General features: G+C 38.6%; 1 protein-coding gene across 1 annotated transcript; it reads right to left on the bottom strand.

Annotated features, from left to right (window-relative positions):
- Positions 1-7,360: 7,360 nt before the first annotated feature.
- LOC129781616 (transmembrane and coiled-coil domains protein 2) lies at positions 7,361-98,713 on the bottom strand. The gene is made up of 9 exons (XM_055789260.1): positions 98,546-98,713; positions 93,738-93,868; positions 76,241-76,481; positions 76,079-76,187; positions 64,966-65,070; positions 25,265-25,378; positions 19,186-19,361; positions 17,128-17,538; positions 7,361-7,501 (listed from the first exon to the last, which is right to left on the bottom strand). Exons 1-8 carry the CDS (start codon positions 98,572-98,574, stop codon positions 17,532-17,534), a joined length of 912 nt encoding a protein of 303 aa, XP_055645235.1. The 5' UTR covers positions 98,575-98,713; the 3' UTR covers positions 7,361-7,501; positions 17,128-17,531.
- Between the last annotated feature and the right edge of the window lie 9,287 nt (positions 98,714-108,000).

Here is a 108,000-nt window from a genome sequence, read left to right as displayed (position 1 = left end):
GCGCGTGTCAAGTGTGATGAAAAGTCTCCCCCACACAGCGCACACAACACAACAGCGCAACAGTTTGTTTAATTTCTCACTGCGCTTGCCAGCACTCGCAGTACGCAGTGTGTGCATCGGCCCGGCACTGGTATTAAGTCCAATTCGATAATATAATAACACCAAGCCAACATCAAGCACAGCACAGCACAACAGTTTGTTTTATTTCTCACCCGCAGTACGCAGTGTGTATAACATCGACAACGACGCGTACATGACTATTGAAAAAAAAAAAACAACACATTCACACATTGGTCACACATCATCATCTTTACCTACGGGAAAACTGAAACTGTTGGAAAAAAGTTCAACTATTGAAAAAATGTCAACTATTGAAACAAGTAACCAACTATTGAAACAACCAACACCTTAGGCACGGCCCAAGTACAAGTACGAGTTCAATAGTAGGGTTACCCCCCATCGGAATATGACCGACACCCGGCACTGGTACCGATTGCGGTGCGTGAACATTTCCCGACCCAGCATGGTGTCTCGGCTAGTGGTACAAGTCTATCCAAGGCACCCCTATAACGATGCCCCCAGTGCGGTATATACCCATGCCGAGGCAACGTTGGTATGACCATGTTTTACACTATTGTGGGGAAAGTTGGTGAGTGAAAAGTTTGAGGCATAACTTGCGAAGCTTGTATGGATGTTCGGTAGTACGATGCCGTACGGGTGGGGTCAAGTTACTGTCGGTAGGGTCGAACGTCTATCGAATCCAGTGAGTCGGATGGCCATCCATCGGAAGGGGGTAACCCCGACGGGTGAGCGTCATACGATTCCGGTGAGCTTCGCATGTCGAACCACCCCCCTGGTGGTGGTAAGATGTGCGTACTCCAGTGTGTGGTGTCGGGTCGTGCGTTGTGAGCGTCGAAGGGGCATAAGGCGATTGTCGCTCTCTCGTGTGCCATGCGAACCCTGTGCAGTACGGTGTGTCGAACATTGAAATACCTCCCATGTAAGACGATGGACGATGGGAGAGCATAAGTTTTGGATCGAGGTGCTTCGGGTGTGATGTCAATCACATGTTTTCGACCGAGGACGATGGGAGAGCAAAAGTTTTGGATCGAGGTGCTTCGGGTGTGTTGCCAATCAGGTGTTCTCGACCGAGGACGATGGGAGAGCAAAAGTTTTGGATCGAGGAGCTTCGGGTGTGATGCCAATCACATGTTTTCGACCAAGGACGATGGGAGAGCAAAAGTTTTGGATCGAGGTGCTTCGGGTGTGATGTCAATCACATGTTTTCGACCGAGGACGATGGGAGAACAAAATTTTGTCTCGAGGTGCTTCGGTTGTGTTGCCAATCAGGTGTTCTCGACCGAGGACGATGGGAGAGCAAAAGTTTTGGATCGAGGTGCTTCGGGTGTGATGTCAATCACATGTTTTCGACCGAGGACGATGGGAGAGCAAAAGCTTTGGACCGAGGTGCTTCGGGTGTGATGTCAATCACCTGTTTTCGACCAAGGACGATGGGAGAGCAAAATTTTGTCTCGAGGTGCTTCGGTTGTGTTGCCAATCAGGTGTTCTCGACCGAGGACGATGGGAGAGCAAAAGTTTTGGATCGAGGTGCTTCGGGTGTGATGTCAATCACATGTTTTCGACCGAGGACGATGAGAGAGCAAAAGTTTTGGATCGAGGTGCTTCGGGTGTGATGTCAATCACATGTTTTCGACCAAGGACGATGGGATTGCTAAAGTTTTGGATCGAGGTGCTTCGGGTGTGATGTCAATCACATGTTCTCGACCGAACACGATGGGAGAGCAAAAGTTTTGGATCGAGGTGCTTCGGGTGTGATGTCAATCACATGTTTTCGACCGAGGACGATGAGAGAGCAAAAGTTTTGGATCGAGGTGCTTCGGGTGTGATGTCAATCACATGTTTTCGACCAAGGACGATGGGATTGCTAAAGTTTTGGATCGAGGTGCTTCGGGTGTGATGTCAATCACATGTTCTCGACCGAACACGATGGGAGAGCAAAATTTTGTCACGAGGTGCTTCGGTTGTGTTGCCAATCAGGTGTTCTCGACCGAGGACGTCCCCCGCACAGCGCACACAACACAACAGCGCAACAGTTTGTTTAATTTGTCACTGCGCGAGCCAACGCCCGCAGTACGCAGTATGTGCATCGGTCCGGCACTGGTATTAAGTCCAATTCGATAACACAATAACACCAAGGCAACATCGAGGGTAAGAATGCGCGTGTCAAATGTGATGAAAAGTCTCCCCCACACAGCGCACACAACACAACAGCGCAACGGTTTGTTGAATTTCTCACTTCGCAAGCCAGCACTCGCAGTACGAAATGTGTATAACGCTGACCCGTCGGCAATAACACCAAGACCCGGAAAGCGTCCACGTCCCGGAATGCAAAGTGTCAAGTGTTGGAAAAGTCCCCCGCACAGCGCACACAACACAACAGCGCAACAGTCCGGCACTGATATTAAGTCCAATTCGATAACACAATAACACCAAGGCAACATCGAGGGTAAGAATGCGCGTGTCAAGTGTGATGAAAAGTCTCCCCCACACAGCGCACACAACACAACAGCGCAACAGTTTGTTTAATTTCTCACTGCGCTTGCCAGCACTCGCAGTACGCAGTGTGTGCATCGGCCCGGCACTGGTATTAAGTCCAATTCGATAATATAATAACACCAAGCCAACATCAAGCACAGCACAGCACAACAGTTTGTTTTATTTCTCACCCGCAGTACGCAGTGTGTATAACATCGACAACGACGCGTACATGACTATTGAAAAAAAAAAAAACAACACATTCACACATTGGTCACACATCATCATCTTTACCTACGGGAAAACTGAAACTGTTGGAAAAAAGTTCAACTATTGAAAAAATGTCAACTATTGAAACAAGTAACCAACTATTGAAACAACCAACACCTTAGGCACGGCCCAAGTACAAGTACGAGTTCAATAGTAGGGTTACCCCCCATCGGAATATGACCGACACCCGGCACTGGTACCGATTGCGGTGCGTGAACATTTCCCGACCCAGCATGGTGTCTCGGCTAGTGGTACAAGTCTATCCAAGGCACCCCTATAACGATGCCCCCAGTGCGGTATATACCCATGCCGAGGCAACGTTGGTATGACCATGTTTTACACTATTGTGGGGAAAGTTGGTGAGTGAAAAGTTTGAGGCATAACTTGCGAAGCTTGTATGGATGTTCGGTAGTACGATGCCGTACGGGTGGGGTCAAGTTACTGTCGGTAGGGTCGAACGTCTATCGAATCCAGTGAGTCGGATGGCCATCCATCGGAAGGGGGTAACCCCGACGGGTGAGCGTCATACGATTCCGGTGAGCTTCGCATGTCGAACCACCCCCCTGGTGGTGGTAAGATGTGCGTACTCCAGTGTGTGGTGTCGGGTCGTGCGTTGTGAGCGTCGAAGGGGCATAAGGCGATTGTCGCTCTCTCGTGTGCCATGCGAACCCTGTGCAGTACGGTGTGTCGAACATTGAAATACCTCCCATGTAAGACGATGGACGATGGGAGAGCATAAGTTTTGGATCGAGGTGCTTCGGGTGTGATGTCAATCACATGTTTTCGACCGAGGACGATGGGAGAGCAAAAGTTTTGGATCGAGGTGCTTCGGGTGTGATGTCAATCACATGTTTAAGACCGAGGACGATGGGAAAGCAAAATTTTGTCTCGAGGTGCTTCGGTTGTGTTGCCAATCAGGTGTTCTCGACCGAGGACGATGGGAGAGCAAAAGTTTTGGATCGAGGTGCTTCGGGTGTGATGTCACATGTTTTCGACCGAGGACGATGGGAGAGCAACATTTTGTCTCGAGGTGCTTCGGTTGTGTTGCCAATCAGGTGTTCTCGACCGAGGACGATGGGAGAGCAAAAGTTTTGGATCGAGGTGCTTCGGGTGTGATGTCAATCACATGTTTTCGACCGAGGACGATGAGAGAGCAAAAGTTTTGGATCGAGGTGCTTCGGGTGTGATGTCAATCACATGTTTTCGACCAAGGACGATGGGATTGCTAAAGTTTTGGATCGAGGTGCTTCGGGTGTGATGTCAATCACATGTTCTCGACCGAACACGATGGGAGAGCAAAAGTTTTGGATCGAGGTGCTTCGGGTGTGATGCCAATCACATGTTTTCGACCAAGGACGATGGGAGAGCAAAAGTTTTGGATCGAGGTGCTTCGGGTGTGATGTCAATCACATGTTTTCGACCGAGGACGATGGGAGAACAAAATTTTGTCACGAGGTGCTTTGGTTGTGTTGCCAATCAGGTGTTCTCGACCGAGGACGATGGGAGAGCAAAAGTGTTGGATCGAGGTGCTTCGGGTGTGATGTCAATCACATGTTTTCGACCGAGGACGATGGGAGAGCAAAATTTTGTCACGAGGTGCTTCGGTTGTGTTGCCAATCAGGTGTTCTCGACCGAGGACGTCCCCCGCACAGCGCACACAACACAACAGCGCAACAGTTTGTTTAATTTGTCACTGCGCGAGCCAACGCCCGCAGTACGCAGTATGTGCATCGGTCCGGCACTGGTATTAAGTCCAATTCGATAACACAATAACACCAAGGCAACATCGAGGGTAAGAATGCGCGTGTCAAGTGTGATGAAAAGTCTCCCCCACACAGCGCACACAACACAACAGCGCAACGGTTTGTTGAATTTCTCACTTCGCAAGCCAGCACTCGCAGTACGAAATGTGTATAACGCTGACCCGTCGGCAATAACACCAAGACCCGGAAAGCGTCCACGTCCCGGAATGCAAAGTGTCAAGTGTTGGAAAAGTCCCCCGCACAGCGCACACAACACAACAGCGCAACAGTTTGTTTAATTTCTCACTGCGCTTGCCAGCACTCGCAGTACGCAGTGTGTGCATCGGCCCGGCACTGGTATTAAGTCCAATTCGATAATATAATAACACCAAGCCAAACATCAAGCACAGCACAGCACAACAGTTTGTTTTATTTCTCACAGGACGATGGGAGAGCAAAAGTTTTGGATCGAGGTGCTTCGGGTGTGATGTCAATCACATGTTTAAGACCGAGGACGATGGGAGAGCAAAATTTTGTCTCGAGGTGCTTCGGTTGTGTTGCCAATCAGGTGTTCTCGACCGAGGACGATGGGAGAGCAAAAGTTTTGGATCGAGGTGCTTCGGGTGTGATGTCACATGTTTTCGACCGAGGACGATGGGAGAGCAACATTTTGTCTCGAGGTGCTTCGGTTGTGTTGCCAATCAGGTGTTCTCGACCGAGGACGATGGGAGAGCAAAAGTTTTGGATCGAGGTGCTTCGGGTGTGATGTCAATCACATGTTTTCGACCGAGGACGATGAGAGAGCAAAAGTTTTGGATCGAGGTGCTTCGGGTGTGATGTCAATCACATGTTTTCGACCAAGGACGATGGGATTGCTAAAGTTTTGGATCGAGGTGCTTCGGGTGTGATGTCAATCACATGTTCTCGACCGAACACGATGGGAGAGCAAAAGTTTTGGATCGAGGTGCTTCGGGTGTGATGCCAATCACATGTTTTCGACCAAGGACGATGGGAGAGCAAAAGTTTTGGATCGAGGTGCTTCGGGTGTGATGTCAATCACATGTTTTCGACCGAGGACGATGGGAGAACAAAATTTTGTCACGAGGTGCTTTGGTTGTGTTGCCAATCAGGTGTTCTCGACCGAGGACGATGGGAGAGCAAAAGTGTTGGATCGAGGTGCTTCGGGTGTGATGTCAATCACATGTTTTCGACCGAGGACGATGGGAGAGCAAAATTTTGTCACGAGGTGCTTCGGTTGTGTTGCCAATCAGGTGTTCTCGACCGAGGACGTCCCCCGCACAGCGCACACAACACAACAGCGCAACAGTTTGTTTAATTTGTCACTGCACTCTTTGGTCAGCAAGCTCTTTTAAAAGTACAGCTTCTGCCATATCAATCACATCCCTACAGGATACCACGCATTTGCGCTGGTTCAAGGTAGGGTGATAAGTTATCTCCACAGGGGTTTTGTCAATTAATGACTTAATACCCAGGAGCGCATCTACATATTCCTTGTTACGAATATGGATCACGTATTGCAAATTATTGTTCTCATCGCGCTGTGGTCTCGCGTCCTTGAAATCGCGATCCGTAACAGCTTGGATGGTTTTGGAAACAACGAAAGGGTTTGATGGTAGAGTATTCTTGCCAGTTGCTTTGAGCAATAAAATTTGGAGCTCCCCACATAAGGGGTCGGCCCAGAGAGGAGAGGTGCGTGTGGTGGGCACGCCATTATAAAGGTTTGTTGACTTACCGGCACTGCTGGAAGCCATGGTATAGGCTGGCTATACCCGGGAGGTACAGCCAGGGTGGTTGATGTAGAGATACACACTAAAAATGGCACTAATGCAAAATAAAAAAAAAGAAAAGGCTCAACAGTTTCGGAGCTTGTTTCAAAAAAGTTTTTTAAATTTCACTAGAAACACTACTTTTAATACAATGAAACACTACTATAATGTCTATGAGGCTTAAAGAAAAACTGTTCAAATATCACTAACACTATGTACTGCTGCTGGGGGGGTGCGCCCCCGCACCGGAGAAACGGTAGTGTGGGTACACCACCACTCTGCAATCCAGGATCAAACACCAGCTGAAAATAAAAATCACCACCAGAGATAAGTAACCAGTAATAATAATGTGGGGTATATATAAGTGAGCTGCAAAAACGCGCCAAAAACAGGGACCGACGCTAAGGGGCAGTGAAAACTGCCGGTATCGAAAGCCACCAACCGTCTAGGCTATTCGGTGGCCTCCTCCTTGTCCTCGTCTTGTACACCTGTGGGAAAAAACTTTATTTAGGACTGATTAGAGCCTCAAGGAATTTCCTTTAGCATAGAACCAGTTGTATGAGGAGAAAACTTCTATTTTCGCTACTCCTTTCCAAGGGGCGCTACAAACATGACCGTCTCGGTTGAATGTCAGAAGCACCGTGGTTGATCCGTAGATGATTGATTGCACGATAAAAATCAATATTTTGGAGATCGTTAGCAATAATAAACCAAACTAGCCAAGAATCTATGAGTGCGTTGCCAATAAGATGTTTTCGAACGAGGACGATGGGAGAGGAAATGTTTTGGGTGGAGGTTCATCGGTTGTGTCGTCAATAACATATTTTCGACCGAGGACGAAAGGAGATTTGGACGAAATACATCAGATGCATTGCCGATCACGTATTTTCGACAAAGTATGATAGGAAAGCGAAAGTTTTGGAAAGTTGTGCGTCGGTTATGTTGCCAATCAGAGGATGTTGTGTGCATGTATTTTCGTATTTCGTAGAATAAAACACATATTCATATAATTCCTTTCATTATTTTATTTGAATCAATTTCTTTAACCTGCCGGCTAAGTATACACAACCATTCCTCAACTCTGGCCATTGTTTAAACATAAATATTATAGAAATAATACAAACCACCGTTGTTAAGACACGCACTCTGAAAATAAAACAAAACACTATTATTCAGATATTGAATCACATTTTTCATAATGGAAAAGTTAGCAAAAGAAGGTAATTGTCACGTATTGATCGTCATATAAAAACATACATAGTATAGTCATGTACCCATGTTTGTATAGGAGACGTATGAGACAAAATGAATAAAATCGACCTTTTCACCTTTAATCCTTTCATTACGGCAGTGTGCTCCGCCAAAGTGCAACCCCTATACGGAGCACTGCGACGAAAATTATGCACATCGCGCTAATGCAGTGGTTTTCAACCTTTTTTGCTCAATTCCCCCCTTTACGAAAATTAATCCCGATGCTTCACCCCTATCAGTATTTTATAGGAAGGTCTGTAGCATATCAGTAAAGTAATATAAGAATACAGACGGTTTTCAAGTTATATTCGCAACAAATTTTTCAAACATTGCGAAGTTGTTCAATTGAACGTTACATTTCAGATTTAGAAATGTTGCCGAGGATCGCAAATTTTAGCGTATCCAATAGTACGCTAAAATTTGCGATCCTCGGCAACATTTCTAAATCTGAAATGTAACGTTCAATTGAACAACTTCGCAATGTTTGAAAGACTTTCGTCAGTGAATGATGATGGAACAGACGACAAAATGGTACAGAAGACCATAAAAAAGAAAATTGTACAGCATTTGTCAAGACTTTACAACAAGTGGATACAACAACTTGTTTTTGTGGCAATTTTTGCTAGTCGTTGCCTCGCACAATTCCCCCCTTTTAATGACCAAATTCCCCACTAGGGGGGAATTCCACCCCGGTTGAAATTCGCTGCGCTAATGTGATCGAAGAGCAGTATGAATTTCATGTCGTCCAAGGCGGCTCGCACACCGGAGCAATAAGCAACTAGCAACTATCAACAACTAAGCAATATATCGCCAATGGATTTTTCCATTTAATTTTTGGTGATCTCGCACACCGACGCAATACGATATCGCTATCGTCTTTACAGAGCAACACCTATCGTTTGCAACACGACGTGTCGGTTGAAAAACAACTTATCGCTCTTATCGTTTTGACAAGTTTCGTACATTAGATTGTTTGCATAATATCAGGCGTTATTATTGCTCTGGTATGCTAAGAACAACAAAATACGTTGCCTGTTGCATATTGCGTATTGCAGCTTGCTAGTTGCTTGTTGCTCCGATGTGCGAGCCGCCTAAAGGCGGTTTTATATTATCCAGCACGTAGCGTAAACGGCACGTACCGACAAATACATGATGTATTCATTCGGCAGACAAATACATGATGTATTCATATCATCAGACATAGCAACTTCTCTGTACGGACCGGCAGCGCAGACGGAGCGGAGAAATGCTACTGGTGATTACCGATGTCGTACCGAAGAACGACGAACGCACCCATACTACGAACTTCGAGGTTTGATTTGTATGTATGGTGCTACTCGCCCGTGTAGTTCGTGCCCGGCACCGGCAAAATATTCTTTTCGAGAATTCCTTCATGCATTTGTCTGAAACGTGCTGCGTATGTCCGGAATGTCCGGAGCCTTTCCGCTATATATACGCATACACATTTGAAACACACGCAATAATATTTGTCTTGCATGAAACGTGAAATATAATATTACCTTAAAGACGACGCTCGTACACACAGCTCATCGTGCGGATGTCGTCTATAGACGACACTCGTAACGAATACTTAACCATTCTACGCAATGTAATACGTTTGCTCAACATGTGTTGTTCGAAAACATTTGAGAAATTTTGGAAAAACCTTTTCAAAAAAAATCACTGATTGTCCGCATAACAGACGTAGTTCCATCCAGCTTTCATACATCGTTCGAAAATCAACAATTATAAGTATTATAAGCTATAAGCTAAATCTACATTTGAATCACATTCTTTGTAGAGTCCAAACATGCCTGTCACGATAGTGTCTTATTACTTAGTGTCTCAAAGAGAAGCAATTGTGTTGTTTCATGTTATAATTACCTAAATTTATGCATTTGAATCTTCAAGTAGATAATGAAACAATCATATCAGTAATAAAAATTAAAATAATATTTGTTCTTAGCATTATAATTTCTCGGATTCGACATCGAATTATTCCACATACTGAACATTTACTCATACCGTTGGCGTAAGTCACTCCACCATCTTTAGGCGATTGATCGTGATATCGGTAAATCATAAAATCTAAATCTAGAATTACCAACATTGCAGATTACCTTCACACATTGAAAACACGAACCTGTTGTTCTTAACATATTCCAGAGTATTCAGGATAAAGGTACTATCATAGACTCTCATCAAATCCAGAGCACCTTTTCCAGTCATTTCACTAAATTTCCTTCAAACCCTTCTGATTTTATCCGAAAACAACTGAAACTACCGAAGAAGACGTTTTTACTATTATCGGAAATGTAAATACTAACGCTCAGTGTTGGAAAAAATCATCTTCGCTAAGATCAAATGCATAGATTTTTGGGCTAGGTTGCATCGAAAACCTATATATTCCAAACGAAAATTAGATTGACAGATCTAGGCAACCATTGAATATGAGCAAATAAACTTCTGTCCTTCAATATGTTTTGATGTTTATTTTTTCCACCCAGTGTCATTTTCATCTTGATTATCGGAAACGTCAGAACTGAATTCCATTTGAATATCAGCTCTTGTTAACTTCTAACCTGAGGCTGCTGTGTGCGGTTGGGTTTTGCAGTTGCCGGATGCCGTAATCGGAAATACCTTATGAAATTCCCGATGTCGCAAATGACTTGACGATAGCTAAAACCACTCGTTGTATCCATTCTGCATATGCCGTTGCCCCCGTCTCGCCAAATGCAATTTATGTTGAACTTAAATTCACTGCCAGAACGAATATCGTTTCGGATGTGATGAATATCAATTTGTTGCTTTTGATACCCAAAGTATAAATAACAGCGAAGTTATGAACCCCACTCAATGTCGCATTCATTCATTATAGTAAATTTGCTCTCATGCAACAGCGATATGAACAAAATGAACTCGTTTGTTATTGTCATCAATATAATGATGGCAGTGTGTTTCAAGCTGAAAATAAGTCATGGAACGAACAAAATCATATTCGTTTCTCGTGAATATTTGTTGATATTCTAAGACACTTCTAACGCTACAGACAGAGCAACCTGGTGATTAAGTTCAGCTATGCGAACAAATGTTGTCCTTTTACGTTCGGTATATGCCTAGGACAAAATATGTGGATGGAAGAATTATTAAACAATTATTTTATTTTACATTTCCCTCTGAAGTTAGCATCTCTAAAGTGTACGTACTTCTCGAACCGCAAATTTACTTGAAAACTCTTTTCGGAGTGCAAAAAAACATACACGTGCAGGGGTGGCTTGTATGAATCAAAAACTTAAACTTCTATTTCCTATACTATAGAGGCTTTAAAAACTTGAAAGTTCATTCGCTTCTAATGTCTACACGATTTACCCAGGTTCCTAAGTTTAGAACATCGTGTTAAGGAAACATAGTCTAGTCTGCACAAAGGCAAGCGAGCACAAAAGTATTCGCAGTTTGCGCAAAAATAACTCCGACCTGCATGAATTTGAAATGCCAATTTCCTCAGACACCTTGATTCTGAGATTTGTGTTGGGGAACCATATTTCAGTCGGAACAAAAATATCACCGACTTTCTTGTATTTGCAATGCCGATTTCTCCAACACTGCTTGGTTTTGAGGTCTGTGTTAGGGAACACATTTCGGTGAGAACAAAAGTCCCCATACTTTCATGTATTTGCAATGCCGATTTCCCCAAGGCTGCTTGGCTGTGTTGCGATAGAAGCGTAGAAATATTCCCTATCAATTGATGCAAACATCTTTCCGATCCAGTAAAAAAGTGTTCAGTTATAAGCATTCGGAATCTTTCATTTTTCCCTGCATGTTTCCCTGTGTATTAATTTTACCCCTCATATACTCCGGTTAGACGTAGTCCCACGTCAAAAACAGACCTAGAAGAAGAACATTTTTTCGATGATTACCCGCATGGACATATAGTGGGGAGAATATGGACAGGTTTTTAATATTTACGTATGTATATCATCGCAATGTCATGAAAGTAGGGGAACAAGGTTGAGAATTTATGAAAACTATTATAAACTATAATTTATAATTTCCCGAAACTTGACAACGGGCGGCGACAAACTAAGTAATCCGAATTAGCGCTACCGGCACCAAGCTAAGATTTGTTTACGAATCGTACGGACGTCAAAGTGTTAATGTGTCTGAAGGTATTTTACCTTTGATAGCATTTTTCAATAGCACTACCAAAGTTTGTTGACGCCATTAGGAGCACAACCCATTTTGCTCTACGAAATGTTTTGAAACATATGTCGTTGCTCGAACGGATTTTCGTAGAGAAATCTATTATCAGTTGTGTTGCAAAGGTTTCTACCCATCTGTTTGTTTGTGGTTCTGTACGAGTAATAACATGGATGGATGCTTGCGGGGCGTCACCGAGTGATAGAAACAAGGCGGAGAACAGTCTTGCAGCCTACGTAAGAGGTGTGAAATATAGCGCGCATCAAGGCAAGCGATTCCGGCGATTCCCGAGTGGTGAAATCTAGACCGAACACAGTCTCGAGAGGCTGCGTAAGAAAGATACACGATAGCGGGCATGAAGAGTGAAGTCAGCCTGCGTCTGATAGCGCATAATGGGCGCAGTTGCACCGAACGACACAGTGGATGCCAAGTATAGCATGTAATTTTGCTGAGAGATGCTGAAAAACTATAAACAAAGTTCAAAGTTCAATGAGTTCAATATTTCAGTTTCGCTGTGGAAAGCGAGCAATCAACAGTATATGTTAACCCTTTCATTACGGCAGTGTGCTCCGTCGAAGTGCTACCGTTGTACGGAGTACTGCGCCGAAAAGTATGCATATCTCGCTTGTATGTGATCATGTGCAGTATCACCCTGATGTCGTCTAAAGACGACGCTCGTACATACAGCTCATCGCGCGAATGTCGTCTATAGACAACGCTCGTAGCGAAAGGGTTAAAACGTTGAGTGCAAGTGTAAACGCTTGTCCATGGTGAGGGGGGAGGGGATTTTGATAATGTCCACGTGGACACGTTGAGTACTTTTTAAAGTAAAACAACCATGACCCATTTTAAACATTTTGCCCAAATTTTCTTGCAAATTACAGTGTCACAACATCATTTGTCTACAATACTTTTCCTAAAACATACATCGAATGTATTTTTCAGTGTTTATCTTTTTACTGAGAAATGTATGTAACCTGCCTTAACTACCGCAATAGGTCATTTGACCTTTGCAAACATTCATATGATATCAGAAAGATTTGTATGTGTGGTTGTGATACAAAACGATTGCATTACACATTTTTTGCTACTGCTTTATAAATTTTGTTGTATTTGTAATGAATAGTGAATGATCAGAATTAATTGTATTGCTCACTATCCAAGCGAGCTAACAGTAACCATTCCAAGCTGCAGTGCTATTTTACGTGTCAAAAATTGTAATTTCAATATTTTCAATTGTTATCCCAAAATGTCAAAATATACAGGAGAAATATGGTGTGCCACGTTTCTCAACAAAACTATATAAATCGAGCCATTTATTCACTAACTATTTATAAAGGGTCATTGTGGTGCACCCGTGGCCGAGTGGTTAGCGTCCCACACTATCATGCCGGGTGTTCGGGTTCGATTCCCGTTCTGGTTGGGGGATTTTTCGTCAAAGAAATTTCTTTCGACTTGCCTGTGGTCACGCGTATTCTAGAGCTTGCCCCTCGGAATACATTCAAGGCGTGTTATTTGGCTTAAGAAATCTCAACTAAGTATTAATAAATGACGCTAGTTAATGCATACGTTGAGACGGCAAAAGTTCCACAGGGAACGTTAACGCCATTTAAGAAGAAGATGCTTTAGATCTTACATAAGCCGTATGCCGAGTGACGTCAGGACTATACCACAACAGCTTTGGAGACACATCAAACTACATTTATCGTCCAATGGAGTTCCTCAGAACGTTTTCTACAAAGGCAGTACATCGTCATCATCAGTTGACTCAGCAAACTTATTCTCGTCCTTCTTTCGAAGTGTGTTAAGTAATAACTCACCACCTTTGTCTGAACGGTACTTGAGTAGTCTGCAGTCATATGACCTGAACTTGCGGCTTATTTCATTCACCGAAGAGGACGTCTACATGAAACTGAGCAGTCTCGAAGCCTCGATGGGAGCCGGACCGGATAAGTTGCAACCTTCTTCAATCAAGGCATGCAGCTCCTCGTTGGCTTTGCAGTCTACTTTGCTTTTCAACCGTTCGCTGAGAGAAGGGCAGTTTCCCGCATTATAGAAAACTGCATCAATAATCCCTATTCATAAATCAGGTGGCGTCCACGATGTGCAAAATTACAGTGGAATATCGATTCTGAGCTGCATGCCGGAAGTTTTTGAAAGTATGCTGCTGGATATCATATACCCATCTGACCGCGCGGACGTCAAAGAGATAATTAGGAGGAGGCAGCGATTTTAACATGCGAAGATTTATTGAGGTATTAATATTCTTCGTTTATTGTGGTATTAATAAACGACATGATTGTGATTGTCTGTAAACGAACATTATTTCACAGAAAAAGTTACTGCAATGGAAAGGAATCACAATACCATAGCTATCCAAATAAAGCAACTTCATTATTTCGTGTGTATTTTACGGAATCACGGAATCGTGAGTATTTTCAACTTGTTTTTTTTTCGTTTCTTTCCCATAAATTTCATATTCAATGTAATCAATGACGATATAATTTTTTATCGATTTACATATACATAATCTACCATTCCAAACTGTTATGTGTCCCACTGATATTCATTAATTATTTTCAATTCGACAGTTGAATAACTTGCCAGAAGCTTATTGTCTTTTTTTGTTCGTTGTAAACCGTGCCCCTAGGCTCAGACCCTTCTACTTTTTTTACGCGGATTCTCCAATAATGCGGTTTTACGAATTAACGCGGTTTTTTAAGAGGTACGTATCCCCGCGTAAAAAAAGACCTGATGTATTTGTATCATGTTTCAACAATTTTTTTGTGTCAATCTTCAATCAAGGCATGCAGCTCCTCGTTGGCTTTGCAGTCTACTTTGCTTTTCAACCGTTCGCTGAGAGAAGGGCAGTTTCCCGCATTATAGAAAACTGCATCAATAATCCCTATTCATAAATCAGGTGGCGTCCACGATGTGCAAAATTACAGTGGAATATCGATTCTGAGCTGCATGCCGGAAGTTTTTGAAAGTATGCTGCTGGATCTCATATACCCATCTGTCCGCCACATCATCGCAAACGAACAACATGGGTTTGTATTTTTCAGTGTTTATTTTTTTACTGAGAAATATATGTAACCTGCCCTAGCTACCACAACAGGTCATTTGACCTTTGCAAACATTCATATGATATCAGAAAAATTTGTATGTGTGGTTGTGATACAAAACGATTGCATTACACATTTTTGGCTATTGCTTTATAAGTTTTGTTGTATTTGTTAATGACTAGTGAATGATCAGAATTAATTGTATTACTGACTATCCAAGCGAGCTAACAGTAACCATTCCAAGCTGCAGTGCTATTTTACCTGTCAAAAATTGTAATTTCAATACTTTCAATTGTTATCCAAAAATGTCAAAATATACAGGAGAAATATGGTGTGCCACGTTTCTCAACAAAACTATATAAATCGAGCCATTTATTCACTAACTATTTATAAAGGGTCATATGACCCGGTATACATGAAACATCGGTAGGTTTAGTGTTAAGGTTCTGAGCTACACAATTGTGTGGGGAATCATTAGGCTAGGCTATCGACGGCTCACCAAGAAAATAAATGTTCTGGAATTTCGTCTGTGATTTGGTTTCGCATGCCAACTGTCACTGCATTGCAAAACTGCAAAACATTCTCCACCAATGATGACAGCTACGCTAATATTAATCCTTTCGTTACGAGCCTCGTCTATAGACGACATCCGCGCGACATCCTGTGTGAACGAGTGTCGTCTATAGACGACATCCGCGCGACGAGCTGTGTGAACGAGCGTCGTCTTTAGACGACATGAAATTCATACTGCTCTTTGATCACACCAACGCGATGTGCAAACTTTTAAGCGCAGTACTTCGGCAGAGCACACTGCCGTAATGAAAGGGTTAATAGAAAGGGCTTCTGTTGAGAAGAGCGCAAAACGGAGATAAGAGTGTGTATATTTAGTTGCTTCAAGCCATCGACAAAGGTGGAGATTTGTGAGCGTACGTGCGTGCTTTATAATCCGTACGTAAAAATAGTGCAGATGTAGACAAGATTGTCTACGCTGAAATTCCAATCGTTGATGCTGTGATTGACTATTTTGGTGGTGGTGCAGCCGTAATGATAATAATAAACAAGGAGGGGATATAGCGGGAATGAAATATTTGCTCTAGGGTATTAGTAATGAATCCCTGCTGAGGTAAATATCTCTTTTTCCGAGCAGTTTACATTGTTTATTTTCCGTCATCATAAGGGCTTCGTTGGTGCCTTTGATATTGCATCAATGTATTAAACTGACGTTATAGCGAAGCAGGCGTTAAGATTGTGCGTCAAAAATTATTTGTATTTGAATAACAAGTATCTTGAATGTCGTATTGTAATGTTATAAGTTATTTGGGTTCGCGTGCCAGTCGCAAAACAGGCTTCAACTAGGATTGCATTCGTGCTAATCTTGATCATAAAGAAGCAATGCTACTGTTTTCGAGGTTGTTGATATTAACAAAAAGATTTATTTCGCTTGTCCAGTCACCAAGAAAGTAAATGTCGTTCTGGAATTTTGTATGTGATTGGGTTTCGCTTGCCAGTAGCAAAACCTCCTCCACTAAGGGTGACAGCTGCGCTTATCTCGAGTATGAGAAAGTAATGCAAATTTATCCGAGGCCAAAAATATTAACAGAAGCGTTTCTTTTGAGAATAGCGCAAAATGATGAGAAGTGTTTATATTCCAAGTAGTTTCAAGCCACCAATGTATGGCTCTGTATGCATGCTATGGCGAACGCTGCGTTTCCACTGAGGTAATACTAAATAACATGTAGCATGATATTTGATACTTGCAAGTGTTGTCATGGTTGTTGTTTCCATGCGGTACCAAAGATATATTGATGTAGTTCTAAGATGTGGAATAATAGCACTGTTAAAATAACAGCGTAGTTCTACGTGAACAATGCGGTCGAATATTGAACACCAATTCGCGTACAAATCACAAATCGAATCTTTTAACAACACACTCAGCAACGCGTAAAAAAAACCGCGTTAATTCGAAAATCCGCGTAAAAAAAACCGTATTAATTGAAAATCCGCGTTAATTGGAAACTCCCCGTAAAGAAAAAAAGGTCACATAAAAATCCTCTTGAGAATCGTGATGGGGTGCGGCATACGCTCTGAGGGAGCTTGAAAGGGAGAGATATGAACTGAGAGAGAGAAGTGATGTTGCTCAGGTTTACGCGCAAAAATCGCGCTTATTTCATTCCTAAATGGGATTGATGCTATGCATGAATTTCATTGTGTGTGGCTCTCGACGAGCGGACTTAAATACATGTAATTGCCTCTACCTACATGAATCTTTCTTCCCCCAGCCGTTATGTGGGGTTGGATGAAACTTCGTTGCACACGAAGGTCGTACGGAGGATTTCTGCTTCGCAGTGGTGTGCTCATCAACCCATTCTTGCACAAGCTTTATGCTATCTCGAGATACTTCTTCTTGCACTTGCAGATTCATCAGCTAGCGACCCAGCTTGTATTTCTCCTGGAAATGCTTTCTCTGCAGCGCTAATTGCCTCTGTCCCAACTCTAACTGCTTCTGGTCTAATTCTTTCTGTCAGGCATTTGCGTTGCAAAATCTGTCCTCCGACTTGACGAGGTCGTTCCCATCGAAACTGGCATAGGCGGTGGTGTACAACGCGGGCAAATTGAATCTGTGTTCGCTACAGATGCATCGAACCTGGCACATAGGTGCGGCACTAATATCTGTCAATAGAACTAAGTTCCGTCATATGGTCTCAGGAAGCATGAGGGACAGATTTGATATTGCTCTGTTATTTTTACGCGGTGACCGCATTAAAAAAACCGCGTTAATTGGAAAATCCGCGTAAAAAAAACCGCGTTAATTGGAAAATCCGCGTAAAAAAACCGCGTTAATTCGAAAATCCGCGTAAAAAAAACCTCGTAAAAAAAACCGCGTAAAAAAAACCTGGGTGTATACCATTAGACGGAATTGCATCACTCAAATTTCATGCGAGATTTCATCAAATCTACGAGGAAAGTGTCACCCATACAGTGATCGTTCATTAACACTTTGGCGTCCGGTGACACCACAGTGGTTACGCACGAAAACTAGCGCCTGACTGCCGGCGACACCACAGTGGTTACAGGCGCGTAGTATCTCAGTGGCCGGTGACAGCACTTTAGTATCGATTGCATTCTGTTGGAGTTTTGTTTAAGTAACAATAACTTACACACGCTATCAAGTTTTATGTTTTTATAAGTGTAGGGGAAGTGGGGGAAAAACGAACATATTAAAAAGAACTTTAATTATATCTTTCGAAACTCATGTCTTGCCAAACTTAAATGCCGTTTCTTGCATTTCAATATACTGTTTTTCGAATTAATCGGCCGAATATTTTTCAATGTTTTTACTAAAATTAAAACAGACCGAAAAGTAGAAAATTATCCGATGATTACCCGCATGGACATATAGTGGAGGGAATATGGACGGGTTTGTAATATTTACGTATGTATATCTTCGCAAATTCATAAAAGTAAGGGGAACGGGGTTGAGGACTTATGTAAACTAACGATAAGATTAGTAAAACTTAACAATTTTCAATTTCCCGATAATATCAAGAACGGGCGGCGACAAGCCAAGTAATCCAAGTTAGCGCTGCCGGCGCCAAGCGCATATTTTTTTACGAACCGCGCGGACGTCAAAGAGATAATTAGGAGGAGGCAGCGATTTTAACATGCGAAGATTTATTGAGGTATTAATATTCTTCGTTTATTGTGGTATTAATAAACGACATGATTGTGATTGTCTGTAAACGAACATTATTTCACAGAAAAAGTTACTGCAATGGAAAGGAATCACAATACCATAGCTATCCAAATAAAGCAACTTCATTATTTCGTGTGTATTTTACGGAATCACGGAATCGTGAGTATTTTCAACTTGTTTTTTTTTCGTTTCTTTCCCATAAATTTCATATTCAATGTAATCAATGACGATATAATTTTTTATCGATTTACATATACATAATCTACCATTCCAAACTGTTATGTGTCCCACTGATATTCATTAATTATTTTCAATTCGACAGTTGAATAACTTGCCAGAAGCTTATTGTCTTTTTTTGTTCGTTGTAAACCGTGCCCCTAGGCTCAGACCCTTCTACTTTTTTTACGCGGATTCTCCAATAATGCGGTTTTACGAATTAACGCGGTTTTTTAAGAGGTACGTATCCCCGCGTAAAAAAAGACCTGATGTATTTGTATCATGTTTCAACAATTTTTTTGTGTCAAAAAGTGTCAGAAAATTGACCTCTGGTCGAACAATGTATTTCCGTCTCAACAGATTATATATATTTTCAATAAAAACATTGGATTAGTTTGTTACGTTACCTTGTTCTTAAAAATGGCATTGCGATTCCTGCTACTGTTGCTACCAATAACAAAATTACTTGCAAAGCAGTTAAAACCACATTAATTAATTTCACTATCACTGCCCTAGCATTTGAATTGTCTATTCCTTCCACGGTCACATATTGTTGTTGCGATAGATGTTCCATTTTGGAGATCTGGAAAAAAAATAACAATTATTGAAATGGTTTATTTAAAATATCAATAAAAAATATTAAATCGATTATGTACATGTGAACATATACAGAAAAAATTAAAAATCTCAAAAAAATGATTGCATCAATTGATAGGAAATATTTCTACTCGTCCATCACAATTAATAAAATGTTATTTTTCATGAGATGAACAATTGAATAACTGTAAAATATCAAGCGTTCTCTAAACGGTTACGGTTTCCCCAACACAGACTTCAAAATCGATGTACCTGTGGAAATCCTCTTTGAAAATATACATTCAAGACGGGGATATTTTTGTTCCCACTGAGCTGTGTTTCCCTAACACGAACTTCAAAATTAATGTTCCTAGTTAAAACCAGGAACATTAATTGTTGTTGTTTGTTAAAATGTTCCGCCTTGTTAAAACATACAAGTCGGTAGTATTTTTGTTCCCACCGAGCTGTTTCCCTAACGCGGACTTCAAAATCAATGTGACAGGGGGGATCCGCTTGCCAACATATGCAAGTCGAGGATATTTTTCAGTGTTGAGAATTTTTGTATTCGCTTGTCGTTGTGCAGACCGGAATATGTTTCCCTGAAACGTACTTTTAAACAGAGAAGCCGGAGAAAATCGTCATTCCAGGTACTAGAGGTGAATGAATGAACTTTCGCGGTTCGAGAAATACGTAAACATGAGATGTGCAATAATTGCAGAGGGAAAAGTAAAATGCAATGAAACATACATTTCCACATTACTCGCGAATTATTTTTACGAAATTTGGCATGTGAAAGTTTTAGGGTGCAATAAATGATTCTATGGTGGTTAGATACTCCTACCCCTCTCTTAGGGGGGCTGCCATACAAATGAAACTCAAATTTCTACGTTACTCGAGAATCAATCAGCAAATGAAACCAAATTAGGCATATGGAGGTTTTAGGGTGCAATAAATGTTTTTATGGTGGTTAGACTCTTCACCCCCTCTCTAAGAGGGGGCTGCCATACAAATGAAACACAAAGGGCCTGGCCGGGTAAGGGAGTGAAAAGTGCCCCCAAACCAAATCCATGGCAAATATTGTATAGGATATTAAATAAGAAATTTTGACGGTTTATTTGAACCCCTTTATGGTTTAACATAGGATCTATAGTGAAGAACGTACTTTTTCATTTATTTCACGTCAAAAGCTTCGAGATAAAGATTTGAAAGAAATACTGAATGTGCATCTTACTACAGTGTATCAAGAAAAATTATCAAAAAAAAAAATCACCAGACATTGAAGTACTAAAAAAATATTGAAATTTTGATTTTTTTTTGTGATTTAGAGATTCAGTACTACTCTAATTCATATTTAAACGTGATCTTATGCTTTTCTAAATATTTGTGATTTTTTCCGTGTTGCGCGGTTTTTATATTTCCAAAGAGTCTAGCTGAGTAAGAGGAGTAAGAAGTCCCCCAAACCAAATCACCAGCTGTGTGGAGAATATTGAATTGGGTACTGAATAAAACATTTGGTAGTTGAACCATATATTTTAGTCCTTCTATGGAACACCATAGGATCTATGGTGGAAAATGCACCGTTTCGTTTTTTTCACGCAATTCTCAATAGCTTTGAGACAAAAATATGCCATAAAGGCCATAAAGGCGAAAGCACTTTGAGCTCTATGGCCTATTGGTTACGAAGAAGAAAAAAAAGTATTCGATTCCTAACACGGTGCTAGAGGAGAGGATTGGTTTCTAAGTTTATTCACATTAAACCCTCAATAAATAGTGAATCGAGTGAAAAGGCAGTCAAAAAGGGGAAAATATTTTGGCTAGTGGAAGAAATAAGGTGTAAACATAAAGCGCTATCTATTGTCGAAGAACAGCTGTATTCATTGCATCTACAGCTGTTAAAGCAAGTTGTTTACCACAGTGTTGTTGAGTGTTCATCAGCAAGGATGGAAAACAAGCATGATGAGATTTACGATTAATCGCAAACTGCACAGATCGTAATCAAACAAACTGCGACTAACTATTAATCCTCTCCCATCATAACCAAATGATTTTCTCTTGGTAACTCTGAGTTGACCAAAGCCACGATAGATACAATACGGTAGCGCGACTTATGAGAAAGGCATTCCAGCCATCTTGGATTTTGTATGTAAACAATCTGCAATATTTTGCAATATCTTTTTTTTCGCTCTTTGTGTGTGGAATTGTTTTGGTGGGAATAAGAGCATTGAAAAGTTGAAAAGTGAGTCTTTTACGGTTAAAGTTAGGTTTGTAATATACTCTATTTTATTATATGTTTCAGCTCAAGAGAATAAATCGACTTTCGATGTCGGTCGGTGATGGAGGTATTTTTCCCGCGTTTTGCAGTTAGAGACGTCGGTTAATTGTTCGATTGTAAGGTTTCTGGAATTTCAAGTTTTCCTATATCTAATATATTCTTTGTTTCTGTGTTCTTGGTCAACAAAAACGGGGGGAACTTAATTTTGGTTGCTGCCTGGGTAACGGCGTTTACATTTTCGACCGACGCGCCGAAATCGCCTACTTCGCTTTTGTTCGATGCGGTGTCACACTCGCAAAGGATCGGTTCAGTGCGAGCGCTTTTCACCGCACGAACATCGCGTGCATCATTAGATGACGCTTGCCTCGAAATTTTATTGCCCCTGGCAATGCGTTCGTTTTTTGCAGGGCTCGAGCCTTCCTCTTCTTCTTGCTCATCACACACTACGCGAAGCGTCCAATTTATGACGCGGAAAAAAACACACGATACGAATAACGCGAAAAACGAACAGAAAAACCAAACGACGATATCCAAGTTGGATTACCACTGGTGGGGTCCAATCTTAGATCGAAGCGAGAGCGAAAGCAAAGTGAACTGGATTGTTCAGCAGTCCGATGCCGAATGAAAGTTTGCCTCAGCGAGATCCACTGTTTATACTCTAGGCAAGTATTCCCCTTCATTCTTCTACTTTTTCTTTGTTCACGGAGACTTTAAATCCTATGATTTCCTCTCCGTTGGTCGTCGATAAGTTGCTCGTTATTGACAGCTCTTTTCGGGAAAGCACACAAATGGACAGAAGAAATGTATGGGAAAATGGAAACGCTTAATGTTTTCATAAATTTTAACCATTTACCAGGGGATTCTAATGTATAGCCTATTAATCAAATCTTACGGGATTTCCGATTCGTTTTGTATGTAAATCGCCAAAATCCGTTCGCGGCAAAAATAATTATTGACGTTAACTTTATTTCATAAAAACGTGACCTGTTTTCTGATTGATGAAATCACCTTAATGAAAGGCGTAGTTCTACGTCAAAATATTGATAGTTAACGAATTCGATCGAAGCTTCTTTTGGACTTATCATCTGATCACTCACCAATACTCCTGGAATACTTCATAGAAAAGGAAGTGAAGCAGACGTCATCTAATCTCACTAACTTTTCAACGAATTGGACAAAATATAAGGCATATATCTCCTCTAACATTCTCGATCTACCTCTGGATAACGAACATAATATCGAGGAAGCAGTTAATCAGCTCAGTGTACTCATGAAGAATGCTGCGAAGATAGCTACCCCACCTATGAAGCCTCAGAAACACAAAAAAAATAATACTGCCTCCCACATAAAAGCAGCAGTTGCAGAAAAGCGACGACTAAGACGAATCTGGCAAAATAAACGATCGCCAGAATCTAAAAACCAATTCAATATGGCACAACGTATATTAAGAAAGCTATTACAAGACGAGAAGAAGAAACATTCCATAATTACTTAACTGAATTATCGCCAAATCAAAATAATAATTACTCATTATAGAAGGCAACTGAGTACCTAAAATGACCTCAGTTACAGGACCCGCCGTTTAGAATGCCCTCTGGTAATTGGGCCAGAAGTGACGATGAAAAAGCAGCAACTTTTGCAAACCATCTTCAAAAAGTTTTCACTCCGAATCAATCCGGACCTAATCAAGAAACGCTCGAATTTTCTGGTGCTATAAACCAAAACAAAATGAAAATCAAACATCCGCTGGTGAGACATGTTATCAATAATCATATCAATGTGAAAAAATCACCCGGTATCGACCACATCAACCATATATGATCAAGGAACTACATATATGATCAAGGAACTACCTGACCTAGCAATTAAACATCTCACAAGAATTTTCAACGCAATGACCCATAAAGGATATTTCCCACAAGCATGGAAAATTACGACCATCATTATGATTGATTCCTAAGCCAGGGAAAGACGCACAGAAAGTGGAATCTTATATACCTATCAGCATCCTTCCAAACTTCTCAAAAGTGTTCGAAAAAATTATCCTGATAAAATCAGCGCCCGAGATTGAAAGATTAATCCCGAATCATCAATTCGGATTCCGAGCAAAACATGGCACTATTGAACAAGTGCACCGATTGATATAAGAAATTCGTAAAGTATATGAAGGCCGCGGATACTGCTCAGCGCTTTTTCTTGATGTAGCTCAAGCTTTCGATAAAGTCTGGACAGCTCTATAAAATTAAAAATATGCTACCACAAGTATATGAAATTATGCGTTCTTATCTACTGGGAAGAAAGTTTCATGTTCGGTATAACTTCTATCACCAGAGCAAGAAATTTATGCTGGCGTTCCTCAGGGCAGTGTTCTTGGACCAGTTCTCTATCTCATCTACACTCCCGCGATCTCCCGACCGCGCGTAACTTAATGACTACAACATTCGCAGATGACACAGCTATTCTCAGCAGTCACAAAAACAGAACGATTGCTTCACGGGATCTCCAGGAACACATAACGGTCGTGGAAAAGTGGCTTCAAAAATGGAGAATTAAAGTAAATGAAAATAAAATGTGTCCACGTTACGTTCACGCTTAATAAGAACACATGCCCACAAATCAAATTCAATAGATCTGCAGTACCTCAATCGAATGAAATTAAATATCTCGTCGTCTAACCTGGAAGAAACACATAGATGCGAAGGAAACGCAATCGCAAAACGGCAGCAGGTAGAAAAAGGAAAAAGTTTGTTTATACAGACTGCTATGGTGGCAAAACCAGCCACCGTAAAATACGGCGCTTTTCAGGGCCATTAAACCTTTTAAAGAAGAGTTATTAAAAGTTATTCACAATACCAATGCATTCTAAAGTGACTGAATATGATATATAATATGAACTGATTTATTTTGTTTATGCTTGTTTTTGAACTTATTGGTGGTTGGGGTCTTTTAAGTTGATCATTCAGTTTTCACAAACCCATGCATGGTTCCCGAATTGAAAGTGGCTTCAAATTACAACACATTGTATGCAGGATGGCATTCACGATTTTCTCGGTAGTATGAACTGCTTTCTTTGGTTGATAACTGATGTTGAAAATTGACTGAGGTTACATCTGCATTGTATAGAAACATAACTAAGGAGCAACATGATGAGCTATGTATTTCCTGCTGCTCTGTTCTTATTTTAAAGGACTCTAATCCGAAGGTCATCCGTCCCTGTATTCACTGTTGGTTTTTCAGAACGCTTATAGCTCATCTATTTCTCGACAGATCGTAAAGTTCGTCTCCATTTCATTTTTATTTACATTGTTTGTGGAGACTACAAATCTTACAATTCATTCGTTTCCGAAATCACAGTTTAAGATACGGTAATGTGCTCAGTAGTGAAATATATGATAGTGAATGAGCTGAGGACCACTATGCATTCCCTATCATAGCCATCATTTTGATTGTAAGATGTACATTGTACATTGTCGGTTTTTGAAATTCGATGATAAAATTTTTCCATACATTTATTGCCACCCTAATGTATATTACCCATTAGGAAAAAAATATAATATGTTCGTAGTTTCAAAAACGATATGTTGCTCTTTAAACAAAAATAATTCTATCGTTATTTAGTCAACATTTTTGCAACTTACCCTAGTTTGGCAGTTCTCCATTATTTCATAAACGTCTCTCAATCGTTCATCGCTCTGATATTGAACCTTTTCTTCTAGATCAGCAATCGCCTGTTTCAAATTTTCAATTTCATTCTGAAAGAAGAAGAAAATGTTATTGTTTTATACATACATATACAGCTATTCCATGTCAAACTGATATAATGGTTTTCAGATTTTCGTGAAAAGTGGTAATTTTGTTCTTTTTAATAAACATTGGACTCGATTTTTTAATTTTTTTTATTTCCATGGTGGTCCAAAAAATCAACTTTTCTTCTTTTTTCCAAACATGACTTTTTTTTAAAAAATAAACAACTTTTGAACTGCTACACTGATTTTGATGATGGACATATCGAATTAGGGGAGATGAACTGATCTTTTCAAAAATACTATCGCAAAAAAATGGATTTTGTTTTTTATAATTATTGAAATCTCTCTATAATCGTAAAAAAATACTATGATTTGCACTGATTAATTTATATATTGCCCGAAATTGACTAGGTTTTGGATTATTAGGCAGTCAACAAAGTGAAAATTCGGTATATTTTCACATTTTCTCTTATAAAGGCGAAAATGCAGGCTAGGTCGCTAAAATTGTAAATGGTGTTAATGGTGCCGAAACTAACAGTAAAATACGTGCAATTTTTTTGAATTTAACCCAGGCTTGGGACGAGGTACTGGCTGATTCCATTGTCAAGTCATGGAAAATGCTGATGTCCCGTTATCGGTTGTAAAAGAACAATTTTTTTCTATTCTGCAGAAATTGATTGTCCAGGACAATACCGTGCACGCGGTACTCTGAGAACGCGATTTCCATATAAAGCGGTGATGAAATTGCGACAGCCATCCTATAACGCGGTACTCTTATAGCGCGGTTTCCGTTCAACCACGTCTTATCAGTTCTTTTCGTGCAACCAATGCATGATTTTAACTGAATTACATCGGTTTACAACATCGGTTTCAGGCAAGCTGGGTCAGAGGAGCGGTAGAAAACAGTACGGCAGAAAGCGGAAAAGGGTTTATCAGAAATGTTAAAGAGAAAGTAGTATTCAGCTGCTACTAGTATTTTATTCGAAGATAAACTGTAGCATACGCATTAGTCATCCGACTACCATTAGACTTTGTTGGACTTTTAACGCTCATATAATTTCTGTACGAAACCTGAACACCATACAACGAAATCAGTTCATTTCCTAGACATGTGGTTACTAACATTTTTCTGCTTCAACTGTGAGTCATGTTGATTATTTTCAATCATCATTTTAACGTCACACGTTGTTTTGAAGACAAACCACTACACACACTCAATCTATAACTATGTACATTTTATCTCTTAACTTTACGAAATAATACATGAATTATACAGAATTAAACCACTTAAATGTCTTCTGCCGTTTTCCTTCAAATTCCGTTTCAATGCTGTTGCTTACGCTTTGTTGTCTTGAATCGAACTATTTGCTGCTCTTGTAGAGCAGCATGCTATTTTTCTCTTTGCATTTCTCATGAAATGCACTTCAGGGCGTTACTTCAGTTTGCGATCAATACTCTCTTCAGTGCGCTTGCGACTGAACATATATGAAGAAACCCTAGGTAAACACTGAAGAGTATTAATGAAAAAGCAAATGATTTGATAATTGAAATGATAGCTCTAGCGCTATCAAACCCAATTTTCCAAATTACAACATTAAACGAATTTAAAGAAGAATTTAAAGAAGCATGCAACGAACACCTTTGTTTTGTACAAATTGTACTATATCAACCAAAACGTAAAATTAATAATTCACGCGAAAGATAGAGATAATCAAAGAAAACCATGATTGGTGGAAACACTGGTATTAACAGATTATATCGAAAATTAAAAGCTTTTTGCAATTGGCCAAATATGAAGAAATCTATTGCAGATTATATTAGAGTGCAACATAGAAGCAGAACTTTGGAATACTTAGTTCTCACACTCACACCACAAAAACCATTTACATCAATAGCAATGGATACTATTGGTCCTTTCACTAAATCAAATACATGCAACAGATACGCATTAACAATTCAATGTGATTTATCAAAATACATAATTATTAACCCGATACCAGATATACAAGCTGAAACAATAGCCAGAGCTTTTGTTGAGAACTGCAACAACATGGGTAGTTGTACAGCGAAAAATGATATCAATAGAAGGATGGCAGCGATTCGCATCACAAAAATGAAACGAAATGGAACGAAATCGTCATGACTCATATTCGTAATTTTCAATGACTCAATTTCTTCTATAGATTGAGAAGTAGAACCAATATGACTTAATTATGATAGTCTGCAAACGAACATTATTCCACCGAAAAAGCTACTTTTCAGGGCTACTATTTAGAGTTTCAAAAGAATTAAACTAACAGATTTCTGAACAATGAAAAGAATTACATTTAACCCTTTCGTTACGAGCGTCGTCTATAGACGACATCCGCGCGACGTACTGTGTGTACGAGTGTCGTCTATAGACGATTCCGCGCGACGAGCTGTGTGTACGAGCGTCGTCTTTAGATGACATGGAATTCATACTATTCTTCGATCACACCCAGGGCACGGCATAGTCATAGTCAACTGAGGATAGTCGGCTGACTAACCGACTGACTCTATCCGTAGTCAGTCAGTAATGGCTTTTGGCTTCTTCACGCAGTTTCTCCGCCAAAACGACTGAACAGTCAGTCGGGCGTTTAGTCGCTATCTCCCTCTACCGACTCGACTGTATCATTTCATTCTTCCCAGACAAATTGTCCTCATTGCATTTTGAAGTGACTTCCCCCAAAACGAATTCGTTCCTCTTTTTTTCCCATGTATCTTTATGCATGCATCATTGTTTGAGTTCACCGTGGTTTGACAAACGGTACTGGTGAGCTAGATTGTTTTGTATCGATATAATATAGAACGATATAATGTATTTTCTGAGAAACTTGTCTGTGTTCTGTAACTCCCATTATGTTTTCAATAAAAACACGTATCGATAATGACAAGGTTTATCAGCAAGTCGTTGAAAAATTATATGTATATAACAGATTTTTGTACTCTTGGAATTATTGCTTGAAATTATAATCAATTGTTTGAAACTTACTATGCGAAGCAGTATGTCGTTGTTGATCTGGATATCACGTATAGCAGTTTCATATAGTTTTCAACAGAGTTTGATACTTTCTCACAGTTCCGAAATTGCTAATATACATACCGAACTTTTTATTTCTGATTTATATTTTACGCATATCATCAATAATAGTTTCAAGCTAATCGGGATCATCATCCTCGTCGTGATTTTCAGCAGATAAATCCCTGTTTTTCTAATTGACTTATTCGCCATTTTCAAGTAGTTTTTCAATTGTGTGTTTCATGTAGTTGACAAATTGTCAACTACATCAAACACACACACAAGCAGATCAACTTTTTTGGGTCTGGTTTGTCAAGTTGTGCCTTTCATCAAACTCTACCATGCCTAAGAGAAGTATTGGAAGGACTGGTTTTGTTCTAATACAATAAATAAGTATATGTCAACACATGCAACATAAAAGGGCTTGTCTTCATGTAGCATTTTTTTTACTTTATATGAAATACAATCGAAACACACGATGTTCGCAGTATTTTACGCAAAAATCTGGGCATTTATCATTGTGACAGTAATTTAACAGTGTTTGCCAAATGAATTCATGATACGTGTTTTACAATCAGCCACACTGATATACTACAGGTGCAGTCAATATTTTTCCGGTTTCCGGTTTGCAGTTGAAAAATTAAAGAAAAATGCCTTAATCAAACAACATAGCCCAATGATTGAAGTTATTATAATGATTTTCTGAGAAACCTATTTTGGTGGAGATAATTCAGGCCTGAAATCATTGTTAGGTAGATTAACTTGTATAAATGAAAGCTTGAACTAACAGTAATAGTTTAACCCTTTAGTTACGAGCGTCGTCTATAGACGACGTCCGCGCTACGTCATGAAAATCAGCCAGCGCGATGTGCATACTTTTCGGCGAGTGCTCCGTACAGGAGTAGCCCTTCGGCGGAGCACACTGCCGAAATGAAAGGGTTAAGTTTCATATTTTTACCTAATAAGATACGTAAAGTTTAATCAAAACGTTATGCCATCAAAAGTTTTTTAAACTTAAGCCTAGAAGTTTGCTTTAAATAAAATAAATGCGAAACCAGAAAAATGCTTCAATTCAATTCTCCTCCCGTGCAAGAGAGCACAAGCGCCTGTATTTAGTTAACATTTGTGAGTGGATGACGTCCACAAGTAGGTATCATAACAAATAAAAGAAAGAATAAGCTTAGAATTCTCAAGCTCCGAATGTCCGAATGGAAGTGAGTCAAGGCAATTCGCCTGGCACCGCAGTGTTGGGTTGTTGGGTGGAAGCACCGTTCATGAATGGGAAAACGAATGGAAGACATTGGGTCATAATCAGTCGAGTGTCGTCTTTAGACGACATGAGAGTGATACTACACATCGATCACACCAGCGCGATGTGCATACTTTTCGACGCAGTGTTCCGTACAGTGATAGTGCTCCGGCGGAGCACACTGCCGTATTGAAAGGGTTAAAAGCGTTTGAGAGCTGTAAAAAAGCGCTAGCAGAATCAACATTACTCTACTATCCTGATCCCGAGAAACCTTTGCTTACTCGTGGATGCTTCAAACATTGCAGTCGGAGCAGTTCTAGGCCACTAGGCTCCTACTCGGAGAAATTTTGATCGAGTCAACGCAACTATTCTACTTTTGGACGAGAGTTGATAGCCATGAGAATGGCCGTACGATACTTTGGACATCTATTGGAGAGGCGCCGATTTACGATATTCACCGATCATAATCCATGACATGACATGACTTCGAATTTTGCTTGTCGTTTACCCCACGAATAGAGAGCGTTGCAGTACATTTCTCAGTTCACCACCGATATCAAACACATTAGTGGGAGGCACAAAGTAGTTGCCGATACTCTGTCTAGAGTTTATACCATCAGCTCTCATTCGCCGATAGATTATCGAACCATTGCTCTGGACCAAGATACAATGCAGAGCTACAGGTGTTACTCACGTCGACTAGCTCTTCTTTAAATCTGAAACAAGTTGCCTTGCAGTCATGTTCAAAACCCCTACACTGTCATGTCGCTGTGAATGGTTCCGCACGTCCGTATGTTCCAGAGCCACATCGTCGCCTGATTATGAAGCACTTCCATGACAACGCCCATACTGGCATACGAGCAACTCGTAAGTTTCTCTCAAGCAGATTCGTATGACAAAAAATCAACAGAGGTGTCACCGAGTTCGTGAGGAATTGTGTAGCATGTCAGAAAAAAAAGTTCAATGTAACATAACTGCGCCACTTGCTTCGTTTGGCTTGCCTAAGTGTCGCTTCAATCATATTCACATTAATTTAGTGGGCCCATTACCACCATCTAACGGTCACGTTTACCTTCTTACTATTGCAGATCGATTTACCTGATGGCCCGAAGCAATACCAAAGAGAACTTAAACTGTTCTACAGCTGAACTTGTGAACGCAAACTCCACGAGTACCAGGAGAATTTTTTAAAGTACCCACATTAAATGTAACTCGTGCAGAATTACGTCTGACCTTCGTCGTGTTATGGATCAGATTAGGCCGGTAGAAACCAAACATCACGTAAAAGAAAAAAAAATGTGAGCAAGAATTTGAAGGACTGTACACAGTTTTCGTTTTCGTACGACTGTGTTAAAAAATCCTCCTGCCATCGATCGTACAGACGAGTACATGGACGTTATGATCAACCAGAAGCAGCAATGCATATCTATTGACCAGATCAAGCCACCTTGACTTGTCGGAGGATAACATTGTGAACTGCCTGAAAGGTCAAAAAGTGACAGCGGTTAAAAGACGCAAAGGTCGGACCGGTTCAGACACGGTACAAAACACTACTGCGTTTATCCTGTTAATGAATGGTACATGTACACCTGAATTCATTTACTTTGACTATCTGTAATGATTCAAATGTTGGGCGTACGGTCACTCAAAAAATAGGTGTATACAAAACATGTCAACCTGTGGGAATTGCTGCTTAAACTCCTGCTGCTGTGATTCCGGCAAAGTGTTCCGCATGTCAATGTTCCGTTTGCGAAACGAACGGAAGAGGGAAACGAATTCGCTTATCTAGCCTCACCCCTTTTTTTTCATTGGAAGTACCATGCGAGAGCTTGAAATAGTGCCTCGACGACCGTGAGGAGGGATTAGTCAACCATAATCGAGCAGCAAGTGCAAATGTACAAGTACAGAGCATGCAACAAGATACTACCTCGATCAAAAAATTCCCGGAATTACCACCGTGTGGCGCTCTCAGTTCCGTTATTATTCCGTTTTTATTTTATTATTTTTTGTAGGTTGGCACATCTGTCATTGAGATTCTATAAAATTTGTAGTGTGGTAGTTTTACATTTCTACATTTTTTTAGTTACGCTGTATTGAGTACATCTGCTATTGTACGTGCCTCGAATTTGTACAAGTCACAAAATTTGCAAAATCAATCGTTATTCGTGAACATTCGAAACGAATACAATTCAGCAACCACTGAATTCACCTGATTTGGCTCTCTTCCGATTCGAACGACTCAAGAATCCACGTTTCAGTACCCTAGATGAGATAATTGAAAAATCGAAGATGGTCCTATGGACATACCACAAATTGAATATAATAAATGTTTCGAGGATTGGATTAAGCTAAATATAAAAATATTTTAACTAATAAAATTTTTCAATTAATTTATAAAAAAAAAATAATTAATTTAATAATATATTCATCATAATCAAACAAACAAATTAAACTAATAAAAACAACTTAGCTCAATTCTTTCCAAGTGTCAAAAATTTTTACACCCCCTAAATATAAATTTATTTTAACTAATAAAATTTTTCAATTAATTTATAAAAAAAAATAATTTATTTAATAATACATTCATCATAATCAAACAAACAAATTAAACTAATAAAAACAACTTAGCTCAATTCTTTCCAAGTGTCAAAAATTTTTACACCCCCTAAATATAAAAATATTTTAACTAATAAAATTTTTCAATTAATTTATAAAAAAAAATTATTAATTTAATAATATATTCATCATAATCAAACAAACAAATTAAACTAATAAAAACAACTTAGCTCAATTCTTTCCAAGTGTCAAAATTTTTTACACCCCCTAAATATAAAAATATTTTAACTAATAAAATTTTTCAATTAATTTATAAAAAAAAATAATTAATTTAATAATACATTCATCATAAGGCATAAGTGCGTTGTAGTCGATGGAGAGTACATTTAAAGGTGGACAATATTGATATGATGTATAATCTTGTATTTTTCATCTCCGGAATAAATTTCGGGAACTTTTTGATCAAGCTGGTAAGTGAACACCAACAATAGAAGTAGCCAACACATCATCGCAAGAGTCACGATAGCATCAGTAGCAGAATTATTCAACAGGAAAAAATTACGCCATACCAGTGTATTTAATGTATTTTTTTAAATTTAATGTAACCTTTCAGTGAATTTGATCGATTAATAGAAAGATTGAATGAAATGTAAATAGTTTTAAAAAATCATATTTCCACTTTGCGCTGCTCTAAACTCTTTTTCAAAGCTCATCCTAAGGAGTTAGGCCTTTACAGCACTGAGCGGAGCCACATTAGCTCCCACCCATCCAATGAGGCGTGAAGAACACGAGGGTTTCTTCCACGCATCCGATGTCTCCAAGATTGGAGCAACAAATTATACTAGCAACTTCTAGCAACAGCAGATGACCTCATTCGTGAGGAAAACAGAACTAAGCTACCAGTAACCAACGAAATAGCAGGAAACTAAGGGCTTTCGGAAGCGAGCAACACTCAACTTTTTACTTCCGTTTTACATAAGGATCTGGGGGGTCTCCGTAGCCACATTGATTGCGCGTTCGCCTAGTAAGCGATCGATCGTGAGTTCAAAACTGAGGGCACTCATTGACCATCTTTGTGTTGTTACAGAATAACTACGTCCACGCAACAATCATCATCCATCGATCCACGGTCGAAATAAGATCGATTCATCCATACAACTGCTCTTCTCTGCAAGACACATCGGGCTGCTGTTCTATAAATAACTCAACAATGATCAATCAACTGTCTCCGCTGTCCGGTCTAACTGTATAATGGAGGAACAGAAGGAAAACTCTTACGACTAAATGGCTACTGTGTAAATGTGTACCATGTGCAATGGTATAGAAGGAAACACTCTAACGCCGAAAATGGCTACTGTGTAATGTAATAATTATAGATATGATAAACATGTGACATGTGTAGTGACCCTTTTCACGCGTCCCATTAGAAATAATTTCAATAAGAAATGTAATGGAGAAGATTCCCACTGGAGACAGGGGAAAATCCAACCAAGGATCTTCCAATAGGATAATTGGAATTTTCTATACTAATGGAAAATTCCATACATACTGAAGGTAGCAAATAACATAATTTTAGTTTTGTGAGAGATGTACATCCTCAGTGAAGGATTAAGTTAAGAGAGAAAATAAAGTAGGGGCGTGCATCATCAGCCACGCAGGAGGACAGTCGTGCCTCCTGCGGAAAGAAAAGAAGAGTTTTATTCTTTTTAATGCGTAAAGAAAGTGCCCTAGACCGCTCGGGGCGTTGCACATGTACACAATTAAAATTCGGCTCTGCTACAGCTAAAATGCTAATGAGCTTAAAATAAACAAAAGGAAAAAAATACATAAGAATCCCATTTGATATCTATCATCTATTCGGTTTTTCACGAGGATTTTCCAATTAATGCGGTTTGTTACGCGAATTTTCCAATTAACGCGGTTTTTTTACGAGGTACGTATCTCCCGCGAGGTACGCAACCCGGGTGTACTACAAATGCAATGCCCTCAAATAAAAGAAAACCCGAATCCCTGCTTGCCGTCCGTCAGAAATCGCTGACAGTAAGCAAGCAGCCTTGTCTCTAGATACTCCTCGACCCAATCAGCGATCGGACTCTCCATACTCACTGCCGACTAATGGTAAGGCCAAATAGTATTTCGTTCAACTCCAACCTCACCTGTCGCTAGACACTACTCCACCAATCAGCTCTCCAGTAGGGATAATCGGGCCCCGTAAATCCTTATGCCAAGTTTGTTCGACTCCTGCTACCCTGTATCATCATCACCGAAGTATCCACCACCAAACCACCAAGTAGCGCAGAAGATTACATTAAACCGAACCGTTTTTCCCGTCATCGGGTCAAGTGTGCGAATGCTGGTTGAGACTTTTACTACCAGTTGCCGCGCACAGTTGTCTCATTCGACAACACCATCCATCGTTACCACTGCGGTCTTTCACGCTGCCGACACAACACCGTTGATGTCCCAATCCGCCAGAGATCCAGAGTGAAATATTCCATATTTGCGAAAACAACTTTGATCTTACGTGCCACGATTCCGGTGACCATCATCTGTATATACCTACTTAAGGCGTTAGAAGACTTGGAGGACCCGAAAATCATCTTGTGGGACTTCAACGCTTATCACCGCAACTGGGTGCGCCTCGTTGTTTCCCTAGCGACTCGCGAGCTTGATATGAGCACTACAACTAAATCAAAATTTAAAAATTTACCTCAAACTCTTGCAAGCAAGCACACCCCCAAGGTACCTTCTGCAAAGGGAACTACCAATAGATCGGCAGCTAGGAAACCCACACCAACTGCAGCACCCGCCGCAAAAGTTCCAGGGTTCCAGCGCCACATCTTAGTCTGGGTCTGGCTCCTTATCTAGCATAGGCAAGTCCAAACCCAGCACCTCATCTTCTTTTGACAGGAAAGGCCCACGACTTTTTCGTTTGTCCCAGATAAATCTGCGTGATGTGAGGGACTGCTTGCCCTCCATGTGGGGAATATTGTGGATGAAATGTGTCGTGACGAGAGCATTTGGAACGCAATTAACAACGCTATCACACAAATCATGTTTGAGTTGCGGCGGAGGCGGATGACTGACCAGCCAAATCGACGCTTCGTTTGGAGCGCTTCCCGATCGGTTATCGTGATCGCGAGGGTAACTGTGACGGGTTACACATCAAGTTGGAGGGCAATTCCTAATCAGTACACGTCTCGACGGGTGAACGGATACAGGCGCGGAAAACAGAGAACAAAATGCCTACGTAGCAACGTTACACTGTGATCACGCGTATTCTAGAGCTTGCCACTCAGAATGCATTCAAGGCGTGTTACTTGGCATAGAAATCTCAACTAAGTATTAATAAAAATGACGCAAGTAATACTACGTTGAGACGGCGAAGTTCCTCTAGGAACGTTAGTGCCATTGAAGAAGAAGAAGCAACGTCTGATCGTGGCCTGGATGGAGCAACACTGCGATAGTTTCGTGAGAGCGAGCATCAAGGAGGACGTCATCATCAATCGGATGTATACCCCACGAATAATATGCGTGTGTCATTGGCACGGCATGACAAAATTTTGTACCATTTGGTACGACACAGAGCTGTGCCATGGTACACTTGGCACGGTTGGCACAAATTGGCAAAGTTGGCACTTTGGCACAGCTGGCACTGCTGGCACAAATGGTACGAATTGGCGCAAATGGCATATTTGGCACGGTTGGCACATTTGGCACACTTAGTACGAATGGAATGTTTCAGTGCATAGATTCAAATCCTTATTCCTACTAAAAGGTTCTGTTGCTTGCCCTGTTTGTATGTTTGTCTGCAGGGGATCGGTTTAGTGCTGTTTTTTTGAAAAGTATAAATAATAATTGTTTCCCATATATTTCACAGATTACTGTCTAGCGTACCGACAGACTATTTGGGCCCCTAAAGAAACACATCCGAATCGCGCTGGGCGACGAACTTAGCAATATTTTAATTTTAATAACTGACCCCCTTCTTGTCGACCCATTGATCTGAAATTTGGAGCACATCTTTATCTCTGCAATTATTATAAAACTGCGTATTCCATCATCTTGAGAACCCAAGCTGGCTACCGCTAAAAAACAACTCAACGGTCTGACTTGAACCTCTGGACTAAAAAGGTTAGTATCACGCAGTGGCGTCTCGTCACTGACCTGATGATCAGGTCAGGTCAGGTCAGGTCAGGTCAGGTCAGGTCAGGTCAGGTCAGGTCAGGTCAGGTCAGGTCAGGTCAGGTCAGGTCAGGTCAGGTCAGGTCAGGTCAGATCAGGTCAGGTCAGGTCAGGTCAGGTCAGGTCAGGTCAGGTCAGGACAGGTCAGGTCAGGTCAGGTCAGGTCAGGTCAGGTCAGGTCAGGTCAGGTCAGGTCAGGTCAGGTCAGGTCAGGTCAGGTCAGGTCAGGTCAGGTCAGGTCAGGTCAGGTCAGGTCAGGTCAGGTCAGGTCAGGTCAGGTCAGGTCAGGTCAGGTCAGGTCAGGTCAGGTCAGGTCAGGTCAGGTCAGGTCAGGTCAGGTCAGGTCAGGTCAGGTCAGGTCAGGTCAGGTCAGGTCAGGTCAGGTCAGGTCAGGTCAGGTCAGGTCAGGTCAGGTCAGGTCAGGTCAGGTCAGGTCAGGTCAGGTCAGGTCAGGTCAGGTCAGGTCAGGTCAGGTCAGGTAAGGATCAGGACTGAGTGGATTTCCGACAATAATATGCGATAGACAATAATGTGTCTATCGCATATGTGCACCTCGTGCACTGCACAATCTAATATTTAAAAGGACAAAAAATATGAAACGCTCCTACTCTGCTATGCACGGACTAGAGCTCAAAAAAGAAACGTCTGGAAAGTATGAAAAACATACGGCTCTCACAGTCCACGCGCTGTATATTGGTTTCTATTTTGTACCATTTATTCTATGCTCTCCCCAGTCAGTGCACATCGATTAGTGCCCAAAAATTACGTATATCTACACACTGATTAATAAAATTGTGTTGAAGCTTCGGGTAACTAAACTGCCAATGTGTTGGCAACGATTTCGTGCAGTGGAATCTGTGCACAAGAGAAGAGAATGGTGGTTTGATTCAGATCTCCTCATCGATAGTCTCTCTCGATTCTTTCGCAACCCGAGTTTAGACATTCAGATCCACAATCGGCGCGCTTTGCGTAAGATGCTTTTATATAGGGGCTCTCTGAAAGCTTGCTTGACGCAGATGATTTATGACGTCATCGACATCAGTCTGTGCACTTTTTCGGTGAACAGATGGAGCGGCGCTCACACCCTCTAGTAAATTGCCAATGTATTATCGTTTGTATCGTGCATATTTTGCTTTGTACGTGAGGAGATCCACGCTTCAAATGGCGCACTCCAGATGACAAAATTTCATCCAGTTTTTTTTTCGGTGTGCCAATTGAGATTCGCGATAAATCATCACAAATCACAAATGTTGGGCAGTATTCGTCGATGAGTTTTTGAAAAGGCCGTTTGCGAAAAGAACTGTGGAAGAGAAATAACCTTTTGCGAAAATGGATTTTCCGCGGCCAGAACTGGACAAGTTAAAAACGACTTTTGCTAGAAACGGTCAAATAGTTACACGGAACTTTAATGATACAGCTCACGACGCGAAGTGGCTTTGTGGTTCAGGGACAAGAGTAAAGCTATTTTGATGGCCTTGTTTGCTGTTACAGAGCCCAGCATCAAACAGTGTAGAGATACTTTTATTTTTATTTTTTTTTAATTTTTTATTAAAAAAGATACATTCATTTGACATAAGTCTTAATGAACTATACAGAGTAGAATATGCAGGTTTGAATCATCCATCTTTTGCTATAAATACTCATTCAGCTACCAAAGGGCACACCAACAACAGCATTACATGCCGCACGTTTGAGAAAACTTGCATTGAAGATGCGTTAGATTATGCTAATGAAATCGTAAGAAACAAGCATAATTCAATTGTGAAGAAAAACTTCAATTTCATCACCGTATCACCAGAAGAAATTTGATTAAAAAGATAATTTGTCCATGAAAACAAGGCTCTAATATTATGTTTGAGAAACATTCTATCGCACTCCATTACGCATCTAAACTTATGCAATGTAATATTGAATTTATATACAATCTACTACGCACGATTATGAAAAATAGCTCAAAATAAGAATTAGACTCAGAAATGTTTGGAATATGAAGAAACACGAGATAATTCAGTCAATCCACTAAAATTCTTAGATAAAAAAACAATATTTGATTATTATTATACTATACTAATTATACTAATTAGCCCGTTTCTTTTGCAATGTTGAGCAGAAATTTATCAAATTTTGGGTTTCGCTGGTTCACCGTGTATGTGCACAATTAGTCAAATTACTCACGAGACGCCACTGGTATCAAGTAATTTAGATCTTTTCCTAATTAGTTGAGACGACCTATCCAGCGTTTAAAGATCCTCTCATGCGAAGTATGTTCGTTTTCGTGCTTGTGGTTCGCAGTTTCGTGCTTGTCCAAATACTTTATCGATGCAGCAACATGCGTTATTACCTCGCATATACAAAAGCCTAACGTACTCCATGAAGCCTCACTGTTGTTGAGTTGTCAAATTAGTGTCGCCTCTCAGATTACGATCTCTGAAGAGAGTTCTAACTTTTTAAAAATCATCAAGAAAATAATTGATTGATGTACTTGAAACACGTAATTGTCACTATTATTCGACCAGTATAAAATTATTTTCAATACATCTAAAAAAATCTCATTATAATAATGTAAAACCATTATCAGAAAAAAATCTGACCGAATTCCTTGTAGAATATTTCATACAAATATTCTTTCTACAAAAAAAAAGTAATATTAGTTCATATTTTTTTTATTTAAAAAGGTGTTCCGTCTGCTGGGAACTGTGGGGTGAACTGTATTTTGATATGTAGCTCCACTCATGGAGGCAACGGGTGCGTGGAAGTTCCTCACGCTTTATTTTGACGGGTGGGAGCCCCCGTGGCTCCGCTCCGTGCTGTGAAAGGCCTAACATTTTGGGATGTGCTTTGGAAAGGGTTTGAATAGTGCGAAGTGAAAACATGGTGGTTAATTACTATTCACACTTTGTACATAATTTTATCTATACTAAATCTTCCTATGTACATTATTCACACCATGCGATGTAAAAGCGCCACTAGTATGCGACAATATTTGTACACTTCCAATATTGTTGTTGTTCTTATGGCTACTTTTACCCTGGCTGATGAGATCGCACTCTTGCGAGGATGTCTCTTGCTGCTTGTGTTGTCGCACTTGCTCTGGAGTTGCACCTTTGCACTTTATGATAGCCGAAATGAAGACTGATCTTCGCGCGTTCGGGTGGCTTCTTTTACTCTCCCTCGGCTCGTGTCGAACGAGAAGGGGTGGTACTTGCGATTGCATGCGTTTTCCCCTTTCGTACGTTTCTCGGACAAAGGTGTTTATCTCTTCCTAGCACTGAACGCTTATTTTACTTCATGTACTCATGCACTCTCTCTTAGGGTGGGTTTAAACTAGTGATATATTGATGTGAAGAAATATGATGAGATTTATAGAAATCGCCTCAACCGTTTACACTAGCGTGAACTTCTATAATGAATATCTTCGGTGAATTTATTCACCTAAAGTAGAACTGCATCCAACTTTAGTGATTTCTCACCAGTGAGAAATTCACAAGCGTTTACATATGCTGAATTTATTCAAGTTATATATACCTCGAATAAGTGTATCATATTTATTCTCACCCGTTTACACCTATTTTCACGTGAATAAATCCATCTATAGCTATAGATCTCCCTAATGTAAACCCGCCATTAGCCGGATATTCAGCTATCTGGCCTCGAAGCTGGCCGCATATCCGTTATCCTGTATCCGGCCAAAATGCAGTCTGTTTCAACACTAGTTTTAATGCATTCACCATTGTAGCGTACCGCATACTTATCGGTATTCCTAATGCGCTCAGTAAAATGAGCAATCCCATAAGCCGTTATACGAATTAACGATGAAATGTATCGAAAGATAAATAATAAATTAGGGTCATAACAATTAGCGATCTGGAAGCTAATACACGTATATTTATTCTATAAATCTATATTCAAACTCCGAAGTATATCGTGAAGTGTGAAAACATAAAAACTGGCGACGAGGAAAAGTGTCTCTCATACGGAATAATCCCTGTAGCAATGAAATTTCAGAGTGAGCTGAGTAAGTAGATAGCAGAGTTTTTGTGGAGAGTGGTAAACTCTAGAAAACTTGTGCAAAGACAGTGTGCTTGAGTATTGTTGTAGAGGACAAAAAAAACCTTGAGCAAATAAGACCCACTGTTGCAAGCAATTGCGTAATACATATTTAGCGTCAAGTGAGACGTGTAGTTCAATAAGTGAAATTCGTTTCTATAGCCATATTTAAAACATAAGATTTATTTTGTTTAATTGTTTAACCCCTTCATTACGGCAGTGTGCTCCGCTGATGTGCTACCCCTGTACGGAGCACTGGTGTGATCGAAGAGCAGTATGAATTTCATGTCGTCTAAAGACGACGCTCGTACATACAGCTCGTCGCGCGGATGTCGTCTATAGACGACACTCGTACACACAGGACATCGCGCGGATGTCGTCTATAGACGACGTGCAAAAATGCATTGTTGAATGCAGATTTATTGGAATTTTACGATCCAAATAAGCCGCTAATTGTAGTCTCGGATGCTAGTTCTTACGGATTAGGTGGTGTTCTAGCCCATGAAGTTAATGAGATAGAAAAACCCATATGCTTCACATCATTTTCACTAAACTCTGCTCAAAAGCGTTACCCTATCCTTCATTTAGATGCATTAGCATTAGAAAGATTAAGAAATTCCACAAATTTCTTTCTGACCAAAAGTTTAACGTATACACCGACAGGGCCTGACAATTTCACTTCAATTAGCACACCGTCACTCAATAATGTGTCTATCGCTTCTCAGAACAAAACCAGAACCATGCAGGTATATATAGTTATAGTATAAACATCGTATAGTATGATTATCGCACCGGAATCCAGCCTGTAACATAAACACATATCATCGTATCCAGCCAGCAACGAGCGCGATCAGCATATTTACAATCGGCATAAACAACCGTTGAACGTGAACGTTCATGATCACGCCACGCGGACGAAATCAGCCGAGTAAGCAGTTCTACATATTAAATAGGCCCCGGACACCATTCTGGAGGAGAGTTGTGTTCTAATCTTGTAAGGAAAAGTCGGGTTTTTGTATTCGTTAGAGTTAAGTTGAACAGAATAAAGTGTTTTTTTTAAGAACTATTAGTGAATGATCCTTTAATTGGCGCAGCCGGTGCGGTGTAAAGGCGTAAAATAATAAATTACGACCAAAGTGAGACCGGAAGTAGCAGTTTCAAGGAATTGACGAAACCATCCGATGCAACTTGGAAAGTTAATCGGAGTTGTGATCACACCGCGCGACACTAGCCTGAGGGGACCGCTAGCACACCACGACGAAGCAAGGGTGAGTAATTCAATTTTTCTTTTCGTGTGTTCTAAGAGAGCGCGTTGAATAATTGAATCGCTCAAGTGCAAATGAAACCGTTCTAAGAGAAGTTTCCTTGTCAGCAAAGTAGAAGCAGTTCTACGAGAGGCTTCACTTTGTCGAAGTTATAAAAGTTCTAAGAGAGTTTATAACTTCTTGACTTTTACGAGTTCTAAGAGAACGTGAGGTCAACAAAACAATAATTCTTATATCTCCAGTTATCCTGATGTGCTCATATGCCGAAGGATAAATTTTGGAGGCAAACTAGACGCAGCTTTTGGAACAAAGATTCAAGCTCGTCGGAAAACTCATTATCGTCTCTCGATTCTGGTGAATATTCACACATTCCCATTGAACGAAGTAAGATAGACGAATTAACCAAAGCACTTCAACAAAAAGTGTCTGTGGAAAACGATCCAAATCAAAACGAAATGGAAGCACTAACTGCGCAAATGCAGCAAATTGCACAGCAACTTGCTGATATAAGCAGACGACAAACAGAGCAAGAAGCTAATTTTAATCAAATGCAATTTCATAACCAACCAGATGTAGAACATAATGTGAAAATATCGTTGGTGATATTCAAACTTTATCGAGAATTCCAGATCCAATTAAAGGAATTCCAAATTTCGACGGAAACAGAAAACAACTAAATGCTTGGCTTAATACAGCTGAGACCACTTTACAAATATTTAGACCACTTGTTTCGAACGGTGTCTATCAAATTTATGTTCAAGCAGTCTTTAATAAAATTGAAGAGCGCGCAAAAGATATACAGGGAAACTTCGATATAACGTACCCTCGTTATAACGTACCCTCGATATAACGTCACTCGATATAACGTACACCTTTTCAAAGTGTAAAGGAATTTTTTTTTCAATATTTTTTTTCTGATAGAACAATGAATTATCTGTATTGTAATGATAATACAGGTTTTGTACCTTCAGTCAATCTCGAAATACAGCTGGTTTTGTGATTCCAGATTCTAAATGAATCAACTTCAATCAACAGTATGAAAGGAAACATCATGAGAAAGGCTGGCTTCGTCTTCTGATTGAATTTATTCATTAACTTGACTAAAACAGCAACACAATAATGTATTATAGACTACGTTTGTGAGTACTTCATTATGCTTCGATATAACGTACAATTCGATACAACGTACAATTTTGAAAGTGAAATGTACGTTATATCGAAGTTTACCTGTACTTTGCCTTGCAGGAAATCCTTCAACATTTGATGCCATTTGACCATTTTGACTGAAGCTCTTGACGACCGTCAAGAACTATCAACATATAAAGCCCAGTTATGGTCACATAAACAAACTCCGGAAATGAGTATAAAAAAATATTATGCTAAAACCAAAGAAATTGTACAGAACATAAAAACAATTTCAAAACAGGATGCTACATTTAATCCCAAGAAGCAATTTCGAAATTTATTGATCAAGACGCTTTAGCCGCTTTTATTGCAGGACTAAGAGCGCCCTATCAAGGATATTCACAAGCATCGGGTCCAAGCGATCTCGAAGGTGCTTACGCATTCCTGTGTAAATATTTAGACCACTTGTTTCGAACGGTGTCTATCAAATTTATGTTCAAGCAGTCTTTAATAAAATTGAAGGGCGCACAAAAGATATACTTTGCCTTGCCGGAAATCCTTCAACATTTGATGAAGTTAAGACCATTTTGACTGAAGCTCTTGGCGACCGTCAAGAACTATCAACTTATAAGGCCCAGTTATGGTCACATAAACAAACTCCGGAAATGAGTATAAAAAAATATTATGCTAAAACCAAAGAAATTGTACAGAACATCAAAACAATTTCAAAACAGGATGCTACATTTAATGAACATTGGGAAGCAATTTCGAAATTTATTGATCAAGACGCTTTAGCCGCTTTTATTGCAGGACTAAGAGCGCCCTATCAAGGATATGCACAAGCATCGGGTCCAAGCGATCTCGAAGGTGCTTACGCATTCCTGTGTAAATTCCAGGCAACAGAGAAAATAGCTAGAACTCAGAATTCTTTCTAGTTCTTACGGATTAGGTGGTGTTCTAGCCCATGAAGTTAATGAGATAGAAAACCCCATATGCTTCACATCATTTTCACTAAACTCTGCTCAAAAGCGTTACCCTATCCTTCATTTAAATGCATTAGCATTAGAAAGATTAAGAAATTCCACAAATTTCTTTCTGACCAAAAGTTTAACGTATACACCGACAGGGCCTGACAATTTCACTTCAATTAGCACATCGTCACTCAATAATGTGTCTATCGCTTCTCAGAACAGAACCAGAACCATGCAGGTATATATAGTTATAGTATAAACATCGTATAGTATGATTATCGCACCGGAATCCAGCCTGTAACATAAACACATATCATCGTATCCAGCCAGCAACGAGCGCGATCAGCATATTTACAATCGGCATAAACAACCGTTGAACGTGAACGTTCATGATCACGCCACGCGGACGAAATCAGCCGAGTAAGCAGTTCTACATATTAAATAGGCCCCGGACACCATTCTGGAGGAGAGTTGTGTTCTAATCTTGTAAGGAAAAGTCGGGTTTTTGTATTCGTTAGAGTTAAGTTGAACAGAATAAAGTGTTTTTTTTAAGAACTATTAGTGAATGATCCTTTAATTGGCGCAGCCGGTGCGGTGTAAAGGCGTAAAATAATAAATTACGACCAAAGTGAGACCGGAAGTAGCAGTTTCAAGGAATTGACGAAACCATCCGATGCAACTTGGAAAGTTAATCGGAGTTGTGATCACACCGCGCGACACTAGCCTGAGGACCGCTAGCACACCACGACGAAGCAAGGGTGAGTAATTCAATTTTTCTTTTCGTGTGTTCTAAGAGAGCGCGTTGAATAATTGAATCGCTCAAGTGCAAGTGAAACCGTTCTAAGAGAAGTTTCTTTGTCAGCAAAGTAGAAGCAGTTCTAAGAGAGGCTTCACTTTGTCGAAGTTATAAAAGTTCTAAGAGAGTTTATAACTTCTTGACTTTTACGAGTTCTAAGAGAACGTGAGGTCAACAAAACAATAATTCTTATATCTCCAGTTATCCTGATGTGCTCATATGCCGAAGGATAAATTTTGGAGGCAAACTAGACGCAGCTTTTGGAACAAAGATTCAAGCTCGTCGGAAAACTCATTATCGTCTCTCGATTCTGGTGAATATTCACACATTCCCATTGAACGAAGTAAGATAGACGAATTAACCAAAGCACTTCAACAAAAAGTGTCTGTGGAAAACGATCCAAATCAAAACGAAATGGAAGCACTAACTGCGCAAATGCAGCAAATTGCACAGCAACTTGCTGATATAAGCAGACGACAAACAGAGCAAGAAGCTAATTTTAATCAAATGCAATTTCATTACCAACCAGATGTAGAACATAATGTGAATAATATCGTTGGTGATATTCAAACTTTATCAAGAATTCCAGATCCAATTAAAGGAATTTCAAATTTCGACGGAAACAGAAAACAACTAAATGCTTGGATTAATACAGCTGAGACCACTTTACAAATATTTAGACCACTTGTTTCGAACGGTGTCTATCAAATTTATGTTCAAGCAGTCTTTAATAAAATTGAAGGTCGCGCAAAAGATATACTATGCCTTGCAGGAAATCCTTCAACATTTGATGAAGTTAAGACCATTTTGACTGAAGCTCTTGGCGACCGTCAAGAACTATCAACTTATAAAGCACAGTTATGGTCACATAAACAAATTTCGGAAATGAGTATAAAAAAATATGCTAAAACCAAAGAAATTGTACAGAACATCAAAACAATTTCAAAACAGGATGCTACATTTAATGAACATTGGGAAGCAATTTCGAAATTTATTGATCAAGACGCTTTAGCCGCTTTTATTGCAGGACTAAGAGCGCCCTATCAAGGATATGCACAAGCATCGGGTCCAAGCGATCTCGAAGGTGCTTACGCATTCCTGTGTAAATTCCAGGCAACAGAGAAAATAGCTAGAACTCAGAATAATTTTGAAACCCTAACGCCAATCCCTATCGAAAATAATAACAAAATTTCAAAAACAGAAATAAATGATTTGATTAGAACTAACCACCTTCTACCATCAGAAAAACAGGAAGTAGGTTATATCTGTGGTATAACCGCAAGGGTGACGTAGGACTATCGTTGATTCAGTGATCATTTGTTTGTAGTTGCATTTGAATCAATTCTGAATGAATGAATAAATGAATATTTGGGGGACTTCGAAAACGAGAGCGTTACGTATAATGCATAATACATTGCTTGTATTGTGATATGATTTGTATTACATTTCCAATAGACAAAATATCTGCTGCATCAAATTAGTCTACATTATTTTTGCGTTCGCTCATACTTTCTCAGAACACCCATTTCTCTTTTGAGAAATTGTTGGGTAAACATCCCGAAAGACACTTGATTTAAAAATCACAAAAGCAAATGTATTTGGTCGCAGTGTTATATGGTTAGAAAACATAAGGTCAGGTCAGGTCAGGTCAGGTCAGGTCAGGTCAGGTCAGGTCAGGTCAGGTCAGGTCAGGTCAGGTCAGGTCAGGTCAGGTCAGGTCAGGTCAGGTCAGGTCAGGTCAGGTCAGGTCAGGTCAGGTCAGGTCAGGTCAGGTCAGGTCAGGTCAGGTCAGGTCAGGTCAGGTCAGGTCAGGTCAGGTCAGGTCAGGTCAGGTCAGGTCAGGTCAGGTCAGGTCAGGTCAGGTCAGGTCAGGTCAGGTCAGGTCAGGTCAGGTCAGGTCAGGTCAGGTCAGGTCAGGTCAGGTAAGGATCAGGACTGAGTGGATTTCCGACAATAATATGCGATAGACAATAATGTGTCTATCGCATATGTGCACCTCGTGCACTGCACAATCTAATATTTAAAAGGACAAAAAATATGAAACGCTCCTACTCTGCTATGCACGGACTAGAGCTCAAAAAAGAAACGTCTGGAAAGTATGAAAAACATACGGCTCTCACAGTCCACGCGCTGTATATTGGTTTCTATTTTGTACCATTTATTCTATGCTCTCCCCAGTCAGTGCACATCGATTAGTGCCCAAAAATTACGTATATCTACACACTGATTAATAAAATTGTGTTGAAGCTTCGGGTAACTAAACTGCCAATGTGTTGGCAACGATTTCGTGCAGTGGAATCTGTGCACAAGAGAAGAGAATGGTGGTTTGATTCAGATCTCCTCATCGATAGTCTCTCTCGATTCTTTCGCAACCCGAGTTTAGACATTCAGATCCACAATCGGCGCGCTTTGCGTAAGATGCTTTTATATAGGGGCTCTCTGAAAGCTTGCTTGACGCAGATGATTTATGACGTCATCGACATCAGTCTGTGCACTTTTTCGGTGAACAGATGGAGCGGCGCTCACACCCTCTAGTAAATTGCCAATGTATTATCGTTTGTATCGTGCATATTTTGCTTTGTACGTGAGGAGATCCACGCTTCAAATGGCGCACTCCAGATGACAAAATTTCATCCAGTTTTTTTTTCGGTGTGCCAATTGAGATTCGCGATAAATCATCACAAATCACAAATGTTGGGCAGTATTCGTCGATGAGTTTTTGAAAAGGCCGTTTGCGAAAAGAACTGTGGAAGAGAAATAACCTTTTGCGAAAATGGATTTTCCGCGGCCAGAACTGGACAAGTTAAAAACGACTTTTGCTAGAAACGGTCAAATAGTTACACGGAACTTTAATGATACAGCTCACGACGCGAAGTGGCTTTGTGGTTCAGGGACAAGAGTAAAGCTATTTTGATGGCCTTGTTTGCTGTTACAGAGCCCAGCATCAAACAGTGTAGAGATACTTTTATTTTTATTTTTTTTTAATTTTTTATTAAAAAAGATACATTCATTTGACATAAGTCTTAATGAACTATACAGAGTAGAATATGCAGGTTTGAATCATCCATCTTTTGCTATAAATACTCATTCAGCTACCAAAGGGCACACCAACAACAGCATTACATGCCGCACGTTTGAGAAAACTTGCATTGAAGATGCGTTAGATTATGCTAATGAAATCGTAAGAAACAAGCATAATTCAATTGTGAAGAAAAACTTCAATTTCATCACCGTATCACCAGAAGAAATTTGATTAAAAAGATAATTTGTCCATGAAAACAAGGCTCTAATATTATGTTTGAGAAACATTCTATCGCACTCCATTACGCATCTAAACTTATGCAATGTAATATTGAATTTATATACAATCTACTACGCACGATTATGAAAAATAGCTCAAAATAAGAATTAGACTCAGAAATGTTTGGAATATGAAGAAACACGAGATAATTCAGTCAATCCACTAAAATTCTTAGATAAAAAAACAATATTTGAGCACTAATTAGCCCGTTTCTTTTGCAATGTTGAGCAGAAATTTATCAAATTTTGGGTTTCGCTGGTTCACCGTGTATGTGCACAATTAGTCAAATTACTCACGAGACGCCACTGGTATCAAGTAATTTAGATCTTTTCCTAATTAGTTGAGACGACCTATCCAGCGTTTAAAGATCCTCTCATGCGAAGTATGTTCGTTTTCGTGCTTGTGGTTCGCAGTTTCGTGCTTGTCCAAATACTTTATCGATGCAGCAACATGCGTTATTACCTCGCATATACAAAAGCCTAACGTACTCCATGAAGCCTCACTGTTGTTGAGTTGTCAAATTAGTGTCGCCTCTCAGATTACGATCTCTGAAGAGAGTTCTAACTTTTTAAAAATCATCAAGAAAATAATTGATTGATGTACTTGAAACACGTAATTGTCACTATTATTCGACCAGTATAAAATTATTTTCAATACATCTAAAAAAATCTCATTATAATAATGTAAAACCATTATCAGAAAAAAATCTGACCGAATTCCTTGTAGAATATTTCATACAAATATTCTTTCTACAAAAAAAAAGTAATATTAGTTCATATTTTTTTTATTTAAAAAGGTGTTCCGTCTGCTGGGAACTGTGGGGTGAACTGTATTTTGATATGTAGCTCCACTCATGGAGGCAACGGGTGCGTGGAAGTTCCTCACGCTTTATTTTGACGGGTGGGAGCCCCCGTGGCTCCGCTCCGTGCTGTGAAAGGCCTAACATTTTGGGATGTGCTTTGGAAAGGGTTTGAATAGTGCGAAGTGAAAACATGGTGGTTAATTACTATTCACACTTTGTACATAATTTTATCTATACTAAATCTTCCTATGTACATTATTCACACCATGCGATGTAAAAGCGCCACTAGTATGCGACAATATTTGTACACTTCCAATATTGTTGTTGTTCTTATGGCTACTTTTACCCTGGCTGATGAGATCGCACTCTTGCGAGGATGTCTCTTGCTGCTTGTGTTGTCGCACTTGCTCTGGAGTTGCACCTTTGCACTTTATGATAGCCGAAATGAAGACTGATCTTCGCGCGTTCGGGTGGCTTCTTTTACTCTCCCTCGGCTCGTGTCGAACGAGAAGGGGTGGTACTTGCGATTGCATGCGTTTTCCCCTTTCGTACGTTTCTCGGACAAAGGTGTTTATCTCTTCCTAGCACTGAACGCTTATTTTACTTCATGTACTCATGCACTCTCTCTTAGGGTGGGTTTAAACTAGTGATATATTGATGTGAAGAAATATGATGAGATTTATAGAAATCGCCTCAACCGTTTACACTAGCGTGAACTTCTATAATGAATATCTTCGGTGAATTTATTCACCTAAAGTAGAACTGCATCCAACTTTAGTGATTTCTCACCAGTGAGAAATTCACAAGCGTTTACATATGCTGAATTTATTCAAGTTATATATACCTCGAATAAGTGTATCATATTTATTCTCACCCGTTTACACCTATTTTCACGTGAATAAATCCATCTATAGCTATAGATCTCCCTAATGTAAACCCGCCATTAGCCGGATATTCAGCTATCTGGCCTCGAAGCTGGCCGCATATCCGTTATCCTGTATCCGGCCAAAATGCAGTCTGTTTCAACACTAGTTTTAATGCATTCACCATTGTAGCGTACCGCATACTTATCGGTATTCCTAATGCGCTCAGTAAAATGAGCAATCCCATAAGCCGTTATACGAATTAACGATGAAATGTATCGAAAGATAAATAATAAATTAGGGTCATAACAATTAGTGATCTGGAAGCTAATACACGTATATTTATTCTATAAATCTATATTCAAACTCCGAAGTATATCGTGAAGTGTGAAAACATAAAAACTGGCGACGAGGAAAAGTGTCTCTCATACGGAATAATCCCTGTAGCAATGAAATTTCAGAGTGAGCTGAGTAAGTAGATAGCAGAGTTTTTGTGGAGAGTGGTAAACTCTAGAAAACTTGTGCAAAGACAGTGTGCTTGAGTATTGTTGTAGAGGACAAAAAAAACCTTGAGCAAATAAGACCCACTGTTGCAAGCAATTGCGTAATACATATTTAGCGTCAAGTGAGACGTGTAGTTCAATAAGTGAAATTCGTTTCTATAGCCATATTTAAAACATAAGATTTATTTTGTTTAATTGTTTAACCCCTTCATTACGGCAGTGTGCTCCGCTGATGTGCTACCCCTGTACGGAGCACTGGTGTGATCGAAGAGCAGTATGAATTTCATGTCGTCTAAAGACGACGCTCGTACATACAGCTCGTCGCGCGGATGTCGTCTATAGACGACACTCGTACACACAGGACATCGCGCGGATGTCGTCTATAGACGACGTGCAAAAATGCATTGTTGAATGCAGATTTATTGGAATTTTACGATCCAAATAAGCCGCTAATTGTAGTCTCGGATGCTAGTTCTTACGGATTAGGTGGTGTTCTAGCCCATGAAGTTAATGAGATAGAAAAACCCATATGCTTCACATCATTTTCACTAAACTCTGCTCAAAAGCGTTACCCTATCCTTCATTTAGATGCATTAGCATTAGAAAGATTAAGAAATTCCACAAATTTCTTTCTGACCAAAAGTTTAACGTATACACCGACAGGGCCTGACAATTTCACTTCAATTAGCACACCGTCACTCAATAATGTGTCTATCGCTTCTCAGAACAAAACCAGAACCATGCAGGTATATATAGTTATAGTATAAACATCGTATAGTATGATTATCGCACCGGAATCCAGCCTGTAACATAAACACATATCATCGTATCCAGCCAGCAACGAGCGCGATCAGCATATTTACAATCGGCATAAACAACCGTTGAACGTGAACGTTCATGATCACGCCACGCGGACGAAATCAGCCGAGTAAGCAGTTCTACATATTAAATAGGCCCCGGACACCATTCTGGAGGAGAGTTGTGTTCTAATCTTGTAAGGAAAAGTCGGGTTTTTGTATTCGTTAGAGTTAAGTTGAACAGAATAAAGTGTTTTTTTTAAGAACTATTAGTGAATGATCCTTTAATTGGCGCAGCCGGTGCGGTGTAAAGGCGTAAAATAATAAATTACGACCAAAGTGAGACCGGAAGTAGCAGTTTCAAGGAATTGACGAAACCATCCGATGCAACTTGGAAAGTTAATCGGAGTTGTGATCACACCGCGCGACACTAGCCTGAGGGGACCGCTAGCACACCACGACGAAGCAAGGGTGAGTAATTCAATTTTTCTTTTCGTGTGTTCTAAGAGAGCGCGTTGAATAATTGAATCGCTCAAGTGCAAATGAAACCGTTCTAAGAGAAGTTTCCTTGTCAGCAAAGTAGAAGCAGTTCTACGAGAGGCTTCACTTTGTCGAAGTTATAAAAGTTCTAAGAGAGTTTATAACTTCTTGACTTTTACGAGTTCTAAGAGAACGTGAGGTCAACAAAACAATAATTCTTATATCTCCAGTTATCCTGATGTGCTCATATGCCGAAGGATAAATTTTGGAGGCAAACTAGACGCAGCTTTTGGAACAAAGATTCAAGCTCGTCGGAAAACTCATTATCGTCTCTCGATTCTGGTGAATATTCACACATTCCCATTGAACGAAGTAAGATAGACGAATTAACCAAAGCACTTCAACAAAAAGTGTCTGTGGAAAACGATCCAAATCAAAACGAAATGGAAGCACTAACTGCGCAAATGCAGCAAATTGCACAGCAACTTGCTGATATAAGCAGACGACAAACAGAGCAAGAAGCTAATTTTAATCAAATGCAATTTCATAACCAACCAGATGTAGAACATAATGTGAAAATATCGTTGGTGATATTCAAACTTTATCGAGAATTCCAGATCCAATTAAAGGAATTCCAAATTTCGACGGAAACAGAAAACAACTAAATGCTTGGCTTAATACAGCTGAGACCACTTTACAAATATTTAGACCACTTGTTTCGAACGGTGTCTATCAAATTTATGTTCAAGCAGTCTTTAATAAAATTGAAGAGCGCGCAAAAGATATACAGGGAAACTTCGATATAACGTACCCTCGTTATAACGTACCCTCGATATAACGTCACTCGATATAACGTACACCTTTTCAAAGTGTAAAGGAATTTTTTTTTCAATATTTTTTTTCTGATAGAACAATGAATTATCTGTATTGTAATGATAATACAGGTTTTGTACCTTCAGTCAATCTCGAAATACAGCTGGTTTTGTGATTCCAGATTCTAAATGAATCAACTTCAATCAACAGTATGAAAGGAAACATCATGAGAAAGGCTGGCTTCGTCTTCTGATTGAATTTATTCATTAACTTGACTAAAACAGCAACACAATAATGTATTATAGACTACGTTTGTGAGTACTTCATTATGCTTCGATATAACGTACAATTCGATACAACGTACAATTTTGAAAGTGAAATGTACGTTATATCGAAGTTTACCTGTACTTTGCCTTGCAGGAAATCCTTCAACATTTGATGCCATTTGACCATTTTGACTGAAGCTCTTGACGACCGTCAAGAACTATCAACATATAAAGCCCAGTTATGGTCACATAAACAAACTCCGGAAATGAGTATAAAAAAATATTATGCTAAAACCAAAGAAATTGTACAGAACATAAAAACAATTTCAAAACAGGATGCTACATTTAATCCCAAGAAGCAATTTCGAAATTTATTGATCAAGACGCTTTAGCCGCTTTTATTGCAGGACTAAGAGCGCCCTATCAAGGATATTCACAAGCATCGGGTCCAAGCGATCTCGAAGGTGCTTACGCATTCCTGTGTAAATATTTAGACCACTTGTTTCGAACGGTGTCTATCAAATTTATGTTCAAGCAGTCTTTAATAAAATTGAAGGGCGCACAAAAGATATACTTTGCCTTGCCGGAAATCCTTCAACATTTGATGAAGTTAAGACCATTTTGACTGAAGCTCTTGGCGACCGTCAAGAACTATCAACTTATAAGGCCCAGTTATGGTCACATAAACAAACTCCGGAAATGAGTATAAAAAAATATTATGCTAAAACCAAAGAAATTGTACAGAACATCAAAACAATTTCAAAACAGGATGCTACATTTAATGAACATTGGGAAGCAATTTCGAAATTTATTGATCAAGACGCTTTAGCCGCTTTTATTGCAGGACTAAGAGCGCCCTATCAAGGATATGCACAAGCATCGGGTCCAAGCGATCTCGAAGGTGCTTACGCATTCCTGTGTAAATTCCAGGCAACAGAGAAAATAGCTAGAACTCAGAATTCTTTCTAGTTCTTACGGATTAGGTGGTGTTCTAGCCCATGAAGTTAATGAGATAGAAAACCCCATATGCTTCACATCATTTTCACTAAACTCTGCTCAAAAGCGTTACCCTATCCTTCATTTAAATGCATTAGCATTAGAAAGATTAAGAAATTCCACAAATTTCTTTCTGACCAAAAGTTTAACGTATACACCGACAGGGCCTGACAATTTCACTTCAATTAGCACATCGTCACTCAATAATGTGTCTATCGCTTCTCAGAACAGAACCAGAACCATGCAGGTATATATAGTTATAGTATAAACATCGTATAGTATGATTATCGCACCGGAATCCAGCCTGTAACATAAACACATATCATCGTATCCAGCCAGCAACGAGCGCGATCAGCATATTTACAATCGGCATAAACAACCGTTGAACGTGAACGTTCATGATCACGCCACGCGGACGAAATCAGCCGAGTAAGCAGTTCTACATATTAAATAGGCCCCGGACACCATTCTGGAGGAGAGTTGTGTTCTAATCTTGTAAGGAAAAGTCGGGTTTTTGTATTCGTTAGAGTTAAGTTGAACAGAATAAAGTGTTTTTTTTAAGAACTATTAGTGAATGATCCTTTAATTGGCGCAGCCGGTGCGGTGTAAAGGCGTAAAATAATAAATTACGACCAAAGTGAGACCGGAAGTAGCAGTTTCAAGGAATTGACGAAACCATCCGATGCAACTTGGAAAGTTAATCGGAGTTGTGATCACACCGCGCGACACTAGCCTGAGGACCGCTAGCACACCACGACGAAGCAAGGGTGAGTAATTCAATTTTTCTTTTCGTGTGTTCTAAGAGAGCGCGTTGAATAATTGAATCGCTCAAGTGCAAGTGAAACCGTTCTAAGAGAAGTTTCTTTGTCAGCAAAGTAGAAGCAGTTCTAAGAGAGGCTTCACTTTGTCGAAGTTATAAAAGTTCTAAGAGAGTTTATAACTTCTTGACTTTTACGAGTTCTAAGAGAACGTGAGGTCAACAAAACAATAATTCTTATATCTCCAGTTATCCTGATGTGCTCATATGCCGAAGGATAAATTTTGGAGGCAAACTAGACGCAGCTTTTGGAACAAAGATTCAAGCTCGTCGGAAAACTCATTATCGTCTCTCGATTCTGGTGAATATTCACACATTCCCATTGAACGAAGTAAGATAGACGAATTAACCAAAGCACTTCAACAAAAAGTGTCTGTGGAAAACGATCCAAATCAAAACGAAATGGAAGCACTAACTGCGCAAATGCAGCAAATTGCACAGCAACTTGCTGATATAAGCAGACGACAAACAGAGCAAGAAGCTAATTTTAATCAAATGCAATTTCATTACCAACCAGATGTAGAACATAATGTGAATAATATCGTTGGTGATATTCAAACTTTATCAAGAATTCCAGATCCAATTAAAGGAATTTCAAATTTCGACGGAAACAGAAAACAACTAAATGCTTGGATTAATACAGCTGAGACCACTTTACAAATATTTAGACCACTTGTTTCGAACGGTGTCTATCAAATTTATGTTCAAGCAGTCTTTAATAAAATTGAAGGTCGCGCAAAAGATATACTATGCCTTGCAGGAAATCCTTCAACATTTGATGAAGTTAAGACCATTTTGACTGAAGCTCTTGGCGACCGTCAAGAACTATCAACTTATAAAGCACAGTTATGGTCACATAAACAAATTTCGGAAATGAGTATAAAAAAATATGCTAAAACCAAAGAAATTGTACAGAACATCAAAACAATTTCAAAACAGGATGCTACATTTAATGAACATTGGGAAGCAATTTCGAAATTTATTGATCAAGACGCTTTAGCCGCTTTTATTGCAGGACTAAGAGCGCCCTATCAAGGATATGCACAAGCATCGGGTCCAAGCGATCTCGAAGGTGCTTACGCATTCCTGTGTAAATTCCAGGCAACAGAGAAAATAGCTAGAACTCAGAATAATTTTGAAACCCTAACGCCAATCCCTATCGAAAATAATAACAAAATTTCAAAAACAGAAATAAATGATTTGATTAGAACTAACCACCTTCTACCATCAGAAAAACAGGAAGTAGGTTATATCTGTGGTATAACCGCAAGGGTGACGTAGGACTATCGTTGATTCAGTGATCATTTGTTTGTAGTTGCATTTGAATCAATTCTGAATGAATGAATAAATGAATATTTGGGGGACTTCGAAAACGAGAGCGTTACGTATAATGCATAATACATTGCTTGTATTGTGATATGATTTGTATTACATTTCCAATAGACAAAATATCTGCTGCATCAAATTAGTCTACATTATTTTTGCGTTCGCTCATCCTTTCTCAGAACACCCATTTCTCTTTTGAGAAATTGTTGGGTAAACATCCCGAAAGACACTTGATTTAAAAATCACAAAAGCAAATGTATTTGGTCGCAGTGTTATATGGTTAGAAAACATAAGGTCAGGTCAGGTCAGGTCAGGTCAGGTCAGGTCAGGTCAGGTCAGGTCAGGTCAGGTCAGGTCAGGTCAGGTCAGGTCAGGTCAGGTCAGGTCAGGTCAGGTCAGGTCAGGTCAGGTCAGGTCAGGTCAGGTCAGGTCAGGTCAGGTCAGGTCAGGTCAGGTCAGGTCAGGTCAGGTCAGGTCAGGTCAGGTCAGGTCAGGTCAGGTCAGGTCAGGTCAGGTCAGGTCAGGTCAGGTCAGGTCAGGTCAGGTCAGGTCAGGTCAGGTCAGGTCAGGTCAGGTCAGGTCAGGTCAGGTCAGGTCAGGTCAGGTCAGGTCAGGTCAGGTCAGGTCAGGTCAGGTCAGGTCAGGTCAGGTCAGGTCAGGTCAGGTCGGGTCAGGTCAGGTCAGGTCAGGTCAGGTCAGGTCAGGTCAGGTCAGGTCAGGTCAGGTCAGGTCAGGTCAGGTCAGGTCAGGTCAGGTCAGGTCAGGTCAGGTCAGGTCAGGTCAGGTCAGGTCAGGTCAGGTCAGGTCAGGTCAGGTCAGGTCAGGTCAGGTCAGGTCAGGTCAGGTAAGGATCAGGACTGAGTGGATTTCCGAGCGGTGCTCGCTTATATACCGATTGGTGATTTCAATAGCCTGTTTTGAAAGCAATTTTAAGGCAATTGAAACAAGTTTTTGGATGAAAAAGTAACAAGTATATACCGCGTACACATTTTATCTTTCGAATGAAGTGTTTATCATACCATTTCGGTCAGTTGTTTAAGAGCTATTGACGCTCAAAATCTCGGTCTCCGGCGTAACGCTTTCGTTTTCGAAACTTTGATTTTACACCCCGGTATAGAAATGAAAGACGTAGTCCTACGTCAAAATTAATTGATGTTATTTACAAAAACCAAGGAGTACTATTAAAAAAAAGGGGAAAAACTTTCATGTACAACGGTCAGAAAACATGAGATTCACACCACCAATGACACTCCAGTATACACTAAAAGTTATAGATATCCACACCATTCGTCATAGACTATAGAAAGATTAATGAAAAAACTATTGGCGATAAATTCCCCATGCCACAGATTGAAGATATTCTAGACAATCTTGGAAAATCAGTTTATTTTTCAACACTTGACCTTAAATCAGGGTTCCATCAAATTGAAATGGATCCCAAACAAGCAAAAACCGCTTTTTCGACAGACCAAGGACACTTTGAATTTACAAGGATGCCGTTCGGATTAAAAAATGCCCCCGGAACCTTACAACGTGCTATGAATAATATTCTTGGAGAATTAATTGGGAAAATTTGTCTGGACAATCACATGGAAAATCTGCAACGTGTTTTGATACGTTTAACCAATTTTAACTTTAAAATCCAGTTAGACAAATGCGAATTTTTAAAAAGAGAAACAGAATTTTTAGGGCACATTGTCTCTGGTGATGGTGTTAAACCAAATCCGGATAAAATTGAAAAAATACTTACATGGCCTCTACCAAAGACTCAAACTGAAATAAAACAATTTCTTGGTCTAATAGGATATTACAGGAGATTCATAAAAGACTTTTCCCGCATTGCAAGACCTGTGACAAAATATTTGAAAAAGGATATAAGCCTCGATACCCAGGACCCATCTTATCAAAAAGCATTCGATACATTAAAAGAAGTGATAAGAACAGATCAAATATTAGCTTATCTACAACTCGATCAACCTCACATTTTAACAACGGATGCATCAAACTATGCATTAGGGGCAGTACTTTCACAAATTCAAAATAGTCTCGAAAGACCAATAGCCTTCGCATCAAGAACTCTTAACGAAGCCGAAAGCAGATATGCTACCAATAAGAAAGAAGCCTTAGCAATAATATGGGCAACTCTACACGAACTGATGATTGCGCCGGCTAGTGACCATTCTATCCTGGATTCCTCGAGTCGAGAAAGACGCACCACGCTAGATATGGGGTGCAGACTAGGGAGCGTTGCTGATTAATGGTCAGCTGCATCCCAATAGGAAGTAGCCCGTGTCGGGCACACGTACAGAGCATCGAAGACTGCAACATAACAATTATGAGAACACTTGTAATACTAACCTCGAGTCAACCGCGAGTAATCGATTACATATTACTAACATAGTTGTAAGACAAAAGTTGTCAAAATATTGGACTCCCGGCCCCGTCAGGCTAACGCCACATGTGCCTTAAAAAAAAATATATTTTGGGAAAAAAAATAATATGGGCAGTAAATAAATTCAAACCTTATTTGTATGGCTCCAAATTTACACTGGTTACAGATCACAAACCATTAATATTCATAAAATCTTCGGAGAAAAATTCTAAAATTCTTCGTTGGCGTTTGGATCTTGAAAATTAAGATTATGAGGTAAAATACAAAGAAGGGAAAGCAAACGTAGTTGCTGATGCCCTCAGCAGAAGACCTTTGGAAATAAAATGTAATGAAATCAATAATAACAGTATTTCTCATTTTTCAGGCACAGATGAAGAAGTGACAGAATCTTTAGCCAATAATCCTCCCATGTCGGAAGCCCAAGATGATCCAGTTGCATCACTTTCCACGGATTCCCAGACAGTCCATTCAGCGGAAGAATCTGACGATTATTTCATTCATTTTTCAGAACGACCAATCAATTATTTCAGAAATCAATTTATCTTCAAAATCTCTAATGTTGACACAAATATTCAAGAAACGCTTTTCCAAAAATTCAATCGGATGATAATTTGCAAACCTAATTTCGATAAAGATACAATCACTCATTACTTAAAAAATTTTCATACGGAAAACAAACATACGGAAAACAAACAGCAATAATGGCCCCTGAGAGTTTGCTTCAAACTATTCAAGAAACATTCAAAGAAAATTTTGGATTGAAAGGACATTTTGTGCTCACATATAATATGGTGGAAGATGTTCAAAATGAAAACCGACAAAATTTATTAATAGTTCAAGAACATACACGAGCCCATCGCGAAATCTCAGAAGTTGAAGCTAAACTAAAAAGAAGCTATTTTTTCCCTAATATGCATAACCAAATTAAAAATTACGTTAACACGTGCGATACATGTAATATTCACAAATACGAAAGGAAACCGTACAACATAAAGCTTACTCCACGGCCAATCACAGAGAAACCGTTTGATCGTGTCCATATGGATATTTTTATAATCGACAAATTCAGTTTTTTATCATTAATAGACTCTTTCTCGAAACATCTTCAAATGATAAATTTAAAATCAAAAAATTTATGCCATGTACAACAAGCATTAAGTAAATATTTTTCATCTTTTGGAATACCAAGATTAATAATAACTGATCACGAAAACACTTTTCGATCAATACAACTTAGGAATTATTTACTTTTACTCTTTAAACTTGGATCAAACATAGAATATGCTGCCTCATCAGACTCTAACGGACAGATAGAAAGAGTACATTCTACTATAATTGAAATATTTAACACAAACAAAGATAAGTTCAAAGGCATGAATGTGAGATCAATAATTAAATTACCAACTGATTTGTATAACGACACAATACACTCATCTACATCATTCTCTCCAAACGAATTAATTTTCAATCAAAGCAATATTGTAAACCCTGGTGAAATAATAGGGAATGCTCAAAAACTCTTTTTCGAAGCGAAATTAAAAATGAAAAACTCTCAAAAGCAACAAACAAATAGAAATGTATTACGAGAAACACCACCTGAAATTGAAGAATACCAAAATGTGTTTGTTAGACCTAATATAAGAACGAAGACACAACCTAGAGCTGTTAAAACTAGTGCTCATAATGTAACAGACAAAACAATTTAATCAAAAGACATAAAAATAAGATAAAACGATTGAAAAAAATCATAAGGCATTAGTAACATACTAACATTTGGTTTCATACTCTCTTTGTTGTTTCAGATGAAACTTATTTCAATAATAACTGCGCTTGCTATAATAGGAATTTATTGTCAAGAACTTGAAATCGAAGAACTGCACTACAACCCAGTATTACTAATGAAAACCGGTAATTGTAAAATACAAACCGGAAATATCAAAATGATACATAACATCAATCTCACTGATATAGAAACAACAATACATTTGTTAACCAGCAGCGCTTACAGTAAGATTGCTAATTCTAATCCACTAATAAATGTCTTAAGACACAAAGTAAAAGAATTACATACAAACTTGTATCAGATAAAACCCAACATAAACCGTAGAACTAAGCGATGGGATCAAATTGGAAGAATTTGGAGATGGATAGCCGGCAGCCCCGACGGAGACGACCTGCGCATTATCAACACTACAATGAATGAGGAATGAGGAGAATAATGAACAATTCAAAATCAACCTCCAAATGGGACAAAGAATTCAAATCCTTACCGCTACAGTTAACAAAATAGTAGAAAACTCTCACATCAACAACGTTTTTTCTGGATGAAATAGATACATTAATACTCATGATGAAGATTGACACAATCAATAAGGCTTTGCTCGATATACAAGATGCAATATTCTTCTCAAAAAACGCAAACTGTTACAAGCAATCAAAGAGATCTCATTTATTCAAGAATCTCTGAAAAACCAAGGAATCACTATCGATCTTCCTGACGAAGCACTTAATTTGGTTACTCGGAAAATTGCAGTCAGTAGTGAAAACCTGTTATACATTCTACACATCCCGCAACTTCAACAAGACGAATCAACGACGATCCGGATTTTCCCGTTGAATATTAATAATACAATAATCAAAGATGCACCCTCATTTCTGATTAAATCAAAAAACGATTTATACACTACTAATCGACCGTATGAATATGTCCATCGGAACATTCACATAAAGAAATTTTCCGATGACTGCATTGAACCCCTTATATTTGGAATTCAACCACACTGTATCATGAAAAACGAAATTATCACAAGAGCAACGCTAATATCAGAAAATTCAATTCTGATATCAAACGCAAATAAACAAAATCTAAAATCAACTTGCGGTCCAGATAACAGAACATTAACAGGAAATTTCATCATAACATTTTCTAACTGCAGTGTAAACTTTCTCGAACAAGAGTATCTCTCCAAAGAAATAATAAGTAAACCAGAACTAATGCATGGAGCATTTCATAATCTCATAATCAATTCCGATTTAATTAAAGATTATAATGTAGAAATAATCCACAATAACACCATAGACAACAGGAAGAGGATTCAACATGTTTATCTAAAACAATATAGCCACGATTTGTGGAACTGGAGTCTATTTGGAGGAATATCAGCATCAACAATCATCATGATAGTAACTATTTTCCTTGTCATTCAACATCATGAGAAAATAATCAGAAAAATAACAAAACGACGAAAATCGAAAGACAGAATCCATCAAGTACACACCAAAGCAAATGCCGAGGACGTCATTTTTTCACCCCCCGGAGGAGTTATAGTATAAACATCGTATAGTATGATTATCGCACCGGAATCCAGCCTGTAACATAAACACATATCATCGTATCCAGCCAGCAACGAGCGCGATCAGCATATTTACAATCGGCATAAACAACCGTTGAACGTGAACGTTCATGATCACGCCACGCGGACGAAATCAGCCGAGTAAGCAGTTCTACATATTAAATAGGCCCCGGACATCATTCTGGAGGAGAGTTGTGTTCTAATCTTGTAAGGAAAAGTCGGGTTTTTGTATTCGTTAGAGTTAAGTTGTACAGAATAAAGTGTTTTTTAAGAACTATTAGTGAATGATCCTTTAATTATATCTATTCTCTTTTCACGCACAATAAGAAAAATATCTCGTCTCTTTCGTACATATTCCTTTCATTTCACGTTGATTCTTTTCATTCTGCAAACAAAAGCGACGTTAGAAATCGTCACTTGGAAATTAATTTGAAGCATCCATGTTTTCTGGCAGTTTGTATAGAAATGAATGTTTCCTTGTTGCATTCGAAACTTATTCACTGAAACTAATGAAAACGGTGCAGTGAGGGTTGTGTAGTATGCCTGCAGGAGTAATTATTTACCGGCGCTAGTTGTCAGTGTGAAATTAGTGATGAAACGGATAGTAGTTTGGTCGGATACTGGATACCGGTCTGCTTCGAGTCCGGATAGCCGAGTTTTCGACAGCCCGATGTTTGTGTTTGTGCACGTGTATTTGTGTGGGTGTTTGTGTATGTTCGCGCGTTTTTTGGGTGTTCGTGTGCGCGTGTGTACGTGCGTTTGTGCGTGTTTTTTTCTTGCTTGTGTGCAGGTGTGCGTACGTGTGCACGTATTTGTGCGTATTTGTGTGCGTGTGTGAACGTGTGTGCTTGATTCTTTCCATGCGTGCGTCTGTGCGTGTGCACGTTTGTGCGCGTGTATGTGCTTGTGTGTGCGCGTTTGTGCGCACCTGTGCGTTCATTTGTATGTTTGTGTGCGCTCGCGTTTTTGTGCACATGTTTGTGCATGTTTGCGCGTCTGTGTGCGTGTTTGTGCACCCAATGGTATGTGCGTGCGCGTGCTTCCGGCGTTGTGTATGCGTGTATGCGCTCGCAATTCTGCGTGGGCACGCAGAAAGCGCAGACCTAGTCGGAAATCGCGTTATTTCGAGCAAATCGTGTAAAAAAATCGCGTAATTTCAAGCAAATCGCATTAAAAAATCGCGTAATTTTGAGCGAATAGCGTAAAAAATATCACGCAAAAAACGCATAAAAAAGAATCCAGCGTACTTGCAAATAACATGCTTCTTCGTAACATGGAATACATGTTTGATACAGGAAATATAATAAAATGAAGACAACTCAAATCGGACTATTCTTTTCACCCTTAGAGAGGGTGAAAAACTCGAGAAAGGAATAGTCCGATCTGTGCCGTCTTTCATTTTATTACATTTTCTGTAACAATCATGTTTTCCAAATAACAGAGAAACATGTTATTTACAAGTGATTGAATAATTTTGAACACGGTCCGCGACGATCCATTTTGGTAAAATAAAAGTTACGTTTGAAAGCAGCAAGCATCCTCTAACATGCGAAATGAAAATAAATATAACCCGTTCAAGCAGTTTTAATCGTCAGTGAAAGCTTCTGCTTTTATACTTGTAAGAGAACGAAAGAGGAAAGGAACGAAACAAAAGAATCAATGTTACTGTATGCGTAAAAAATATTTCGTTTCCATTCACCCCGATACACTGAAATTAATCCATCGAAAATGACTGTAGTGAAAGTGAGAGTTGTATGAAAAAAATTCAATCACATTTATTAGCTTCGAAAATAACTAGCCCTGTACACCGATCACAAACCTTTGGTAGGAATATTTGGTAAATCTGGTAGCAATTCGTTGTTTGTAACTAGACTCCAGAGGTACATCATGGAATTGTCAATCTACGACTTTGAAATTGCTTAGAGAGCATCGACACACATGGGTAACGCTGATTTTTGTTCGCGTTTTCCATGAAAGCAAACAGTTCCTAAGAGTAACATAAAGTAACATAAACAGTTTGAATTTCACGGACGCCTTTCCTTTGGATTTTGCCTTGATATCTAGAGAATCTGAAAAAGATTTTTGTTTGGCAGAAGTGATTCACCTTTCAACTCAAGGGAGTTTGCATCATTTTTGGAAAAACACGGAGTGAAGGTAATGAAGAGTCCACCGTACAATCCAAGTAGCAACGGTCAAGCTGAACGCCTTGTGAGGGTTGTCAAAGATGCTTTGAAAAAGTATTTGTTGGATCCTCAGTTGCGACAATTAGATTTGAACAGCAAAATTTTTTTTTTTCTTAATAATTATCGCGGTCAAATTGCCACTGCAGATGGAGGTCCGCCGTCACATTAAGTTTTATTTCACAAACCCAAAATACTGCTTGATTTCGTGAATCCGAAAAAGGAATACAAACAGGTATCTCCTCCTAAACAAGATCCATTTAGTAAATTAGTCGCAGGAAATCTACTTTACTACAAAAATTATAAGAAGACTGATCCTCAAAGATGGATTGAGGCGAAATTTGTTAAACAAATATCTAAGAACATTTTTCAAATTTCCCTCCACAGAACGACTATCAGGCACACCGAAATAAATTAAAACTGGTTTATTCTCAGGTCCGAAGCTCTACAGTGCTACTTCCGGAAGTCAATCGGAGGAAACGCCGTCGGACAGAGTTAGGCGATTTTCACGGCTATACGGTATCCGATGCCGAAGAGGGGCCTTTCCTGGGTTTCCCAGAGGTGATGAATGATCTGAACACAACCAGAACGAAACAACAGGAAACGAGCGATAGCCTGATCATGACCATCATGAAGTTAGACGTAAATTTGAGCATACTGAGTTTGATGATAAACAAGCGCGCAGCGCGTTAGATTTTAATTGAATTTTATGTGTAAATAATACATTCGAAAATGTAGCTAGCAAAATTTAAAAAGAATATTAGTTAAAGCTATTTTCGAATTGGAATTTTGTCATGTACTTGAGCAGGAAGAACTGTAGTGTACCGCATACTTATTGGTATTCCTAATGCGCTCGGTAAAATGAGCAATCCCATAAGCCGTTATACGAATTAACGATGAAATGTATCGGAAGATAAATAATAAATTAAGGTCATAACAATTAGTGATCTGGAAGCTAACGCGTATATTTATTCTATAAATATACATTCAAACTCCGAAGTATATCGTGAAGTGTGAAAACATAAAAACCATATAGCCCCCGAACCTGACATTAAGCGTGTGAAAATCGATTACTAGAGTTTTTCGCCAACAAAGACCAAGACTTCTATCTTCTTCTTTCTTTGTTTTTAAGAGGCTTTAAACTTTGCAGTTCATTCGCCTCCCAAGACTTCTATGAGAAAGGCATTATGAGGCTTCAAAACGGGAACAAATTCTACAACAATCGATTGTGTTCAAGAGCCTGCCGTTGCACAAAAACTATGAATTGCATTCAATATTACAAGTGATATAGCGTTGAGCAAGAGATGTTCTTTCAGGAACGTATAACCGTTTAAGAAAAGTGAGAAGAGAAAAAAAGCATGTGAAACCAGAAAATAAGAACACTTTTAGCCATTGCCGCATCTCCCCAATAATGGAATCTTAATCAAATAGTAATCTATGAAACGAAAAAGTATCCATATCAATACTTGCCTGATGCAGTTCTGTTAAATCGTTTAGTTGTTCCTCCAAACGCTCGGTACGATAGCGTTCCGTTTCCAGTGAAATAACCATTTCAGTGACGTCTTTTGGTAGAATCTGGAAAAAATGTATACGATCAATGATTTAAAAAATAATAATAATATTCAGTTAAAAACAAAAGAAAGAAAGAAATTTACTTTATTCATTTGAACAAAGAACACAAAATCGAATGTTGATTCATAATCTGAGAATCCGTACGCGTACTACGTGGCGACATTGACTGTCTTCAATTTTGAAGAATGTTCTTCTATACGTCCATACTAATTTCGTAAATGTTTGAAAATGGAGACTTTATCGTATTAGCTGGAATATCGGGAAGATCCTCTATTGAAGGTATTCATTAAAATTCTAGAAGATAATTAAGTAAGCTGAGAAAGACCCCCCCCCTACAATGAGACGACTCCATAATGGCTTGTCAAGCAAAAAAAGGATAAAAAACATGACATTTACATATGTAATTCGGATTTGTTTTTATTTGGGGCCGTCCATAAAGCACGTTTTCACTTTTTTGTGGTTATATGACACCCTCTTCTACGCAGTATTTTTTACATATTTTTCTATATAATTTTATGATCTTTGAGCACAAGCAAACTCCCTGGACATTGAAAAAGATCACATAGTTTATGAACGACCCCTCAAATCAAACAAATTCAGCTAAAAATATTAAATATTTTTTAGATTAGAAATTATACAGTTAACCCTTTCAATACGAAGCACTGCGCCGAAAAGTATGTACATCGCGCTGGTGGGATCGATGTGCAGTATGACTTTCATGTCATCTAAAGACGACGCTTGTACACACAGCTCATCGCGCGGATGTCGTCTATAGACGACACTCGTACACACAGGTCATCGCGCGGATGTCGTCTATAAACGACGCTCGTAACGAAAGGGTTAACGGAAAAAAAATAACAAATCAAAACAATTATCTTCTTCTTTTTCTTGATAACTGCTATAAGATTAATAACCGTTTCCTGATTCAACAATTATGTCCTTCAACAGAAATATTAATTCATCTAGAAGTTTTTTACAGTTACTTTTCTACTTTTCAAAATTTGTGTTTACTATTGGATCTTTGGAGGTGAGAAAATGATTGACTACCACGATTAGTATTTTCTCGGCCATTTTTATGAGTGAAAATTGGAATTCATTATACTTATCAGCAGGAAAAATCTGTTTCACTACTGTTTTCATTTCGTCTTGTGATTTTCAATACTTAATTGTTTCATAGATTGGTTGTCTTTCTAGCCCAGTTCTTTTGGTTAAAAGAAGATATTAAAATACATGTATCAAATCATAAATGAACAACTTACTCGACGTTGATTTGTGTGGTACCGCTGAATTCCTTAATAAAACTCAACGAAATTATGAATTTGTTTTTATAAATAAAACTGACAATAACAGTCGATTTTTTTAATGTTTTCCGATTTTCACATTTTTATCGTGTAAATTATATCTTACCGACATAATGTTGGTGTGATATTATGAACTTATCATCCGCGAACGAGTTATTTGCGGAGTTAAGTTGAATCTGTGCTCTAGAGTCGCGAAATCTCTTATTTAGTGGATTCAAATCTGCACTGTTATAAGCGAACGACTCTGCCATTATTTTTCTCGAGGATAAAAGTTCTCGTTTATACTCTCCTCGCCTGTTTGCAATTTTGAGCTTGAGCTTGAGCTTGGGTTGACTGTACAATTCGTAGTTGCTCTCTGTGATTGACCTGGACCTGTGTAGCATACGCATTAGTCATCCGACTACCATTAGACTTCATTGGACTTTTGACGTTCATATAATTTCTGTACGAAACCTAGGCACCCCATACAACGAAATCAGTTCATTTCCTAGATATGCGCTTACTAACATTTTTCTGATTCAATCGATACACTGATTAAGGCGGAACAATGACTGTGAGTCATGTTGATTATTTTCAAGCATCATTTCAAACCTGACGCATAATTTCAGCGCAGCGCGCAGCATAATAAACTGACCTACTTTATAACCATACGCGATTGTGATAAACTGACCCACTTTACGACCGTGCGCGTATACTCGAATAAACACAACAGCGCGCGTCAAACAAACCAAACTTCTATGTTATGTTTATGTTCATTTCCTTTACTAACATAAGATAACAATGTAACACAACTGACAATGTAAACCACAAGAATTGATAAATTTTTGTGATTTCAATAAACAGAGTTACTCAGTTGAGTTCTGAACATAGACACGGAATGTCTAATTCCTGATGACAATCCTCGCGTGGCAAACCGATGCCTTTTTGCCGACCGTGAACACTCTGCCTGACGGAACAGGCAGGGCGGAACCGTAGTATTAACACAGTTAAACACAGTGACATAACCGTAGTGCGAATCAACCACAATCAATTAAGTGACACAGAGTGGAGAAACAACGGATGGAAAAGCTCATTTGGGCGACCCACAACGGCTGCAGTCGTGTGTTGAGAAGTTCGGTATATAGGTTAATCCCAGGAAAAAAGTGTAAACAGCTATGTTTGCCTGAATGCTTACTTAGAAGAAAGCATAGTGAAGGATAGAGTCAGCAGTGCCTTCTGAACACATCATATAACATACGCGAAAAGTGTGAAAATGTGAGCGAATTTCACTGGCACTGAAACAGTTAACTTTTACCCAAATCAAATGTGAAACGTGAAAATCGAAGTGAACTTTCCGGTGTTACAAAAAACAAAAACATCATAATGTTGCGCGAAATAAGTGTTAACTTACGCTGATGACGCTACTGTTAGTTAAAGCGAATAGAGATGCGAAATAATGTCGAACATGTTGGGTTTCAATCGTGTGAAGTGAAAGGCAGGTTGCATTGTCATAAATGATTTAAAACGAACGAAACACATGAAAAAGAGAGTTTATTAGATAGGTTTATTAGAAATTCAAAACAAAACATTTTTTTAAATAGGAATTATTTAACGTCTCTCGAACGGGCTCAAGTAGCAAATTTTTTTCCCCCTTTCGGAAAATATAACGAAAGATGGACAACGCAGAAAATCAAAAATTGTTAAAAGAAGTGGAACAAAAAAAAGGTACAGGACCTTTTGCCCCACTGAAGCAAGACGATTTCTCGAAAACATTAGAGGTGATAATAGAAAGAATTAAACAACTACCAGAGGATGACCCATTAACATGGTATGTAAATAAAAGTTATTGAGAGAATATATTTAAACCAATGTGCCACGAAAAATGAGCTTCTTCAATTAAAAAAAAAACAAAATACGGGGGATCCCCAAGTAAATATAACCACCTGGAACACCAAGCTGATTTACATGAGAACCAGCAATGGTTGCTTTGTATAATTTTAGCAGTAGTAGTAGTATTGGCATTTGCCAAGTTATATAAAGCATACAGAGCGTGTGCTAAAAACGAAGCGTACGAGCGGCACGTTCGGTAGCTGCGATACAAAATGTATAAAAACTATTTTTTATAAAATAAAACACAAAATTACGTTGCAGACAAATTGTTATTATTAATGAAAAGAAATCTGACAAATGAATGGATGAACTAAGAAATTGAAGGAATCAATGTGACTTAAGGAAGAAGTCGAAAGATCGAATTTACAATCGATCAAATACACAGAAAAAATTTAGAGAGACAAAAGCGGCTCATGACCGCATAATTAATATTCTTGCAGTATTGGAAGATGATATCTTCCAAGTTTAAATTGAAAACCATCGCAAAACCAGCAATTCTAGTGAAGCGATTAACAAGAAAAATATACCCGAAAAAGTCGAATCAAATATAACCGAAGAGGTAATTACACCCAAAAAGTTTGAGCTAAATATAACAGAAAAGGCCGGAAGCATTAACACAATAGAAATTATAAAAACAGTCAGTGCATGATGCTATCATATGATGGATCAGCCGATAAACAAGAGAGTGTCCAAGACGCTCTCGACGTAATTGAAACATTAATAACAGATTCCAATAGAGCTACTGTTATCAACGTAATACTAACTAAATTCACGGGAAGAGCGAGAAATGCGTTCGCTCAAAAACCTGAGACCGTTGAAATAATAAATACAAAACTAAAACAAATCGTTACTCCGATGCCACCGGAGACAATTTTAGCAAAATTATCGTTGTGTAAACAAAAAACCGACGTAGCATCATTTACTAGTGAAATAGAAATGCTTGCATCCCAACATGAAACAGCATATATATCCAAGAAAATACCAAATGAGGTAGCTAAATAACTAACAACAAAAGAAGCCGTAAAACATATGGCTTCAGATCTGAAAAACAGCTAAACAGCACTTATATTGAGAGCTGGTACATTCAATCAGCTAACTGGTGATATTAATAAAGTATTGGAAGTTGATTCCGTAAACAAGCCAAGCGTGCTCCTCACGCGGGCTCGGCAAAATAATCAAACTAGGTCACCAAGAATTGACGAACAATGGAGAAGCAGAAACGGGAATAATCGATTAGATAATCGTCAACCCAATAATCGCTTCAGTAACAGAAGTGCTAATCAGGCTCGCGGCGATACCAATTCGATCGCCCCGACTACCGAAGAAATCAAAATCAGCAATATGATGGGTACGGTCAACGTAGCAACCGCTACAACGAACACAATAACAGAAATGTAAACTATTTCAATGCAAATCGTGGACCGAGAAATGTTTATACAACGGAAAACCACGAAAACCCACTGGCCGCTCCCCATGCCAGTTGTGTCTCGCAAAACAACAACAGAGGGGAACCACAACAACCGAATCATGGTCAAGTGCAGCAAAGTCAACACCTGATCAGATGTTGAATGTATATAATTGCAATATAAATTACTCAAGTTTGTCACAGTAAGACTAGAAATGTGCGAGAAACCTGTCATATTAATTGTTGACACAGGTGCAGACATTTCAATGATTAAATAAAATACAATGAGACCAAATGTAAATATTTTAACCAACCAAAATTGTATAATGAAAAGAGTTACTGATGGAAAACTAAAAACCATTGGTTGTACATACACTAATATAATATTAAATAATTTTGAAATAGCGCATAAATTTCAAGCGGTTACAAGAGAATTACCAATTTTCACAGATGGAATCCTTGGTCGTGATTTTTTAATAAACTATGAATGTAATATTAGGCTGTTAAAAAAGTCCTGCGGTAATTCCGCGAGGTGTCGTTGTAAGCGCGTAGTTCTAGTTGTATTCATTGTATCGAGTCGTAATATATAGTCCTTGACAGTGTTAAGTCGTTCGTGAGTTATAGTGTCGCAAATATGGAGCAAAATAAAGAGAAAATCCGACATATTTTACAGTACTACTATGACAAAGGCAAAAATGCATCTCAAGCTGCCAATAAAATTTGTGCAGTTTATGGACCCGATACAGTTTCCATTTCCACCGCACAACGATGGTTTCAACGTTTTCGTTCTGGTGTAGAGGTCGTCGAAGATGCGCCACGCTCCGGAAGGCCTGTCGTCGAAAATTGCGACAAAATCGCTGAATTAGCCGAGAAAGACCGGTATAGTAGCAGCCGTAGCATCGGCCAAGAGCTGAAGGTAGCACTCATGAAGAAGAGGCCATCTTTGATAAACAGACGCCGCATTGTCTTCCATCAGGACAACGCCAGGCCACACACTTCTTTGGTGACGCGCCAGAAGCTCCGGGAGCTCGGATGGGAGGTTCTTTTGCATCCGCCGTATAGTCCGGACCTTGCACCAAGTGACTACCACCTGTTTTTGTCCATGGCGAACGAGCTAGGTAGTCAGAAGTTATCCACAAAAGAGGCCTGTGGAAATTGGCTATCCGAGTTTTTTTGCCAATAAGGAAGCGAGCTTCTATGACAGGGGTATTATGAAGTTGGCATCTCGTTGGGAACAAGTCATCGAACAAAACGGCGCATATTTGACTTAAAACAGATGATTGTAACTAATTTTATGAACAAATGAAAATTCAAAAAAAATACCGCAGGACTTTTTTGACAGCCTAATATATGTTTAAAAACTTGGCTACTGTCCTCGAACTAAATTATGAAAAAATCGAAATACCTATTTAAGATAAGTACCAAGAAAATATAATAATACCACCACGGTGCCAAATAATAAAAAACATTAATTTAGTAAATATTACGGAAGATCAAGGCAGACAATCGGATATCCCCGTCCGGGATATCTTAGGTAGCCGTGATCCTGATCTTCTGCTTCATCTATACCTGTTCCTCAGAAATGCCGATGTCAACGTTTAATGATGTTTCCTTCGTTGTGTCCCCTCCTATCCAAACGATAAACTTTTACTTAGTCGCGGCAATACATACACACTCTCTTTACAGATGCACGGGCCGAAGGTTGTGCAGTCCACTGATCATTCAACAAGAGCCAAAGGTTGTACCGCTCATGACAACTCTACACGAGCTGATGATTGCGCCGGTTAATGACCATTCTATCCTGGATTCCTCGAGTCGAGAAAGACGCACCACGCTAGATATGGGGTACAGACTAGGGGGGCGTTGCTGATTAATGGTCAGCTGCATCCCAATAGGAAGAGTCCAGTGTCGGGCACACGTACAGAGCATCGAAGACTACAACATACCAATTATGAGAACACTTGTAATACTACCTCGAGCCAACCGCGAGTAATCGGTTACATATTACTAACATAGTTGTAAGACAAAAATTGTCAAAATATTGGACTCCCGGTTCCGTCAGGCTAACGCCACATGTGCCTTAATAAAATATATATTTTGGAAAAAAAAATTACGGAAGACAGCGTAATAACCAGGTAAAACCGGGAGTGTTTTATTCTAACGCATTAATAAGCAAAGATGCACAATATATTAATATTATGAATGTGAATGACAATTATGAGAAGATTTCAATCAATGATATGACATCCTATATCAGAATTTCATCTGCAAGTAAGTTTGATATGATGGAAATAAATAAGAATCCAAGCAACGAATTAATAAATTACATAAAGAAATCAAGATACAAACGGTACCGGCAGAAGCCGAAACGAAACTATTGAAACTATGTGAATCTTTTCATGATATTTTTTCGTTAGAAAACGACTCGTTAACAACTAATAATTTCTATAAACAGGAAATTCAAATGCAAGATAATAATCCTGTGTACATTAAAAATTATCGTACTCCTGAAACTCATAAAAAAGAAGTTGACAGACAAATCAAGAAAATGCTTAGTGAAAAAATTATTCAACATTCTGTATCCCCATGGTAATGGTAATGGTATTTTATAGAGACTTTAAACTTTTTCAGTTCATTCGTCTCTAGCCTTGAGAAAGGCCCTTTGAAAACACTACTCTATTTTACTCCAGCGCTACCACCTCCGCCCTCTTGCCTTGAGAAAGGCACTCGATCCCTCGCCGTCCAGCCCGTCCAGCAACGATGTTGTCCAGTCGGTGTCCACACAAAGAATGATGAGTATCCCCTATAATTCATCCATACTTTTAGTTCCGAAAAAGCAAATCACAATCACAGATCCTTCTAAATATTCAGTAATCGATATACAATATCCAATACCAACGAACGCTGATGATGTACGACGTTTTGTAGCGTTTTGTAACTACTATCGACGCTTTATACAAAATTTTGCTCAAATAGCACAACCTTTGAATAAATTATTTAGAAAGAATGTTAAGTTTAATTGGTCAAGAAGCATTCAGCACTTTGAAAAACAAACTCTTATCCCCACAAATTCTTCAATTCCCTAATTACACCAGAAATTTTATACTAATTACTGACGCATGAAAAATCCATCTTCAAAGTTAACTTGAATGAGATTGGATTTGGAAGAATTTAATTTTAAAGTTCAGTATGTAAAAGGAAAAGTAAATGTAGGAGCGGATGCGCTTTCAAGAATTAAACTAAACTCAGAAATACTGTCAGATTTATCAGTATTGAAAGTTACAACAAGAGCAGGAAGCAGAGAGAAAGAGCAACGAGTTGAGCAACAAAAAACACAAGTGATATAGAGCCTGAGCCTGAAAATATTTCAATCACTCAATATAAATGAAGTATATAACTTACCGAAGTTAAAGATTGAAAAGATTTCTATAAATAAATCGAATAACATACATACGAAATAATGAAAAAAAAATGAAACAAGGATCTTACTCGACCGTCAAGAATCCAAATGAAAAATGATGAAATAAGAAAGCCATTTGTGCCAATGAGAAGGAATGAAATAAAAGAAACCCTAGGTAAACTACTGAAGAGTATTGATGAAAAAGCAAATGATTTGAAGATTGAAAACATAGCTCTCGCGCTATCAAACCCAATTTTCCAAATTACAACATTAAACGAATTTAAAGAAGCATGCAACGAACACCTTTGTTTTGTACAAATTGTACTTTATCAACCAAAACGTGAAATTAATAATTCACGCGAAATTATAGAGATAATCAAAGAAACCATGATTCCGCAATTGGTGGACACACAGGTATTAACAGATATCGAAAATTAGAAGCTATTTACAATTGGCCAAATATGAAGAAATCTATTGCAAGGAAAACAAACATACAAGCAGAACTTTGGAAAACTGTTACACCCACACCACAAAAACCATTTACATAAATAGCTATGGATACTATTGGTCCTTTCACCAAATCAAATACAGGCAACAGATACGCATTAACAATTCAATGTGATTTATCAAAATACATAATTATTAAACCGATACCAGATAAACAAGCTAAAACATCAGCCAGAGTTTTTGTTGAGAACTGCATTTAGGTATATGGTACCCCATCCCTCATTAGAACGGATCAAGGAACAGAATATAGGAATGAAGTTTTCAACAGAATTAATGACATGCTTCAGATAACATATAAATTTTCAACCCCTTATCATCCAGAAACCGTTGGTGGTTTGGAGAGAAACCATCGTTGTTTAAATGAATTTGTAAGACAATTTGTCAACAAATCTCTAAGCTATTGGGATTTGAACTTATCTTTGGACATATTGCAAATTTACCACAATGTTTGAAAAACCCGAAAGAAATTGAACCAATTATGAACAGTACTAAACAAACAAAATCAAAATAAATCTGACGCATAAGTGCAGCGCAGCGCGCAGCATAATAAACTGATCCACTTTATAACCATACGCGATTGTAATAAACTGACCCACTTTATGACCGTGCGCGTATACTCGAATAAACACAACAGCGCGCGTCAAACAAACCAAACTTCTATGTTATGTTTATGTTTATTTCCTTTACTAACATAGGATAAAGAACTGACAATGTAAACCACAAGAATTGATAAATTTTTGTGATTTCAATAAACAGAGTTACTCAGTTGAGTTCTGAACATAGACACGGAATGTCTAATTCCTGATGACAATCCTCGCGTGGCAAACCGATGCCTTTTTGTCCGCCACTCCTGGAGTACTTTCTTTCAAAAAAATGTCAAAAAAAACATATTGAGGCCAAGCCAAGCTTTGAAAAGTCAATTAAAAAATTGGATTTGATGATATTGATGATTGTTCTATCAGGAAAAAAATATTGATTTTTTTTTCCTCTACACTCTGGAAATGTGTACGTTATATCGAGGGTACGTTATAACGAGGGTACGTTATATCGAAGTTTCCCTGTACATACTTTTCGGTGCAGTGCTCCGTAAAGGGGTAGCACTTCGGCGGAGCACACTGTAATGAAAGGGTTAATAGCTGTTGTTCGAAATTTATCAAATAGAACTGCTATGTACGTTAAGTGGAAAAAGGAGGAACAAGTATATAATTCATAGGAGGAGAAGAACTAAATAAATTGCCCTTCTGGTAGTGATCACCAAGATTGTGATCTCATTGAAATTAAAAGAATTTTGAAATACAGGGTAACTTCGATATAACGTACATTTTGCTTTCAAAATTGTACGTTGTATCGAAATGTACGTTATATCGAAGCATAATAAAGAACTCTGAAACGTAGCTTATATTACTTCATTGTGTTACTGTTTGAGTAAGGTTGATGAATAAAATCAATAAGAAGACGAAGCCAACTTTTCTCATGATGTTTCCCTTTGTTCAGTTGATTGAAGTTAGATTCATTTAGAATCCGGAATCACAAAACAGTAGTATTCCGGGATTGATTAATGTTACAACACAATCTTTAGTATCAAAATACAGATAATTTATTGTTCTTTCAGAAAAAAAAATTAAAAAAATTTTTTTTTGGGACCTCAATCATGTGTACGTTATATCGAGGTAAAATGTACGTTATATCGAGGGTACGTTATAACGAGGGTACGTTATATCGAAGTTTACCTGTATAATAAAATTAAAATTTATAGCTGAAAGTACATCAATAAAATCGTTTGTGCTAAACGGACTAGGTTTTTATTTTTCGAAATCTTTAGAATCTTGAAATCGTTAGGATTGGTAAGAAGGGTGCCAAGGGAAAAAATCGACCCTAAAATTCCAAAAAGTTACGTGATAAAAAATGATCACCACCTCGAAGAAATACCCTATACCGAATTTTAGCTTAATCGGACTTAAAAGAGAGTGGCGCACGAAAATCGAGGTTTTTAAAAAAAAAATGATGCCAAATGTCTTAAAATTGCATTACTTGTCGAGATTTACAGTTATCTCGATTTTTTTTTGTAAAAAGGAAATGTTTTTTTGGCACTTTTGGGTCGTTTTTTTGCCGGAAAAATCGATTTTTGAAAAAAAATTGTTTTGATATAACCGTAAATCTCGACGTGTCATGAAATCTTAAGTCATTTGGCTCCAATTCTTTTTTAAACCTTGATTTCCGGTGATTTACCGTTTTTCAAAAAACTCAAATTTTAACCTTTGTGACACCAGTAAATGAAGCCCGACTGAACTAGTATAGTAGACGAGTAGACGACACTCGTACACACAGGACGTCGCACGGATGTCGTCTATAGACGACGCTTGTAACGAAAGGGTTCAAAAAATAAATTTTGAGTATTGTTAAGTCGTCTATGTCGTCGTCGTCTATAGACGACGCTTGTAACGAAAGGGTTCAAAAAATAAATTTTGAGTATTGTTAAGGTATTCTTTAAATTATTAAACATCACATTTAGTACAGGACCTAACCTACCTCTAAGTTTTCCAGCTTTCTTTTCATTCTTTCATAGTCTTCTCTAACCTCATTTATTGCTTTATAATTTGAACAATGGCGACTGCTCATTATGCGATGTTTACCTGAACTGAAAAAAAGAACAATGTAAAAAAAATTTATTATGAACGAAATATAGCTCACCTTAATGGAATACTATCGCTTGTAACACTGCTACATTCGCTATCGTGTTCACTATACTTTTCAATAATGTCATCTATTATTCCTTGGCTGGCAATTGTTATAGAATCTCCAGATTCACCGCATCCTCCACTCATTCCCATACTAGAGTTTAAATTGTTATAACGGAATGCTACGTTGCTTTTAATATGTGATGGATTCGAATCTCGATCGATATCGATAGTAGTGTGATCTGTGTACCATGCTTTAATAAATATTCAATAAAATTCGGTATACTTCAATACAAATGTTTACAGAAACATTTCTGAAAAACAACAAATGTTATCATACGAGTATTAGATACAATTTAAGCAATACAAAATGGATTCCACCCTAAGTTTTGTTTGTCTAATTCTATTTGTGCATTTCAGCTATCTTCTAGGTAATTTTTAATTTAGTTGCCTGTCAAAAAGAAAGTTCTGGTATATTTCAACTATCAAGCTAAACAAATCTCTGTCATAAGATCAAAATGTGAAAATGGAACATCCCGATTGAAAATAGGAAAAGTTTCCAATATTGACCTGCAGTGATGTCGAAGAAGATATCCTAACGTTCAATTGAAATTTGCATTACAGTAATTCGGTAAATTGTTAATGCTTTGGAGTGTGGAGTGAACATGTGATTCTAGTAAGATTATCGAAAACTGATGTTTTTATTGCATGTGCATTTTTGACATTATGTAATATCGCTTCGATCATGTAATTTGAATTCTTTGATATTGTACATGCAATATTCGAGATACACTGTACCAGCAATCAGACGATTGAACATTGTTGCTGTCGCGAACAGATAGGGCTTTGCTGTAACTTATGTAACTGTAACTCAGCAAACTTAAAATCATATTTAACAAAACCCCAGCTGAGCGAAGAAGGAAATGTGTAAGAGCAAGGCAAACACAAGAATTTACTTTCATTGCATGTATAGATTAAGTTTCAAAATACTTTACTTCAGTTATTGCTTATCATAAAACCCAAATGGGAAATAGTCGCTTAGTTAGGACGAAGCGCAACATTCAGATTGCGTCTTACAAGACGTTTACAAACGAAAGTTTACAAACAAGTTAGTGTATGCATAACTAAGGATGCAATTTATTGCCCCTTCATTCTTCGCAGCGCGCGCAAACGTCTATAGGAGAAGTGTGTAATACGCACCCCCTAAGCGAGAATGGATTTATCTTGACGTGCTCTTAAAAATTAAGGTAACAGCTACGTCGTACGTAGATTAGTTAACCCTCAGTCATCTGTAATAGTTCTGTATTTTGGATACTGGATAACAAAATTGCAACATTTTTTTTTTTTGCAATGCGCCCAAATTCTATATTTTGCAATCATAGTAGAGGTAAATACGCTCATAAGCTTTTCTCTCAGAGAAAATAAAGCTCAGAGAAATAGCTTGTATGAATGAGAGATGTAATATGACTACTAGACCACCCGCGCGATAATAAACAAAATTCTAAATTGTTCAATGCCCCTAAGGCAATAAATCCCCCAAGAAGACGCCGAGCAACGCAAGCATAAGTATTATTCGACTACAAGCCTCTTTACTGGGCCAAGGGTCTGTTTATTATTTATGGTTGCGTAACTCGATGCGAACCAAGCGTGATTGTACATTTGCTTTCTTTCCGCTTTGCCGCTAGCCTCGGCAAGGCCACGAATAGTAAACACATGTGCAAGAACCCCGCTGGGTGCCGGTCTTCCTTGTTATTAATTCTGGCATACGGAAGAGATGTTCCGCACATGGTTTTCTTTAGAGTGCGTCTGACCACGCCTAGAAATTATTATATGTAAAAGAGCTAGGTACATAGAAAATAAGACAATTGAATAAAACCAAAAGTGCGGCACTTGGGCCGCACAGTCGAGAAAGCTACACCAAACGTAGCAGTTAATTATTTCCATCCGAAAGACTGATGCAATGACTTGTTTACAGAGATTCCTTCAATCAATTCACTTCATGCCCACCAGCGAAGAGAAGAAACCGTGCAATATTCGTGCATTAATTCTCCAGTCCGTGCTCTTTTTTTTTTCCTACATTCATAATATAGATGCCAGATGTGAAGACATATTTTCGTTTTGAAGACTAAGGTCATTTCAAAATATGTGAAAACAATAGTTTGTGTGATTTATCATGACATGATTTAGAAATATCGTGATGGTTGGCTCATTTTCGTTCATTATGATTACATTTGAAAACATTTATTCGTGTCATGCAGAGATATTTGAAAAATCATCTGGCATCCTTCACATACAACCTAGTCCTCTCGCGAGAATATTATCCGGCCGAAAGCAAGCAAATTGTCCCGATCGAAAGTACGCCATACTGCCCTATGGTAAGCTGATGCGGAAAATATCAAATTGAGAAGGAGATGAATCCTTTCTTACCGTTTTCTTCATCTTAGAAATCCACTGGGAACTCGATTCAATAAATATGAATCATAGTTATCGCCTCTGAATCGGTTTCCAGCAACAAAAACCTTATAGAAATGATGTAGAAAATTACATCGAAAATCGCTTCCAAAGAAATTTATTTTTCTTTTTTTTTTTAAAGCATGTTATAAATGCAATATTTCGCTAAATGTGAATTAACGCTAAGGACGAATTTCATGCCAACTCGTCTTAGGAGTTGGCAGCACCATCTCAGATATTAATGAAACGTTGTTGGTGTAAAGACATGCAAAGACAACTTTGCATACTTGAAATATTCTAAAAACAATTAGTCTACTTTTTTGAAAAAAACAATTGTTTTCTCAATTTTTTACAAAAATTTATAACTTAAAAACTATAATACCCAAAAATTATTGTCAAAGGATGAAATGTAGGAAATTGTTTCTTCACATAAAAAAAAAATTTGGAAAAAAAATCATTAAAAAAAAATATTTTTAAAATTAAAATTCATTTTTCTCGAAAACATATGCTTTTAAAATTCTGAAAAAATAGAACAACCACTTTTTAATTTTTTTTTCTTTGAAAATATACAGCATTGTATTCATTGTCATCATGAATTGGACATTCCGTGTCTATGTTCAGAACTGAGTAACTGTTTATTAAAATCACAAAGTTTTATCAATTCTTGTGGTTTACATTGTCAGTTCCTTATCCTATGTCAATAAAGAAAATAAACATAACATAGAAGTTTGGTTTGTTTGACGCGCGCTGTTGTGTTTATTCGAGTATACGCGCACGGTCGTAAAGTTGGTCAGTTTATTACAATCGCGTATGGTCATAAAGTGGGTCAGTTTATTATGCTGCGCTGCGCTGCACTTATGCGTCAGATTTAAAATGATGATTGAAAATATCAACATGACTCACAGTCATTGTTCCGCCTTAATCAGTGTGTCGATTGAAGCAGAAAAATGTTAGTGAGCACATGTCGAGGAAATGAACTGATTTCGTTGTATGGTGTTCAGGTTTCGTACAGAAATTATATGAGCGTTAAAAGTCCAATAAAGTCTCATGGTAGTCGGATGACAAATGCGTATGCTATAATACTATCTATGTTTAGTTCGTAACATCGCAATTTACATGCTCTGCTAACTTTTCTCAATTTGGAAACATGTCAAACATGGGAATTTACACACAAAAATGTTACAAGCAAAACATTATTTTTTTCAGGAGTCTTCATACAAAAATTTAAACAAGATTAGGATTAGATGTATTTTTTTCAAAGAGAATATAAAAAAGTTGTTGTTAGAAAAACTTTTTCCCTGTCCATCTTCCGATGTATGGGCGACTTGATGGAAATTTTAAGGGCTATTCATATAAATATTTTTGGAAATTTAAAAAAAATATGTTTTTGAGAAAAATGAATTTTAATTATTAAAATAACTTTTTTTCCAGCAAAATTTTTATGTATTTTCTCATAAAATTAAATTTAAACAATTTCCTACATTTCATCCTTTGACAAGAATTTTGTAGGTATCATAGTTTTTGTTAGCTATTCAAAAACCCGGAAAACCCGCGTCCGACTTCAATTCGTACCGCCCAATAGCAATGCTGTCTTGTATACGGAAATTGTTGGAGAAAATTATCTTATTTCGCCTTGATCGATGGGTTGAAACGAATGGCCTACTCTCAGATACACAATATGGGTTCCGCAGGGGCAAGGGGACGAATGATTGTCTTGCGTTGCTTTCTTCAGAAATTCAAATGGCTTACGCCGAAAAAAAACAAATGGCTTCAGTATTCTTGGACATAAAGTGGGCCTTTGATTCTGTTTCAATAGAGGTTTTGTCAGACAAATTACAATCTCGGGGTCTGCCGCCTCTATTGAATAATATGTTATATAACTTGCTTTGTGAGAAACATTTGAACTTTTCTCACGGAGATTCGGCAGTAAGTCGGGTCTCTTACATGGGACTCCCCCAGGGCTCATGTTTAAGCCCCCTTTTGTACAACTTCTACGTAAGCGACATTGACAATTGCCTTACACAAAATTGCAGCCTAAGACAACTTGCAGATGATGGAGTGGTGTCTGTCGTAGGATCAAACGAATCCGACCTGTAAGGACCCTTACAAGATACTTTGAACAATTTTTCAACCTGGGCCATTGGGCTAGGGATCGAATTCTCCACGGAGAAAACAGAGATGGTGGTTTTTTCTAGGAAGCATAAACCAGCAAAACCAAAGCTTCAACTTTTGGGTAAACCGATCACTCATGCTATGTCATTCAAGTATCTTGGGGTCTGGTTCGACTCTAAATGTACTTGGGGGCCCATATTAGGTATCTGAGTAAAAAATGTCAACAAAGAATAAACTTTCTCCGTACAATTACCGGCACCTGGTGGGGAGCCCATCCCGAAGATCTTATAATGTTGTATCGAACAACTATTCTCTCTGTGATGGAGTATGGCAGTTTCTGTTTTCAATCAGCTGCCAAAACACACCTCATTAAACTCGATCGAATTCAGTATCTTTGTCTCCGTATCGCGTTGGGATGTATGCCCTCAACGCATACCATGAGTCTCGAGGTTTTGGCAGGCCTACTCCCACTAAAAGATCGCTTCAATTTATTATCTCTTCGGTTCCTCATCCGGTGTAAGGTTATGAACCCATTGGTGATCGGAAATTTTGAGCAGCTGATCGAGCTAAATTTTCATTCTGGATTCATGAGCTCATATCATGAATTCGTCTCCATGCAGGTTAATCCTTCTTCGTATATTCCCAACCGTGTTTGTTTTCCTGACTACATCAATTCCTCTGTGCATTTTGATCTGTCCATGAAGCAGGATATCCATGGAACATCAGATTATCTTCGATCGAGGATCGTTCCAACGATCTTCGATGCAAAGTATGGGGATATCAATTGTGATAATATGTACTTTACTGATCCTCTATGAATGAGTCCACAGGATTTGGAGTGTTCAACGAATTTTTTAGCACCTCACAGTCTTCAGTATCCTTGCTCAGTGTATATTGCTGAATTGGCAGCGATACACTGGGCGCTGGACAGCGTCGCCTCACGACCTGTTGAACACTATTACATTGTAACGGATAGTCTTAGCTCTGTCGAAGCTATCCGTTCAGTGAGGCCGGAAAAGCACTCGCCGTACTTCCTTGAGAGAATACGAGAAATGTTGAGTGCTTTATCCAGACGCTGTTATGTCATTACCCTTGTCTGGGTCCCTTCACATTGCTCAATTCTGGGTAATGAGAGGGCTGACTCATTAGCAAAGGTAGGTGCAATTGAAGGCGATATTTATCAGCGTCAAATCGCCTTCAATGAATTTTATTCTTTATTCCGCAAAAATACCATAGTTAACTGGCAACGCAAATGGAACGAAGATGAATTGGGCCGGTGGCTCCACTCGATTATCCCTAAGGTTAGCTTCAAACCATGGTTCAAAAGTCTGAACTTGAGTCGGGACTTTATTCGCCCCTTCTCCCGACTCATGTCCAATCACTGTTCGTTAGATGCGCTACTCTTTCGTATTAATCTTGCCGACAACAATCTTTGTGTTTGTGGCCAAGGTAACCACGACATCGAGCACGTTGTTTGGTCGTGCGAGCTGTATCTTGTCGCCAGATCGAATTTAGTAGTCACCCTTCGGGCCCGAGGAAGGCAGCCCATGGTGCCGGTGAGAGACGTGTTGGCTCGGTTAGACCTTGATTACATGTCCCAAATATATGTATTCCTTAAAGCTATCGATCTTCGTGTGTGATTGTCCTTATACCCTTAGTTTTTCCTTTTCCTTTTCCTTTGTGAGAGATCGGATCCCTTCTTAAGAATAAGATGAAATGTAAATACATATTAGATATAAGATAGGTTTAAGAATTGAGTGTGATGAGTGTGATTGAGAGTGTGAGTGTGATCATTGTCAACATATCCTCATATCCCCTCCTTTTCTGAAGAAAATATGTCACCCTTCTAAACTCGAGTTGACCGCGAGTAATCGGTTTCCTATATTATTAACATTAGAATTAAGGAAAAATGTATATATACTAGTAACAATACAGTAAGGAGTTCGGCTCCTTTGAACCTATGTAACTGAGCCTGTAAAAATAAACGATTTAAATAAAAAAAATTGTTTTTGTAAAAATTTAAGAAAAAACTTGGTTTTTTCCAAAAAGTTGTCTGATTGTTTTTCGAATATTTCAAATATGCAAAGTTGCTTCAATGACATTTACACCTTCAATGTCTTTACACCCACAACGTTTCACTACTATCTGAGATGGTGCTGTCAACGGCCAGTCGAATTGGCGTGAAATTCGTCTAAGATATTATTTTATAATCATGAACCCACAAATATTTCTTTCAATTTATTTACTTTTTATTATTTACAATATATTTACTTCTAACTTTGGACAGTTCGAGCTCAATCGTTGCCTCAAAGCGCTCAATCGATTTTTTTATCCTCGAAAATTTTCCTAGATCAGGTACAGGAAATTTGGAAACTCGATTTTTTTTACGATGCCAAATTACTTAAAATGCATGAAACGCCATGATCTGGTGTCATCTCAATAAAATTTCTGGCCGAAAATCGACCTTCTGGGTTAGGCTAAGGTTACTATGGATAGCACGCACGAAAATTTGATCGTACGAATAGAAACAAACAATTTTGTTCGATAGAAGCTGACGAATTCGAACGAAGCAAGGGAGAAGCAATGTAACCACACCTATACAACTCAATGTGGTTGTTTACTTTCACTATTGCATACAATTCGTACGACCAATTTTCTGCATCCAGTGTCACCGCCGACTTAGTCTAAAAAAAGTTTGAAAAACGATCGATTTTTTTGACGTGGGACTACGTCTAACCGGAATATATGGGGGGTAAAATGAAAACCTAAACACAGAATACGCAGATAATAATGAATGATTTCGAATGCTTAAAACTCGAGCATTTCTTACTGGATCGGAAACATATTTGCATCAATTGAAAGGGAATATTTCTACACATCTATCGCAATTAATAAAATGTTATTTTTTATTAGATAAACAATTGAATAACTGTAAAATGTTAAGCGTTATCTAAACGCTCTAACTGCCTCGTTTTCATTGGCTCGATTGACGGTTTCCCCAACACAGACATCCAAACCAAGCAGCGCTAGAGAAATCGACATTGCAAATGCATGAAGATAGGGGGAGCTTTTGTTCGCACAAAAAATGTGTTCCCTAACAGAGGGTTCAAAATCAAGGTGCCTGGGGGAAATCGGCATTGCGAATACATGTAAGTCGGGGGTATTTTTGTTCCGATTGAAATGTGTTTCCCTAACACAGACTTCAAATCCATGGAGCGTGGGGAAATTGGCATTGCAAATACATGCAAGTAGGACGCATTCTTGTGCCGACTGGAATATGTTTCCCTAACACGGTCTTCTAAACTTAGAAACCTGGGAAAATCGTGCAGACACTAAAGAGGCGAAGGATCTTTCAAGTTTAAAGCCTCTATAGTATAAAAAGTAGAAGTTGAAGCTGTTGATTCATGCAAGCCAGGGGTACTTCTGCACTAACACGGATTACGAAAGCGGGTACGAACACAATGCTTTGGCTTGGTTATTCAAGATTGCATTGAATGATATGCCGTCATATCACTTCATATCATGCCTTCATATTTCTACGCATACCATTTGATGATTAGACAAAATGTTGATAACCATTTGCTGCGATAACGCCTATTGATTAAACAATATGCGTTCGACGTACGTATCAAAATCGAAACTGAGTGTCTGAAGTTTATCAAATCAAGCAAATTCGCGGTTCGAGAAGCACGTACACTTTAGAGATGCAAACTTCAGAAGGAAATGTTAAATACAATAATCGTTTGATAGCTCGCCCGTTCACATATTTTGTTAGTCCTGTGCATCATACCAAACGTAAAAGGACAGTCATTAAATTTACTTGTAACGCGGAACCATAATCTATCACAATGAATGAATTGACCTTACATGGCATTCGTTTAATCGTTTTACTCACAAAGCAAATATATTGAATTCAATTGAATTCGGAATTTGTTTCATTCAATTAAAAATTTAAACAATACAAACAAATGATTACTAAGCTAAGGTAGTCCCACGTAAACCTTGCGGTTATATCATAGATATAACCCACACTCTTTTTTTAATTCTTCATTTGAGAGGCTTTCAGCCTCCTGGGCTGGTTCGCCTCTGTAGTGACGGCAGTAACTATTGCCGCAAGGTACAACAACTTACATAAAATGTACATAAAACATTAACGTGAAATGACTACATAGACTGGACCTTGAAATGACGTCGAAAGAACGCATTAAAACATTTTTAAATAAATTGAATAAAAGATACTAGTTTTTCTCCAATTGCTGCTTGCTTGCTAGACCAAATGGTAAGGATGTCCTCGGACCATGGCTCCAGGCCAGTGGAGAGGAAGCCGTACCGTTGAAGATGCCACGATCGATATTTAATTTCCTCGTGATATTTTTGTTCACCACATCTACACTAGGATGCCAATGAAAATGGTCATCTCTAATTTCAAAAGGTACCTCAAAATTGTTCACCACCTCGAAAAAACACCCTATGCCGAATATTAGCTCAATCGGACTTAAGGGAGAGTGGCGCAGAGCAGTAAAAGTTGCAGTTTTTTGAAAATCGGAAAATCCCCCAAGGGGGGAGTCGGGGTTTTCGGGGTTTTCGAATTTCTTGTTGTCAAAAATCGATACTCTGGGACTGTGACTGGAATACGAAACGAAACGTATGGTTTTGGATACCAATAAAATTAGTTATCTCGATTTTTCATTCGGAACTTGCTGCGAAATGTTGATTTGCATTTTTTTTTGGAATACGAAACGAAACGTATGGTTTTGGATACCAATAAAATTGCGAAATGTTGATTTGCACGATAATATATCCTTTGTAAAATATTAGCTTATTCGAACTTCATTTATTAGATTCACAGACGTAAAAATTTGAGTTTTTTTCAAAAAACGAAAGATCACCGAAAATCGGGGTTTTCAAAAAAAAATAATTTATGCCAAATGTCTTTAAATTGCATTACTATTATCTTTTTTTGCATTACTAAAAAACTTTTTTGCACTTGGTCGTTTTCCATATGAAAAGTTAACTATAAATCTCGATGTGCCATGCAATTTTAATACATTTGGCATCAACAAAAATTTTTGAAAACCCCGATTTTTCGTTCGTTTCGTTTTTCTTTCGTTTTTTGAACAAAACTCAAATTTTTACGTCTGTGAAACTAATAAATGAAGTTCGAATAAGCTAATATTTTGCAAAGGGTAGATTATATTAAGGGATATCCGTTGATTTTTCGGTTTTCAAAAACTCATATTTTAACCGCTGCCACACTAATAAATGAATGAGCTAATATTTTGCATAGGGTATATTATCGCGCAAATGAACATTTCTTTTATTTATTTATTATCTTCGACATAAAAATCGTACATATATTTTTTACCTACTAAGTCTATGCCTAAACACATTTTTTGATATACCGAAGTCAAACAAGCCAGAACTCGTAGCAGACATCCAGTGGATTGTTCATACTGTGCGATAATTCGTTCGGCGAAAAAAATGTGATTGCCGCGTCACTCGAAGAGGTGTGTTGAAGCGAAGTTTCGCTAATATATCTGCATAGTCGATGTGATTTGTCAAGATATCAAAGCAACAAGTTCCGAATGAAAAATCGAGATGATTATTTTTATTGGCACATAAAATCATACGTTTCGTCTCGTACTCCGAGTCACAGAGTGTCGATTTTTGACATTTTTTTCGAGATAACAATAGATTTCGACGTTTCATGCAATTTTAAGACATTTGGCATCAATTTTTTTTTCGAAAACCCCTATTTCCTCCCCTCTTGGGTGATTTTTGGATTTTCAAAAAACTCAAACTTTGGTTCGATTGAGCTGATATTTGGCATAGGGTGTTTTTGGGAGTTAAAGGTATAGGGTAACTTTTTGGAATTTTAGGGTCGATTTTTTCTCATACATTCATTGGCACCCTAATCTACACACACCCAGATAAAAACGCGTTCGTAACATATTCCAACACGTGATCATTGAACAAATAATGAGTTGAAAATTCGGAATTCGTGCTTTGTTTTTCTATTTTTTTTTTGTCCAGTGCATATCAAAATAAATATACAAATTAAAATACAGTAGAACCTCGATTATCCGCGAGCGGATGTTCCGCGGTGCGGATTTTACTATCGATTCGAGATGAGATAACTAAATTTTTTTTTTGGCAGACTTATCTCACTTCTTAACTAGGCGAACCTAGCCAGAATTTTCACCTGCCCCCGCGCTTCTGAATGCCAAAGGGGGACTAGGCTCTGCGGAATGCACGTATCTGTATGCTCGTGCTGTTTCAGTCCTGACCGAGAAATTGTCGGACAATCGCGCAGGTGCTAAGGATGACCGACTTTTGGATGCCGGCCAATTCCTTCTCCATGTTCAACACCTTTAGCGCTTCCAGAAGAGTCTTCGGGACAATTCCAAACCTGGTTGGCTGTTTGAGTTTTCAAAAAAAAAACAGACAATGAAATTAAGCACTTTGTTTGAAAACAGAATTTTCTCGTTAAAAAATCAAATCAATGACTTTCGCTTTTACAGGTTCGTTAGTGCCTGATGGCTATAATGAACCAAGTAAAAACAAAACATCTGCAATATCATCGTAATCGATGATTCCGTTGACCTACAACCCTTAATTGTAGAATCATGCTAAATATTGTTCTGAAAAATTCGTGCCGATTCTAAGGAAAAAAGCATATTTTTGTAGACATACATCTTTCCGATCATAGATGCACCGTTTTTTCCTGAATATTTCAGCATCCTTCATGCAACTTGAGAATTCCATCTTATCAGAACTTATGCTATGCAGTAAGTTGAAGTTGTTACAAGTATCTTAACAGTTAATAATCTGAAGATACAATATCTAGTGAGTAAAGGTGGAAATAGAATGCCGCGCTGTGCGTTGCTTCTCATCAGCTGTCATTGCTTGCGTTTTGTACTAAAACATTCGCGCGACGCAGTCTGTTGATTTGCAGTCACAATCTAGCATTCGCGTCACCACTTTTCATGTAAACAAAAACAAAATAAAATTCGTATGAAAATCTTTTTCTTGTTTTGTCCACGGATCAGTTGAATGTTTTTGAAAACAACACATTGATATATCCGCGTTGGCGGCATTGAGCTTCGTTTACTAGTTTAGGAAAGCGTGAAAGAATAGCTGATTTTCAGTCGGAATGAACACGTTTTCAAAATTAAAATTATAAATGAAAATTAGCTTTTCCATATCAAACTAGTATTCTATTTAAATGAAAAACATTTTTGTTTGCAGGTGGTGAAAAAGTTTCATACGAAAATTGTTTATGAAGCCAACTCTATATTATGATGAAAAAATTCAGCAACAGTATTGGAATTGTTTACCCATTTGGTTGAATTAAAGTAACAAACACGTGTTTCAAATAATCAAATTACATGATGTGAATATTTTCATTTAAATTTTAAAACCGGCTTCGTGTCTTCTAATTTGATGGAGATTACACTAATGAGTTTGGGACCCAAATTATGGCCCTAATTTGAAGTTGCCACCAGACGTCGACACCATGCCACTGTCATCGCGAACTCGGCGCAAGCAGTTTAGAACAAATGTTAGCGTTTAGTACAACGATGCTAAGACGCAACGCATTATTGTGTTCAACTAAATGGAAATACACATACTTAAAATGAAGTGTCAAAGCACAATTGTCGCAACGACGCATAGCGCGGCATTCTGGTTTCACCTTAAGACGGGTGGAGTTTTAGAAGTGCCCTAGAAGCGTTCTGGATCATTGATTTCAATAGGCTCATCGAAACTAGTTGCTTGGTAAAAACTCATGATACAGATTTTCTTCCCGTCCTACCAGACCCTGTCATAATTTTCTTCAAGCGAAAACCTGCTTTGGGGCTCTATCCTTTTGCTAAGATTTGTTTTAACTCAACATTCTTGTGAATGATTTGCCCTTTACAATTCGCTACAAATATGTATTTTCGTCTCGTTTATGAAACGAATCGCAGATTGAGATAAGTTCCTTCAAGTGTTTTTCGGAAAAATAATCCCTTATTCCGGATTTGAAATTAGCACAATGTTGCGTTCTTTAAGAGGATATTCTAGTCTATAAATTGAAAAAACAATTTTTTTTCTTCATATTTCTCTAATTCAGACATTTAAGAATATATTATAGAAGAGACTTTTCGGAAATCTCATCATTTACCAAGTTATAGCCATTTTAGTGATGCGATATCTTATCTTATCTAAATGTACGGCCATAACAATTAACTTCAAACGCGTTTTTCTCGAAACATGTTTTTTTCAAACTGGCTTACACGATATCTCAAGTTCTACTTATCCGATCTATGTTTATATGAATACAATCTGTATGCATTTCTCTATCGCATGAACCTATAAAAATCATTTCATAACTTTACTATTTTAAAAAATCAAGAAACTTTGAAAAAAAAATGTTTCGAACAGGCATTTTGGCAAAAAATCGTTTTTGACTTGTCCGAGGTTCATGCGATAGTGGTATCTGTTCTGTGATTCAGAATCTGTTCGATTTGTTTGTTTCAGATAACCAGAACAGCTGGAATTGTGTACGCCATGGCACAACTTTTTTTCACTTGATCAGCTTCTGATTATGGATATATTTTTTTCTGTTCAATTTTTGTTTTATTGTTGAAAGATAGATAAACAAATAGTGATCGAATGGATAGTAAAAATATTCTTTGTTTTACTTTTTCGGTGCTCGAAGAAACGTCCGAAATTCGTGTCTCTATCCCCCTTAATCTGATCGAGTCAAATCCTATAGGATTGTGCAAATATTGCAACATTGAAACGCAGAATGCAAAAGTTAATTTCGTTCGGATTCCGATATGTCAAATTCGATCGGACTCCGTAATATGGGTTAATATGTAGTCCATGCATTGTAGCGTTTTTCGTGATGTTTCGTTTCTCGTGAACGGTGATTTTCGACATCTGCAGCGAATCTACTGATTCATGTACATCAAGGATTAATCTTTTCTTTTAATTAATCAGCAGTAGCAGCATTAACTTTCCAGACAACTCAAAAGAAGCGTATTACAAAAATTACCAGACATCAATGAAGAACAACATTATTGCAAGAAATAGATCTCCAGAGATCCAGCCCGTACACTCATGGAAGAATTTGTTGTTCGTTTCAATGTCCTGAAATCCTTGAGAGTTCTCGAAAAAAACCAAAGTTTTGTCATCAAGAGCAAAAGCTGAATTCAACCCGCACTTAAGTCGTGCCTTTTAATACTACAAAAAAATCAATATTCTTTTTGTTATTGGGTGTCTTGATCCTGACGGATTTAATGGCCCTCTATTACCGATTGGAATAAATTGATGGATCCTAGTTCATGTGCTACCTTCAGAATATCCATTTGAGGAAAGAGGTTCAGTCGTATGAAAAAATATGGATGTTTGACCGAGCAGCACTCTCAGGCAGTTCAGTCTTTTTATTGATAAATACTGAGTACTCAGAGCGGGCGTGAAGTTCGAAAAATCGTGTAAATACAAAACAGGTCTCATTCAATTTTGACTATTAACTTGAATGTTAAAATACTCAACGTGTATACGTGGACATCCTCAAAATCCCTTCCCCCCTCACCGTGGACAAGCGTGGACATTTTCGTAACCCCTACCCCCCGTAAAGTTGTCCACGTGGTATGTGGACAGCCCCCAAGTTTGGACGACTGTCGTCTGACAGTCGCAACACGCCTCGTAGGCGCAGCGTTTCGTTGGTGATGTCGATGGCTGCAGTTTCCGTGTGGCGGTAGCTCTTCGGGTTGAACTCGGCTGGTGGCCCGCTCTTGCACATCGCCCTCCAGCCGCTGGCCGCTCGCTCTTACGCCCGTTCCAGGACCAGCTCCAGTTCGGGGACCCCCCTCGGGTGATCGCATTCGTAGTATTCGTCTTGACCTTAGCTCCATTGTCTGGGTGTATCTCCTTTGCCCGGGAGACAGCGGGTTGGCCTTCCCCGGGTTTTTTTTATGTTCCCCATATATGTCTTCCTAAGAAGCGCTAATGTTATTATTTAGGTCACACCTCCTACTCCCACTGTCCATTCTCCCTTCCTTTCCGGTTACACAAGCAGAACTTAGTACCCGTTGAGATAAGACCATTACAGGAGCTATTAACATAACAAGGAGGCACTCACTACCAAAGGATACCGTTGCTACATCAACTGGCGATGTAGTTGTTACGACCCACCACAGGCACTGTTCAAGACAAGGATAATACCGACGAGGCAACGAAGGAATAAATTATATATTTTTTTTATATTGCACTGTAGTTTTAGCTAATTAGACTTAAGTTAATAATTATGTAGTTATAATATATTCAAATAGTTTTAAAATGTATTGCTTGATGGTGGCTCTTTATCCACTTGATTCAATTCATAATTAAATCAATAAAGGAAAAAAAACTACATTTTTTGTGAATTACACGCTATGTGTTCGCCATGTATTCAACTGGGCAAAGCGCCTGAAGTTGATCAAATTCAACCAAGAAAATCAGCACTCCGAGATGTACGTAAATTTGAGAGATGCGATAAATTCAAAGGTAAAAACATTCACACTTCAGGCTTATTCATTATATTTACCTGAATAAGAGCATTGAACCTAGCATGTGATTCGTTCAATTTTCTGACATACAAAGTGAGTAAATAGAATTGCATTTGAAAAGTAGGAACTCGAGTTTAAATGTACGAATTTAAAAAATATATACCGTCGATAGTTTTCGAACTTTTTGTAGAATAAATATCGTAAATTAGAGTAAAACACAACTCTGGTTACGTAGAAATGTTTTCTAATGATGAACACTCGTAAGTGTTCAAGGAATTGTTGAATAAGATTAATTTTTCATTGAACTACGATTAAATTAATGTTGATCCAATCTCACCCATTAAAGGGGTTCGCAAAGTTCGCAATCGGTCAAAGTAGTGAATATTACTTTCTATTGAATTGAATTGTGTTCATAAATCATAAAATAAAATGTGTGAAGAATTGTGTTCATAAATCAATTTCTCAATAATTTAAAGATGAATTAATGGTGTCTTAAATGATTATTTGATTTACGAAAATAGTGTCAATCCACTGGAAGTGCAATGGAAATGTTTATATACAGCTATTCCATTTTAAACCGATATAGTGGTTCTCAGATTTTCGTGAAAAGTGGTAGTTTTGTTCTTTATCGCAAAACATTAGACCCGTATTTTTTACCATTAGGGTGATTTCCATTTTAGGATTGCTCAAAAAATCATTTTTTCTCATTTTTTTTCAAAAATGACTTTTTTTTAATTCATGGAAGTTGAACTACTGTACCAATTCGGATGATCTACATATCAAATTGAATAGGTGACTCTTTCCATTTTAGGGTGGTCCGAAAAATATTTTTTTTCAATTTTGTTTTCAAAAAATTACTTTTTTTGAGAACTCAGAACTTTTGAACTACTGCACCGATTCGGATGTTCGACATATCAAATTGAAGCCAACTAGCTCTATTCGAAAAATATTATGCTTGCGGAAATTTTGAATTTTGGTCTTGTAATTATGTGTTTTTTATAATTTAAATTGTCTCGGGACGAAGGGCGCTATATTTTTTATATTTATAAAGCAAATATTTTTTTAGACATTCAGACAATTTCAGACATTTTAGACAAATTCAGAGATGCGTAATTTTGTGTTATTGTGTTATTGAGTTATAATTTTACAGAATTAACCAATCGTTCGAAAAATAATAATTTTTTTTTTCTTCCAAAAATGGCTTTTTTTAAATTCATAACTTTTAAACTACCGGGCCAATTCAGATAATCGAAAACTAATTTTAAGCCACATGATATACCACATGTGCATTGGATTCTAGTCGCACAGATGTTGTCCAGTCGCATAGGAATGTTGGACGAAAATTGAAAACATGATAACTTTGCAAAATCACTCGAAAACGAAAAAACACCTCTCTGATATACGGATATGTTATGTAAAAAAAACACAGCTTTCAAGAAAGAATATAAAAAATAATATAATACCTTAGTTCCCAAACCATGTAAGCAATTAAAATCAATAATTACGAAAACAAAATCTGTTTTTTTTTTCCAAGTGTAATGGTTTTCAAACAAAACTAGCTTATTGGCTTAAATTGGATATATCGATCATCTAAACCGGTCCAGTAGTTCAAAAGTTATGAATTATTGAAAAAGGTCATTTTTGGAAAAAAGGGAACCATAAAATGGAAATGGTCACCCTTATGAACAAAATAAAACATACGGGTCCAATATTAATAAAACTACCAATTTTCATGAAAATATGACAATCACTAGATCGGTTTGGCATGGCATTCAATTTTGTGCTTGCCTCATTCTCACCCCACTCAATGTAATTAAGAGATTATTTTTAAAATATAGAAATTCGAATGGAACAAAATTTTGAAGTTCAGAATCAGTAATGACTCCTCTGGGAAGACTTTAAAGAATAATTCTATCCAATATTTGCAGTTTTAGTAGTTCTATATAAGTTTTTTTCTGAGGTGATTTGATTACATCAAACTTTGATGAATTATTAAACAAAAATTATTTATACTACAGTTAGGTATTATGCATTGGAAGTTGAGGAAATATGTCTCCTTTTAACAGCTAACAGCTTTCAAAAATATTCGCAATATTTGTCAAGACATTACTAATAGAAACATTCTCCATTTTTGACCCAATTCCACCTCCATAACCAATTTTCACCCCTATCGACAGTATACGAAATAAGAATGATCGCCTCAAAACTAATCTGACTGAAGTTTCCTCTTAATTTATGAGTATAGCTATTTTTTATGATTATTGTTTCTGTAATATTTCGTTAAATGTGTATTAACGCTTATGATATTATTTTATGATAACGAATCCACAAATATTATAAATATTTCAATTTATTCAATATTCGTTTTTGTAAACATTGACCAATGAAAAAATGCAATGCCAAAGTACTTACTTGATGTTAGTTGATTTATGTTATCAGCACTGCCAAATTTGTTTTTGATTAGATGAGCAAATTCCCTGGGTTTTGACATTACGGTTGCTGAAAGTCCTGTTACGCCATCTCGTATATTTCCACCTACATTTCTAAAAAGATAGATAGATACTGTTATTTGACCTCCGTCAAGCAAATCTTTTAAAAATATGGAAAACCCTTATAATATTAATTTAGTATTATTATCCCACTTTAAATTAAACTTTTGAAATCACAATCAATTCAAGACTACAACAACAAGAGTAATAGAATGTATAAGATCATGAGTAATGTATGAGGAATGTATAAGATCATGAGTGAAATCAGTAGCGCCAAGGGCGACTGCAATGCGACACATCTTTCCCAAATATATTCAAGAATAATGGGCCTGATCACGAGCGTCACTTCACGGTGAAAATGAAATGAATTGTATACAACGTTATTACGGCTGCCACCGTGTGTGTAGAATCCGGAAGAATTCATATGTCGTGACAACTTTGATGAACTCAGTGTTACTGTCACGTCACGGGGAAAAACAAGTATATTCGACACTTGTGTTTTAGATGGTGAAAGCTAGTCACGCGGAATGGAGTAAGTTTAATTTCGGATTTATTTAGCTTTTTTGCTAACATTTTGAATCTTGTCTTGCTTTTTAAGAAAGAAAAAATAAACAAACAGCAATTTACCCGCTTGGTGGCATTTTTAGAACGAAATCCTGACGTATCCAGAGGATGTAAATTTGTTTGTGTAAATTATGTATAATATTGATTTGTTGATATTTTGAATATAAAATAATAACTGTAATGTTTTTCCAACATTCAAGAGCTGGTTTTTGTAATGCAAACATTCGCAATTGGTGGACAAGGCCCGAATCAGGACGATAGCTACATCGAAAAAGACCATTGATCTTTTGTTTTCCGTAATAGATATTTTCAACGATATTGTTTTGAAACTTTTAATGAGAGAATATTAAAGTTTCAAATAAGGAAAAAATGAATGTATCATTGCAAATCGTTCAAATTAATAATTTTTAAATTATTCTCTAGTTCTTTTTCTATAATTTTGATATCCGTCTAAAGAAAATCTGAATCATTTTCTGCTTTTGGCAAATTCCTTGAAACTCATCAGATGTTTCATATGAAAATTATGCTTCTGACCGACGCTACTGACCTGTTTCTGTTTAAACAATTATATCAAACCTCATGTCCCGTATATCAAATTACACGAGAATGGGAAGGATAAGAGGATTAAATTTCAGAATCCCATATGGGAGTGGCTTAGATAATACTGATCATGAGATGAATAAATTCAGGTTTATTCTGAGATATAGAAGACCTGGCGAACTTCGTCCCGCCCAAAATTTATTTTTCATTATCAATACCTTCAAACATTCACGTGTTCTTACCAGTGCCGAAAATATTCACGTTCACAGCATTCAAATACGTCGAATTTCAGTCTGCCTTGTATTGACAACCTACTGCTCAAGCGAGAGTCGATAAATATGGAACAACACTATCAATGAACACCAGTGCAATGAACATCAACATCAGCTTGCCATAAAGTTCATTTTTCATTTGCATATTCATTTTCGCCATGATATTCGTAACGTCGAAATTAAATATCATTGCGTGTTAGTGAAAATCAAAGCATAAAATTCAACGTCAACTAATTGAGAGTAAAATCGATTAATGGTAAAGGATAGCCATTTATTATACAAAATTTTTGTTTTTGGCGACATTGGCAATGAAATGTATGGTATAACTCTAGCTATATTTTATGAATCTACTCCCGATTGGCCAGAAATGGCGTACACCCCAATTATATGGGCAATGGGTGACAATAACAGACGAGCGAAAAACGAACATAATCTTGTTTTGAGTTCCGGTTTAATGATACTGGCTATAAATGACTAGCAATCATATAAAACCCCTACGATATGGGTATTGGATGGAAGGGATTAAACAGCGGAAGTCGAATATCGTATTCCGGTGGCTTCCGGTGCATTGAAAACCGCCCTAGGAGACCGAAAATGGAGTTAGATAAAGAAAGTGTTAGAAACTAAGATCGTGTTAGAGCAAAATGGCGATAGTAAAAGATCAAATAAAGCGGAAACGGAAACGGGAACGGACCGTACCCTTCACGGTAAAGATCGCGAGTTGAATTCTCACTCCCGCCATTCTTCCAAAAATGGAAGTGACAAGGTGTTGAAAGTCATTATAATACAGTATAAAAAAGAAAAAGAAACGGAAACGGAACGCTCAACGCCGTTCAACGCTAGATGTCGCTCACCCGCTCAACACCGCACAACGGTCAACGTTCAACGAAAGCTAATGTTGCCTTCTCCGGATTCCTTTGTTTCTAAATATGGAAATCAAACACGTTTTCAATAAAAATTCACTGCAAGCGATGAGGATCAACTTAACGTTCGTGATAATCACCTGAAATTATTGACAGTAATGGAAGTGCCTGAATGCAGGCTTTCCGAAATTCGTTCATGCTCTATTCGTTCAATATACCAGACAAAGTTCACGCGTCTCGACTCTTGTGTTATACTCATTATGACAGATATGGCGTTGAGTTTCAACAGAAGAAAATTCATCCGACACTGGGAAAAAGCTAATGTCTTCATTCGTGAACAGATTTTGATAATTTGTGGCACTGGTTCTTACTATGAGCAAGTTCATGGGTCCAATCGCAGAACTGTTCACTGGTAGATCTTCTAATCGACCCCGTTTAATTTTGTATGACAGCTCCCCCTTAGAGAGGGGGGGTGGAGTGTTTAACCAACGTAAAAACATTTATTGCACCCTAAAACCTCTACATGCCAAATTTAGTTTCATTTGCTTAATTAATTCTTGAGTTATGCAGAAATTAGTGTTTTATTTGTATGGCAGCCCCACCTAAGAGAGGGGGAGGAGTATCTAACCACCATAGAATCATTTATTGCACCTTAAAACCTCCACATGCAAAATTTGGTTCCATTTGCTTGATTAATCCTCGAGTAATGCAGAAATTTGAGTTTCATTCGTATGGCAGCTCCCCCTCAAAGAGAGGGGTGTTAGTCTAACCACCGTAAAAAAATTATTGCACCCTAAAACCTCCACATGCAAAATACGGTTCCATTTGCTTGATTAATTCTCGAGTAATGCAGAAATTTGAGTTTCATTCGTATGGCAGCTCCCCCTAAGAGAGGGGGGTGGAGTGTCTAACCACTTTAAAAACATTTATTGCACCCTAAAACCTCCACATGCCAAAGTGGGTTTCATTTTCTTGATTAATTCTCGAGTTATGCAGAAATTTGTGTTTCATTTGTATGACAGCCCCACCTAAGAGAGGGGGAAGGAGTATCTAACCACCATTGAAGCATTTATTGCACCCTAAAACCTCTTCATGCCAAATTTAGTTTCATTTGCTTGATTAATTCTCGAGTAGATAAATTGTAGAAACGGTTCTTAAAAAATGATTCCAACGTTGACCTATACTGAATATTTCTCACTATTCAAACGAGTAAGACAGAGCTGAGTACTAGAGTATGCGAGATATCGATTATTAAACACATTATTAGTCATGATTTATCTCTAGAGTAATTCATAGAAAGAAGAAATAAAATTACACTCTCATATATTCAACAACTACATTATTCAAGAGCAACCAAGTATTCCTTCTCATCTTTGAACCAGCGTTTGATTCAGCAAACTAACGCACCAAGTAAAAGAATCATGGAATGAGTTCGAATCATCTTTTTTAGGGACGAATGACCTTTGGGTTAAAGTCCCTTCAAAAACAAGATCAGAACAGAACAGTTCGAATCATCTGAATCATCGAGGTATAATCGCAAACTTGTCATTCTAAAACATACGTTCAATAGAATGGAATATAATATTACCTACATAACGTTCAAACGTCCGAAATTATGCAACCGACATAACGTTCAAACGCCCGAAATTATGCAACTGACATGTCTCTTATAAACGGGAATGAACTCTTTCACTTCACAGAGTTCATTTTTACACGCAATTGTCCGTGACAATGATGATAGACACACGGCTTTATTCCCGCTTCCACTTCACGGTGAAAACGAAATTAACGGCACGCCATTGAACTACGTTTTACGAGTTAGTGAAGTGTCAAAAATAACTATGGGTTCTCAGGCAGAGTGAACACCTTTTAAATGTAAATTGTGAATGAAAATGACCTTCTCCGCATCAAATTAGTGTTCAATGTGGATGGAAAACCTCGTTTTCTTCATGTGGTAAAATAATCTCTCACAAAAATTGTATTTGAAGATAATTTTATATTATAATGATAAGTTTTAGAGGAAAACTAATTTCGTATCCAGATGTCGACACCGTACCGTTGTCACCACGGATACACTTTATTTCGTTTTTACCGTGAAGTGGAAACGGGAATAAAGCCGACAAAAAGATTAAGTGAAGTGTAAGTGACGTGAAAGCGTTTGTGACAATGATGTTCGTGATCAGGCCCAATATGCAGCAAATATTGTAACGTAATCTTATGTTAAACTATGCGGTCGTGTCTTGAACACTACTCTTCAACTTTTTCAAATATGCTGTAGTCTGTTTAAAAAGACGGCATTAATAATTGATGATTCTTGACTCTTTTATCAACTTCAACTGTTATAACCTGAATAGTTGAAAGCATCGCTGGTATATTTGCGTGTAACATTAAGTTAGGAAGTTATATATATATATGATCATGGGAACCATTGTATGAAAATTTTTAACAATATTTCTCATTACTCACAGATAGTTTTATTGTATGTTACTTACCGTAGTCCTTGGCCGACGTCTCGAAGCATTTCCCTAGGTTGACGTTGATTTTGTTGTTTTTGACTATAATGGAATTGCAAATCTTTGTATCGCTTGCTATAGGATTCTAATTTTTTTTGGAGCTGCGAAATATTATGCGCACTTTTTTGATTCTTTTTCTCGAAAACAGCTTTTATCCTTTGCAGTTGCTGTTTATCAGCACTAGCAGCAAGTTTTAAGTACTCGTTAACATTAGCATCCCTGGCAGTCTGTTCTTTTTTTATTGATTCTTTTGTACATGCAATTTTAGTTGTAATACGATTATACGCCAGTGAGCTGCTAGTTCTATAAAGACCTTTACACGATAACTTGACATCTGTAGAATCATTGCTCAATTGTGATATTATTGTAAGATTTCCTTCGTTTTCTTCAAATTGCGATTGCAGACACGTATCTTCGTCATCTGAAAAAAAAATTACGCCTCAATCTCATGTAATATCTCTTGTTAAAACAAATATCAGCAACAAACTCTTCATTTGTAATAAATTTCCTTTTTAACGTTTTCAATCGTGAATCGATTTCATTATATTTAAAAATGTCATTTCAACGTTGAGGTAAAATCTGAACGCATTGCCGAATTTTTTAAGCAATGTTTTCCAAAGGGTCACTGAGCCAAGAATGTCACAGTAGGAATTGATTCAGGATAAGTTTATTCGTTTACATCATAAGTTCACCGGATCCTGCGCCCTCGAAACGAAAAATCACGCACGAAGCCTTCTAAAATGACGTTCCAAAACGATTCACCTGAGTCTGACCATCGCCCAGGAACCCGGAAGTGGCAGACCGATGAAGCCAGGGATCCTAAAACAAATGCGAAAGTAGTAGAGCCCGAAGCTATCATCGAGATCGAGGAAACTACCAAAAAGGTAAAGGTTTCGCAATTGTATATCAAAAAAGTAAGAAGAGGACTTAAGAAGTTCAAACGTCCAATTGTACAGGGCCGACCATTAAAGCAGAGTTTGGTGGAGGGAACTGTACGACGATTTATTCACAAAATATAATTCGATCATATTCCTGGGTAGGAATTTCATGCCTTGATAGAGCGGAAAACGGCCGCGGAAGCATGTCGAAATTAGAAAGAAGTCGAAAAGGGTTGGCCTCATAGGGGTTCAAAAATATAGTCAAAATTTCTTATTTAGTACCCTATACAATATTTTCCATAGAGCGGGTGATTTGATTTGGGGGCACTTTTTACTTCTATAACCTCATGTCAGGCCCTTTCTTGAAAAGATCGTTGTCTGGCAAGCAATCTTCAGTTACGGACTGGAAAGCGTTATTTTAAGAATCATAAATCATGAAATTTACCAAAGTACAAACGGAAGGAGCACATTGGTTTGGTTTGTCTATTCCAAACAAACTAGCCAAGCTTCTTCTTTTTCTTCAATGGCACTAACGTTCCTAGAGGAACTTCGCCGTCTCAACGTAGTATTACTTGCGTCATTTTTATTAGTACTTAGTTGAGATTTCTATGCCAAATAACACGCCTTGAATGCATTCTGAGTGGCTAGCTCTAGAATACGCGTGATCACAGTGCAAGTCGGAGGAAATTTCTTTGACGAAAAATTCCCCCGACCAGAACGGGATTCGAACCCGAACACCCGGCATGTTAGTTATGACGCTAACCACTCGGCCAAAGGAGCACACCAACTAGCCAAGCTACCATTTCACAAATACCCATCAAACATTTCCTTGTGTTGTACAGCGAAAATGATGTTACAGTGATTCTCATGAATCCGGTCGCTATTCTGGAACTAAGGCCAATTGAAGAATACGGGTAAAGTACACACTGAAGGAAAGAATGGATTCCTGATACCTGTATGATTTCAATTGAAACCGAGATTTGTGTTTGATTCTAGTTAATTTTGTTTTGTGGATTTGTGTTATTGTTTTTTAACCGCCGGAAAATAAAACGCGAGTGGGGCTTTGTCTCTGAACCGCCGTAATGTAGAACTGATGGTGCTACGAATTACTGGCGTGGAGAACGACGGCAAGGATAAGGCGCTCCCTACCGTACCATTCCCCATGCGTAAGTCGACAGAGAATTTAAAGCCACTCTCCGAAGGTGGCTGTGCGAAATTACACGCTGGAAGTCCCTAACAAGAAACAGGCAGAGAGACTACTGGAACTGACCAATCTAGCGCACGAAACTGAGGTGAGGAGAATAAAGCGACGAGCCGACCCGACCACTTTCGAGGATACTTCGACGATAATACTCATTATAAACGGTACTCTAACTCCGGAATTCATTGATTTTGGATATTTGAGTGTACGAACAAGGCCTTACCACCCGTCGGTTTTCGGTCATACCAGAACAAAATGCAAACAAGACACGCCGACTTGTGGAAATTGATCTGAAAAACACGCGATTCCGGCGGAGAGTCCCAAATGCGAACGGACATTGTTCTGTATAAAATGTGGATCGAATCTCGTTCCTGTCCTGAATACCGGAAAGAGAACACCATCCAGAGCTTGAGCTTGAGCTTGGGTAGACTGTACAATTCGTAGTTGCTCTCCGCGATTGAATTGCACCAAATTGCACAAAGAAGACTCAGAATGACGCTTGGGACTAGCAAATCATTCTCGCTGTGCAATTTTCGGTGATTTGAGCTCGAAAATCAAATGCATTTCGTAGCGTTATATATAAATGGGTGACCTGAAAAGGTCTCCTCTGCAATATGATCGTAGCTCCGGTAAGTGTTTTGATTCTATAAGTGCGAAAACAATAATTTGACGAAACGAAAACTCGAAAGTCAAACAAATTTCGTAGCCGCTAAAGATATTGAAGGGTGATCTGAAAAGATCTCTTCTGTTCGACGAAACGAACAATCAGAAATCAAATGAAGCGGCTGAATATACTAAAGGAAGACCTGAAAAGGTTTCCTATGCAATATAACCGGAACTCCGGTAAGTGACTTAATGTTATAAGCGCGGAAACAACTACTCGACGGAACGAAAACTCTAAAATCAACTGAAGATGTTGTAAGGCGGCCTGAAATATATTGGAATAAAATCCTGAAACTTTTAATACTTAAATATAAAAAAATATAATACTTATCAAGAACAACCCGGTTTCATCGGGTTGCATCGATAACACAGCCGATACATGTGTTAATGATGACGTCACATTGCTGCTTCTACCGACATCGCTATCTTTACGTAGATGTATATCATTTACTGTCCGTCTATTAAGAAATGCACACTATACAATGTCCCAATATGTGATTACGTTTCATATGCAATTGTGTGGAAAACTACAAAATTCAACTGAGCTGAAGAGCTGTTCCAAATGAGCAGCTCACTTGTATGAGCTGAACGGCTCTGAGCCACTCACCATGATGAGCTGATTTGCCCATCTCTACAACCAGAGCGCCGACAGGCATCGTCTAAATCAGCCTTAAGAGTCGGCTACGCAAGCTTCAATAAAACAATCACAAGCACAAGAAGAATACGGGAAAACACAACAAACATTCACACTCCCATGCATCATTCAAAATGCCACCACTTTTCTTCCTCCGAAGCACCTCTGATCTCTCGGAGCTATAGGATATCACTTTTTGTTCAAGATTCTCACAGTTGACAAATTATTTCGTCACTTTACATGATAATTCTCACGAGAATTAGACTCGAGAGAGCGGAGAGTCAGAGCAGCTATAAAAACATATTCACGCACACCCTCCCCACATCGATGAGTTAAAGATGGGGGAAATGAAAATGTATCACGAAAAAACACGTTTCTTTCTTCGTTCTTCCGCTAAAATTTGATTGAATATTCATTTTTCTTGTGATATCACTTCGCGAAGAAATGGCAAATCGTGATTCCTAATAAACAGAATGATGCCAGAGCTATTTCGATTCTCACACGACGGGAATAGAAAGTAATTTCAACGAGAACACACGGGGCTATCCTAACGCTATCACGAATCACATCCCATAGTAGATAAAGTGTGTGTCACATCAAATTGCATCACGGAAAAAACGCTGTAAAAATGCGCCCAGTAAACCGATCCTTTTGAAAATTTTAGACAGTAAAATAAAAACTATTAAACAACTTTTGGCATTTTCTTTTTATTCATACATCGAGCCCAAGCCCGTATGCTCGCACCTTTCTCTTTACCCCGTCCACAAGGTTCTGTACAACGTCAGGTTGTAGTTTTTTTTGAACAGAAATCCATTTTCTCTTGAAGTCCGCCTCCGATTTGACAACTTTTGGGTTCTTCCGGAGGGCCTGCTTCATAATCGCCCAATATTTCTCTATTGGGCGAAGCTCCGGCGCGTTGGGCGGGTTCATTTCCTTTGGCACGAAGGTGACCCCGTTGGCTTCGTACCACTCCAACACGTCCTTTGAATAGTGGTACGAAGCGAGATCCGGGCAGAAGATGGTCGGGCCCTCGTGCTGCTTCAATAGTGGTAGTAAGCGCTTCTGTAGGCACTCCTTAAGGTAAACCTGCCCGTTTACCGTGCCGGTCATCACGAAGGGGGCGCTCCGCTTTCCGCAAGAGCAGATCGCTTGCCACACCATGTACTTTTTTGGCAAACTTGGATAGTTTCTGCTTGCGAATCTCCTCCGGAACGCTGAATTTGTCCTCTGCGGAGAAGAACAACAGGCCCGGCAGCTGACGAAAGTCCGCTTTGACGTAGGTTTCGTCGTCCATTACCAGGCAATGCGGCTTCGTCAGCATTTCGGTGTACAGCTTCCGGGCTCGCGTCTTCCCCACCATGTTTTGCCTTTCGTCGCGGTTAGGAGCCTTCTGAACCTTGTATGTACGCAGGCCCTCCCGCTGCTAGGTCCGCTGGACGAATGAACTTGACAAATTCAGCTTATTGGCGACATCCCGGACCGAATTTCTCGGATCACGTTTAAACTGCTTAACTACGCGCTTGTGATCTTTTCACTGACGGAGCATCCATTTTTGCCGTTCTTCACCTTCCGGTCGATGGTTAGGTTCTCGAAGTATCGTTTTAGTACTCTGCTGACCGTGGATTGGACGATTCCCAGCATCTTACCGATGTCCCGATGTGACAACTCCGGATTCTCGAAATGAGTGCACAGGATGAATTCACGACGCTCTTTTTCGTTCGACATTTTTCCAAATTTACGAAAAATTTACAGTGAAGCATGGCCAACGTGATCTATACACTCTTATCTGATTATAAGCGAAAGCTGAAGATATAATTCCTAAAAATTAAATTTCTACAGCGTTTTTTCCGTGATGCAATTTGATGTGACACACCCTTTAGTTATCTACTTTAATGTAACTAAATGAACATATGTTTATAGCGAAGAAAACACAACACATCACAAATTCCGGAATTTGCTTCCAAATCACAATACGCTCCTATAGTTTGCAAAACTCAATAAACTGAGACGACGCGACTGGAAAAAACGTCCGTATCCGACGATTGCACGAGTGAGACTCCCCCGGAAAGAGAACACCATCCAGAGAATAAAAATAGATCGCGACGTGGATTACAAAACTGCATGAATAATTTTCGAAACAGAAAATGGTCGAAAAAAAGCTACGCCGCGGCCACTAGAGAAGTAAGCGGACAATCATCATCGACTGCGGAGGTTGCTTCGGACAAAAGATACTAGCTGATCTAGTGAAAATAATTGCGGAAAAGGACCTCATCATCGCAAACATGACCCCTTCAATTGAATCGCAGCGCACCGAAGATGGGCAAACCGTTCACGAACGGTACGAAAGAACTAGTTCGCCGAAAAGAGTGAACGAACAGTCGTTCTTTTTCAAAGAACGGTAGTTCTCCCCATGAACTGATTGCGAGCGAACGGTTTGTGAACGAACTGATTCCGAAAGAAATGTTTGTGAGTAAACTAATTGAGAGTGAACCGTTTGCGAATGAACTGTATGGGAAAGAACTGATTGAGAGTGAACTGTTTGAGAACGAAGTATTTGCGGGCAGTTTGTTTGTGAACGAACGAGTGCAGCTGAACTGATTTGCGCAGGACGGAATCAATAGAACGATTATGCTTGTAAGAAAAATAAAACAATATTGTTATTTACGAGCAAAATGCATATAACGCAGGGTTTATTTTGTTGATGTATACTCAATTTTGGGTTAAACATTGAATTAGATTTTCGTAGTTTTAAAACCAAAGCTATATATTTTCAATTTCATGTATTTTTTTCAATTCCGCGAAACATTCATATACTTCCTGATCATCAGAAAAAAAAATCTGGGGGAAGCTGGGGCGATGCATGAATTAGGTAAACATGAAATCTTTTAGTGAGGGCAAATTGAGCAAAAAGGTTTTTCGTTGCTTTCATACCTTGCATGGCCTATTGCGTGTACGAGTTATCGTAATTGTTTGTACGATTGATTGTGAGTGAAGATCGCTGCTGATTTTTTTCTCTGAATGAACATTATGAAAAATGTTCTTACATGGAACCTATGTGTTGTCCATACAGAAAATATGGAAAATTGCACATATTTTGTGCGCATCAAATGTCGTTTTTAACCGCCGGAAAATAAAACACGAGTGGGGCTTTGTCTCTGAACCGGCGTTATGTAGAACTGATGGTGCTACGAATTACTGGCGTTGACAACGACGGCAAGGATAAGGCGCTCCCTACCGTACCATTCCACATTCGTAAGTCGACAGAGAAATTGAAGGTGCACTCTCCGAAGGAACAGGCAGAGAGACTACTGGAACTGACCAATCTAGCGCACGAAACTGAGGTGAGGAGAATAAAGCGACGAACCGACCCGACCACTTTCGAGGATACTTCGACGATAATACTCATTATAAACGGTACTCTAACTCCGGAATTCATTGATTTTGGATATTTGAGTGTCAGAACTTCAATTACTTCAATTACTGGGTGTTCGGTCATACCAAAACAAAATGCAAACAAGACACGCCGACTTGTGGAAATTGATCTGAAAAACACGCGATTCCGGCGGAGGGTACCAAATGCGAACGGACATTGTTTTGTATAAAATGTGGATCGAATATCGTTCCTGTCCTGAATACCGGAAAGAGAACACCATCCAGAGCTAGAGCTTGAGCTTGGGTAGACTGTACAATTCGTAGTTGCTCTCCGCGATTGAATTGCACCAAATTGCACAATGAAGACTCAGAATGACGCTTGGGACTAGCAAATCATTCTCGTTGTGCAATTTTCGGTGATTCGCTCTTTAAATGGTCAATAACGACGCCGGCCACGTCCTTACAGTCACCAGGAGAAGGGAAGGAATGTTAGTATGATATTCGCCGCCCGAAGGCCAGAAGGGTCACCTCTATAGCGTGGTTCCCTAGCGAATATCATATCATGGAAGGGATATTTGTTAGTGGGGAAGGTAAGAATCAGGATTCACTGAGGTAAGTGATGTGATTATGTGAACGGAACCATCGAACGAAAACTCGAAAATCAAATGCATTTCGTAGCAGCATTATATATAAATGGGTGACCTGAAAAGGTCTCCTCTGCAATATGATCGTAGCTCCGGTAGGTGTTTTGATTCTATAAATGCAAAAACAACAATTTGACGAAACGAAAACCAAAAGCCAAACAAATTTCGTATCCGCTAAAGATATTGAAGGGTGATCTGAAAAGATCTCTTCTGTTCGACAAAACGAACAATCAGAAATCAAATGAAGCGGCTGAATATACTAAAGGATAACCAGAAAAGGTTTCCTATGCAATATAACCGGAACTCCGGTAAGTGACTTAATGTTATAAGCGCGGAAACAACTACTCGACGTAACGAAAACTCTGAAATCAACTAAAGATGTTCATGTTATACAAATGTTATACAAAACAACGATATTATCAGTGTTAGAATATGGCAGTTTTTGCTTCCGATCAGCTGCCAGGATTCATATTCTCAAGCTGGAGAGAATACAATATCGTTGCTTGCGTATAGCAATGGGGTGTTTGCATTCGACACATACGATGAGTCTCGAAGTTTTGGCAGGAGTACCCCCGCTTACTCTTCGGTTCACAGAATTTTCCTACAAATTTCTCATCCGTTGCAAGATCATGAATCCATTGGTGATTGATAACTTCGAAAATCTACTCCAGCTGACTCCTCAGTCAAGTTTTATGTCTTTATACCATGAGTACCTTACCCACGACGTGCACCCTTCAGTTCCTCTGTCATTTTTGATCTGTCCATGCGACAAAAAATCCATGGAATCCCAGATCATCTACGCTCAGATTCTATTCCGCCGATATTTTCGGCAGAATATGGGGGTGAAGTTAGATCTTTACTGACGGTTCATTCATAAACGGGTCCACTGGCTTCGGCATCTTCAATGAAAATTCCAGTGCCTCTTTCAAACTCAAAGATCCTTGTTCCGTCGCTGAAATGGGTGCGATATACTATGCTCTAGGGATCATTGAAACACTGTTAATTGCGATTGATTGAAAAATCACAAAACCAAATGTATTTGGTCACTGTGTTACATGGATAGAAAACATTCAAATAAACTCTTTCACATGAATGTATTTTTAAATTCCCAGAGGAACTGGCAAATTATTTTCCAGAAATGATTAGATCTTTCCGGAACTCTCGATGCTGAATGGCATCCAAACGGAAAGAATTCCGCGCGTGTATGTGTGTGTAGCGATGTCTTCCCGGGGAACCGTTTGTGGCATCACTCTCCTCCTGATGGATTCCCTTCTGGCCTAGGGTGCACAAACAGGCTCTTGGTGACACCGTTCATCAGCGCTTCCATGATAAACGAAAAGCGACAGCGACAACATGCTCCAATCGCTGTTCAATTAGAACTGAGTGGATTTCCGAGCGGTGCTCGCTTATATACCGATTGGTGATTTCAATAGCCTGTTTTGAAAGCAATTTTAAGACTATTGAAACAAGTTTTTGGATCAAAAAGTGACAAGTATAGAACGCGTAGACATTTTATCTTTCGAATGAAGTGTTTATCATACCATTTCGTTCAGTTGTTTAGGAGCTATTAACGCTCAAAATCTCGGTCTCCGGCGTAACGCTTTCGTTTTCGAAACTTTGATTTTACACCCCGGTATAGAAATGAAAGACGTAGTTCTACGTCAAAACATCGTTGCTTCGGGTTGATGAACAACTGTATGCTTCACCCAAACTACTTTATTGAAGATCGATATTTATTTACTTCACGTAAAGGCACGGCAGTAATGCCGAACTTTTAATATGAACGTGAACGTGAACGTGAACAAAATCATCCGTGAAATGATCGTACTATTCCACCACCTGTTCAAGTTCACGTTAACGGGAACCCTAAACCAGCATTAATGAGCTGCAAGCAATTGCACCGCGGCCTAACGTAGGTGTCGCATAAACTGATGTAGCTTTGCATAAATTCGTCAGATCTGTCGAATAAGATGTAACTTACTGTATCTGGAAATTTTCACATCATAATTGAACATTTTAGAAAAACAACTAAAAAACATCCA

This window comes from Toxorhynchites rutilus, unplaced genomic scaffold (assembly GCF_029784135.1).
Source record: "Toxorhynchites rutilus septentrionalis strain SRP unplaced genomic scaffold, ASM2978413v1 HiC_scaffold_16, whole genome shotgun sequence".
Taxonomy (NCBI): domain Eukaryota; kingdom Metazoa; phylum Arthropoda; class Insecta; order Diptera; family Culicidae; genus Toxorhynchites; species Toxorhynchites rutilus.
The sequence above is the reverse complement of the archived record's forward strand: the minus strand, read 5'-3'. Positions and strand labels throughout refer to the sequence as shown.

What these genes read in the sequence shown, in the direction of transcription:
- LOC129781616 (XM_055789260.1), bottom strand. Translation starts at nt 98,574, where the DNA reads ATGCTTCGAGACGTCGGCCAAGGACTACG. An exon ending in CATAAATCAACTAACATCAA is followed by an intron (nt 76,482 to 93,737) that starts GTAAGTACTTTG and finishes TATTTATTAAAG; the next exon opens with CATGGTACACAGATCACACT. An exon ending in AGCGATAGTATTCCATTAAG is followed by an intron (nt 76,188 to 76,240) that starts GTGAGCTATATT and finishes TCTTTTTTTCAG; the next exon opens with TTCAGGTAAACATCGCATAA.